The 141,368-nt window shown below is 46.5% G+C and overlaps 4 protein-coding genes across 7 annotated transcripts; 3 read left to right on the top strand and 1 right to left on the bottom strand.

Moving 5' to 3' along the window:
• The first annotated feature begins 24,592 nt into the window (after positions 1 to 24,592).
• EDA2R (ectodysplasin A2 receptor) lies at positions 24,593 to 38,547 on the top strand. The gene is made up of 8 exons (XM_089536383.1): positions 24,593 to 24,678; positions 24,964 to 25,074; positions 25,545 to 25,723; positions 30,844 to 30,929; positions 31,113 to 31,277; positions 33,605 to 34,125; positions 34,636 to 34,684; positions 34,913 to 38,547. The coding sequence occupies exons 1-8, from the start codon at positions 24,631 to 24,633 to the stop codon at positions 35,206 to 35,208; spliced, it is 1,455 nt and encodes a 484-aa protein (XP_089392509.1). The 5' UTR covers positions 24,593 to 24,630; the 3' UTR covers positions 35,209 to 38,547.
• Positions 38,548 to 38,974: 427 nt separating this feature from the next.
• Positions 38,975 to 43,366, top strand: LOC149308736 (protein YIPF6-like). 2 transcript variants are annotated; one of them, XM_089536382.1, is made up of 8 exons: positions 38,975 to 39,089; positions 40,130 to 40,264; positions 40,739 to 40,817; positions 41,072 to 41,114; positions 42,183 to 42,308; positions 42,620 to 42,777; positions 43,005 to 43,156; positions 43,275 to 43,355. In XM_089536382.1, exons 1-7 carry the CDS (start codon positions 39,015 to 39,017, stop codon positions 43,118 to 43,120), a joined length of 732 nt encoding a protein of 243 aa, XP_089392508.1. In that variant the 5' UTR covers positions 38,975 to 39,014; the 3' UTR covers positions 43,121 to 43,156; positions 43,275 to 43,355. The 2 variants fall into 2 exon arrangements, with proteins under 2 accessions (XP_089392508.1, XP_089392507.1); XM_089536381.1 differs by having other exon boundaries at positions 43,005 to 43,366.
• Positions 43,367 to 53,917: 10,551 nt separating this feature from the next.
• Positions 53,918 to 100,788, top strand: STARD8 (StAR related lipid transfer domain containing 8). 3 transcript variants are annotated; one of them, XM_089536378.1, is made up of 15 exons: positions 53,918 to 53,943; positions 60,870 to 60,903; positions 88,282 to 88,353; positions 88,753 to 88,834; positions 91,108 to 91,171; positions 91,423 to 92,747; positions 93,660 to 93,833; positions 94,089 to 94,248; positions 95,058 to 95,256; positions 95,663 to 95,873; positions 96,306 to 96,420; positions 96,590 to 96,814; positions 97,167 to 97,384; positions 97,643 to 97,819; positions 98,307 to 100,788. In XM_089536378.1, the coding sequence occupies exons 5-15, from the start codon at positions 91,115 to 91,117 to the stop codon at positions 98,422 to 98,424; spliced, it is 2,979 nt and encodes a 992-aa protein (XP_089392504.1). In that variant the 5' UTR covers positions 53,918 to 53,943; positions 60,870 to 60,903; positions 88,282 to 88,353; positions 88,753 to 88,834; positions 91,108 to 91,114; the 3' UTR covers positions 98,425 to 100,788. The 3 variants fall into 3 exon arrangements, with proteins under 3 accessions (XP_089392504.1, XP_089392503.1, XP_089392506.1); XM_089536377.1 differs by lacking the exons at positions 53,918 to 53,943; positions 60,870 to 60,903 and adding an exon at positions 67,016 to 67,186; XM_089536380.1 differs by lacking the exons at positions 53,918 to 53,943; positions 60,870 to 60,903 and adding an exon at positions 84,748 to 84,806.
• Positions 100,789 to 100,839: 51 nt separating this feature from the next.
• On the bottom strand, positions 100,840 to 126,340 carry LOC149308734 (relaxin receptor 1-like). The gene is made up of 18 exons (XM_089537139.1): positions 126,076 to 126,340; positions 116,812 to 116,958; positions 115,353 to 115,442; positions 114,210 to 114,315; positions 113,247 to 113,318; positions 112,949 to 113,020; positions 112,446 to 112,517; positions 111,959 to 112,030; positions 111,479 to 111,559; positions 111,172 to 111,243; positions 107,614 to 107,685; positions 106,901 to 106,972; positions 106,162 to 106,233; positions 105,913 to 105,984; positions 104,970 to 105,199; positions 104,050 to 104,460; positions 103,571 to 103,786; positions 100,840 to 102,649 (listed from the first exon to the last, which is right to left on the bottom strand). The coding sequence occupies exons 1-18, from the start codon at positions 126,338 to 126,340 to the stop codon at positions 102,456 to 102,458; spliced, it is 2,388 nt and encodes a 795-aa protein (XP_089393265.1). The 3' UTR covers positions 100,840 to 102,455.
• Between the last annotated feature and the right edge of the window lie 15,028 nt (positions 126,341 to 141,368).

Raw genomic sequence — 141,368 nt, 5'->3', positions numbered from 1 at the left:
CAGCACCTTTGCTCCTGCGTTAAAAAGGCATCACAGGGGAGGTCAGAAAGGAAAGTGGACCTTGCAAAACCTTCAGATCGAGAATAATAATGGCACGACAACTGGTCCTTTTGAAGCCCACCGCCATCTTCTTTAACACCTTGCACGGCATCAGTGTAGCACGTTGACGCCATGCACTGTGTGGAGTGGCGCATGGTGTCACACCACTACGAGGGCGGAGTCAGGGCGTGTGTCGTATGGACATCATGCCCAACTCCTCCCCAAACCAGGCTTAATGGCTGATCTGCACAGCCCCTAAGGAGCTGACTATATCTCAGCCTAGTTCTTCCATCTCCCCATAGAGACAAAGCCGCTGTGTGCAGAATATATACCTTCCTGGAAAGGGACGTAAAAGAAAATAACTATCACCTTGCAGGAATTAATCCATAAAGGGCTGAAGCAAGGAATAGAGGAGACATCCATTTTCCAAGGGCCCCACCAGCAGCGTTCCCCAAAAAGGCCTCGGCTCCTTCAGCGCCTCCAGAGCCGTATCTCCTTGTTTTGTCTACCTTTCCGAACATTGATAGCTTAAAGATGCTCCTGCCGGTATCTCATCTGCTGTGGCTGTTACTTTTAATGTTTATGTGTTGACTGGCATTGGGTTGGGAATGACATGTAATAATAATACCGCTGCTAAACAAAATAAGGAGGAAGGTAGAGCAGCTGCGTTGTGCTGGGTCTGTTCTTCACTCCCCGACAAAGACACAGCAAACGCTGAACAAAACAAACCCAGAGTTTGGGCTCAAAAGGGACGCTTTGGCCCACCTGGACCTCTGCTGTTCTGGATTTTGGATTTGGCCCATCTTTTCCACTTTTGCTTTCACACAAGGACTGCTGGGTGTTTGTGGTTTTTTTTGGACCCTGACCTATCAAGGTCTACCTATTACTTCCCAATAATAATTCCTTCTCAAGACAAGAGAAGGTTAAGGGATGATATGGTAGCCATGTTTAGACGTTTGAAAGGGTGACCTGTTGAAGGAGCAAGCTTTTTTTCTGCTGCTCCAGAGAGTAGGACCCAGAGCAATGGATTCATACTACAGGAAAAGAGATTCCACCTCAACATTAGGAGGAACTTGGAGAGTGATGGAGTCTCTTTCTTTGGAGGTGTTTAAACAGAGTTTGGATGGCCATCTCTTGGGAGGCCTTGGATGGTGTCTTCCTGCATGGCATCCAATGGCTTTATTGGTCCCTTCCAACACTAGGATGCTTAAGATTCTATGTTTTCCACTCCTCAGCTAAATAAATGTCCACAGATCCATTGACCTTTGGTTTCTACGCCATCCGTTCCACTGAGACAAAAGTGGAGACTGTGTTGATGCTTTGAAGACTCAGAGATTCATGATGGGAGAAAGAAGCTTCCATGGAGGCCATCCATTTCGAATGGGCCGAGGAGGGGAGTCTGCACTGCAATAAATTTGAGAGGTCTTGGAAGAGGCTGCATTCGAAGGGATCGTGCTCCTTCCCTGCAAGAGACTGGAAACAGCTGCTCTGCGGGGTCACCATAAGTCGAAAGGCAACTTGAAGGCATACAGACACACATTGTCTGGAAATGGTCTGCTTGGCCTCAACGGAGAGGAGAAGCATTTCCCTGTTAAAGGCACCACTCAAATGGGAGCTGCAAGGAGCTTTGGCAATGCCCAGCTCTTTGTTTTCTCCCAGTTGCTGAACTCTCCTCCTCCTCCTCCTCCTCCTCCTCCTCCATTACTACTATAATAGTAGAGATGGTGGGGAGGGAGGAGGAGGAAGCAAACAAAAGGGAAGAAGAGTGAGGAGGGGCATCCTCCTTATGCTTTGCCCCCCTTTGCTTGCTGAATCGACGGAGTAAATGCTCCCTCTTGAGGATGCTCTCTGGCCAGCAATTTATGCAAACTCTCCCGGACCGGAGTCCCTTCCAAGGCATTGTGCTAGTCTTCCGCAACACCTAGGGCCCTGTTCCCACTTACGGATAAATCGGCGTGCGATCCGAAACGATTGATCGCTTGGACATCGGAGCGTGGTTCTCACCACACTTGCTCCGGTCACATTTTCTGGCATCAAAATAACCCACTTGTGGTTCCCATTCACAAAGGAACAGATTCAAAATGATTCGGTTCCAGCCGTCCGAAGGGGAAATTTGAACTGATTCTGATCCGCTTGTGACTCACAGCTTGCACTGAATCGATTTATTGAAAAAGAAGTGGAAAAAGTCAGCATCAAAAAGACGCAGGTTCAATGGGTCTGGAGCATGGCCCCCCCTCGGGATTCGTATTAAGTGGGAACCAGGGTTGTTTGAACCAGTTCACACCGATTCGCGATCCGGTTTAAAAGGTAGTGGGAAAGAAGCCCAGGCTTACCATTTGTCCCGGAAAACCAGGACAATCCTGGATTGAAGGGTTTGAAAAATGCTCCCCCAACTATGCACCGTCTGGGCCAGTTGAAGAAGCAGCAAACTACAAATCCCAGAATGTAAATGGATGGCAATATGGAAATAAACAACAACTGAAATATGGGGAGGGGTTAGATACCATACCAACAGGAATTTCACCCCAATTTAGTTGTTGCAAAGCCAAAGACCCGTCCCTCCTCCGTTGTTATCGTTTCTGCTTTCTCGCTGCAGCGACAACGCAATCTCAGAAAACGCTGCTGGAACGCGATGGCTGTTTATCATTTCTACAGCCAGGAAGAGTGAGCAGGTCGGTGAAGGTTTCAAAAAACCCCAAGAATACAACTGCAATTTTCCACAGCCTCCTTGGAACACAAAGTTGTGTACATGCAGCTTCAGCGAAGTGGAAAACCACAACAACGGGTAATGCTTCATGTAATAGAATGAAAACTGAGATGTTCTTAGAGGGAAATCAGCCTGACCGAGGGCAGTGCATTTGTTTGGGTTTGGTGGAACAGACAAAGACTTTTCTTGATATTATTGGAAGGTGTGGGTTTGGTTGTTGGTTTTTTGCAATTTGAGAACTGCAAACATTGTGGTCAGTTGAATCAGGCTCAAGGAGCATGTCACAAAACTATAATTCCCAGCACTCCATAGCATTGGGCCATGGCAGCTAAAGTGGTGTCAAGCTGGATTATTTCTGCAGTGCGGAGGCGGCTTTAGGTCCAAAACACACTGCAGAAATTATTGTTTGAGACCACATAATGTTAGTGAATCCTGGGATTTGTAGTTTATTGTGGCACCAGAGCAGAGGAGGCTAAATGTCTCATTAAACTACAGATCCCAGGATTCCCTATCATTGAGCCAGGACAGTTAAAACGGTCTCAAACTGGATAATTCCCGCAGTGGCTTTTGGACCTTACTCTCTATGAGATGAACCAAGAGACAAGAGTTTGTAGCATAAGCTTTCATAGCCTGGGTCTACTTCTTGTTGCCTCTCATGGAGTCAACCGGAGTCTAGGAAAGCTTACGCTACGTTTAAAGTGGTGCCAAACCACATTATTTCTGCAGTGTAGACACACCCTCATTGAGTGCCCTCTCTGCTCTCTTTGCACCGAGAGGCACATGAACCTGGCAGGGTTAGCGCAACAGGTGTGCCATTTCTTAAAATGCAATAGGTTTTAATATATAGGTTTGTTATGTGGCTTGTGTATTTAATGCTTTCTTAATTTTTATGGCTTTAGCAGCTTTCTCTGCAGCTGCTTGGAGGACCATATGGGAGAATACGAAATGATATGGAGGTCTCCTCCATTCCTCCTCTTTCTCCTTCTCGGCCGCAAAGTAAGGGCTCCCAGCGAAGAAGAAGAGCCAAGAGGCGAGGCTCCTTCTTCTGGAAAAGGGCTCTCCAGGCCAAGGGATGTTCCACCTGAGAGAGCGGCTACAAAAGGCAAGTTTTAATTAAGAATTAAAGCCATAAATCAGTCGCCTGGTTTGTTTTCACTACAGTTGAAAAGCCAAACCCTGTTTGATATTTGCCTTGGAAAGATCCTCCGCAGAGTCAAGGGCAGAAAAACAAACCTCGTAATGAAGGGAATGATAAATGGCTTTATTGTTTTCCTTGGTGATGGGCAAAGCAATCCAGCGCAAAGAGCCGAGTTCGAAAGGCCCCTTGCTTACCTGTTCCATTGGCAGGGTCCCGGAGGAAGTTAGCATGCTTCCGATAAACCAGGGTTTCTTCTGAAAACTGTTGTCCCATCACTTCGTTGGGACTTCCGTGGCAGAAAACGCTTTGGATGGAAACCTGTTGGTGTCCTACAAAGCCCTAAAGCGACTAAGATTGCATGCATTGCATATTTTTGGCCATTGTGCAATGGATAGATTGAGTTTATGCCTGAGTAAATAGAGTATTCATTTCATTTGGGCCTATGGTTGGTCTTGACTGGAGGAAAACCATTGAATCCCTAGGATTTTGCTTAACTCTTGAGTCACCATTCAGCAGTTGATTCAATTGGTCTACTCCAAATGAGACCGACAGGATTCCAGCCGTGCCGTTGTGCGTTCTTGGATGGTTTGTGATGTTTTGCGCATGTCTTCAAGACACTACTCAATTCCCTGGAGTTGCAGAAATAGATCCTATACATTATTATTATTCCCCATTGCAGAAGGAGACAAGAAGTAGGCACATTGGATCAATGGCTTGCCTCCAATTGGGACTAACCCCAGCATCCCAGCCATGAAGTTGTGCATTGTTGGACGGCGCATGACAAGTCGTCATTGCCTTGAATGCACACCTCAGTTCTCTGGGAATGTGGAAAGAGCAGGCGCATTGGCGGATATGCAATTGGTGCTCCAATCTCAGCAGTATTCCGCAGAAGGAGTTGCACAACAGCCATGTAACTTAACTAGCTGTCTGGTCTTAGTCTTCCCCCATTGCTTTCTGGGCTGGAAAATACTATTCTAGACAGAAGTATTATTTCCTAAGTAGAAAACGCTGTTTCCTGGACAGAAAATGTTGTTTCCTGTGCAAATTTTCTGCAGAATAAGACCTCAATTGCATCTTTATGGCATCTGTATGGTCCTGAGAGGGAGAGAGTTGGTTTGGGAGGTTCATCTCCATATTAAAACGAAATCTAGGTTCTTGCAGATATAGTCTAATGCTTCCCTTTGTGCATAGCCATCCCACACCCAGCAAAGAGGCATTAAAACCAATCCACGTTTCTGCTTTTTGCAAGGAGCTCCGTATTATGAAAGTGACCCAGAGTCGTCTCAGGGCTCCAACCTCCGGTTTATATTATAGCAGAAGAGATGCAGCCATTGCCAAAAGAGAGCAGGGTTTCTTAGAGGAGATTCAAGGGGAGAGAAGGCCATGAGCATCCAAGCAACCGTCCAGCCGTAAATAAATAGCTGCAGAATGTAAACTCTGCAGAGAATGCTCTTTTCTGACCCAAGGCACATGTGTCCAGCTTGGGAATCGGCTTCTGGGTCACGTAAATAATTTATTCCGCTTCGGCTTGGGACCAATTAATAACTTCTCAAAAACCAAAGTCCACGTCGAAGAGTTTCCGGAGAGAGGATCTCAGAGCCTTCTTTGCAGGAAGGGCCATCCGAAATGCATAAATAATCTGGTTTGACACCACTTTATCAGCCATGGCCCAATGCTATGGAATTAGGGGAAGTGTAGTCTCTCTGCCAGCATGCACCCACCCTGGCTGCTTTTCCCAGAGATACTGAAGCATGCCTCAAGTTCGTCTCAACCATAGACTTGGTTCACACGGTTCTCCCAGTCTGCTTGGTTTTTGGCCCAGGGCCCTATAAGACCCCAAACCCAATTTCTGCTCCCTGCAGTTAAAAAAAAGGACTATCTTGGGCCCAAAATGGCCCCAGGGACTAAAACATGGAGGAAATATTCCTCATGCCTCTTAGAGGGTATTTTGGTGCCTGTTTTATTGAATCATTTCCTATATTGCTATGTATTTTATATGTATTATCCTACTAGAAAGGCCCCTTCCCCTCCACCACTCCCTTCTCCTTTTGTGTCGTGTCTTTTTAGATTGTAAGCCCGAGGGCAGGGAACTGTCCAATTAAAAAGATTGTATGTACAGCACTGTGTAAATTTACAGCGCTTTATAAATAAAGGTTAATAACAATAATAATAATAAAATCTGATTTTTTTTTTTATGGGAGAGGGTTGTGGAAGAGACCTCCAAGGTCTTCCTAATGATGGCTCTCTTCGCCTTCTCCATCTGCTGACCCTTCTTTCTCCTCAGTACATTGTCCAACAGGATTCAGGAAAGACCACCATAAAAGGTCATCCATAAGGAGCCCCGATGGTGCAGTGTTTAAATGCTGGCATTACAGCCACAGCGTTGTAAGTGCGATTCTAGAGGAGGGCTCCAAGGTTGACTCAGCCTTCCAACCTTTCATAGAATCATAGAATCATAGAATCGTAGAGTTGGAAGAGACCACTAGGGCCATCCAGTCCAACCCCATTCTGCCATGCAGGAATCCAAATCAAATCATCCCCGACAGATGGCCATCCAGCCTCTGTTTAAAGACCTCCAAGGAGGGAGACTCCACTACACTCCGAGGAAGGAGTATGTTCCACTGTCGAACAGCCCTTACTGACAGGAAGTTCCTCCTAATGTTGAGGTGGAATCTCTTTTCCTGCAGCTTGCAACCATTGCTCCATTGGGTCCTATTCTCTGGAGCAGCAGAAAACAAGCTTGCTCCCTCCTCAATATGACATCCCTTCAAATATTTAAACAGGGCTATCATGTCACCTCTTAACCTTCTCTTCTCCAGGCTAAACATTCCCAGCTCCCTAAGTCCTTCCTAAGTCGTTTCGTAGGTCAGTAAAATGAGTATCCAGCTTCTTGGGGGCAATTGGGTTGTACAGTGCAAACTGCTTAGGGAGTGCTAGGTCACTGATAAGCGGTATAGAAATGTACTTGGTATGGCTAAGTTTGGGGATTCTTGGTCAGCCTTTGCATCTCTTCTCTTTTACAGAGCAAGAGGACTTACAGCTGCATCCTGAGAAAGTGCCCCAGTCAGACTTGCATTTTGGAGTGGCCTTGCTCCCCTTCACTGACTCAGCCGCCCAAGTTTTACCATCACTGCAAACGATTTGCAGACACACAGATCTCTATATAAATATGTTTCCAGGCACCTTCCTGGGCTCCCGAGGGACTGGCTGAAAAGGCTAAATTAGCCCTCGGATCCAGAGTGAGAGGAAAGGCGAGGGCTTCGTTGCTCCGAATCCCAGCGTCTGAGCTCCGCGGCCCAAAATGTCCCCTTGTCACAGATCATGTGCAACTCAAGTAACACTTTCGGCCGTGGGAAACTATAAACGCAGCGGCAAAAAATGCTCAAATGACTCCAGTGGCGCAGGGCCAGCCTGCTGTGAAAATCTGCTCCTTTCTGTGAATGCTGGATGAGCTGTTTGTTTCCATGTTGGGGAACAAAACATGGGGAAACTAGGTTTAAATATGGGATCCATGGGACTATTCTTTTCGCCAGGTCCTCTGCTTTTCCAGAGGGAACCATCAAGGCCGCCATCTTGGTTGGCTGAAAGTGATGGAGCGTCGCATCTGGGCCTGAATTCTGTTCTTGGTCCCATTATGATGAGACCCATTGCATCACTTGGATTCAGGGATGTGTTTACTCACAGTTCAACAGTTGATGAATGGGTCTACTCTAGTTGGAGCTAACCAATAAGTGGCCTCTTGGGCCACTTGGGGTGGGCCATTCCCCACAGATTGGTGGGCCACTCCTATTTCCCACTACAATATTATGGGGCGAAGTAAGTTTCCTCCTTGGGGATATGTAAGTTGGTAGCCTTTGACTTTGGCCTCAGACCTATTGGTTACTCTGGGGTGGGAATGGTGGCCCTTTCAATGCTATTGGACTACATACTCCAGCATTCCTTAACTCTGCTTACTAGGAGTAGTAAAGCCCTACAACATTTGGAAAGCCCTGTGTTTCCTATGCCAGAGTTAGTCCCGGTAGAATAAACGCATTGACTCAATTGTCAACACATAGTAGATCCTATTGATTTGTTGATCAACTTCTATACAGACTAAGGCTGCAGCTATCTAGAGTTTTCTTGGCAACTTGCTATTGACTTCCTCTGAGGCTGAGAGAGTGTGACTTGCCCAATGTCACCCAATAGGTTTACATGGCTGATCTAGGATTCGAACCCTATTCTCCAGAGTCACAGCCCAATGCACTAGACCAGATGGGCTTTCCTACAGTCCCTTACTGGAATTCACATAGGTTTCGGTTGATACACAACTTCAATTCCTTGCCTCCTATCCTTAACGTATGGAAAGTTTATCGGAGGATGACGTTTGAAAGGGAAAGATGGGCGAACGCAATCCCTTTACTCCTTCGGGGCTCAAGTCACCCGGCAAGTGTTGCAAAAGGAATGATGGATGTTGTTGTGAAGTTGCTGTTCTCTCCTTCCAAGCTGTGTTTAATGTCAACTGCCAAACGACAATAAACACTTGACCCGGTGCTGCCAAGCGGCCAAGTCGGGTCAACTTGACACAATCCGCCCCGGATTTCGGGTCGAAGGAAACCATGCGCCTCCGCTCCTCAGAGCTTGAAGCGAAGACGCAAATGTAGTAACCTTGCTGTGAGGATCTATGGAGGAATCCCACCCCCAAAATGAGATGGAAACAGGGACATGGATCAATGCTTGGGTTTGTGACGCATACAGTACTTGAGATAGGAGAGAGACTGCAGACTGATTGTCAACTCGGAGTAGTTAGTTGCTTCGTTCATTTATCAAATGCTAATTTTAAGACACCTGAAAAAGAAAAGTCGAGGCTCACATACCATTCAGGACTAAATCCTATTAGTCATCTCAATTGTTAAATGGTCATTCACTATGTAGGTAAACCTCACTTGTTCCAAGCGGTTGCTAAACTGGAGTTGGGACTAATGTTGAGTTAATGTTGCTTCAAATTAAAATGTAAGTAAAACAATGCAAACCAAGCCACAAAAATCCAGATCCAACAAACCAGCCAAGGTTGTTAGGCTGAGTTGCAACAGAAAAGTATTTGGAGCACCTTGTAGTATGAAAACAGATGAGGATTTTGAACTTGTAATGGTTGTTTGACGGAGAGCACGATCTGCTAAAAAGTCAAATGGATGATAGGCAATGAAAGGTGGATTGAGTGTTGGGCTAGAGTCATTCATAGAGTTGCTATAAGTCAAAGTCCACTTGACTCTAAATACTACTACTGCTACTACTATTACTGATAATAATAATATATTGTGTTTATGCCCTGCACTCAGTAATAAATTGCAAGACAGGAGGTTCCATGTAAACATTGGGAAGAACTTCTTGAAGTTGAGAGCTCTTCAACGGTGGAATATTGCCCTAATCCGCACTGCAGAATTAATGCAGTTTGACACCACTTTAACTGCCGTGGCTCAACGATACGGAATTGTGGGGTTTGTAGTTTTGTGAGCTATTTAGCCTTCTCTCTTAGAGAACTACAGCTACAAACCCCAGGATTGCAAAGGATGGAGCCATGGCAGTGAAAGCAGTGTCAAACTGCATTAACTCTGCAGTGCGGATTGTACCCTGGGCTCCTTCAGAGGGTGGTGGTCTCTCCTTCTTTGGAGATCCTCCAATAGAGGTTTGGTTGGGCATCTCTTGGGGGTATTTCAGTTGCGTATCCCCACACGGTGCGGCCCTTTCCGAATCTACGGATCTGCTTTAGTCCACCCTTAAACAAGAGAGACATTGGATTTACCCTTGACTTGCCTCTCAACAAGGAATCCAGTGGATCTATTTTAGGGAAGACTAACCCACAGGGTTCCAACCAAGTCGAATATAAACACAGCCACAAATCAACCCAGCATGGCAAATCTGGTTTTGTTTTAAGCCCAGATGGCCATCTGTTCTGGGTTCGACTTCTACAATGAAGCCTCTTAATAGCCAACAAAGTGAGACTGCTTAAAATGGAAATTGTTTCAGTGCCCGTGTTTGACAAGGTGATGCCTCCCCAGGAAAGATGGGAAAGGGTCCCTCCGATGATGCGTGAGGGGCGCGGCGGACATGAATTCCCAGCCCAGCTTTGCTCTTGCGGTCTTTCTCAGCAGCAGCAGAAGGGATGGAAACTGTGAGTCAGATGCTCCAAGCAGAACAGGCGCATTGAGGATGCACTGCAGCCAAAGCCATGCTCTTTTGATTTGAACTATGTGCAACCCCACTCTTTCCTTTAAGGCTCCCAGATTTCAGGGATCCTCTCCTCTGGTTCTCAGTGGGAGAAAATCCAGAATATATGTATATATACATACATACATTGAAGGATATATGTATATACAGTTGGCCCACCACATTTGTGGGTTTGATGTTTAGGGTTTGATTATTTGCACGTTTGCTTAATATGTTCCCTCTATGAATCTGCTAGAACTTGATCATAGAGTTGTGTTGGAGAACCTAGATGTTCCTAGAGAAAACACTTCTCTGGGCATTTGTAGGTCCTCCAGTGTGATCCTATGATCAACTTCTGGCCATAGAGTTGCACTGGAAGACCTGGACATTCCTAGAGAGGCGTTCACTTATGTAAAAAGGATAGTGCTTTTTTGAATTTGTGGTTTTTCCACATTCAATGAAGATCTTCACCCCTAAATCCAGCGAATTTAGGGACCACTGTACAAATGGGGGTCTTGGTATCTGCTGGGGTTTGGTTCCAGGATTCCCCACGGACACCAAAATCCTTGGATGCTCAAGTCCCATTAGATACAATAGAGTATTATTATTGTTATTGTTACTGCTGTTACTTCTACTACTACTACTACTACTATTACAGTGGGACCTTGTTATCTGCTGGGGTTTGGTTCCAGGATCCCCCCTAGTTAGGTAACAAAATCCACAGATGCTCAAGTCCCATTAAATACAGTGGCATGGTAAAATGGTGTCCCTTATATAAAATGATAAAATCAGGGTTTGCTTTTCAGAATTTATATATTGTTAAATATTTTCTTGAATCTGTGGATAAAAAATCCGTGGCTAATGAGGATTCCTCCTGGATTGTTTTCATAGTGTGAATGGGGCCTTAAGGGGTTTCCAAATCCCCTTTCCGAAGCCCTCAGCCTCCAATGGCGCAACCCTACTCTTGGAAAGGCAAGGATGGGCTCCTCCAGATGCAAAGCCATGTTCTTTGGGTGGAAAGGCAAGTGTTGTTTTCCATTTCAGTGCCTCTGTACGCAGCTCCTCTTGGCAACAGCCGCCCATAGAATACTCTTTCAGCCCTGGGCTGCATCAGTCCATGTGTTTCCCTCTTATTTTTGGAAACCCTCTCCTTCTAAATCTGGTGCGGCATCAAAAACTCCAAAGTGCAAGTTCAAAATGAGATCAAAAAAAGGGGGAGCAGACAATTAAAAAAGAAGAAGAAGAAAAGATGACATCTGGAGTCAATTTTAAAACTACGTTATATTTCAAGGGCCTGGGAAAGAGAAAGCGTGAAACAAAAAGGAGTTGATCTGGACAAAAGCAGGGATTCTGGCTTTTTGGGTGTCTGATCTCACTGTGCTAGAATACACCTATTTGCAAGTTTTATATGAAGTAATGTTAAGAAGGAGACCAACAAGAACAGTTTGGGGCCCATGCTTCCAAATGCATCCTGAACATTCGTCTTTTAAAAGCACTTAACTTAATTGTTCAGGTTATCAAGGCTTCCAAGCTTCGCATTTGACAGGTCCATTACGCTAATGAATTTTCCTCCAGGATTTCTTTTGGGGCCTATGGGAGCTGGACTGTAGTTTCCTTTACCCTCATCTCTGGTTCCTCTTCAAAGTAAGAAATCAATGGAAACTCCAAAGCTGTCGCCTTTTTGTCATTTTATTGCTAGGACCAAAGAGTCATTAGTATGGACAAAGGCGATGAGGGACAGAATCGATGGAAGAATAAAACCAGAGCGTTCCAAGTTTCAAAGTGATGCGGATGCAAACAAGCAGCAAAAAGAGTTTAGTGGCACCTTGAAGACTGGCAGCAAGGCTTTTTTGGCTTCCGCTTTTGCGGGCAAAGAGGCTGAAGTCTATGGATGTTTGTGCCAAATGTTGTTTAAATTTCATGCCATAAAGCTCTCGCCGAGATCCGACATCAGAGCTCTGCAGAATTAATCTCTGCACACAGGGCTAAAGTACGGACCTTTCTATGCGACACTTGCGTTGAATGCCAATGTTGCACATCGTTGGTGCACCTCCATGTCCCTGATCTTGAGCGAAAGGTGGATGCTCTCTATCAGACAGAGAGGTATATTTGCTTTTGCAATTAGGAAATATTGGACATAATTAAGGCACCTACAGAAGAGAGAATGTGTGAACCTTTGTTGGTTTTGCTGCAACGCAACACAATAAACAGTTTGTTGGCTTGCAATAAACACAGCCAACATGGAGTTGTGATTTGAGCATTGGATTTGGAAACTGGGAGACCTGGGTTCAAATCTCCACTCAGTCATGGAAACCCACTGGGTGGCCTTTGGCAAGACACACTCTCTCAGCCTCAAAGGATGACCCTCTGAACAAATCTTGCCAAGAAAACCCAAAGATAGGCTCTCCAAAGGCTGGAAATAACTGGACGGTGCATAGCAACAGAGCCAAAGTGCAGAAATGGTGTGCATATTGGACAGGGACTATATGGGAGACCAAGGTACAGATCCTCACTTAGCCATGGAAACCCACTGCGTGACCTTAGGAAAGTCACGCTCTCTCAGCCTCAAAGGAAGGCCATGGCAAACGTCTTCTGAATAAACCTGGCCAAGAAAACAAGGGACACCACAGCGGTTTGAAGGTCTCCAGGACACCATGTATTCCTATGTATTCCCTGGCTTAAGCATGGAGATCAGTGCATGGAAGTTTAAGCATCTCCCCAGCTCTTTTGCATTTGCACATCTCGCCTCCTGCTCCTCCTCCTCTTCCTCCTCAAAGGGTCTAAATCGGTCAGGTGTTGATCTGTTCCTGGAAGGACTGTTTTCCATCCATCTCTCTCTCTGTTTGTCAAAGCAGCCTTTGCAAGAAAACAAAAATGAGGTTTTGGGGTGGGGCTTTTTGCAAAACAAATCTTCCCTTTCTGTAATTGTTTGCAACCTTCTAAAGACACATATGACTCTGTTTTCTTCAACCAACTGCTGACCCTTCAGATTACTCACACAAACAACAGACACACAACACACAACGTGCGTTCAAAGAGAATGGCCTTGGGAAAGGAGTCCAGGTTTCTCCGAAGGGTCTGGCTAATAAATAAAGGGAGTTATCCGGGATCTGACCCTGAAACAAACTCCAGAGAGTCCCAAACTCCAAAGGAAAGTCGTTTTGCTTGTGGGTTTGCAAGCGCATGCAGCCACATCGATGTGTGTGTTTGTGCGTCTCGAGGAGGCAGTGTGTGCTCTCATTACTTTGTGAAAAGAACAGAGTATCCATATTGTTTGCCTTCCTTTGCTGTAACACGCAACCTGAAATTTACATAGGAGTAGAAATTAATTTCCACGTTGGAAGCAAAAACAAACCCGACTCTCTGCTTATTAAAAGGTGAAATGAAAAGGGAGAAAGGAAAACACAGGATGAAATTAGCTTCAGGAAAGTTAAGCTTCGGGAGAAGTATTTCTTTGCCTCTTTTCTCATGCAAAGGTGACTTTCTGGGCTGCAATGGGTCATGCATCTTCCAGCCAAGGCTAAGCAAATGAACTCTGCACATGCTCTATTCTGCCACAAAGAAGTGGGAATATATTTATGGCTGAATTGCTCTGGAAAAGGTGAACAGAGTAGGAGAAGGAGGATGGGAAGAGGAGGGAGAAAGAGAGGAGAAGGATAGGAAGAGAAGGAGAGCAAAGAGAGACAGAGACATAATAACAAAGAGGAGAGAAAGGAGAGGAAGGAAAAGAAAAGGAAGAGGAGGAGATGAGATAGACAGATAGTAACAAGGATGAGGAAGAAGAGAGGAAGAGGACAGAGAGAGGAGAGGAGAGGAGAGGAGAGGAGAGGAGAGGAGAGGAGAGGAAGAGGAGGAAGAAAAAGAACAAGAAAATGAAGAGGAGGAGAGGAAATAGACAATAACGAAGAGGAGGAGGAGGACATAATAGAGAGGAGAGGAGAAGAGGGGAATGAAGAAGAGGAGGAAGAAGGAGAGGAGAGAGATAATAACAAAGAGGAGGAAGAGAGGAGGAGGATACAGAGAGAGGAGAGGTAGAGGAGGAAGAAAGAGAGGAGAAGAAGAAGAAGAGGTAGAGGAGACAGGCAGAGAAACAGTAACAAAGAAGAGGTTTCTCTCTCCTTTCCCCAATTTCCCTCTTTGTCCTCAGCTTACTTCGCTTTCTGCAAACTGAGTTCAAAGTGGGAAAGTAGTTTTCAGTGGAATAACTCATCAGAGGAAAGGAGCAGACTCTTGACCTTCTCTGTGGGCTGAAGCAAAAGCAAACTGCTGCCTCCTCTGCTAAGCTTGTCTGTCCTTCCTCATCTGGTGTCACCTTGATGCTGCTTGGCCAAATGCTTCCCAGTTGCATTTATGAAATGTGGGAGAGTATGGCCATATTCCGACAAGTGCGACTCAGAGCAGATAATAGTGATGTCAGCGACATCAACGGCCATCAGCCTCCACTTAAAAGCAAAGTACACAAGTAGTGGAGCATGCTGAGGAACGCTCCTGCATTGCAAAATGTATTGCCAGAATGAAAATACCTTCCTCTGCCAGAAGAAGAAGGGCAGCAAGGAGGGAGCCCCTTTGCCTCCCTTTTGCTGGGATCTTCTTCTCCTTCCTCTGGGAACAAGGAGCCTCTCCAAATCTCCCTGTTCTTTGGGCCAAGGACTGGGCTTCCATGGCCTTGCCTTTTAGCCACAACATTTCTTTGCCTGCGGAGATAGCGCTTGCCCACAAAAAGGGAGAAAACGCAGGCGGAAACAAAGAACATGGACCCCAATTCCTCCATCTATGTGTGTGGATCTATGGCCTTTCAGGTCGCCTGTCGACTTATGGGGACCCCAGGAATGGTGGGGTCTGTACCCCCAGTACCCCCTTATTGATGCCGCTGCAAAAGGAAGCAAAAGTACGCATCTTGCACAAAGGGAGGAATAAATGGCTGTATAAATGACTGGAATGGAGACAAGTGAAACCAGGCTGGGCTTTGCAAACTGAATTTGCTGTTTCAGCCTTCCTTCAGGGACATGGAGGTGGTACATCGCGATCCTGCCCCATGCCTTGGGGTGCATTTGAGGAGGTGGCCACACTGACTGAAGCCAGGTTCATCTGCTGCAAATGGCACCTGATGCTTGGTTCTGCGCCTGGAACTGCGCTGGGAATGAGGAGCCACCATTCTGGCCTTTGCTCCAGGCAGCAGAACACCTTGGAGCATCCTTTGCCTGTTTTTTGTTGCTCTTGTATTTGCAATTTCTGCTTACAAGCCAGTGCCAAGGCAGCCTATATAGTTTAAGAACAGGAATAATTGCTCTCGGTGCCCATAGTCCTTATTTGCAAAGGGGAACACTTCGTAACTCTTATTATTCTCCCAAGGATGGGAAAGGAGAGAAACAAAAGGATGGAAAATTAGACTCGGGTCCAAAGCACACGGCAGAAATAATCCAATACTTAGGCTGCAGAAATATAATCTGATGCTGCTGGGAGTCTCCTTGGTTATGAGGATATGGGGGTGGCACATGGAGGAGCATATAGGATCTCATCCAGAGGGTCCTAGATGCAAACTACAGACTTGCCAACTTTGGGAAAGAAGGAGTAAGTTGGTGGCATGCCTCTGCCTATGACCCTTGAGAACGCCTTCAGTCAGAGAAGGCGATGTTGAGCGAAGTGGACAAACAAGACCCGATGCAAGGCCACTTTCCATGCTCAATAAATGCTCACTGCAAATGAAAAAAAGAAGGGGGAAATATTCATAACAAGGAAAAACTTCATATGTTCCTGTCTAAACCAATCTTTCTAAAAATCAATACAAGGGGAGCAAGTTGTCTCAAAGGTCTCTGTGTGATGTTGACTCTCTCTTGAGCAAACAGGCCCAGGAGTGACATTTGCCAAGTCTAAGTGACATTTCAGTTCAGCTCAGGTCTTCTTGAGCATGTCCTCCGACATCCCACAGGCGGAAACCAAGATACGTGTGGCCAAGCAACACAAGGGAGGATGATGATCATCATCATCATCATCACCATCATTATCATCATCCTCATCATCTCCTCCTTTTCCTCCAGAGATATGGAGAAGTCACAGGGATCATTCCTCCTCTGGATCCTCCTGAGCCCAGAGAAAACCAAAGCGTTGAGGGCAAGAAAAGAGAGCGAAGCACCCGACGCAAAGACACATCGCTCCACAAAAACCTTCTGCCATAAAATGTGTTAGTTTTCATTAACTACAGTGAGTGATAAAAAGAGTGTGATAAAATAGCCAATAAGAAAGATGGCACAGATAGAAACTAGGGCCACAGCTACATGAGCAGGGCTCATAAAAATGCAGGCTAAACAACCGTGATTTATGCGGCTGTCAAAAGTAGAACATGAGAGCTTTCGCACTCGGGGTGTTGCTTGTGCTGCAAAGGTATGGGCTGTGAGGAAAGGCGCATGCATCCTTTGCCCATGAAAGAAGAGGGCGCCTTTGGCCAAAATAGTGTAACAGGGGTGTATAGGGATGTCAAATCAGCCCTGGGACGCAATCTTGCACTGGAGTTGCTTTGTGCAAATCTCTGAATGTGGAATTACATGTCGGTCGTGTGGCACAACACTTGTGTGGCACTCCACTCCATGCAACGGATGAAGTAGGCTCAAGTCTACAAAATCTCATGCTATTAGCTTTCTTCTTTCATTTAGTCTCAAAGATGCTGCAAGATCCCTTGTTCTATTTAATCCAAAGACCTAGCTGTGTGAGTCTGGAAAATCAGTATGCAAAGGGATCTTGCAACACCTTTCACAAACTGGCAGCATGAGCTTTCATAGACTTGATGCCTGGGGTTGATTGATGCACTGATGTATCCAGACATCTTTCCTCTACCCATCAAGGAAATGTGCAAGTACCCTCTCAAATGGGCAGAAATTGGATGCCAGGAACAATGATATCAAAGAACAAACCAGCAAGAGGACACTCCAGTTTCCCAGGACACTCTGTCGGCTGTCCTTGAACTAAGGGACTTCGGAGGAAGCCTCTGCACTGAAACCGCTGAGGAGGCATCCAAGAAGCCCATCTCCTCTGGGAACAAGGGCTTTTAATCACCACACATGTGTTAATTAGTTGATCAAGGCAAGCGCATCTGTGCACCACCTGCTGATACTCTGATATAATGGCCATGTGCAAAGCAATGAGGGAGCAAATGTGATCACGGCTTGTACTTGTTGCATTTCAGCACTCTAACTGCAATCTCACACTCTCCTTGGGCCTATTATCTTCCATCTCTGGCAACACTGCATACCTCCAATGGGCTGGATACATGTCAAAATGCCATTCGTATTTAGGTCTGCGGTGCTCATCAATGTCAGCTTGGATACTCCAGGTGCTCCTGGAGGATTATGGCCCCAGAGCTGCCCCAAATTCCTCCACTTACCTCTGCAAATCAGGTGGCTGTCAACATAGATGTCCATCGTTGCTCCTTCTGGCATCAGAAATAAAGTGTCCAGCGTTGACCACTTGGCTGGGTGCCTTGTTGTAACCTCAGAGGAAGCAAGTTGTGTCAGTATCACAAGATGGCACAACAGGACAAATGGATGAACAGCCAACTGGTGTCACTACAAAAGTGTTCTGGGTTTTTCTGAAAAACCCAGAGCAAAAGGTATATTGTTTTATGCTGATTTAAGGAAGAGAAAGGGTGAATGCAATGCAGAACTGGCCTCGAATCAGGGCCCTCCATAAGGACTAAGGGCATGAAGTTGCAATGGTGCTATATCAATAAAGTGTAACAACAACAACAACAATAATGTGTTTGTGAACCTGCTTCATTTGGCCCATGTAGACATGCCCTCCTTTGCATTTCCCAATGTATGTGTTTGGCAGCCCTTTGGATGTGGCCCTGTGGTTAGCCATGCCTTTCTTAACTTAACTAATCTTATTTTATAAAGCGACCCTAGGAATTTGAAGGGTCTGTGAGCAACCACCATAAAACCGTGCATACATAAATTCATACATATATAGGAATCAGCAATGAACAGCTGGAGGTAGAGGTGTTTAAAAAGTGAACATCTGCACAGGAGGTTTTGGAGAAAGATTTCCCATACCCTGCAAGATTTCAGCCAGGAAACGCATGGCCAAGCAGCAACAGAATGGGGTCAAGATGGCAAAAGTTATTCCTGAGGAAAAACAGGCAACTGATGCGAAGCGCTTTCTGGAGAGGAAAGCAGAAAGAGAAGCCCAGAAATGTCTCCGCTGGAAAGCCAGCTCCATACTGTCCGATGATAACTTCTAACCTCAGTTGGCCATTCCTCTGGCCAGCTGGGAAGCAGCTTCTCTGCAAGAATGTCCTCCCTGCGGTCAGCCAGGAGGACCATCTCTGGCCAGAAGGAAAGGGAAGGGAGAAGCTGGGTTTGGAAAGGGTCGGGTGCCCTCTGCTGGGCAAAGAGACCCCTTCCCTCTCAGATAAAGGCTCCAAAACATGCTCAGGGATGGATATGGGATGAGCACATAGATATAGAGAGGGACACCTGTTCACCTTCCTTCTTGTGGGCCAGAAGAAAGCCCATCCCAGCATCACAAAGGCTGCAGACAGAGCAAGAAGCAACTCTTATGTGCAGTTCATGGAGGCTCAGTTTCCTCCTGGTTCCTTCTTCGGTTTTTCACTGAGCTGGAAAAAACAAAGCAGAGCCTGCCTTCTCCTTCTATACTGTATATGTATCTACATGTATATATATGAAATGTATATGTATACTGTGCGTGTAATGGGAAATGATGTCCAGAGTGCTCTCTCGGTCATGGGACAACAATTAAGAACAACCATTTATGAGAAGGCCTCAAGGAGTATCTCCAGAGGTTTTTTTGGGATGCAGCCCATGACCAGGAAAGTGACATTTAGGGGCACCTCCATCTCCAATGCCCCATAAATACTTTGGTTGGGGTGCTACTAGGCTGCAAAGGTAGGGTTTGGTGGCATCATCGGTCGCAGCAATGATGATCAGACCCCATCATTGTCATTGATGGCAATAGAGGAGCTCCACCACAAACTTGGGTCTCACTGGTAGAGTAGATCCATTGACTCAATGGGATTTGCCTGTGTCTTGACTTACCTTTCCAAAATTGATCCAGTGAGCCTATTCTAGTTAGGAGCAAATCCCAAACACAGAGTTGACCTATTGCCTCAATGAGATTTAGCCACCTAGGATCCCATTGTGGGAAAAAGAGAGGATATAAATCTTTGAAATAAGTAATAAATAAATACATAAAGTATCTTTCCCAAATGGATCCAGTGAAATCAATAGACTATTGGCCTGTTACAGACTGCCAAAATAAAGCTGCTTCGGGTCTCTTTGGAGGTATGCTGTTTAAATGATGCATGGGTCCTAAGAGTCCGGAGGTCGTGCCAAAGCCACACTCCATTCCTAAGCACTGGAGTGCAGCTTTGGTGCAGCTTCCAGATTCTTAGGATGCATGCATCATTTAAATAGCATACCTCCAAAGAGACCCGAAGCAGCTTTATTTTGGCAGTCTGTAACAGGCCTATAGACTCTCACCTTCTTTGATTAATATAGGCTTGGATCCTATCGGCCGTTCTCAGCTGGGGTGATCCACTGGATCAATGGCATTTACCTATCTGTCAACTTACCCTTCAAAGGTTGATCCAGATATTCTAGTTGAGTCTAACTAATAGGATTATGGCCACGTTGGAGGAGGAAAACATATAGGAGTTTTAGAGTAAGTTCCCAATTGTTGGTGTTCGCAAAAACCTTGGCTATGGCTAGATTTTGCAGAGGAATGTCTTCTTTAGGGCCGTTGTCAAACTCGACCGGTGGAACTACTAGGACATCTCATGCCTTGTTTTCTTTCCCTTCAATGACAACAACACAAACACACAAAATAATAATAATAATAATAATAATAATAATAATAGTTTATTGAGCCCTGGTGGCGCAGTGGTTCAATGCCTGTACTGCAGCCATTCACTCGAAACCACAAGGTTGCGAGTTCAAGACCAGCAAAAGGGCCCAAGCTCAACTCAGTCTTGCATCCTTCCGAGGAGGGAGCTAAAATGAGTACCCAGACTGTTGGGGGCAAATTAGCTTACTTGCTAATTAGCTTACTTGCTGTTCACCGCTATGATCTTTGGAATAGCAGTATACAAATAAAACAAATTATTATTATTATTATTATTATTATTATTTATATCCTGCCCCTTGAGGTCAATCGGGGCGGCTAACAACGATAAAATACAATACACTGTAGATCAAAATTCCCTCCCCCCTTAAAAAATTATTAAATCAATTATAATTAAAACCAACTAATTAAACAACATTAACACATACACGTTATTACAAGACAAAAACAAAACAGAACAAAACAAATAAAACAGTAAACTACGGTAGCATTTCCAAGGAGGACCTTGGGGACTCTCATAAGAACAGGGTTCCTGAGGCCGGGGTTATCTATCCCGGAAAGGCCTTCCGGAAGAGATCCGTCTTGACAGCCTTTTTAAAGCTGTCTAAAGATGTCAATTGACAGATCTTGTCCGGCAGGTCGTTCCATAATCTGGGCGCGAGAACAGAAAAAGCCCTCTGGGAGGTAGCCGAAAGCCTAGATCTTTGAGGCTGCAGCAAATTCCTCCCAGAGGAGCGGAGTCTGCGGGGAGGATTATATGGGAGGAGGCGGTCCCTGAGATAGTTTGGACCCAAGCCATTTAGGGCTTTAAAGGTGATAACCAACACCTTGTACTGGGCCCAGAAACTAATAGGCAGCCAGTGGAGGGACTTCAATACCGGAGTAATATGGTCCGTCCTCGATGTTCCTGACACTACTCTGGCCGCCATGTTCTGCACTAATTGCAGTTTCCAAATCAAGTACCAGGGTAGCCCCATGTAGAGCGCTGGGCAAACCCAGCTCCACAACGTTAGGCAAAAAGGGGATATTTCTACATTTAACTCACAGGAACATTTTTCTCAGCTCCGGGATCATTGTGGGGCTATAAATCTGTTATCTGTCCCAGGAAGATGTTGCTTTCATAACCTTTTAAACGTTTCTAACGACAAAACCAAAACGGTCGGACTCTTATTATTCTTCCAGTTGCATTTTGGCATGCAAAGCCCATCATCCTGGACGGTGAGTGATTCCCAGAAAAATCAACAAAGTGCTGGTCAAAATAGTCAAGGACGGAGGGTTTCGTGGGCTGGAAAGATCATTAGGATCCTAAATAATTGGGTCAGGAAAATCCTATGGGAGGCGCAAGGGCCGACAACGTCCACTCCGAAAAGTTTCTTGAATCCAACTTTTTACAAACTGAAGGGTTTGCTTGACAGGTCATTAAATTTGGAGGCTTTTTGGAGGAGAGGTTTCAGGGGCCTTCCAGGTGAACACCCAAGTTGTGGCTGGGAAGGGAAACTGGATTCTTCCCGGTTCGACAGAGGCTGGATCTCTTTCTCCTTAATCACCGGCTTCATAAATTAATACTTACATGCCAGATGAGTAAATCCCAGCAGCCGGCTTCATTGAAACAGCCGACCTGGCTCCAGAAAATTGCTCCGCTTGACTCAGGATCATGCCGTTTCGCCGTAAATTCATTTTCGGAGCTTGCATTATGACAGCTGTGCAACAGGGATTGGAACCAAAAGAAGAAGAATCAGGCCAAGCTCTCTCTTTACACATATAATGGTCAATTAAACCACAGAAATAATCCATCTTGAGACCACTTTAACTGGCCTGGCTCAGTGCTAGGGAACCCTGGGAAATGTAGTTTATGTTTTCGCCTGAGTTCTCTGACAGAGAAGGCCAAATGTCTCCCAAAACTAGCCTTCCCAGGATTCCCCACCATTGAGCGATGGCAGTTAAAGCGCTCTCAAACTGGGTTATTTCTGCAGTGCCCCCATTTTAAACTAGATTTCTATGTTAATTTCCAAAGAGGCTTATTATTCTCGCTCTGCGTGTCTTTGAATGTCAAGCTGTGAGCAACAGTAATTAATTAGTTAGTAATTAATGCATGATGCTGAATGACATCAGCAAGGGCCATCCGCAAAATCCCAGGTTTTGGCCCAGAAACCTCAGCGCCAAGACGGTCCAAACGCTTTTGGTTTTGCAGAAGTTCAGCCCTGCGATTGCACAATTTGCACAAATTCATAAGGATTTAGCCCATGCCCTCCAATGTTTCGCAGATGAAAATCAAGATATCGGCAGCCAAGCAACATCAAAGTGAGGGCAAATTATTAATCTATTTTTATGTCTAATTATGATCATTTTAACTGTTATTTTAGTGAGGGGATTTTTTTCGGGGGGGGGGGAAGGTAACTAATAGGATATATTTTAATGGTATGTTGCATTTTATCAAATTTTGTGAGCCGCCTTGATCCTACAGGAAAGGCGGCATATAAATAAAACCTTATTATTATTATTAAAATGGGGAAAATGATTAATGAGGAAGGAGACGCAAGCAAGAAGAGGCTGCAGGGGTTTGCTTTTGCCTCTTGGGAAGAAAAGGAGAGATCCTGGTGCATTGACCGCAACTTGCTTTTGCAATTTGAACTTGGTTTGCAGCAACTGAAGAAAGCTGAGGACAAAAGGATAAAGTGGGAGGAAGAGAGAGAAGCCGAACATTTTAAAAGCAGATGAAAAAGCGGGAAGGCAGAGGATTAATCCGGACTCTTCCTGCAAATCAGAAGTGTTGGATCTCCCGGTTTGCACATGCTTTGTGATGCTCCAGGTCGGTTTCCAGTGTCACCACATTATGGCATGTCTGGCTGGCCATGGACCTTAGCAAATGTCTATTTCTCAATAGGAATGGCTCAGAAAACCAGAGGATTTGGGATCCAGGTCAAGAAGGGAAGCTTCTGCGGACCCTCATCCCTGGCCTCCTCTTTTGGTCCAAGTCCAGCTGCAAAAATCAATGAGGATTCTAGAGCCGACTCAAGTCTCCCTCTTCTGGAAGGAGAGCAGAAAAGCGTCTGCGGATCTCCATTGCACTCAGAGAACATTGATTTTAAATATTTGCTGTAGATCCTATTTTTAAAAAAGGAATGGATCTCTTTTTCTTCCAGTATGAGACCCAAAGCGGCTTCCAAAACGAGTGACAACAAATTGACCAATATATAGTACTACATATAATGCCATTCTTTAGCATGGCGTAGTGGTCCGAGCATTGACTCCAAAGACCAGGGTTCGAATCCTGTCTCGGCCACGCAAACCCATTGGGCGACCTTGCCTGAGTCACACTCTCTCGGCCTCAAAGGCTGGCAATGGTGGCAAACCTCCTCTGAGCAAACCTTGCCAGGAAAACCCCATCATGACAGCTCTGCCTTAGGGTGGCTGTCAGTCAGAAACAAAGGCATGCAACAACAACAACAAGAAGAAGTAGAAATGATCTTTCCATTGGTATTTCTTCTTTCTCCCTTTGGAAAGCTGCTTTGCCTGCCAGCTTTGGGCAAAGGGCAGGGTCTATCCATGAAAGAACAGGAGGGAAGAGGAGAGAGTATAAAGGGCTGAAAGAAGGAGGGAGAGGGGGCTGCTGGCGGGGGTCTTGTCCGGGCATGCATTGCCCAGCAGCCATCCCCACGTGCCTCCAGTGTCTCTAGTAGTTTAGTACTAGTCTAGTAGTAAGTAGAAGCAGTGCCCTGTTTTGCTGGGCTCCGGGGTCCGTCCAGGAGCAGCCTGCCTCTGCCTTGCTCTGGCTGGGCTCCAGGACAAGCCTGGACTTGCAAGGAGCTGCCATCCCAGGAGGAGGAGGAGGAGGAGGAGGAAGAAGAGGGGCACGCAAGGCTGGTGGGTGCCTCCTTGGCATGCTTTGATTCTGGGTTTCATCTGGGTGATTTTGGGAGGGGAAGATGGGGTGGGCAGCAGCAGCAGCAGGGGGGAAAAGGGGGTTTATTTCATTGCCAGAACCAGCCCCTCTTTGGGAAGGAGGAGAGGAAAGGCAGCCTGTCTTTTCCCCAATGGCATTCCAGGACTGGAGGGAAAAGAGGGAGGAAAGGGCATGAAATAAAAGGGAGACATGGGTAAATAATGCAGGGATGGCTGCTGGGGGTGGGTTCCTGGACACCCCCCCCTCCATGGATCCCCAAATCCATGCATGTTGCAATACTATTATATACAATGGGGTATTACTACTATGACTACTATTGCACTGGGCTCTTGGTATCCTTGGCTGGCATTTGGTTCCAGGACCCCCCCCCCCCCATGGATCCCCAAATCCGAGGAAACTCAAGTTCCATCCAATACAATGGGGTATTAGTAGTAGCATTAAGGTATGTTTTCAACTGTGTGTTGTTTAATGGCTATTTTAAGGGGGCCAGATATTGGGATATGGAAGTGTACAGTATTATTTTGAGTGTAAGTCACCCTGGTTGTCTTCCACACAGAGGCAAGATATACCGTAAATAAATTTTATTATTATTATTATTATATTATTATAAGTGGGATTTGGTTCCTGGAACCCCCCCCCCCCCAAAAAAAAAAACCCAAGGATGCCAAAATCCATAGATCTTCAATTCCCATCCCTTTGCTTGCTTTTGTATAACTTAGATTCCAAGGGATTCAACCCAAGAAAGGAAGTCTGTGGCTAACTCCCAAAGTCCAGCAGTCCTCTCTCCTGACCCAGCAATGAATTAAAATGGCAAAAGAGGCTGCAATGATGTTCCTCCTGATGCTTGCTAGCAAGGTATGGACCCAGCTCTGGTGGCATCTCCTCAACTGGGATCCTGTTGGCGAGTCCCAACCAGAGTAGACCCATTCAGTCAGTGGTCGGATGGTGAGTCAATTGACACTTTGGTCAGTTGCAGCCGAGGCACTCTTTGCTCTTGTCTTCAGTGGAGCAAATATGGGGGCATCTTGGAGCTGTTACGGTTGCAAGCCCAGGTAAGGGAAGCATGGGGGGCTGCATGCCACGCATCCCAGATGTGGCTGCCAACTCAATAGGGCTCTCCTCCCCTTCTTTTCTCCCCAGGTGCCACGGTTTTCTGCAAACCCAGTGGAATGTCGCGAGAATGAATACCTGGACGATCGTGGGAAATGCAGCCCATGCAAGCAATGCGGACCCGGGATGGAGCTCTCTGAGGTGAGCTGGGCAGCCGCTGACCAGAGGCGGTGGCCAGTGGCCTCCATGCCCCAGTGGGAGCCATTGGTGGTCTGGGCTGCAGAGGAGCTCTGCAAATAGCTGGACTTCTTAGTCAGGACTTTGGATAGCTCCTTCACAGCTCAGACTAATGGCCATAAACAGACTCATTGCCCCTCTGATGGGAAAAGCTATCAGACCCCCCTCCTGAGTCTACAGCTTCACTTGGGAAATTCCATGGCTCTTGGCTCTTGTTTTAGGACCATCTCACACATGTGTTTGCAACACTTGCAAAGTACTCAATGCTCATGCTAAACATGGGGTGCACTGACTTCACCATCAAGGGTTCTGCTTGAGGAGGTATATTGAGAACCTTCCACTTGTGCATATTTCCTTTGCACAGTTCCTCCATGCAAACCAATTGTTCCATAGTTGGCCTCTATGTGTAAACAGGCATGTTGTCTCTCTCGCAGGAGTGTGGCTATGGCGAAGGGAGCAATGCGCAATGCGTGCCCTGCCAACCACGGAGGTTCAAGGACGGTTGGGGGCACCATGGATGCAAGCCTTGCGCCTCTTGCAGCCTGATCAACCGGGTCCAGAAGTCCAACTGTAGCGCCACTTCGGACGCCGTCTGTGGAGAGTGTTTTCCTGGGTAAGTACAGGACACATTGCAAAAAGAGCATGGGAGCAGCTCAAATCCATAACAATGATGCTCAGAGGAAGTGCTTTCATGTCTTCATTTTTACATATATCCCACCTTTCTCTTGAGATGGATTCCAAAATACATTGCAACTGGAAATACATCTGAAAGCAATCTGTTATTAAATGTTAAATTTTAAAAAATTAAACACGCAATCCGTTCTTTTTTTTTTAAAGTAAATTTTATTACTTAAAACATCATAACATACAGCACAGTCTTCAATACTGAAGAATCCCACAATGGATATTGTCCAATAAAACAGAGATAAAAGTGAAAAAAAAGTAGAAATAATTCTTCTTTGATTCAATTCCTCATTAAACATACTGGAATTGCATTAATTCTATTTATAAAATAACATTATAGTATTGTGTGTATCAAAGCTAGAGTAAGCATCAATCAACCTATTCTCCTTAATTCCAACCTTCCCTTCTATTCTTCCTCTCCTCTTCCCATTTTGCTTTCCTCATCATCCCTTCTAACACCTTCCTTAATTTCATTTCCCCTTTCTTTCTATACTTCATTCCTTCCTTTCCACACTCTCTCCCTTATACTTCCTTCCCTCTCATTCCTCCCCTCCTCTCTCTTCTTCTTACTTCCTCAAACCCTCTTCACATTCTCTCTTCCTGCTAATTCACATACTCTAACCTTCTACACTTTCTACCACTCTCATTCTATCTTCCTTCCCACCGGTTAACAAGGTTTTTTTTGCTCTCCCTTTTTTGACTTTCCATTACTGTTCTTTCTGTAGAAACTTATTCTATCTTTACTTCTTCCTAAAAATTTCCATTAAATTCTATTTTAGCTTACTCTAGCTACTGCTTCTTATCTTATTATTTCATTTTTTTATTTTTTACATTTCATGTACATTTTTGTTTTGTTTTCTTATTTTCATACATTTTGTAGATTTCCCCTTCATGAACTAACTAAATAAAAGATATTTCAACTTGTATATAACTACATATAGACATATGTGCATACACACACACACATGTATATGCATATATATTTTTTACTTAATCAAGAAGAGAAACCTATCGTCACAATATTTCCCCATATTTGTTTTTTTAAAATTAATATTATATACAATAATTTACAAGTAAATAAACATATTATGTGATTATCGTATCTTGTACATATTTTTTTTCTTGCCTTTATAGGACTTGGTTACATTTCAATTCTTATCAAACATATTTACACATGATTTTAAAACTGGAGATGTAAACCTGTATACCAACTTTATTTAATCTTAAATCATTAAATCTCTTTTAATCCCCCAGTTTTCTTCCCAATATTTTAACATTGGAAGCCAATCTTCTACTAGTCTATCTTTTGATTTATTATTTATCAAGCATGTCAATCTATCCATTTCTTTTAATTCCTGCAGCTTAATTATCCATTCTTCAATTGTAGGTGCTTCTTTGTTTTTCCATTTTTTAGCTATTACTATTCTTGCTGCAGTTATAAGATATAATAGGAGTCTCCAATATTTCTTTTCCTCTTCTTTCTTTTTTAATATTGATACCACATTCAATAAATATAATTCTGGTTGCATCTCATATTGTATGTTTAACATTTTTAGAATATTTAAATGTATTTTAGACCAGAATTTTTTAATTTTTTTACAATTCCACCACATGTGGAAAAGAGAACCACAACTTTTGTTGCATCTCCAACATTTATCTTCTGAGAGCTTATATATATGTTTCAATTTCCTTGGGGTAAGGTACCACCTATTTGCAATTTTCATGAAGTTCTCCTTCAGATCCTGTGATGCTGTGAATTTATTAGTTTGTTTCCATGTTTTTGCCAGTTTTCATAATTTAGGGAGTGTCCTATATCCTGTGCCCATCTCACCATGTTTTCTTTTATTGTTTCTGATTCTAATTCCCTATTTAACAATATTTTATATATCTTTGATATTTTCTTTTTGTCTTCTTTCCACCAAATTTCATCCAATTCGTTATTAACTACTTCTATTCCTGTATTTTTAAAGTCATCTTTCAATTTTCCTTTTATTTGTTCATACGCGAACCAGTTGAGATGTTTCCCTTCTTTAGCTAATTCTTCTCTCTGTTTTAATATTCTATCTCCTTTAGTTCCTTTTTTCAGTAAATCTTCATGTTTGCCATTTTTGATCTTGTATTTGTTTACCAAAAAAGGCTTCTTGTACAGATGTCCAGCGTGGGATTTTATTATAATTTTTTTTTTTACCCATGTCTTCAGCAAAGCTTTCCTTATGGGATGCATATCAAAGTTTTTATCTACTTTTTGGCATTCATATATTAGATATGCATGCCAGCCGTATTTAAGTCCATGGCCCTCTTGATTTAACAATTCTGTATTATTTAGTTTTATCCATTCTTGTATCCATACAAGATTACATGCCCATGTGTAAAGTTTTAAATCAGGCACTCCATAACCTCCCCTCTCTTTGGTATCCTTCATCACTTCCCATTTGATTCTCGGTCTTCCACCTTTCCAGATAAATTGTTTCATGTCTTTAGTGTCTTCTTTACACAAAATTGGAAGATTAGATAATAAAAATAATACTTTCGGGAGGTAAGACATCTTTATTAATGAGATTCTTCCCAGTATTGATGGATTAAACTTGTTCCAATTTATTAATTCTTTTTGTAATTGCTTCATGGTTTTTTTATAATTATTATAAAATTATAAAAATCTGGGGGAGAGAGGCAGGCGAGCTCCAACCGCCTTCCTGGAAGAGGACCAGCCCTCCCTTCAGCCACCATCTGGAAGGGGAGAGAGAGGCAGGCGAGCTCCAACCGCCTTCCTGGAAGAGGACCAGCCCTCCCTTCAGCCACCATCTGGAAGGGGAGAGAGAGGCAGGCGAGCTCCACCAGGCCTGCCTGGAAGAGGACCAGCCCTCCCTTCAGCCACCATCTGGAAGGGGAGAGAGAGGCAGGCGAACTCCAACCGCCTTCCTGGAAGAGGACCAGCCCTCCCTTCAGCCACCATCTGGAAGGGGAGAGAGAGGCAGGCGAGCTCCAACCGCCTTCCTGGAAGAGGACCAGCCCTCCCTTCAGCCACCATCTGGAAGGGGAGAGAGAGGCAGGCGAGCTCCAACCGCCTTCCTGGAAGAGGACCAGCCCTCCCTTCAGCCACCATCTGGAAGGGGAGAGAGAGGCAGGCGAGCTCCACCAGGCCTGCCTGGAAGAAGCAGAGTCCTCCCTCCGGTCCATCTGCCTTGGTCCAGGCCTCAGAGGGAGAGAAGAATGCTGGACCTGATCCCCTCCTTCCCCCCCACCATTCCCTTCTCCTTTTGTGTCGGGTCTTTTAGATTGTAAGCCTGCGGGCAGGGAACTGTCTGGTTAAAAATAATAATAAATGTAAGCCGCCCTGAGAGCCATTAGGGCTGAAGGGCGGGATATAAATACCTAAAAAAAAAAATTATCAACTAGGTCTAGATTATTATTTGTAAACCAGATTCCTAAATACTTAACTTTATTTACTAATTTGCAGCCAGTTTTTTCTTTTATCAATTTCTTCTCCTCTTCCCCTATATTTTTGGTTAGTATCCAAGTTTTATCTTTATTTATTTTCATTCCTGCGTATTCTTCAAATTCCTTAAATTCTCTCTTTAAGTGTTCTGTTCCTATAACTGGATCTTCTATGATTGTCACCAAGTCATCACCAAATACTAGTAGTTTCTTTTCTTGACCTTTTATTTTATTTCCTTTGATAGCTTTATTATTTCTTATAATATTTAATAATACTTCTATTACCATGATAAATAGCAACGGTGACAGGGGTCAGCCCTGTCTTGTTCCTTTACTTATATTAAATTCTTTGGTCTTATTTCCGTTAACTATTAGTTGTGCCGTTTGGTTTTTATATATTTGTTCAATACTTTTAATGAATGTCTCTCCCAATTGCATCTTCTTTAAGACTTTTGACATGAATTTCCATTTAATGTTATCAAATCAGACCTTTGATTTAGAGTAACTGGATTAGGATCGATAATTCCACCTCAGTCATTGGTAGAATAATAATAAGAGACAGCTAAAATTGTTACTTCATGAACTTCTGTCTTTTGGGCATCCTTTTGACGATATTCAGATTAAACACCAAGTTGGCAATATTGACAGTTTCAGAAGATACTAACATTTGCTTGTCATTCTCCGATTGTAACTGCAATGGAGCCAACGGCTGCACAGAAGTCTGTGAGGGCTGGGTTTGCAATTTCTAGCATCTGGGCAAAACTAGGCGCTTGCCATCTCATCTCTCCACTTCCAGACAACAAAAGACTGTGCACCTCCTTTGAACGCAACCAACAAACTTCCTCAACGACAGAGCCCTTCTACAAAGCTATATCCATCTTCCTCATCAAGTGAGCTAACATCCAATAAGAAGTCAAAAAATTGAAAACAATAAAAAATATTGTGCTTTAGCAGAGCTGAGCCAGCAGTTTACAAGCTTTAGTTACTGTGGAAATAAACTGTACATCAGCAGCAAATATGCAAAACAGCTTCAGATTTCTGTTGCATGTGTGTTAAAAGAATGGGGATACTGCACAGCTTGAGGTATCGTTGAACTTCCAAGTCCTAACAGTTCTTGCTTTTGGCTATGCTGGCTCACGCTGATGAGAGTTGCAGTCATACAGCTAGGGGGACACACATTGCCCACTCTTGAAGTACTATGTGTTTGGACTAACTGGATTAACAAGTGAGTCAAGCTTCTTCTTTCTATGTTTGTTGAATTTCCAAACTGAGCCCATGCCTCTCTACCTTACTAAGGAGTTGTCCATGTTACAGATGTGATGGAAGAGAAGAAATCCATATATTCATCTGTGTACATAATAAAAACATATGAAAAGGAAGCAAAAAATAAAAAATTAAACACGCAATCCTATTAACACCAGTGCGGTGTTGCGGTTTGAGCGTTGGACTATGACTTAGGGTCTGTGTAAGGCAGAAACACCTTTTAGGCGTTGAGGATCTGTCCTGGAGCAGCGGAAGAAGTTGTGCATGGCTGCTGCCCATTTTAGTGGAGAGATTTTGGGAGCAGAGTCCCAACCCTCTTCCACCCAAATAACTGTTCCTTCCTCCTTTCAGTTTCTACAGGAAGACCCAGATCGGAGGTTTCCAGGATCTGGTGTGCGTCCCTTGCACCAAGCAGACCCCTCCTTCTGAACGACAGTGTGAGTATGCCGATGGGCTCGGGCTGCGTCCGCACAGCAGAAATAATCCAGTTTGAGACTGCTCTGGGGCTGAGAGGGTGTGACTTGGCCAAGACCCAGACCTGGTCTAACATATGTATCTGATGGATTCTGTACCTCTAGTGAAAACCACTCCTGACCCTTGGGTGGGTCTTGCATTTTCAGGCCGTGCGAGAGTCTCCCTGGTGAAAGTGGAAAGCCACTCGGCACCCGCTCATGCCTCGGCCCTTGTGGCACTGACCATCAGCGCCCTGGTCATCATCCTGCTGGTCCTCTTGACCGTCTCCATCCTCTACGGCTGGCGGTTCTGGAAGAGCCAGTGCCAGCGGGGTGAGTGAGCCTTCTCCCAAGCTCCTTGGCGTCTCCTGTCCTCGGTTCTGCCATCTTGGGCTTCCCTCCTCTACTGAGATGGGCTTCTGCCACCAGGCAAATGGGCATTAGAGTCCTTGTTGAAATCATGGCCAAACAGTGATGGCGTCAACATTCATTTGTATTAGTGATCTGATCTGATTCATTAACAGTAAGGGACTGGGATGCTTCTCTTATGGGGACTTTCTCCCCAAATGGCATGCTCTGTGCAACTTTAGTAGATGTTTCAGGTATCTTGCTTAATGACATTATTCGGGCTTCACCTTGTAGCATCATAGATACCAACTATCCTGAGATCCTCCCCAGTTAATCCTGTGTTATGACTTCTCACTCAGCTGCATTTACAATGTCCCAGTTTCTCTCTCCTCTTCCCAATTTCACTCTTCGTTCTCAGCTTACTTCCATTGTTGATGCAAACTGAAGTTTGCAAACGGTCAGGGCAGAACTCACCCTCCAGAATTTCACAGATGAAAAGCAAGACACACACAAATATCAGTGTGTCTTCAGAAAGGTGATAGATATTTATGAGGAAGAATAGATGAGATAGGAGAGGCTGCAGCCATTTGCTTTTGCCTCAGACAACTGGGAAGAACAAGGTTCTGCTTTCTTTTCTCCTCTTTCCCAATCAGTTAATGGAATCCAAACTAACTTTGCACACTGTTTGCAGCAATTGGAGTAAGCTGAGGACAAAAGAGGGAAAGCGGGAAAAAGAGAAACGGGGACGTTTTGAAAACAGTGGGATGATGGAAGATGAAGAGGTCTGTCCCTGCCAAAGTGGAGCAAGAGGAGGGTATGGGGGAGCCTATCCCAGAAGAAAGTCAGAGTATAAATATATATATATGAATGGGGGCAGAGCCTTCCCCTTCCCAAGAGACTCCAGCAAAAGCAGACTCCTGGCTCATTTGTTCTTCTTCACAAATAACTTCTGCCATCTTGAGCGCACTCTTGATGTTGCTTGGCCCACAGTGTGAACCGGTTTTGACCTAATAAATGTTGGAGGACATGCACTTGCAATGCTGCTTCAAATATTAATTCAGCATGAGGTGCCATTGATCTTTATCCCTCTTTTCTTTCACTACTTCTTCTTCTCTCTCTCAAGTGCTTCAGCGGAGCCGGACCCTCCCTGGTCAGCGGGTGACCTTTCAAGCGTCCGCTCTGCCGGCCGGCATCTCTTTCCACAAAGCGACATTGGACCCTCCTTGCTTCAGCACCGAGAGCCTCATGAAGGGCTGTGGGCCACTAGAAGGTGACTCTTTCATGATGGCATCTTTGGGTGGCTTGGCGACGGCCAAAACAGTGTCATAATATACATGGCTATATAGACCTTTGATGAGAATTTGGGCACATTTGGTGACCCTCTGGGAGCCCCTGAATGGCCTGACTCAGACTGCTTCCTAGGTTCAGGATATATCTCACACCTTCTAACGTTTGACAGATTAAAAACTGGGACAGTATCAGCAGCTGAGCAATATCAGTGTGGTCAAGAGGGCAAATGTTATTGATGAGGAAGAACAGACAAGCTAGAAGAGGCTGCAGCCCTTTGTTTTTGCCTGACTTGACTGAGTGCAAATGACTTTTGCACTTTAAATTCACTTGGCAGCAATTGAAGTAAGCTGAGGACAAAGGGAGCAAATGAGAGGAGGAGAGAGAAACTGGGAGGTTGTAAAAACAACCGAAAAAGTGGATAACAAAGGATTAATAAGGACCCTTGGAACAATTGGAGGTTACGCATGGAAAATATTATGGGTCGAGTCTCCTGTATCCAAGATGCTCAGGACCAGGAGTGCTTTGCATTTGGGATTTTGGAATATTTGCATATACATAATGAGATAGCTTGGAGATGTCCTTAAATCCAACTCCTTAAAATTCATTAATGTTTCATATATACCTTATACAAGTCTCACATGCTGCACTCCATGGGGTAATCTTATACACAGTGTTTTTAATAATGTGCATGAAACAAAGTCTGCATACATTGAACCTTCAGAAAGCAAAGGTGTCACTGGCTCACGTGTTAGATTTTGAGCATGTCAGATTTTGTATTTTTGGATAAAGGATATTCCACTTGTATAAAGATGGTGGAAGCATGACTGCGTAAGCATCAACCACAGTTGCACCAAGTATGCTATTTGCATAGGGAAAAAAACAAACCCAGAGTTTAACAACCATATATACTTTTCCAAGACAGCTCTCTTGCCCTGAGATGCCTCCCCCTTTGGTCCAGTCCTTGAGAGCTGGAAATCCCAGGCAAAATGGTATTCTTAACGCCTCCTCCTTTCTCCATCCAGGTCCCTCTGAGTCTGTGCCATGTGTCCCAGAAGCGGAGGTCCCTGGCTTCCATTTGCCCGGCTACCAGCCTGACTTGGACTCGCCTGCCCTGGTCACTCTCAGCCCAAAGGCTCCTCCGGCCAGGAATCCCTTAGAAACCCGGCCCTTGCTCAGGAATTCGGGGTGCAGCGACTGCTCGGCCGGAGGGTCTTCTTTCACGGAGGTTGGGCATGGGTCTGGGGAGGATCTTGCCCACCCCACTCCTCCTCCCTCCTTCTGTGCCATGGACATCCAGCCGCGCTGGCCCCATGCCCCCGTGGAGTGCACAGAGCTGGACCTGCAGGCGTTCTCCGACCAAGCGGGGCGCGTGGTCATCGGGCACAAAGAGGACGCCAGGAAGATGGTGGCGCAAGAGCAGCTGCACCCTGAGGCACCAGTCTGCCCAGTTTACCCATCAGCAAAAGGCCAGCTTGCTTGTGCATCTTCCCCAACCTCATCCCTATCCTTCAGGGATCCCATTGTCGAAAGTGGGGAGCAGCTGGTAAGTTTTCTGTCTGGGCTCAGATCCTATAAAGCACCCAAGAGCCTTTTTTCCAGGCTCTAGGTAATTCTGCCACTGTCCACTATGAGAATGCTTTGCTTCGTAGTGGACAGTGGCAGAACTGGCCAGGACTTGGGGGGAAAACATTACTTTTTGGACCATGGTTCCTGGAACCAACCCTCACCTGAGAGTTGTATTCCAAAAAGTTGGGGAACAGTTTGGGGTAGATTTTCTGTCGCTGGTTCCCATTGCTGGGCTCAGGTCCTATAAGGGACCCAAGAGCCCTTTTTTCCAGGCTTTGGGCAATGAATCAATGCCTTGGTCCATACTGGACAGTTACAGAATCACCCATTGCTTGGAAGGAAGGTTGCCTTTGGCACTACAGCTTCCAGAACCTCAGCTGAGAGTTGTATTCCAAAATGTAGGGCTGTGTTTTTTTTCCTCCCTAGGCTTTGGTATTGCTTTATTGCTATTGCACACGCTCACTGACAATATATTGTTTTTCTCTAGGGAGGTGACATTCAGAGCCTTGTGGCTGAGATCCATGATGTTTTGCAAAGTGAGTAAGTGGGTGACTGGTCCTTATTCCGGCCGGCCAGGGAAGGTCCTGGAGCTTAGCTGTGGTTTGACTGGACGTCTCCAATAGGGAGAACTCATGGAAGCTGCAACTAAATATTGCAGCATGGAGTGCTTCCTATTCATAGTTCCCAGTCAAACCATCTTTCAGATAGTCTGGACTCAAGCCATGTTTGTGACCAGTCCTTTCTCCCTCTGTCTTCCTTGCTAGACCTCCCTCTGGCCAGCCTGCCGGCTTCCCTGGTGCTCTCTCTCGCTGACCACTTGGACCCTTCCTTGCCTGGACTCAAGAACTTCAGCCACTTGGGAGAGGAACTGGGGGTCCCAGCCCACAAGCAGCCCCAGATATCTGGGTTCGTGGAGCTTGTCGCCTTCCTGGCTGGTTCTGGAAGGCCCCTCTCGGTCCTCTCCTTGGCCCAAGCGCTGCAGAAGCTCCAGCGGTTTGATGCCTTCTTTTTGCTCTACGGTCACTTCGTGGGCAGCCAGACCCACCACTGCGGCCGCTAGGTGCCTCTGGCCGGGGTGCTTTCTCATCTCAGAGCCTCTCCTGCAAGCAAGATGGGTTCAGCTGTCTGCCAAAAGAGGGATTGTCTCACCTAGAGATCTTTTTAGGATGAGATCTTCAGGCTGAAGAGGAAGACGTTGCTTGTGGAGACGAGGAAAGGAAAATTCAGGGAGATTTTTGACATCGCCTGGATGGCCCTATTTCAGGGATGAATTTTCTGGCTCACCATCAATCCACTGTCTTTTTCTTTCTTTCTTTTTAAAATAATGATCTACTGATGCTGTATCTCTACTTGAGATCTACTTCATGCTGTCTCTGTACTTGAGATCTACTTCATCTCCTGGATCATCTTGATCCTCCTTTGGAAACAGTAGTTTTGCCTCCTGGGTCACCTACTTTGGGAAATGTACAGATATATTCTGTGCATCAGCTTCCCACTGTTTCCAAAAAGTTGGTGCTTGAGATTGACTCTATGAAGTTAAAAGAAAGAGCATGAAGATCTTGCATTTTGTACCAGCTTTCAGATCTTTCTCAAAAACAGATCTGTCTTCATTGACCAGCCTTGAATGGACTTCTGGCCTAGCTTTCAAAAAGACAGACGGGTTTCTTGCTGATATCTTTAATGTTTCTGCAATGTCTATAGGGCTCCTGGGTCCCTTACGGGGAATTTTATGGCCAACACACATTCAGGGGTTTCCTTTTTTAAAAACAAATGCTGACATTTATAACTTTTGTTTACAAGTGTGTCGTAATATTTTTAAAATAATATTAATTCTTTTCTGAACTTTGAGGACTTTAATGGGGAAGAGTTACTGTATTTTTGCGGTTGTTCTAATCCTCTTTGGGGGTTTCGTTCTGGGAAAAGGGACATCCATCTGGACCCCTTTTCTGCAGGTAAAAATCTCCTTTACTGAGGAATTTGGATTTGTAAATACCGCTAATGGTTTCAGAGGAAAGATTTGTAGGCCTACGGATTTGTTATTTCGGGGAGAAGTGCCTCTCTTTAAGTGAACTTATCACTTGCCATACACTACAGTGCAACCTTCTAGATATTGTTGGGCTGCATCTCTTAGCTATGGTTACGCTGGCTAGAAGGATAATGGGAGTTGTAGTCCAACGGCATCTGAGAGGGACGTATCGTCTCCATCTCTGACTTCCCATTGATTAGTGGGTCTGTTCCAGCTTGGACTAAGAATTCGATGTAGGGCTACGTCTCCTTGGCCTTCACTCCTTTCTCAAGCATCGGTGCCAAGGCTCCAGCTGTCTTAGGCAGGTGTTTCCAATTGTCCTTGTGTTCTCAATTGCTGGATTTGGGGTCTGAAAGTGATTTCAATTTACAGGAAAACAGGGAGACAGAGATGGCTGTTGTCCCTTGAATTAGACATTGGAGAGCTATCGGAGTGGAGCTGTTATTCCTCTTTCCTTCCTCCTTCCTTCATTGAATGCCTTGGAGCCCATAAGCCCTGCTTTGTCCTCATGCGCCAAATGCCACCCAGGATTCAGGAAGCATGTTTCCTGCGCTTTAAACGTCAAAGCAATTTCATTTATTTTGCTGCCACTTTCCAATGGTTGATTCCTTTCCTCTGGGACAAAGTGGATTTGTAGCCTTTGCAATATCCATTGAGTCCCAGAGTGAAAACCAAGGGCCAGGGCTAAAGGAGACAAAACCTTAGGCTTGGCTTTGGTGCAAAAAAGGCAAAAAGAGAGAGGCTTCCAGTCTTCCTGGAAACGTCGGGCTGATTTCCATCGGGAGCTTTTCATTTCCATTGGGAAAAACGTCCTCCGCCAAAGAGAAGGATCGCATCTTGTCTGGCTGCTTTGCGTGCGTTTAGTCAATGGCAAAGCTAAGGGAGGGATGCGGCTGTTTGTTTCTCCCGATGCACCAGAAATAAGGTCCTTTTTGGGTCTGAAGCTCCTAATGTTCCAGTATAATAAATATTTATTATATCCGTTGATATTGGTAAAACCATGTCACATCTTAGAAATAAGAAAGTCAACCTCATCGTAAATGTAGTAATTTCCAATGCATTTAAGTCATCAGTTTTAGGGGACACTTACAGAGAGGCCTTCGCATCTAATGAATTCTTTCAGTATGTATGTATTTGCATGATTTGTGTGACCTGCAGATAGACCTCTTCTCGGTCCACTATTTCAGCATGTTTTGCAATTGCGTTTCATGGTTTCTCTACCAGAGCTATCCCTGCAAAAATTGCAGCAGGTACCGAAACTGGTCGCATGAATGTAATTTCAGCATTATTGCCCTGCGATCCTGAAGCCTTAGTTTCAGATTATGACCTTTCTATAGGACAGGGTTGCAGGCTGACTGCTGAATATTGTTTACTTTCTTGAGCTGTGAAAAAACAAAAACAAATCCTGTGTGTGTATTAACTGTAGTGACATCGATAGCTGTGTAGCAAAATAAGACTGTGAATCCAATAGTCCACCGATAGAAATAGCTTTCTCTATGGGGACTGAGTTTTAAACCTCCCATTACCTCCTTTGCTGTGGAAATGCTTCTCTTGCTGGGTGATTCTTCTGTATATGATGAAATTGTAAGGTGTGTGTACTATACGTCTGAATGGCTCAAGAGACACACATCGTGCCCAGTCAGGAGCAATGGCATTTGCAATTGTGGGTCTGTTCCTTTCCAGAGTCCCGTCTTGCAAGGATTGCATAACCTTGCATTTCTCTTTGCATTACTGAGCTTCCTTGCATCCCATTAAGGCCATTGGAAGTCAAATACAAGAGTCCCATTTATTTCAATGGGGACAAAGTGAGGTTTACCTGTCACTGGGCTCTATACACACCATTGCGGCTTCTTCTATCCTAGGAACTCGCAATGAATAATAATAGTAGTAATAATAATGTATTATTATCATTATTACACAGCATTGCAACATTTTGCTTGGCCAATAAAGGTATTGTTTGGATTTCCTAAATGGCCCAATGCAGCTTAATGGGACAAGTATGTTTGGAACGGCGAAATGCTAAAGGTTTAAATGTACAAACGAATTACAGGGATATTCTCCTCAGGATTGCGCTACAAGACTAGTGTCAAAACGTTTGGATTAATTTTTGCTAACAGTTTGTTGTATTAGGATTCCTAAACAAAGACTGTTTTTAAACAGTCACCCTTTTGGTTTTTGTTGTCGTCGTTTCAGGTTATTTCATATGTTTGGTTTTGTTTTTCTGAAGCCAAAATGCCTGGCGTTTGCATTCTTCGCTGTAATTGGGGGGTTTTGATGATGATGATGATGATGAGCTTTGTATGTCGGGAGCCATAACTGTCTGGACTTTGCTCTCCTTTGTGGAATGTGTTTTTATTTTCAGAAATACAGAAATAAAACGGCATCGTTTTCTCTCCGACTTTTGTCTTTTCTGGCCTAGTTCTGAGGGACCAAAGTTTGGCCAAGAGACCAGTGTCAATTGGCTGTTAATATTAATTAATGTTAATAATTAAATATTAATTAATATTAAGGGCTAGTCTCTGCGTTGTCTGCACTGCAGAATTAACCCACTTCGACGCCGCTTTAACTGCAGCAGCGGGCAGAATGTCTCTCAAGAAAACTACAGATCCCAGAATCCCTCAAAACGAGGCCATCTTTGACGTCATCGTGATTACAGCGTACTTTTCGTGGGGCTGGCCACGCCCCTTTATCTCCCGGCAGCCCTCGCGCGCGGCCTGTGAGGTTGCCAAGGCGACGGAGGCGCCCTCCGCGTTCTGCGCGGTCGCGCGGCGATGACGTAGTCCCCGGTGGCTCCGCCCCCTTCGGCCTCCCTTTCCTTCCTCCACGTCGATGAGGCCAAAATGGCGGCCGCGGTGAGCGAGGAAGCGGCGATGGCGGCGTCAGGAGCAGCGGGCGAGGGAGCCTCCAAGCCCCTGGTGGGTTCCTCCGGCGGAGAAGGAGGAGGACCCAGACTCCTTCGCCATAGAGAACCCTCGGGGAACACTTGCCCATAGGGAAACATGAGACTCGAGGGGGAACTCTTCCCCATAGAGACTCCTTACACAAGACTTGCCCATCGGGAGACCTTGAGGAACCATGCTTTCCCATAGGGATCCATTGGAGAATCTTGGCCCATTGGGGAGTGCCTGCCCCACAGGGAGACACTCTCCCATAGAGAAAGAACCCTCGGGGAACACTTGCCCCATAGAGAAGCATTTGTAATTACTTGCTTCATAGGGATCCATTGGAGAATCTTGGCCCATTGGGGAATGCTTGCCCCATAGGGATCCATTGGAGAACATTTGCCCATAGAGATCAGTTACAGAATACTTGCCCATAGGGAAGCATTGCATAACAGTTGTCCATGGGGAATCATTGGGGAAGACTTGTCCATAGAGGATGGGTAGAAAATGCTTGCTCATAGGGAACCATTAGAGAATGCTTGCCCATAGGGAACCATTGGGGAAGGCTTGCCCTATCTTTCCCTGTGGGCAGCTACTGCCATTTGTTTCAGTAGATCCCCCAAAGGCCCTGGGCATAAGCGACAAGGGAGGGAAGGAGGAGGACTGAGGGATCCTGGCTGATCTGCTGCAGTTTGCAAAGAGGCTTTCTGGCAGGAAATCCCCGCAGAGAGACCTAGCGTTGGGCTACGACTCTGGAGACCAGGGTTCGAATCCCACCTCGGCCATGGAAACCCATTGGGTGGCCTTGTTGGGCGGATCACAGCCATGGCAAATCCTCCTCTGAGCAAGTCTTGCATTGGAAGAGGTGGGGAGGCTGTCACTGTGTGACACAAACAGCAGGTTGCGGTGCTTTTGGGAGCTGCGCTTCCCCAAGAGTTGAGTCATTTTCTCCAGAGCAAACATTCAAAGGCCATCAGCTGTGCGTCATATTAATGCTTTGGCAGACATAGCTGGCTCAGTCTGTAGCTTTCGGAAACACACGTCTCTTAAAGAACCTTGTTGTAAACCTGTAGTTTGCAGGCCTTGCGGATGTGTCGATATCAGAAGACATCCCCGTGGAAGGAGAGATCACCGTCCCTGTGGGGTCTGCTTCTTCTTCTCCCGACGAAGACGGCTCCACGCTGGACGAACCGGTCAAGGAGACCATTGTAAGTACTCCATGTCATCGGGCATGAACAGAGGAGAAGGCCCTGAAACACTTGTCTGCATGGGCTTCAGTGCGGAGTTAGGACCAAAACACACTGCAGAAACAATCCAGTTTGAGACCGCTTTAACTGCCCTGGCTCAATGCTAGGGGATCCTGGGAAATTAGGTTTTATTATGACAGAGAAGACTAAATGTCTCACAAAACTACAGTTCCCAGAATCCCCTAGCATTGAGCCAGGGCAGTTAAAACAGTCTCAGACTGGGTTGTTTCTGCAGTGCGTTTCGAATTGAGGAAAAATAACGCCATTCAATTGGATGAAGGCAAAAACAAAGTCCTTCTCAACAAATGTTGCCATGAGAAGATTGCCATAAGTTGGAAATGACTTGAAGGCATTGCAACAGCAACAACAAAAGGTGCCCTTTTGATCAAAGACTCCTTCTTCAGGGTAACCTAGATAATCTCTTTGACTTTATAGATGCGAGATCTGAAAGCCGTCGGGAAGAAGTTCGTGCATGTTATGTATCCGAAGAAGAGCAGCACTCTCCTGAGAGACTGTAAGTGCCACAATCTGCTTCAGAGCCTTGAAAGCTCTAGAAATAAGTATGAACACCTTTGAAAGTCCAATGGAGTGGTCTGAAAGCCTGCGCATAGGCTGATGGCCAAGTGGGATGCTGCAGGGATGAGTTCAGGATCTGGAGTAGGGAAAAGAGCAGAGGTGATGCTTTTGTGGGAAAGAGGACCCTGTTCTGAAGCAGCTTCTCTTCATGGAACTGTTATCTGCATGTCTTGTTCCTTTGTTTCCTCACAGGGGACTTGTGGGGGCCACTGGTCCTGTGTGTTTTACTTGCACTGTAAGTACTTGTGGGTTCTTGTTTTTGTACTTGTTCTCAATTTCTCTTGCCTTTCCCCTTTCCTTTCTCTTTCACTCTCTCCTTGCTCCACTGTTTTGTTCATTGGGAGGGAACCACCAAATCTAAACTTTGTTAGGAGTAACTGTTTGTTCCACACGGTTGTAAGCATTCAGGTTTCTTCGATAGCAATAGCAGCAGCCAGTGGCGAAATCTTCACTTTTACCTCCCTGTGCCTAATATATTTTTGAGCCCCTGTCCTGTTTAAAAACTTATATAACACATTGGATGGCATCCTGTTAGTGATACATGCATGTGTTATTCGTTTTCCATCCAGGGTGTGAAGAGCTAGTCTCTTGTCCTTGCGCTCTCCCACAAGGACATGAAGATCAAGGTGCTTTGTGTTCCCAGGGGAAGGAGAAGGTATATGCACTCCATTTGACAGTGCGCCTTCATTTGTTTCCCATAAGGAAGCTGAGACCAGCTGCTTCTCTGTGATCTGAATCATTTCTCCTTGGGAAAACAACCATAGCAGGTTTCATGGGGCGGAAGGACATGGGACTGCATTTGTGGGGCTGCGCATTGCTGTAAGATCCTGGCCACAGTCTTCAAGCAGTCTGACACACACAGGACTAGAGAAAGTATATTTAAAAAGTCACACTAATGACATAAGGTTTGTTGTTGTTTTGTGCCTTCATGTCATTTATCATGGGGTGTTCTTGGCACGTTTCATCAAAGGGGTAGAGTGTGCCTTGCCCAAGGTTACCCAGTGGGTTTCCATGGTCGAGCTGGGAATAAGCTTTAGGCTATTTTAAAAGCCATGGTTCTGTTGACCTCAATGGGAGCCTACACAACAGTTGTTTTATCCGGTTCACAGGATTCTCGTACACCAACCCAGTTGTAGGCTGTGGCCTTAAAAACTGCTTCAGGGATGTTGGCTCTCCAGGGCTCCTCCACTGAGTTCAGTGGCAGGAGACATTTTGGGAAATGAGAGGAGGAATCAGTGAAATAGGCAAGGAAACGGCTGCTGTTTCATGCCAGTCTGTTAGCTCTTGGCTCTCTCTTTCCTAGAATGCTTCAGGGAGGGGCAGCGGATAGCACCGAAGACAGAGGGCCGCAGTTTGCAGAAGTGTTTGTTATCATCTGGTTCGGAGCGGTCGTCATTACGCTAAACTCCAAGCTGCTTGGAGGAACCATGTGAGTGTCTTAGTGCCGGGTTGGGGGCCAGTTTGCCACACTCACACCATCTGAGCGCATCAAAATATTTCTCTGTTACTCCTTCAAAATGGCGAGCAAATGTGATGACTTCCCTGAAGGAGAGACAGAAGGAAAAGGGGGTATTTGGGGGAGGGATTCTAGGAGGGTTTTGGGAGATTGTGTTTCCTTTTGCTGCAAACTGTCTGTACTTCCAGACAGCCGGCCATGGTGCTGTCAAGGACTCTTCTTACCCATCTGCCTGTTTGCCGAGGCCCAGCTCACTCCAAGGGTCGTTCTCTCTCCCCTTCCAGCTCTTTCTTTCAGAGCCTCTGTGTCCTGGGCTACTGCATCCTGCCATTGACGGTGGCTCTCTTCGTCTGCAGGCTGGTGCTGATAGCGAGTGCTGGGACCGCCGGCTTCATTGTGCGCCTCCTAGTAGTGACAGCCATGTTCGGCTGGTCAACGCTGGGTGAGTTGGAGGCAGAGGGATGCCGCTTTGTTTCTTTTAGAGTGACCTAAAATACTGACTTTTTCTATGATTTTAGCTGTATTCTTTTTAAAATCGTAAGCTGCCTTGAGTCCCAATTTTTGGAGAAAGGCAGGATACTTCTTCTATTACTGCTAATAATGATGATGATAGAGCCGTAGTTGCTGTTGTTGTTTTCAAAGCGTTTCTTTTCTGTTCTTTCCCTCCAGCATCCACAGCCTTCCTGGCGGACAGCCAGCCCCCCAACCGCAAGGCCCTGGTGGTCTACCCCATTTTCCTTTTCTATTTTGTTATCAGCTGGATGATCCTCACCTTCACTCCATAGCAAATGCCAGATCAGCAAAGACTACAAAAACTGAAGGTGGCTTTTCCTTTGGAGGGTGGGTTCATTATCCTTTGTTTTGTGGTAGAAGTCGCTCTCAATAGTTGCCCCGTCCTCTAATTTATCTGCCTGTCTTCTGTTGTTTGTGTTGTGGAAGGCCGGGTGGCCCATAGGCCAAACCAAAGGAATGCGCCAAAGAGCTGCTTAGGTGTTTTGGGTTCTAAAACCACAACCGACGGTCTGCCTGCTGGGTTCAGTTCTTCCCCTGCTCCGATTGTGAATGAGCGGCTAAGCAGGATATCTGAAGAATGCTTATGATGGAGGAACAGCAACACAAAAAGCCACATACCTGGGCCATGACAACTGCTGATAAAGGAATATGTTGGGATACTGACATTTAACCAGCTTACTTAGAACTCCTTTCCACCTTTGGCACTCAGCGTTCAGTAGAATTTTGCCTTATGCATCCTTGAACCTTGGTTGACTTTTGATTTGGAGAGGCTTTCAAAATCTTTTCAGCCTACAAAGAGAAGAAAGTTGGTTCAGGGGCCTTGTCTTTTGTTCTTCCTTGTTATTTCATCTGTTTCATCCAAATAAGAACTGCATGTAGTCTCTTCACACCAAGCCAAAGCACATCAGAGGGCTTTGCTCCAGAAAGCATGAATGCAACACAAGGCGACTGACTCTTTCAGTATGTTCTGTGCATTGCAAGCGTATGGGGAACTGTGCAGGCCTGGGCAGTGTGTTTTTCTACAAGCATTAAGGAGAACCTTGTTTTATGGGATTTCCTGGATAGAGAAGGAGCTGTTTGTTGACAGCTTCTTTATTGACAGAGGAGGTTTCCTCTGAAACAGTTCTTCTGCCTGCCCTGGATGAGAAACAGGTGTGAGAGAGTGAGTCCTATCATATGCTTGTTCTCTGGCCTGGCCTTTCCTCAATCATCCAAGGAAGGGTCATTTAACCAGTCATTTGGCTATCTGCTTGTCTTTGGCCCACTTCCACCTGCTTTTCATGGGGAGGTCATCCAAGGCATGACAGATTGTAATTCAAATGCCTGTGTGGCTTCTGAGCAGAAAGTGTGAGTTGCTCTATTTAACATTTGCTTTGTGCTTTGGGTATCTTTTTCTCTCCTGTTCACTGGTGAAGTGCTGACATACAGGAAGCTATCATTGTGCATAACTCTCTTCCCAGTATGGCTCTTAACATCTCTTTTGTTTGCTGGTTTTGAGGTTTGGGGCCAGAAAATTAGAAGGTAATGTCAGTGCTTTCTCTTGCTACCTAATAGTCCAATACAAGACATGATTAGATTGTGTTCAGTCAGCCTGAATGTATTCAAGACCGATCTACCATGAGATGCTTAAAATTAGCGTTGTCCAGTTCCTGATGTTCCAGACGGAGCTGTTTCCAAATCCATGGGTCGCTTGTGTATCAAAAGTTTGAGTTTACATGGTTGGCTATTTCTGAAGTTCCCAGTTTGTGACCATTAGAGCATGTAGATCATAGTTGAAGAGAAACTGTGAGTACATATATTTATTTTGCTTTTGCTTTTTTAAAAATTGGGCTTCTGCCTTCCCAGTTTTGTGGGTAGGAATATGTGGCCAATGCTTATAAACTGGGATCCATCGCAGGAAAAAGCAAGTGGGACTTGATCCTGAGTGGTATAAAATCTGTCTGCAATGCTGCCATGATTCGAAACTTGGGAGGAATGGAGGCACCAGGAGGGGAGGAATGTGGGCCCTTCGAAGGAGAGTGGGTTCCAACCCTTCCTTCCCTTAAGTGCTTCCATGTTTAGAGACCTGGGAGCATCTTAAGAACTGCAAGCACAATATGTCTTTTAGGTTTGGTGACAAGGTGATGGTTGATGTTCCACCAGGAAGAGCAGGGATGCTCAAAGTAGTGGAAATAAGGGCAGATTTCTTTTCTTTTCTCCTTAATAAACTTGGGAAAGAGGTTCTTGTCCTGAAAGCAACACTAAATCTACAGGGTTAACTGTCAGTTTTGTCAAATGATTATCCTGTCAGCTGCTTCAGATGTGGGGGGAAAGCCTTTCCGACTCTTTATTTTCCAGTGTTGGTCTTGTACAGAGCGCCACTGTTACTTTGCGTGTGTATATGTGTTTGCGTTGGGGAATGAAACATGTAAATTATTTGTAAATTTTTGTAAATTAAAAGGCTGGAGGAGGCGTGTGACGTAAGTCTGTATCCTGTGTCATATTCAGCCAATCTTTCCTGTAGCTCTTACTTTCCAAATTTTGGATGTTCAAAGATTTGACACCTTGTGTACATTCTTTGCAGACGGATCCTTTCTGTTAATCGTATGCGTAGTACATATACCCCCCCCCCCCACACACACACACCATTCATAGGGTCATCCACCCTTCCATGTCCTTAGGCAACATCTTTCCTTCTGCTTTTGTCCCACAAGGACCAGAGTTTAAAATCTGAACTTGTCCCTTCATCCCCAGACCCACAAGGTGGGCATTTCTATGGCTAGCCCTGCAGGCTGACCATAAAGGTTCTTCTTGGGCACCACTTCAATCCATGGATCTGAGGAAGTCTACCAAGTCTTACAAAACAGTCTCGGAGGTGCTACAAGATCTCTTTGTGTACTTGTTTAGCACATTGGTTTGCAGAAAGCCTCTGGCCTGTGCTAGAGAGAGAGAGAGGAATATTGAGCATGGGGTTGGTGGGTAACTGGCTTTGCAGGGTGTGCCAAAGGGTGTGTGCATCCTTACAGCAGGAGCTTGGGGGACTTTCTGGAAAATACATACATTTTTGAAGAGGGTGCCTTTGCCTTTTAGAAGGAAAGAAACCCAGGCATTTCAGAAGATCCTCCTGGATGCACCAGAGAGAGCAGAGATGGGCAAGTGCTTACATCATTTTTGGCTTCACACAGAATGCTAAAAGGGGAAAACCAGGTGCTCTGTGACCTCCCTTACAGAATTCTTGGCTGAGGTTTAGTGGAACAGTTACATTCTCTGGGCAAACCTTTAAGAAGTGGGTAGTGAAAGGCCTTGGACCCAACCCCAGGCCCTGCACCAGGGAAAGCTGGAGGCTGGTGAGTTTTGTGTTCATTGCATCAACAGGTTGGGAACATGTCCCCCAGGAAGATAGGATAACAGCCTTGGATTCCAGATTCGTAAGAATCCCAGACATTGAGCGCAGCCCACCGGTTCTCAGAATGTGGCTGTCCCTTTGCAAAATGAGTTCCAACGGGAACTGGTGGGTTTGATATGCCTGCTATAATTTGTGGTCCTTGCCTTAGGGTTGTGTTGCTCCCATGCGGGTACAGAATTATCACAAGCGTGGGTTTTCTGTCATTCCCTTTGGGCAGCAGAGGCATTTTTCAGTTGCATTCCTCTTGGTTCCTTCTGAGAATATCTCACAAACCACAGTCGTCCAGGAACCAATCTGGTCTGCTATTAAGCCAGCTCCCAGACTCTGGCAAAGCAAAGCACACTTGTTTATCTGGACTCAACTTTGGGATAGGCCTAGCTTTTATGTCATGATCTCTTTCTTTCTCTTATATCCCTTTCAAGTATATATCATCAGGTGAGTGTAAGAATTCCCCATATCCTTTATTATGGGTGACTTGGATCATAAAGCTCCCAGTGCTGCTGCAAAAGTACTGCAGCCAGCCTTGCAGGATGAGTAGCTCATTGGGTGAAAGTAAGGGCTTTGTGGATTTTCACACACTTTTTCCGATGCATTGATGGAGTTAATATAAGGCCACAAGTTATACAGTTGGCCCTCCAATTTGCAGCCTTCACTTTTGTGGATTTGATTTTTTGTGTGGGTTGGATTAATACATTCTCTCTAGGAATCTTTAAGTCTTCCAGCGCAGTTCTGCCCAAAGTTGACCATAGAGTTGGGTTGGAGTACTTAGAAATTCTAAAAGGAAGCACTTCTCTAGGGATTTGTAGGTCCTCCAGCATGATTCTGGCAGATGCTGAGCTCAGAGTTGCACTGGAAGAGCTGGAGATCCGTAGAGAGGTGTTTTCTCAGGTACAAAGAATAGTGTTTTGTTTTTAATTTGGGGTTTTCCACTTTCATGGGGGCCCTTCACCCCTGACCCCAGCAAATATGGAAGGACCACTGTATTTGCAGCTGCATTAGTTACAGTGTTGAAGGACCGCAAATCTGGTGCATTGCCTGTTGCTGCCGCTTGGAGGCAGAGTGCTTTCCATTCAGTACCTTTCCTGGCTGCTTTAATGCAACTGCTGTACCTAAATTCCTCTTGTCCTCTATAGGATCCAGCCAGTTTTGGGGGACATGGCTGCCTCTCTTGGAGACCAGCAAGAGGAAGCCAGCCGCAGTCATTCCTATGCTGTTCCTAAACCTCATGACTTATTTTTATCTTTGTATTTGTGTGTGCTTTAAGGTTGCACTCAGACCCACCAGCGCCACTTCCAGCCAAGGGTCCAGCCAAGGCCTCTGTGTCCCTCTGGTCACTCCCTCGGCCTGGTCTTCCCTTCTCTCCAGCCACCTGCCCTCCTTGTGGGGGCCACAGAAGGACGGCAGAGCTTGTAAACAAATAGGGTGTGTGTGCTTCCGTTGACCTCCTTCCTTGCAAAGAGAGGCGCCTGATGGCCTGCGTTTCCTCCACCTCCTCCTCGCATGTGCTGTGCTCCACGTGGCGCATTTTTTATAGTGCGCTTCTGGCTCCGCTCAGTTATTTCTGTCCCACCCGTTGCATTCCTTCCCTCCCTCCCTCCCATTCACAGTGGGAATTGCAACTGGGAGAGTAGCCAGGCATTTCATAAAGCAATACTCGCACGCCCAAACGGTCACCCGGCCCTCCTGGCTTTTGCAAAGGGACCCAGGCAATTTAATTCATCTGTGGACCGCGTGATTCCCACAGTGTTTCAGTGCCTTTTGCAAATTACTATGGCCTTTTAACTGTCCCATTTTGGCAAGATTGTTGATTGCTATTGTTCCACTGTTGTCCTGCTTTTCCAACTGCTTTTAAAATGTCCCAGTTTCTCTCTTCGCTTTCCGCCTTCGTCCTCAACTTCAGTTCCTACAAACTGAGTTCAGAGTGCAAAAGCAGGTTGCTGTTCGACAGCTGTGTCATTGTTAAAGATGTCCTAATTTCTCAGCCCAGTTTCCCCTTTCGTCCTCAGCTTACTTCAGCTAACTTGCAAACTGAACCAAAAGCACAAAAGTAATTGTAATTAAATAAATGAACGCAGCAAGAACTGAGTGCAAGAGTGAGAAGTGGTTCTTTCCAGGTTTTGGAGACCAGCGAAATGCCTTCCTCCTTGTTTCAGGACCTGACCTGGGGCCGGGTAGTTGTTTCTGTTTATTTTCAACCAGCTTTGGCAAGTGGAAAATGATGGTCTGGCATATTTGCAGACGTCCATCCCTGGGGCAAGGGCCCAATTCCAGCAAGACCTCCTCCTCTTCTTCTTTGGACAGCTGCCCATTGCCATAAAGAAACGCCAGGCTTGGCCACAGCGATTGCAGCCAGCCATTGATGGGGTTACGTCACCCTCTTTAAGTGATATCCCATAAGGGAGTGTTGTAGTGTGAGTAGCAAAGCAGGAAAGAAATGAACGGACCGTGGCAGGATCCAAACGCCTGCAAAGGAATCCCAATTCCTGCCAAGGAAACACTACTGCGGAACAGAAAGCTATTTCATTAATAGCATGGTCAGAGCTCAGTTTAGAGATCAAGGGGGTTCTGCGTTACCTGCTATTAGCAGGTCTTTTCTCAGAATTGTGTATCTCAACAATCGGACTTGCAAATCAAACCAGTCACAAAGCAGAGCACGCCAAATGCAAGATACGTAGGCAAGCTTTGAACACTTGCAACCTGTAGGTTGTGCATTTTGGTTTGTCCAATAAAGGTATCGTTGTTTGGTGGGTTTTTGGTTGAATTGTTTCATTTGTATGCCACCGTTCTCCCATTAAGAACTCAAGGCGGCTCTCATAGACGCAAACCTTTAAAAATCTCAGTCAGGTTCAAAATGGTTAACTGTATGTCTGTTCATTGCAGGCGTCCAAAGGAAAGGGTCAGGCCGAGTGACCGAGGGAAGGTGGACGCAGCACATGGAGGAAGACCTCTATGTGGGAACGGTTTTCCATTTCTCTCTTTCTTATTTTGGGTGGTGGCAGCAATGTTTTCATTTAGTTATACACACCCCTCACAGCTACACCCCCTTTTTGTGTCCAAAAATGAAACGCACTGGTATGAAACACACTGGTATGCACCCACATTGTGGGTCTGGAGGGGAGGAGAGGCATTCAGGGAAATGCCCAGAGATGCCAGCAGTGCATTCTGTGGTTCACCTCCAACACACTCACACTCTCACACACTTGTTGGGCTTTCAGAGGTCGAAATTGCTGCCCCAGCACGTTTTCCTTGTTGTTGTTGTTGCTGCTGTGAGTTCTTCCAGACCTCTCCTTGGCGATGGTCAGCCATAGAAGGCAAGGCACTTTGGTCCAGATATTTTTGGTCTTGCCATTCCCTTAGAGTTGGGGGGCATCCTGGTGTGTGTGTGTGTGTGTGTTTGCACTCTCAAACCTTTCAGCAACCCACGCAGGCTCCTCTTTTCTTTTGCAAGCTCTTTCTCCTTGCTGGCATCCATTCCAAGGCATCCATTCAGTAGGAGGCAAATGAAAGGGATGTTGTTCCCTCTGGATGCTAATGGGCCTTGGATGCCTGCTCTCTCTGAAAGGCGGTTTCTGTTGATCTTCCCCTCCTCTTCCTCCTCTCTGCTTGACCAAATGGTCAGGCCAAGCAGAAAGGGAGAACGTGCTTCAAACTTCCTTGGCATTTCCACTCTCCTGTTGTAAGACGCCTGCCTCCCATTTTCATTTTTACCTGGGAGAAGGAGGAGGAGTAATGGGAGCTTGTTGTTGCAAAGAATCATGTATTTCCTCTCTGTGTCGCATGCACACTGAGGCAGAGCAAAGGGAGCATTTGTGTCCAAAGGCACCTTGGAACAGAGAAGCAGAAGAAGGAGGAGGAGTAGGTCTTCTTCTCGTCTTCTTCCATGGCTTGGTCCTTGAGGGGTCAGTCGTGTCCATGCCTGGCATTGTCACACAACGCACACCCCATTCCCAAGCCTTAAGCGTCCCAATGGATTTTGGCTCTGTTTTGAGCACGATGCACGGCAGAAGTTCAACTATTAATATTTGGCTATTAATATTTCTGTTCCCAAGACCCCAGCTTGGCCCCATAAACACGCACCGAGTGTAAAGCGACACCGGCCATTCCAGTTTTGCTGGCGTCCGGCAGTAGACAAGGCTTGCATACACGTGTGTGTGTGTGTGTGTGTGGCACGTAGCATATATTTGGACTCCCTGTTATTTCAGATACTACAAAGAAATGCCTCTCCAAAGAGTCTGGTCCTTTATTTAGTAGCTGTCTTGGCAGTCTTCTTTGCAGCAGGCCAAGCAACCAAAGGAATGAAGTGCTGCAAACAGAAGATGCGAGCAATTTCCAGCATCTCCCTCTTTGCAATGCTAGAAATTTGGGGATGGGAGGAACATTTCATTCCTGGGGCAGAATTAGTATTTGGGGAGCAATGCCTCAGTTTACTGGCCTGTCTCTGGGGGCCCACAAGCAACATCCATAGCCCTGACCCACCCTGCAGTTTCAGGAATTGGGCTCTGGGCTTGTGCCACCCAAGCCGCTCTCCCTCTCTGCCAGAGTGACCAGAAGTCCCCCTTCTGTTGAGGAGGAATTCCCAAAAACACTGACTCTGAAGACCAGGGTTCAATTCCCATCTGGGCCACGAAAGCCTTGGGTATGTCACACTCTCTCAGCCTCCTCAGGTGAAGAAGGAGGCCATGGAAAACCTCTGACCCTAATTCTCCAAATACAAAGTACATTTAAAAGATGCAGTAGTAACAGTTTCAAACACATCCCTTTGCCATGTGCTTTGATGGCACTTCACAGCTCTTCTTATTTCAGCCTTTGAGGGTGAAACAGTTTGGGGAAAGGGTTTTTTTAGCAGAAGCCGGATGGATGGCCATCTCTGGGGGTTCTTGGATCACCCACCGCACCCCACAGAGGACCCCCAGGGCCCATGCCACAGACCCTCACCGTACAAATAGCTTTGCATGGGATTTAGACTAAGTACACCTGCAGACGTCTTCATTAATTGAACTGAATTGAATCCAACATGAGGAGTACGAAGAGCTTCACGCAAGCAAGAGGAAAGGCCGGTTCTGTGTGCTTCTGTGTAAACAGTGTTTCATGATAGATACACAGGTAGAACAGCCTCAGCATCTCCATTGTCTCCTGGAATACATCCAGAGCCAGAAGACCCTTAACCCATTCCCATTCCTGATCCCTTCTTATTTTGCTCTTCTATATGATTCTGGTGGTGAAGCATAGTTTGATTTAACCCAAGAAGAGGAGTATGAAGAGCTTCACGCAAGCAAGAGGAAAGGCTGGTTTCTGTTGGGGCGGACCCAATGGAAGAAGTGGCCGCAGCCCCCACCCGCCACCCCGGGTCCTGGGTGCCTGCCCAGCCGAGGGCATCCCAAAAATCCCATCTTAACCATGAGATCATGAAAAGGGAGCATCAAGACCTTCACACAAGCAAAGCCATGAAAAGGGAAGAAGGGGCTGTGTCTTTCCATTTTCACCACGGACACCACTGACTTGGAAAAGGTTGGTTGGTGTGGCTCGCACAAAGGCAAATCGGGTCTCCTGGACAATTTGGTACATACCCAATTTTAATTGAAATTACATCAACAGGAGGAGAATGACCTTCACACAAAGAAAGCCAACAAAAAGAAATGAGGCTGTACCTTGCCCCCTTTCTCTTCGGACTCTCATGGCCCCCTTCTCCTCCTCCTTCTCCCCTCTTAGCCCTATTGTGCTATTCTCTATGATTCTGGAGGAGAAGCATAGTTTAGTTTAACCCAACAAGAGGAGTACGAAGAGCTTCACACAAGCAAGAGGAAAGGCCGGTTCTGTGTGCTTCTGTGTAAACAGTGGCCTGTTACAGACTGCCAAAATAAAGCTGCTTCGGGTCTCTTTGGAGGTATGCTATTTAAATGATGCATGCATCCTAAGAATCCGGAAGCTGCACCAAAAGCTGCACTCTGGTGCTTATGAATGGAGTGTGGCTTTGGTGCGACCTCCGGACTCTTAGAACCCATGCATCATTTAAATAGCATACCTCCAAAGAGACCCGAAGCAGCTTTATTTTGGCAGTCTGTAACAGGCCAAAGTTTCATGATAGATACACAGGTAGAACAGCCTCAGCATCTCCATTGTCTCCTGGAATACATCCAGAGCCAGAAGACCCTTAACCCATTCCCATTCCTGATCCCTTCTTATTTTGCTCTTCTATATGATTCTGGTGGCGAAGCATAGTTTGATTTAACCCAACAAGAGGAGTACAAAGAGCTTCACGCAAGCAAGAGGAAAGGCTGGTTTCTGTGGGGGTTGACCCAATGGAGGAAGTGGACGCAGCCCCTCACTGCACCCCAAGGTACTGGCTGCCTACCCAACTGAAGTCATGGATTATGCTGGATGCAACTGGGGCACCGCCTCGGGGCCCCCAGCCAAAGGGGACCCCAAAGGAGCCGCAAAACATGGCTCCTTTGTCCGCCGCAACAGAGGTTTCATAAGCAGGTGAGCCACATCATCAACTCCATGTATACGGTGGTGCGCCAAGATGGCACCCGCGGTGTATGGTAGGATTCGGGACATTAGGGCCCCAAATGTACTCTCTGCCCCAGGACCCCTAAACACTTAGCTATGGACCTGGCTGGATGTCAAAGAAATCCAAGAAGAGGAGTACGAAGAGCTTAATGTGAACAAAGTTGCGAAGGGAAAGGCAGGGAATGCATCTTTTCATTGGAAGCGTAGAACCTGCCATTCGTTGGATAGGAGTGATGGAGGTTGGTTGGTGTGGCTCGCACAAAGGCGACGTTTTGTCGATTTGGTATGTACCTCATTTTAATTGAATTTAAGTTTAATCTAACCCATTTTAATTTAATCAGACACGAAGATTACGAAGAGCTTCACGCAAGCAAGAGGAAAGGGGCTGGTTCTGTGTGTGGCCATTTTGGTTGGGTGAGACCCTGTCCCTTTTTGAATGAACATTCAAACATCTGCTTCTATGAGTCACAGAATCCTAATTCAATATAACTGCTGGCAGAGGGTTTCCAGGCCATTCCTCGCAAGAGGAAAAGCTGGTTCTTTGGAGCTGAGTATATTTCAATTTTCAATGTCTAATTTAAATTCAAAGTTTCGTGGTGAATGACCTTTCCATCCAATGGAAGAAGGCAGAGGAAAGGAGAGGGGTCTCAAGTGGTTGGCTGGAGTTCCACAAAGGCAAGGATGGTCTCCTGAATAGCCTGCAAATCTGGAGCAAAATTGGTTCTGTCCATCAAAGCGACCTTTCCATGAAGAAAATAGTCCTTCAGAAGAAGAAAAACAGGCTCTAAGGGAAATTCAGAGAAGAACAGAAAAGGGGGGAACAACCATGGAAAAAGCTGACAGAAGAGGCAGAGATGCATCAGAAGAAGGCGTTAGACCCCATTAAAGCAAAAACCAGCCTTATGCTCGTCTCAGCCTCTTTCCAGCCAACGGGTTTGAATTGGAGCAGGGTCCGCCTCCTCTTCCTCCTCCTTCTCTCCTCCTTTCTTCCCTCCCTCCATCCTTCCCAGTCTCTCTTTCCTCTTCTGCCCGAAGAGATTTCCATCATGGCTCCGGGGGCCAAAGGGGGCTCTCCTTTTGGGGGGCTGATGGAGGGACCCCGAAGGGCCTCTCATTGCTGCTGATTCAAAGGGATTTGGGAGGTTTCCCTGCAAGATGCCATTCCTGGATTTCTTCTGGGCTTGCTTCAGGAGGGCCAAGGTAAGGAAGGAAAGACCGTTCCCCCATCAGACTCTTTGGGCTGCACACTTTTTGACAGATCAGGGGCACATTTGGATGCCTGAGGATGTATTTGGGGTCTCTGACTCCCTTCGGCTTTGCATCCCCTCCTTAGTTGCAAGCGCCTCTGCTTTGTCTTTCTGACAGAGCAAACCCAGCAGAAGGAAAACTCTCCCCGTTAACTCTCCATCGCTGAGCCTTTCAACTTCTCTTTCCTATATATATATATATCTGTTTTGTCGAGACAGCTGCTTTGCATTACTTATGTTTTATTCGGTCAAGATTTGAAAAAGGGGGATACAAAAAGTATGTTTAAAAGATGCAATAGTCAACTGCAAAGTGACAGTTGCAAACGCATCCCTTTGCCGCCTTGTGTTTCGATGGGGCTTTGCAGCACTTCTTCTTCTTTCCGCCACTGGCCTTTGAGGGCAAAGCGCTTTGGGGAAAGAGGGCTTTTTAAGCAAAGCCTGATGGCCATCTGTCAAGGAGGGGTTTTTGTGTGCTTTGAGTGTGAGTTCCTGCATGGATACCCACTGCGTGCCACACCGGACACAAAGGGCCCGCGTCACGGACACTTGCCATATAAATAGCTTTGCTCAGGACCCGTCTTTGCTGGTGTAGACCACCTCCAGCCACCCAGTAATGCTTTTGGGACTGATCTTTCGAAGCGACTTGGTGTGTCCAATGTGAACCTAACCCCAACATCTTGAGACTCCCTGCGCCGGAGCCAAGATGAAGGAGAAGCTGACCGAGAGGAGATCCCAGATGGAGAGCATTGAGGCCAGGAAGGAAGACGATCAGCCAACAAAGGTGAGGAGGAAGAAGAGGTCCGAGGAACGCAAAGGCAATCTAGAAGAAATCCAACAAGAGGAGAATAAAGACTTTGAGTTATGGATAAGATGGGCCTGGGTCAAAGAGCAAACGGCGTCCAAGAAATGGATGATCTCTTACCATGCAGAGACACCAACGCTGCAGCGTCAACCACAGTCACCTGAGAACATCTAAACAATGAGAACTGTTGCCGCCTCGATCTTATAGGAGAGGCGGGATAAGAATAAAATTGTATTTATTTATTTATTTATTTATTTATTTATTTATTTATTTTAATTGCATTTTCTGTTTCTGGTCTTAGTTCAGATGGAAGGGAGGAGGGCTCCTCTCCCTTTTTGGCCCTGTGGTCAAAGCCGAGGAACTTTCATGTCCATTTGCAACGAAAGACATTTACTTCAAACCCAGCTTCTCGAATCCAGAAGGCCTAGGACTAACATCTTCCATTCCTTTTTCTTGTTTGATCGGTGAAGAAGAAGCCAGGGTGACTTCAAAAGCTTGCAACATGCAAGGGTACGTTTTGGTTGGCCCGATGTTAATAATAATAATAATAATAATAATAATAATAATAATAATAATATAATTTTTGGGATGTTATGGGATTTGCTATATGGCCAACATGGCTACCCCCGGGATGTTTTTGAGGTTGACTATTTGAAAGACCAGACAACATGGGGACTGCGAGGGAGACGTTGCATCAGAACATGCTGAGCTGAAAGCCTATGGGTTATGTTTTTAAGTCAATAGCTAATGTGAAAATCAGGGGAAAACAAAAAAGAAGAAACACGCAGCTTTTGTGGTTGTTGTCATCAATATATAACTTCTTTTTAGAAAGAGGTGGAAATGAGAGAGGGAACAACTACCGGAAAGACCAAATCCACGCTGAGTACAAAGACCTTCATGCAAGCAAAGCCGACTGAAAGGCGGAGGCACATCGGGTGGCATCCATTGGAACAGTTTTGCTTTGGGGCCACAACAAACTAGAATTTGCAGAGACCCATAGCATTGAGCCCTGGTGGTTCAACCAGTCGCCAAACTGGATCGTTCCTGCAGTGCGGATGCAGCCCCAGGGAGGAAAATCTAGGGACGAATGGCATGGAGAAAGAGAACTGGGTTTGTCTGTGCTAGGTAGGGGATGATAGGAGTTGCAGTCCAAAACCTTAAGGTGTTTGAAGCTTCAGTGCTCCCTGTCCCATTCGCAATGGAAGCTTAGGAGTTTATCAGCATTAAAGAGAGATTAAAGCGTGTTTAAAGCGTCCGGCAAATGAAGCGGAGATGTCACATAATGGCGCAAATGGTTATCACACGCAAAGTGACATTGGGAATGCATTGTGGCTGAAATCTCGAAAGTAAAGAGGTGTGCACCAATGCTTCTTTGTGACCACTTTAATGTCAGGTTTTGTGTGACGTTGTGTGAAACTGTGATGTGTAATTACGCGGTTTTTCCGGGAAGTTCATGGGATAAAGTCCCGATCGCCTTCGTGTGATAAACTCCTTGCACCAGGAAAGAAAGCCCAGAGTTGCACAATTTCTTTAATAGGACCGACCAAAATGGCACACAAGTGTCGGTCTTGGACTTCTCCAGAACTAACTGATTCCTAACAAAAGATACAGAAATAGGGGATGGAAGGAAGGCAGAGGACCAGAATAACCTCTTATTAAAACTGTGGCCTTTTGCCCCTTAATTTTGGTGCCTCTAAGCCTGAAGCTGAGTTTTGCAGACCTCGAAATCTATCATACTTCTTCTGTGGCCCTTGGCATAGTGTTTATAAACTCACTCTCCAACTGTTTAAGTTTTTTCCCTTCTCCAGCACACATTTCTTTTCCTTTTTGCCTCTCCAAAAGTGTTAACTTGGGTATTTTGTGTGGAGAGTTATTGCATATACTCATCTATAAGTCTAGACATATTAGTCCAAAAATCGACCCCCCCAAAAAACCTAGGTCGACTTATCCATGCGTCAAAGTGGGGGGTAAAGTGGGTTCTCAACACCTGCCAGAAATTTGGGGGCAAATCTGGCCTCCTGTTGCTGACTAGTTGCTGACTTTGAAGGCAGAAATCAGAAAAGTGTGAGGGTGAGACCTTTCCACAGAAGGCATGGAGGCCCTTTGCAAAGTGGCCATGCATTTTAGTGAGCCCCCCTCCTCCAAATCTGCCCCGAATCCCACCTGACTGGGACTTTCAGATCAGGCTTGCTTTCTGGGGTTCCTCTGCCATCACTGCACATGAGTCTTGGTTTGGTTTGGTTTTTACTGCAGCACATGAGTTTGGAAGCTCCTTCCCTTGCGGCATCTTCATTCCCCGGACAGGAAGGAGGGTCCCGATGGCCGTGGGAAAGTGGCAATTCATTAGGATATATGGCATTCCTCAACTTCTCCAAGGCCTCTGGAGACCCTGAGCGTGGAAAGGAGGAGTGCTAGAGGTCTTCGGAAGGATCCCACGCAAGGCCTCTTCAAGGCTTATTCCCAGTGCGCCCAGGGGTGCATTTCTCTCTCCGTCGCATGGGAGAAATAGTCTACAGGGCAACCTTTGTCCTTCCAGTCATTTTGTGCAATAGACTATATGCAGCATCCCCCAACGGTCCTGCTTTGGGAGAGACAGTCCTGGTCATCCCACTTTTACAGATGAGTTTAAATTGTCCCAGTTTCTCTCTCGCTCTCATTCTTGTCCTCAGCTGCAAAATGAGTCCAGAGCTCACAAGTAGTTTGAACTCAGATGTGGGATGAAAAGTATACTTGCCCATTGAAAGACAGCCCTCCATCACCATGGATTCTTCATCCACAGATTCAAACATCCATGGCTTGGAAATGCTTTCAAGATATATCAGTTTCAAAAAACCAACCTTGCTTTCGCCGTGCCGTTATTTTTAATGGGATTTCAGTATCCATGGGGGATTCCTGGAGCCAAACCCCAATGGACACCAATTGCCCACCGTGCCCTCCAAGTGTCCGGATTCGGCAGGGACGGTCCTCATTAATCCTCTGCCATCCCACTTTCCCAGCTTTGCCTTTAAAGTGTCCCAGTATCTCTCATCCTCCCGCTTTCCCCTTTTGTCCTTGGCTTCCTTTTGTTGCTGCAAACTGAGCTGGGAATGCAGAAGTAGTTGGCACTGAGCTTATCATGGAAAGGATCAGACCTTGCCCTTCCCAGTTGGCTCTGGCAAAACTGCTGCACTGTCTTCTTGTCTATTCTTCCCCATTAATAATGCCTCCCCTTGGCCACTCAGTGCCTCCCAGTTTCCGTCTGTGGCATAGCGCCACTCTCATCTGGTGCCCAAATGCCGCTGCATCCTGGCAAATGCTTTTCCTCCTCTCCGGCCCCTTTGTGCCAGGACTGGAGAGGCCTCTGTTTTGGCTCTGAGCCTGGCATTTAAAAAGGTTTCCCTGCGCAAACCCTGCCTCCTGCTGTGGCAGCTTTTGAGATCTGGAAGCAGCAGCCAGACAAATGCCACCCTCCCTTCCCTTCCTTCCTGCCCTGGGACACAAAATGACCTTCTGCATGGACTATGGCCACCAACCGGCCGGACGCCTTGACCCTCAAAGGGACCCCATGTTACTTCAATGAAGAAGGCGGCTTGGAAAGCAGGGAGGGAAGAAGTTCGCGGAGAGGAGGAGGAAAGGACTTTCTCCTTGAATTTGGGAGGGCCTTCTCTAGTGAAAATCTTGGCTCAGCTGCAGGACACTTTGCCTGATCTGCTTATCTTTTTGTATGATGGAGACAGTGGTTATGGGGCTACGGCTTCAGGATCTTTCAATTAGCAAGCCTTCAACTGCCCCTTCCCTTTTGTCTGAAACCAGGCATGGAACAGAACTGCCTTATATTGATATACTATTGTGAGTGCCTTCGTTCATAGCGCAAAGTGCTTTGCTTTTGTGCAGGCCATTAAGAACCATCCACTTTACAAAAGGCCTGCTCCTGGTTAAGACAGAAGACTGTCGGAAGGGATGCGTTGATAGAGATCATCCTGTATTTTTGAACTTTCCTTGGAGGTTCAGTTATGGAGACTGTCACGGCCTCAATGCCGCCGGCCATCAGAATAGAATACACGGGATGGTCAGTCCGTTTGAGCCGACCTCCACCTGCGGCTTGGAGTCTCGTCCTTTGGAGGTTTTTAAGCAGAGGCTGGATGGCCATTTGTCACAGGGATGGCTTTGATTGAGAGTTCCTGCATGGCAGAAAGGGGTTGGGTTGGAGGGCCTTTGGGGGTCCCTTCCAAATCTATGATTTCTGGGTGTCTGTGCTCTGGGTGCAAACAACCCCACAGCTATTGATATTGGCAGCGCACTGGCCACTTTCCACACTTAAAAGAAGCACATCACAGACAGTTGCTTTCTTCCAAATTTTATCCTCAATTATAATATATAATATAATATAATATAATAAAGCATGCATGCGCGCGCACACGCACACACACACACACATATATATGTACATTCCTTTCTGACTTCTAATCAACGTTTAAAGTCTGCTTCACTTTAAAGACACACGGCTGACAGCCATTCCATCTGCCAACTGTCAACTGTCAACTGTCAATCAAAAGATGTTTTTCTCTTGTTTAAAGATATGTTAAACCAACAATCCCCTTCAAAATACCTAAACGGAATAGTATTTTAGCTGTAAAATAGAGAAGCAAAAATACTCTTAACGGTAACCTGAAATATTAAACCTCACCATCCCTAAAAACACTTTTTAGAGTCCTGATTTCTAAAGCCTGGTTCGCGTAATTTTCACAAACGAAGATATGATCAGTTGTGAAATCCTATCTGGCCAGGTCTGGCGTATTTGAACGTATTAAGCAGCTCAGACGTCAGTTGAAAAAGCATCTTAATCTGAAGATGTTCGGTCCGGAGTGTGTTTAGATTTAGAAATATCTCTGAATTTTGTTTTTAAGGCCTTTCTGATGGAGGCTCATCATTTCCTTTTCTAGCTTCCAGCCTTTGTCCATCATCACTTCACTAAATGCATGGAAAACCTTGCATTTTCTAACTTTTGTTTTGTGGCATCCTGTTTGCATTTTCTCTAAGCGGACAGTAGAATATGGGTCATTTATACAGTTCAGGGGTGAATTCCTTCCGTTTACTAGCACTTTCTTTGGTGGCCTTTGAAAGAACCAAATGCGATGCAATGTCCATCCATGTATATATAACAATGTCTGCATGTTGATAGCATGGATATCCCTAGTAGCTTAAATTACTCAGTGGGATAAACTGTACTTTAAGAAAACTGTTATCTCGGGCAACCAGAACTAGGAAAAGTTACTTTTGGGGTTTTGTTTTTGAGTACAGACCCCAAAACTGCCCATCCAGCATGAAATGAGATATTGGGAACTTCAAAAACAGTAACTGCTCCAAGCTTTAGTTTCAAGTATATAGCTCCACATTCTTTAGGATGGCTATATATGCTAAAAGAGAAGATCAGATGGTTCCGCATATAAGACTTGGTTTGCAAGTGATAAGAAACAATTCTGCATTCATTCCCTGCAGTTGTTCCACCAAAATGGATGAGAGATGGATGGACACAAATGCCTCTTTGCTCAAGTTTCGTCTTGTGTGGGATTTGGATGGGAAATACATGATTTAGGTGCCCAGGATGGGTTAGTTTGGTGAAAGCTTCAGGCTGGGAGTCCTTAGTCCTCTATGTGACTTCTCTATTCCTTAGGGCAGAATGGATATCTTGGAGTGGGTTGTATATGTGGAAAAGGATCCATATCTTATTATAGAGAGATAAAAGGTTTTTTATTTTATCTCAGGGCATGGATAGCATTTGCCAGGAGCAAATTATTATTATGCCTGTGTTTTCATGTGCAGATGTCAAAAAATAAGTGACATTTGAAAAGAAAAGAAAAGAAACGCAGCAGCAAAACAAAAGCCAAAGCTGCCTCCATTGATGCTCACAGCCAATGGACAGCCCAATGGTCAACTGCCAACGGTCAACTGCACTGTCCATCCAAATATTTCTTCTGTTGTTTAAAGATAAAGTACACCAATATTATGCTACACACACACACACAAATATACTATTCTGCCTTGTAGACCGTAGTGAGCTAAATAACTTAATGGTTGTTGTTGTTTCTGTTTTTCAGTGCTTGACGTTGCTGGAAGGCAAAGGCGATGTGGGTAAGTCTCCTCTTTCCTTTTCTTCCTCCATCCTTTGGGTCCTTAAGGCAAAATAAACACCAGACGACATGAGACGATAGACTCAGAGAAGCCTGGATTTTGCAGAAGTGACATGCTTGAAATCCATTTGGCCATTTGTTTTCTACAATTTGCTGAGCAAATCTGTGCATGCCTACTTAGAGGCAACTCCTACTAAGTTACACGGGGGATTTACTCCCAGGTCGGTGTGTGTAGGGCTCCGATAGTTGGCCTTCGGTAGCCCTGGAGAAGGAGTCAGGAGCCAAATGAAACGCTGACTCTCCACATTGGCTACTTAAAGTCCTTCTCGCGTATGAGACCTGCTTTTACGGGTTTTGGCTTTTTTGCAATGGCATAAGATCGTATACATATCTGATTGCCCAAAGTGGAATATTTGTCACGCTGGGTTTTGCGTTGCAACAACAATTTCCTTTTGGTTTGGAAAGAAAGTATGAAATGATCAGATGCATTCACTGTCGCTTTTCTGTTGTATGGAAAGTGGGGCTTGCAATGGTTGCATGCGTATGTTTGGGAAAATGCTGCCGCTTTGGGATCAAGAGAGGAGACAAAGCAGTTTTAAAAGGGCGCTCGTAAATGACATCTTAGCTGAGGAATGCTTTATTCCAAAAGGGATATTCCAAAATATCAACCGATACGAAACGGATCGTCTGCGTCTGCAGAGGACCATAATCTGTCCTGCATTCCTTTGCAAAGAAATGGATGCTAAGTTCTCTTCTGGCTCCTCTTTCAGAGGCAGCTGGCTTGTTCTTTCCATAGGAAGATCTTGGCATTATCATTGCTGGTTGTTATTGCTATGTGTTGCTTCTTTCTTGGAGTATAAAGGTGGAAGATACCCCAAGGATCATCTATTGACTAGAGCTTTCTACCAATGAGCGTTTGGGTTCATCCAGTCCAGGGCTGTTGACTCAGTGGCTCTCCATCATGGTTTCAGGCAGCCTTCCTTGCAAGGCATCCCTGGCAATCCTCTCCAAGTATTAACCTTGCTTGGCTTCTGAAAACCGATGAAATTTGGTACATTCAAGGTGGGGCGGGGGTCGCGGGGTATAGCTTTAGGGGAAGCCCAAAATAAGGGCACTGCAATAACTTAAACGTTCTGCTGAAATGCAGTTTTGGCATCCAGAGAAAAAAGGCAGGCAAAGTTCCCGAGGGAATGCAAACACAGCAAAGAGAAGAGTTTGGGGTGTGAATGATTTTCAACATCTCACTCCTTGCAATGCTAGAAATTGGGGGACCGGAGGAAAAATTCCTGGGGAGGGCAGAATTCTTATTTGGGAAGTCAGACCCTTCATTTTGGGCCCCTGCCCCCCTCCTCCCCATAGTTACTCAGCAGTGGCCCTACAGCGGCTGCTACTCAGCATAGTGTCCAAACTGTGAGGACCCTTGGAGTGGGGTGCAATGGCAACATGCAAAGTTCAGGGACATTTACGCATGCCATTATTTGCAGACTTGTCCCCATTTGGAGAATTGCCATGAAGCCGGGAAACGTTATTGAGAGAGGTGTCCTATGAGGTGCCCATCTCCCGGCTTGCAAGGAAATCACAAAGCTGGTCTGCTTTCCCCAGAAGAGGGCATGGTTTCTCCACTTTCCATTTGTCTAGTCTCTGCTTTCTGTTCCCTGGTTCGCCTTTCTTTCTTCCTTCTGCCATTTCCAGAGAAGTCCCATCCAAGACCAAGGGTTGCATGTTATCCAATCCCACCCGAAGCCTCTGTCCCTTCGCTTCCTTTTCCTCCATGATACTAACCAAACTTCCAGTCTATTGTTTGGGAAGTAAACAAGGGTTTTTAAACCTTGGGAGGACCACTGCTGGCTGGTTCTTTGCAGGGAAAGTGGCTTCTTTGAAGGGCTGGCCTTTTCTTCCTTGCCAGAGGAGGTTTATGCCTGGATTATCATTCCTCCCATTGACCTGCCTTTCTACCCTCCCAGCAAAGATAAATATGGATCTTTTCATCATCACAAATGTCTGGCTTGTAGGCAGCCCACTTTGTAATACGAGGTCCGCTTGGCCCCCGGTTCCGATCTCTGGCCTTATTCCACCAAAGCCCTGATTTCAGATCCATCCAAAATTACATGGTGATATAGAGTTGGGTCGGAATGCATTTTAAGAGCAGTTGTCGTTGCTCCTTTCCTCACTGGTTCACGGCCAAAATCCACACAACGGCAATACCTTCCATGGACCAAGGCAAATGCACAAAACGCCTGATGCATGCTTTCCAAGTTCCACTGGTTCTCCATCATGGAAAGGTGTTAAAGACCATACAGGAGAAATATATGACGATCCTATTAGTCATAGGCCTTCTGTTTGGTCAAGAGTGGCCTCTGCCTGCATGGATATCCTTCCATGCCATCTTAAGTGAGAACCGCAAATGGAGGCTTGTGACTCCGACGTTGTCATGAGACGGTGCTATTTTGGTTTGGGGGGATTTTCAGAAGGGACGTGAGGGGTGTTTCTTGCTACATTGGTCTGGGTTGGGAAAGGGAAGAAAGCTGGAGAAATGGGTTTTGGTTTCTGAGAATCAAGGCCTGGGAAGCACTATGCCATGTTACCCTCCCTTTGGCCAGAGGAAATCTCCCGCCTTGGTTCCTCTCTGTGGTCAGCCATGCGCTCCCGCGGCCTCTCTCCGGCCATGAGTCACCTGGCGGCTGACTTTCTCCTTGTTAAAAATAAACCCGCTGAGTCTTCATGTGCCTCGAGAAAACCCCCCAAAATCACCCACCAAGGAGCATTGAAAGACATAGCCGTGTTAGTCTGCAGAATCAGTATCTGGAGAGATCTGCTAGCACCTTTGAGACTCACTGAACAAAGGAGTTGGCAACATGAGCTTTGGTAGACTTGAGCCTCCTTCCTCAGAAGCATTTGGTGGAGGGAAAAACCTAGGGACAGACCTATATATATTTATATATATGCTATTAGTGTGCAAGAACATCAATTCGAATTCAGAATCCTTTGTGCATGGAAATGAAGGGGCAAGTCCAGTTTTAAGGATGGTCCTTGGTGGACAAAAATAGTGGATGCTATGGCCTGAAGGAGAAGAGAATGGAGGAGCGCCGGAAAGAGAGAGGGATGGGACTGTCAGCCAGTATATAATATAATATATAATGTAATATATAATATTTGAGCAAGGTCAACGTAAAAACCACCCGGCTGCAGCCAAAAACATATCTACACAGCAGAGTATAAAAGCAAAAAAAGCCCCAGCTATTGGCATTGGCAGCGCATGGCCACTTTTCAGACTTAAAAGAGATAAATCATAGGCAGTTGATTTCATCCAAAGTTCCTGGAGGCTTTTATCTTCAGTTATAAAATGTATTCAGTATAATATAAATTTAAAGCATACACACAAACACACATATTATATATACACCTCTCTGACTTTTAATCGACTTTAAAGTCTGCTTCGCAGCCACAAAGAGCCAACTGAAAATTCCAGCGGTCAACTGCCAATGGTCAACGGTCAACTCTGTCAATCAAAATATTTTTTTCATGTTGTGTGTTTATTTATCCTTAAACTTTATTATAGGAATATTTTTTAAAAAACCATATGTATCAAAGAAGACAAAAATTAATAGCTACAAACATTGTTAAGTCTCTATTAAACCCCCACAAATTCAAATTGTTCCATAAGTGTCCAGAAATCAATGTCATGCACATAGATAATTTTTATATTATAAGATACAAGAAAAGGATGGACCTTGGTTAAAAGAGGCTGAACTCTTGTACTACAAAACCCTTCAAGAAAATGCTATGACCATCCGCAGCAATAGGAAAGAATGTCAGAATTACCAATTGCAGTGATCCATGTTGCAAAAATCTCCAGCCCATGGGCCACTTTTAGCCTCCGGCCGCCCTTGTTCCCTGTGTCCTTGCCAAATTTAGACCCCTTTTCCTATGTGAAACCCTTCTTTGGGAGACAGTGCCCTGGCAATGTGTTATGAACTATGAATACTATTTATTAATACTAGTATAATAAAGAGCCAGCTGCCATTCAGAAGATTTGGAGAAACACTTTAGTTGCACAACTTCTTGGGCACATTTGCAGAAATTCCAGCCCAGGGTCCACTTCTTGCCTCCGTCGGGCCTTGTTCCCCCTGTCCTTGCCGAATTCAATCCCCGCTTTCTTCCTTCTCCTGTGTGACCAGGTCCTTTTCCCTTTTGCAGCCATCTGGGTGCCAGTGCTGTCCATCCATCCAAAGCGGAGCCCTCCATGCCCTGGCAACCTGTTTTGCGCCGTCAATGCTGCCCTCAGCCTGGGCTTCCTCAATGCCCCCCATTCATCCATTGCTTTGGCCCAGGGAAGGGGTCACTTTGTGGCACGCCTGCTATTTTCCTTCTTGCCAGCCGCTTGCGTGGCCCAAAGACATGTCTCCTCTGGCGTCAACAGAAGGGCCTGTGTTTCGCCCCCATCTTTGCCGTTTTGGGGCCTCCTTCAGTTTGGTGCCTGGAAAGTATTTCCTGCCCCTGGAGTCCGCCTTTTCCAGATGAGGAAAGGAGAGGGAAAGCCTTATGGAGGAGGAGGATTTCAAGGAGGAGGACAGATATTGGACTTTTTTCCCCCTTGGAAAGGAAGCAAAGTGGTCTGCGCTTTATTTTGGGGGGGGTTATGTGTGTGAAGCCTCAAGGGAACATTGACTTGGCATCTCACTGTCCTTCTTCCTCTCCAGCAAAAGGTATTCAGAAACTATAGAATATAACTAAGAAACTTTTGACCATTGCAAAAGGGAGGTTTTACAGAGATGGTGCTGGATGGGTCTTGGATGGATGGGTAACCATCGTTTCTTGGTTTCAGGGGCTAAACCTGGGAATAATGGGGGAGAGGGAGGGTGTCTTTCCTGTTTGGCGGCTGCTTTCCATTTGGCAGGTGGCTAAACACAGCTGCAGAGAGGCCCCTGAGGATGAAAGCCTCCTTGGGGTGTGCTTGTGTGGGTGGGTGTTTGTGTGTGTTTGTGTGTCAGGAAGCCTGGGAGAGAGCCACACATGAAGGAGGAGCCCGGTCTGGCTTCCCTGGACAAGATGACTCCTCTGCCTTGGAATTCATGCTTCACAGTTGGGATTCATCGCAGGGTGTGCAACGCAAAGGGGTGCTCTGGTCTTTCCAGCCCTGAAGCGAACAGTGTTCAGTTTGGAATTGGACAGATCCTCATGAGAGAGATATGGCGTTGCATTTAAACATAAGGGATTTAATCTGTAGTGGATGGCTCTGCTAACATACCCTCCAATGGTCCAGGTTAACCCTCTGCCGTCCCACTTTCTCAACTGCTTTTACAATGTCCCTGTTTCTCTCTCCTTCTCCCACTTTCCCCCTTTGTCCTTGCCTTCTTCTAAGAGAGGCTGAGAGAATGCAACCTGTCCAAGGACAATCCATGGGTTTTCATGGCCAAGTGGGGATTTGAACCCTGGTCTCCTGGAAGAGTCTTAGTCCAGCACTAAAACCACTGCACCAAACTGTCTCCTCAGAGGATTTGTCCATCGCGGGTTAGCTTTGGCTATTCTCTGAGGCTGAGAAAATGTGGCCTTCCCAAGGGTCACCCCATGGGTTTTCATGGCCGTGTGGGGCTTTGACCCCTGGTCTCCCAGAAGACTCTTAGTCCAGCACTGGAGCCACATCAGAAGGTTTGTGCATTGCAGGTGTGCAGTGGCCATCTTCTGATGGCAAGAGCCTATCCCAAGAGGGGGGTCTCCATGGCTGAAGCCTGCTAGCCCAGCACTCAGTCCATTGCAAGATTTGTTCAGGGTGGGTTTGCCATGGCTGTCCTCTGAAGCCGATGAACCCTGGCCCCTGGAGTGCTGCAATGCTAGCCCAGCACTCAGTCTATTGCATCGGTCCCTCCTGTGCTCTTTGCAAAAGCCTTTGCTTTAATGCACTGCATTCTTAAACAGAAGTGTGCCAAGAGCAGTTGCATGATGCACGGCCGAGAGAGCCAGGAGGCGGAGAGAGCGCACAGCTGCCGGGAAGCGGTTTTTCCCCTTGAAGTGGCCCAGCATTGGCTGCAAGGAGCAAGAGGAAGAGGAGGAGGAGTAGGAGGCCACCCTCCCAGGATCCCAGTGTGGCCACCTGTGACTTCCCCTGACAACGGCCGAGGAGAAGGAGCCACCGCTGCTCCCTCCACAGCTGGCAAGGAACCATCCCTTGGGTGCCCATGGCTTTACCCTCCTGCAAAAGAGAAGAAGGGAAGTTTGCAGGCTGCTCCCAACCCGGCCATGCTTCCTCCTCTTAGCCCCGGCACACTTTCCTCATGAGCCTCAAGGTAAACGCATGGCAGATCTCTCTCTCTGGAAACTGCACTTTGCTCTTGCTTTGCCTTTCGCCCTTCTTCGCATTCTTCGCTCTGCCTTTGCACAAGAGAGGCATGACTTCGAAGAAGGCAAAGGAGCGCATGACACTCACATGATGATCATGGTCTGACAGCCCTGTTTTCCTTCCCTGGATGCTTGTATTTGCCTCCAAATATGAGGGAAAGGTGGTGTTTGGGTCAGGTTAGATGCTTTTATTTCTATTTCCTTCCGAAAGGATATAACCTGCATTATTATTCTTCATATCTCTGGGTGCATTGGAAGGGAGAAGGGCTTCTTCGTTGGGGCAGATGTTCTGCAACCTTCATAAACCTTCTAAGAAAATGCATTTCATGGTTGTAACTCTTGGGTGGTGTGTCTGTGTGTCCTTTCCCCACATTTTGTTGGCTCTGGTGTCATTATAAAGGCTGAGGGATTTGTCTGAGATGGGGAAGAGAGAGCAATGGGAGGAACCAGCCTTCTTGCAAGCCTCCTTCAGGTTGCTTCCAGATGGAGAAAATAGTCCAGATAGAATCTGGGTCGAACCTTGGTTCTTCAGACGCATTTTGCTGCAAGATGTAGGATGTTTGAGGAAAAGGTAGGGCATTACGAAATAAGAGCTGGAAGCACTTATACAAATATAAATCCATGCTTCTTGGTCCTGCTTGAATGGAGGGCATTTTGGAATTCATTGACAGTAGGCAGAAATGTAAGGCATGTCCTGGAAAAGGAGGATCTCTGGTCTCTTTGCCTTTTATCCCACGTTCACACATTTGTGCATGGCTGCATTTTAATGCTGTTGCATAGGATAATGGAATCCTAGAACTGGAAGGGTCTCCCAAAGGGCATCAATGCCAACCCCTTGAATGTGCAAGATCTCCGGCTGGAACATCCCCAGAAACAGGGAGCAGTCCAGCCTCTTTCTAAAGATGTCCAGAGAAGAAGACCCCAAGACTTCTCTGGGTCATTGGCGCCAATGCTGAACCACTCTTACCCTCAAATGTTCAATTGCAATCTTCCCTCCTATAACTATAACTATAAGTAAGACCTGGTCTTACTTTCTGCTCCCTCTTCTCTGTGATATAGATATTTATTAGGGTCACAGACCACCATAAGGACAACCGAAAGCAGCATACAAATGCAATATACAATTTAAAAACCCATAAAAGAAGTTTTAAAATGCTTCTAAATGTTCCTTTAAAAACCACAGGTAGAGACACACATCCTCTCTGGAGGTATTTGAAGCGTTGGGAGCTCCGTCTCCTTTCGGCCAAGCTGACCATGTCCAGCTCTTTCCAGCGCTTTCCATCCCTTGGCTATTAATCATTGATTGTTCTGCAAGTCTTGTGATACGTATTAGTGGCAAGGAGAGAACACAACTCCAATGACAACAGTGTAAATACTATGAGTTTGGCTGTTGGTTTTTGGTTTTGCAAATCTTCCAGGTTTCCATTTGGCTTCCTGGGGGGTCGGAGTAAAGCCCCCGCAAAGCCTTTTCCACCGACTGGGTGGTCCGCAAGGGCAGCCTGGGATCTTGCAACCCAGGCCAGCTGGAACAGCAAAAATGGAGGACCCTCCTTTTTCAAATGCACTTATTACTCCATCATTTATTAAGGCGTTTCTCAGTGGCACACCAGCCTTATGCGTTTTAACAATAGCTTTTGGGCACGTTTTAAAACTCGTATCCCTCTTGTCTATTTAACTATACTTGTTTCAGTTTTACTAAGCCTGCCTGAGCCCCAGTTTTGGTGAAAAGGCAAGGTATAAGTCAATAAAATAATGGTTGGGATGATGATATTCGTTCATTCATTCATTCATTCATTCATTCATTCATACACTCGTCCATTTAATATCCCATCTTTCTGTCAGTGTGGGCAAGGCAAAAACAAGACACAAATCTGGTGATTTAAATCAGTGGAGACACAACCAAAGAAGCTGATATATCCAATGGCCATTCATTTCGTAAAATATGAAATTAATTACTAATGAAGAGAAGGACGAGAATAATAGTGGCCGCCAATAAATAATAACTATAAGAAGGAGGAGGAGGAGAAGGCAACCTACAGTAGTAGTAGTAGTAATAATAATAATAATACTAATAAAGCAACCTACTATGAAGATGATGATGATGATGATGATGATAGGGCAACCAACAATAACAACAACAATGATAATAATAGTGAAATCCTACAATACTAATAAGGCAACCTACGATGATGATTGTGGTGGTGATAATAATAATAGGGTAACCTACAATGATGGTGATGATGATGCAACCTGCCATAATAATAATAATAATAATAATAATAATAATATAGGGCAACCTACCATGATGATGATGATGATGATAAGGATAATAGGGCATCCTACAATCATCATCATCATTAGTCTAGCTGGAAGTGATTTCTTTAACAGCACTGGTGTTGGGAGGATGGTGAAGGATGGCTTGAGAGACACAAATGCCTGTCACTGGGTTGCAGCAATGTCCTAATCTGAGGCTTAAACCGCTACATCCCACTGGCTCTTTAGCTTTCTTATGTAAGGCTTAACTAGGGTTGTTTCATTCCACATGTTTATACTGTTAGTTTTTAGAAAGACGTTTGCTGAAACGTCTTACTTCGGTGGCATTGCAAAGCAGGGATGGGCAAACGCAGTTCCACCTCAGGGCCAAAGACCATTTTGCAGACTGTACTTTCTCAGAGACCAAAAGGCTCTGGAGGCCCAAGCCTAGCGCTGGGCCTGCCTCCATTAACCTTTGTGCGCAGACAGCCCTGGGACGTTTTCTGGCAACCCAGAGGCTGCCTTTGAGTGAAGGCGCATTCCGATCAAGCCAGGGGTCCCTCTCTTCCGCTGGCCCCTCCATGCCTTGTTAATCATTGAGCCACAATGACCGCTTTGTGCTGCGTCTCCCTCAAAGTCACCTCCGATCATTATATTAATGTCTGCCAGCCCTTGGGACTCCCAGGTTTAAAGAGACAACCGCCTTCTGTTTTGGATCTTGGATTTCCCTGCATTGCATTCAGGCTGGACACTCATTTTGTTCGGGAGAAAGACTCGGTTGAAGCACTGCAGATTTTGCGCCACTCCAGAACGGTGGCTCCAGGTCACACAATGGTGCACCTAGAACCAGCTGTAAGAGCAAAAGTTGGAAGATATGGGAATCAAGGAATCCTAGAGACCCCAAAGGCCATCCATGCCAGCCCTATTGTGCTCTGCAGGAAGGCACCATCCAAGCATCCCCTGTGACACATGGCCATCCTTGTGGGTGAAAAGCACATGGAAAGTGAATCTAGGGAGCTTAGGGGATTCCCTTCTCTGCATCCTTTCGGGGAAAGGATGGGACCTTTCTAGACAACATCAAACGTTTCTGCATTTTCAGTCCCAGGAAGAAGTGAAACTGAGAGTCATGGGATGAGAATTAATGCACCGTGGAAAGAAACGCATTTCTTCCTGCGCAGAGTTCTTCCTCTTTAAAGAAATGTTCTGTGTAGCCCCCAAGTTTGCGCTCCACTTGCAATGGCAGAGATACGAAACTGTTCCAGATGCAATGGCAGATATATTCAGGGACGGCCCTAGGACTGTGAGCTTCCCCAAAGGGCAGCCATACTCCTTTTCCTCCTCTTCTTGCCTCTTAACCCCGGGCCCAAATCCTAGAGGCCTAAATACTTGGAAGCTAAGTGGGTTAGTCCTAGTTAATACTTGGATGGGAGGCCACCAAGGATTACCAGGTGTTGTAGGCTCTATTTCAGAGGAAGGGACTGGGAAAACCACCTCTGAGGATGCCTTGACTAAGAAAACCCTACAAAATCCATGGGGTCTCCATAAGTCAAGAAGTGGCTTGAAGGCACATATAGAAACACAGAGGATGGTCCTGGACTGGCAGCTTTAGTTGCTGGGGTTGCAAAATCAATGGGAAAATGGCTTTTAAGGGCATGCCTTCCCTTTCCCTGCCCTCCAACGGTCCCTTGCTGCCGCTGCCGTGTCAGACGCCGGTTGGTTGGCAGAGGGTCAGAAGAGGTCCACCTCTTTGTTTTCTCCAGATGACAAGCGATTCTGCTTTCCTGCTTATTTTGTGCATCGCAGGAGCTCAGATACGAATCTGTAGCTAATCTCCGGATATGAACGGAGGAACCTTTGAGTTTAGCCTGGAGCAGATCCAGCTTGCAGCCGCGCTCATTCATTCGGCTCCATGCCCCCCAGTTTTGCATTTTTTTTGGAACGATCCAGGCCTGGTTTATCTTCGCTGCTTCCAGTTAATAAGTGACACATTATCTTTCCAGCGTGCGCCGGAACATTTATGGAGGGCAAGGCAGCGACTCCCTGTTTTAACGGCCGCTTATCAGGACCTGGGGCCTGTCATCTGGTGCCAGGAGCCGTTCTGGAAAAGCAGAAGGGACATTTCTGAAAGCGCCTTCTTGAAGCCACAGCTTCAAGGGGTGACCTTTCCTAATCCATCCCTCAAACCTCTGAAGGGCACACCCATTTGAAACCCCCCGGCTTTTAGGCTTGGTGCCAGTTTGCAGAAGGAGCCCTTTAACCCCAGTGTGGCATTCTGGGTTCAAATGGCCCTGAGTCTCTGATGTCCATCGGTCATCTCCAGGTGGGGGTTAGGGGGTGCAAATTCTCCACTTTGGGGTGGCTTATCTCCAGGCAAAAAAGAAAGGGGCTGTATGTGAATCTCTAGCTCAGTCAGTAGATTTGCAATTTTCAAGGCTTCATTGGTGTGTTGATGCGACTTGCAAAGACCCTCCAAGGGTGGGTGGGTTTCATGTACTGATAATTAGCTTCCTCCTTTCCTCCCAGTTGTTGTTGTTGCACCAGGGATCACCCTCCATTCTGCTTTGCATCCATGTTCTGGATAGAATCAAGTCATCTATTTTATAAGGTCCTTTTCCTGCCTCCCCAAGTAAGTGAGAGGCAGTAATCTTCTCCGCTCGCCTTGGTCTGGGACCATCACCTTTAGCTAGGATTTCTGATTTCCAACAGAGAAAGCATATCCTCTGTGTGTCTGAATGGTAAACTATGAGCAACTGTGGTTTGTATTTAATCCATAACCCTTAATGGCATCTTCAGGGGCCATCCTTAGGTTTTGGCCTGAAAAACCCAGGGCCTGAGATAGTCCTGTCCTGAAAACCCTGATGGCCATGGCTAGGTCCCATTGGTAGAGTAAACCCATTGAATCGACACAGTTTCTCTATGTGTGATTCACCATTTAACAGTTGATGGGTCTGTTCTGCTTGGGATTCCTCAATAGGGTTTAGGTCAATATATTTACATATATATATATATATATATATATATATATATATATATATATGGTTGCCTATCTACATCAGGAATAACAATTCTGCAAGAACTGGGCTCAAACTCCCATGCTTCTCCTGCCCAGTGTTTCCAATGGCAAGGGATGCTGGGCTTTGCAGGCTATCAGCATGTATGTATGTATGTATGTATGTATGCTCAACTCTTGCAGAATGTGGTACTGAAATTTTTCTTGATAATTTTAAGCAAAAGGAACTTTATTAAAAATAATGATAATTGGAAAAAAGAAGCCCCCAAATGTTGATGGGTGAAAAGACCTGCCATGGTTTTGGAGTATTGGGGGATGAATTAGCCCATTTCTTTGTTCTCAGGCCTAGCAATGGAATCAGGGAAGGTCTCCGTCGTTCACCTTGAGCCTGGTCCTAAGGATGTTTTCTTATTCCCTGCATCTCTCCTGCAAAAGGGGAGATTATAGAGCAAAGCAGGACCTTGTTGGCTGCTCAAAGGTCGATCGGCCATTTTCCAGACATTGCCAAAGGCCACCTTTGGACGCTCTGGGGGACCTCCTCCTCTTTCCATTCCTCTCCGAATTGCTTGCTTCTTTGGATGATGCAGGAATGACCTTTGGTCCCTTTCTGCTGTTCCTCCACAAGCATTCATTCATTCATTCAACCATCCATCCCTCTGTTCCTTTTCTCCTTGCCCTTTCCAAAGGCCAGCAGTTATTATTCCTCTGCAGCTCCAGAGATCTTCTTGGCTTCTGCCGCTTGGGTTGGTTTCCTGACCTTTTGTCCCCAAATCATGGCGTTTCCTCTGGCTCCTTGGACCGACAAAACATGGGAGTGCGAGATGTGTGCATTTGTATTGGTTTCTGCAGCCAGCCTCCCAACGCTGAACAGAAGCAGTTATTCAGGTTAAACCGAATTAATCCCTTTGTGGGTTTAACTGGAAGCCTCTTGCTTCCTTCTTTGGGTTGGAGGTCCAAGATAACAGTTGGCTTGGCTAATTTGCAGTGCTTTATCTGCTTGGCTTTAGCCTTTCGTATTACTTAATCTGTAATTAAGCACTTAATGTGCGATTGTGGTGCAGGGACAGTTTCTGATGATGATGATGATGATGATGATGATGATGATGATGATGATGATGGAAGTGCTGATGAAGATTCATTTGCACCACTGCCTTTCTGACCTTTCGGAAACAAACAGCCTCCCTTGAAGGCCCACTTCTGTGTCAATTACGCCACGAAATGTGAATCTGGGGGGATCAAAATGTCCCCTCGTCCTGGAATACTGCAAATCCCAGCTTGCTTTACCAGGGGCCACATTGGGAAGTGGATGATGGGAGTTTGGTTCTGACGCAAATCTCTTCCTTGATGTAGAAAAAGCAAATAATAAATAAATATTTATGCCAAGTACCCTTTTCTTTTTAAGGATCAGGAGACCTTTGAGCGGAAGGAGGTTGGAAGAAGACTCTGGGCTCCTTTTTTAGCCTTCTTTTGAGTCTCAAGTCATTCAATTAAAATCAAATCTTGGGTCTGGCCATCGGTCCTGAAGATGCACATGAGGAACGCCAAACTCTTAAGTTAAATGAAAGCATAAACTGCCCGTTGTGTTGCTGAGGAAAGAAAGGATAGAGAAAGAGAAAAAAGATTAAAATTCCCTGGAAGGAAAAGGCATCTTGGCTGCGGCTGAAAAGGGCAGCTGGCGGATAAGAGAAACGCAATGTGTTTTCCAAGAAACAGGTGCCCCTTCCAAAAGACCTCTTTCTTTCTTTCTTTCTTTCTTTCTTTCTTTCTTTCTTCCTCTTTCTATGCAACTGTTTCTGTGAAAGAAAGGAACTTCACGTTAGAGTTGCAAACATGTTTTTCCAGCCGTATTCCTTCAGTTATGCTACAGTTATGTGAGTGTGTGTGTGTGTGTGTGTGTGTGTGTGTGTGTATATATATATATATATATATATATATATATATATATATATCGCTTGCCTAGGGTCACCCAATGGATAGCCATGTCTAAACAGGAGTGATTTGAACTGGTATCCTTGGATCCAATTACACTGTAGAAATAAGACAGCTTGACACCACTTTCAGTCCTTTTGTAAGGTCTTGAGTCTTCTCTGCCAAAGAGGGCTGGAGATTCTCCAAACTACAAATCCCAGGATGGATGGAGCCATGACAGTTAAAGTGGTGTCAAACTGCATTATTTCTGCAATGCATTTGCATCCCTTGTCCAACCCTGAAACCTCTGCGTCACTCTTTCTTTCTTTAACTATACTTTTTCTTTTCCTTAATAGTGAAATTGTGACTTGAAAGCTTGGAAGGCAAAAAGCCTGGAGAAACCGATGGCAGAAGAGCACAGTTTTACTATTGTTTCCTAAGCAAAGCCATAAAACATTGCGATTTGTGGAAGTGGAACTTTCTTGCATTGCAACTACAAGCTTAAAACTTCTGTTCCTTGTTGCTTTTGGCTGCTTTTCTGTTTCTTCTTTGCGACTTTTGTAACTGTCTTTTGAAAGGAGAAATTTGTGATATATATATATCACTGTTAATGTTCTGAATTTTCCATTTTTTTATATATGCAAGAAACAATGAATAGTGATTGTTAAACGTAGTTGTGATACAGGAAAAGTCTACCTACATGAACAGCAATGTTAGGGCTTGGTTTAGGAAACATCTTTTGCCTTTGCTGGGATTTGGGTCCAAGGGAGTTAAGGCATCTTGCATCCCAGCTGGACTTGGAAAAGGTTGCCTTCTTCCTCCAAGTCTGTTTATTCCTGGCATTTTCTTTGGGATTTAGGGAGGCACTGCTTTCCTTGAAGGCATTTCCTGTGGGCAAGTTTATATTTGGCTCCGCGATGGAAGCGGAAGAAGGTTGTCGGGTCAGAAAAGGGGGTTTGGAGCAGAGGAAGCCGCTCTGTGTTGACATCACTGCAAAGTCCCACAAAATAAACCTACCTTAATTCTGCAGCCTGGCAGTTTGTACTTCATGCATGGTATAAAGTGTGTTTGTGTTGTGTGTGTGTGTGTCTGTGTGTGTGTACCTGTGATCCCAACCCATACTTTGGGGGCCGTGCTTTCATCCCAGAAGATCCCCAACTCTCCATTAGAACAATAGAAAATCCAGCTGAACAAAATCAGCCCCAAAATGAGTTGCAAAAGATCTCAGGGAACAAGCAGATCTGTGTGAGATGTGGAAAGATTGCCTCTCTTGTGTGTGCATTGTGTCTGTGTGTGTGTGTGACTTTATTTGTGACTTTTTAGTACAGGAAGGAGTGAGTTATGGGTCGTGTGCCATCCAGGCCCATCTTGTCTGAAGGCAGTATTTCATCTCCCAGATGCGGATGGCTTTAAATGGCCTCCATTGTTTCCCTTTCTTGGCTTCCGGCCTGATGCCTTGTAGGACTGGTGAGAGCAGGATCGAAACCAGGGGCTTTGAGGGATGTGAGTCCTTTGGAGGTGGGAAACCTTGGCAATTCGGTCGGGCAAAACGGACAGAGGTGGAATGACTCCAAAATCCCAGTATTTCAGAGGAGAGTAAATTGGACTGCATCTGCAAAGTGGTCTTGGAGCACCTTTGAAACCATGGTCCAAAAACCACTGCAGAAATAATAATAATTATTAAATAATCCAGTTTGAGACCGCTTTAACTGCCCTGGGTTAATGCTAGGGAATTCTGGGAACTGTAGTTTTGGGTCTGACAGAGAGCTCTGGTGCCACCACAGAACTATGATTCCCAGGATTTCCTAGCATTAAGCCGTCTCAAGACGGATTATTTCTGCAGCGTGTTCCGGACCTAAGCGAACAAAAGAACTTGGTTGCATGAGCTTTCCTAGACCTGAACCTACTTCCTCAGGTGGAGCGGAGGGTCCAGAGACTGAGCGATAGAAGAAGGTTGAGTGTGAGAAGGTCCGCAGGAATGCAAAACTTTGCGGGTGTCGAGAAGAAATGACAAGTCCAGTTTCAAGGATGACCATTGGGGAACGAAAGCAGGAGGAAGGACGTTGCCCAGAGCCAAGGAGAGTAGATGACCATAGGAACGAGTATTGGGATGTAGTATGGGAACCAGAGGGGAGATGTGAGGGACTGGTCAAGGGTGTCCTCATGGGGATGAGGGGTTAGATGCTCTTGAAATATGCGCAGTGTGCCAGGAAACCATTGTCTCTATTCGACCCATTGCTGATGGAGTGGAGTCTGTAGATACCTTCCAATTCTGCTATTTCTCTTTCCAGTCTTCCTTTGTGGTTCTTTTGTTCAAAGACCACTGTTTCAAGAGTGGAGGGTTGGGCTAGGACTGCAGGAGACCAGGGTTCAAACCCTCACTTAGCAATGGAAAACCACTGAATGATGTTGGCCACGGCCTCAGAGAGGAAGATCGTGGTGGGAATCCTGAAGAAACGTTTCCAAGAAAACCCTAGGAGATGGTCACCAGAAGTTAGAGTTTGGAATGTATCTGTCAAAGGACCCAGTCTGGTTTTGTGGCTGGACTTGGAGTCTGGAAGAAACCAGGGTTCGAATCCCTGCTCAGACGTGGAAATCTACTTGGAGACCTGAGGCGAGTCCCACTCTCTCAGCCTCAGAGGGAGGCAGCTGTCGTTTTCTGGAAAGAAGAGACTGCACAAAAAGAAATCTGCACAGGGAAATAAACCTGTCTTTTTGGAGGTGCCTGCAAATAATCCCCCTTAATTTGCTTCTTGGAGGCGTATCATTGAAAGCCTGCAGGAATGTGACTCTTCGCCTCTGGAGGTCAAGACATAAGAAGGAGCTCTGCCCCGAAACCTTTGCAGAAAAGGGATTAAGGATTTCCTCCGGAGTCAGATGATCTCCAAGTTATCGTCCGGCGGAGAGGTCAGGTACAACCCTTGGAGCCTACAGAGGAGTAGGATTATTGTTTTAGAAACATCCGCTACTCCAAATGTCAATCCCCATGGGACTTCTTAACCTTTTAGCTGTGCATTTTAATTTATATCCCCATTCGCCTTGTGCAACTGGCCTTGCTCCTATGGCTAAACCCTTCCATTGGAGTCAAGAGTTTGTGCACTTGATAGCGATGGAAATAATGTTCCCCAAATGGCCCAAAAACATGTTTCTTCATTTTCTAAACTCATTTTTTATAGAACGGGTTGCTTCACTTTGGGAAAGGAGACTGTTATTGGCAAGCCTGCCATCCACCATTTTGATACTCGGATTCGTTTCGATGGTATGCATCTTAATATTGAACGTTTTATAGAGGAAAGGAGGCTGCTTGACTGTGTTTCAGTGCAGAGGCAAGCCCAGAACTGGTCAGGAATTTGTGGATGCCAGTAAAATTCCGCCGGCACGACTGTGTTTGCACAACACTGTTTGTGGTATGTTTGGGGTTGTGCAACTCTCTCTTTTGCTGAATGCAGATGGGAAGAAGAGATTTCCCATCGTCTTTGCAGGTGATTTCTGGATTGGAGAGATATGCTCAGCAGTTGCCCCAGGAAAGCAGTGGGTTTCCATCTCTGTTCTGTTGAGTTCAGAGGAGAAGAAATGGGGGCACAGGAGGGTCCCTTGCACAATTTCCACCTCCTTTGGTGACCTTTCCAGGAATGTGCCATTTTAGAATCCACAGCCAATAGTGGTTTCCTGGATGAGCCCAAGATGTATTAAAGTGTTTTGAGGACTCCGTTAAATTAATATGTGGATTTAAAAAATTATTTATTGGACATTTTATTAGACATTTTAATACCACGTAAGCTGGCTTGGATCCCAGCCCTTGGAAATACAAGGTGGAGTACGAAGTAAACGAAGTGCAACGTGGATGTCCAGAAGCTTTCTTGCTCTCTGTTATGCGGCCAGTTGCTATCACATCCTTTATTTTGGTCTGCTCTATATTGTTTAATCAATTAATTCATTGGTAAATTTAAAAAATTGGCCAGAGTCTTGCTGACTGTCTTACATGTGCGATTGTGCATGGACTCCTGTGTGGAAGTAATTTGACATTTATGTCTGACCCGGAACGTCTGCATTCAGTTTACATTTGCAGAAGCAGAGTTGCACTCCTTCCAAGGGTCCTCTGCTGCCCCACTTTTTACAAATGTCCCGGTTTCTCTCTCCTCCTCGCACTTTGTCCTCCATTGATCTCAGTTTCTGCAAAGGGGGTTCAAAGTGCCAAAGTATTTTGCACCCCATTAGCTCAGTGGGGAGAGGAGTGGGCAGAATCCTGGCCTTCCCAGTCGGCTCAGGCAAAAGCAAACTGCTGCAGCTTGTCCGTTCTCCCTCTTTAACAACTTTGGGTGTCTGAACCACATTCCGATGTTGCAAGGCCATGCATGACCCATTTTTCATCAGTGAAATGTTGGAGTATATGGAATTGCACCCTTGAAAGGTAAAGAACATGAAGACCTCAAGAGACGGTTAGGTTCGTATGGGATAATACGGTTCATACGGTAATCCAGACCTGAGTCATGGAGGGCTTTCTAGGCCATAACCAGCTCTCTGAACCCTCCGCTGGTGGAAGTGGTGCAACCAGGGAGTTGCCCAGTCCTCTGTTTCCTCCTTTTTTTCCAAAGGGGAAAATGCTGGCAAACCCTGAGCTGCTCTTATTTCCACAGAGCATGCCGCAAGGAGGGTCCGCCCTGCCATAAAACAACGGCTGCAGCGGCAAAAAATCCTTTGAGGAAGGAGATTGCATAACTTCCCCGGTCTAAAATTAAATGGATGCTTTCATGACTGAATGGCTGTGGATTTTCTTTGGAGGCTGATCAGTAGCCCCTACTAGCTTTGCTTGCCTCTCCTGAGCAATTTGTCCCTGTTACTGTAGCCCAAACCTTGGTCCTCCGGGTGTTTTGTGCTTCAGCTCCCAGAATGCCCTGCCAGCTTGGTCAATAGGAATTCTGGGAGCTAAAGTCCCAAACATCTGGAGGACTAAAGTTTGGGGACCACTGCTCTGCCCCTTTGCTTTGGTGGTTTGCAGCTTCCCTGCTTGCAAGAGGTCCTCCTGCCTTTCCCTTGAGGAGGCCCAAATGTGCCCCAAATGGAGCAGCTGGGTTCATGGGGGGCTGGGTGGGGGCAAGGCAGTCCTGGTCAAAATCAAGAGGATTAGCAAGATGTTTTAAGCTGCTTGTGGGTCTTTTCTGCTAAGCCTTTTCCAGCTGCTCTGGAGAAGCAACAAGTGCCTCTTTTGTGGAAAACGGTCACCAGGCCAGCAGCTGAAGAGGGTCCTTGTTCCCAGGCCCCTTTTTGGGGGGCAAGACACGGTCTCTCCATTCCAAGAAGGGCAGCTGCAGAGAGCGAAGGATGGATGGATGGAGGGATGGATGGATGGATGGAGGTTGGTGTGTGCTGGGGTTTGGGGGGAAAAGCACCACCCGACTCCAACGGAGAGGGTCCTATTCCTCCAAAGGGGATGGATATCAAAAGCCATGAGTTTTGCCCTCCATCTGGACCCGACCCATGTGTAGCCAGACTGAGCATGCACAGGAACACTGTGCATGCTCTGAGGCTGGAGGGCACACAACCCAAAGAATCAAGATTGGTAAACTGTAATGTATACTGGATATAGCGAAGTTACAGCGCAATATTGTCATGTTCTCGGTTGCCTGATTTGTTTTTGGAGTGTATTGTTTATTGTTATTTTTGTTGGATTGGTATGAAATGAAATAGTAGCAAAACTGTCATCATCTTCTGTGAAAAAGCGGAATATAAATAAATTATATTATTATTATTAGTAGTAGTAGTAGTAATAGGAGCCAGTGTGGCGTAGGGTTTGAATCCCAGGTCGGCTATGGAAACCCACTGGGTGACCTTGGACACGACACTCTCTCTCAGCCTCAGAGATTGCTAGAAAGATGCTCTCTTAGGTAAGAAGCATAGCGTTGCTTTTTAGTTTGTGATGTTTCTCACATTCACAGGGGTCCTTTGCCCTTAACTGGGCTGGATAGGCCAAGCGTTAGACTCCGTCAAGAGCAGTTCCCTGAGTCCTGGTTTAATGCAGAAGCGCCCAGGTTCCCATTGCGGCCAGTTCTGCCTTGCTCCCTGCTGCCCCAAATGCCTCTTCATTCAGGGCAATCATGGCCCGCTTTCTCACCTCCTTTCCTGTCCTGCTGCTCCTGCAAACAGAGGCGGTCTGTCAGTGTTGCCGGAAGCCGCATCGTGTGATAGATGGGCAGATACCAAAGATATTGCATAACCGGGAACGCTGGAGAACATCAACGCTTGGGGCCTTTGCATGCCAGCTTGGCTGACTCCTTCACTCATTTCCTCCTCCTCTTTAAATATATGCATTTATTACAGTGACACACAATAAAAAAACCTCTGCCCGGTTATCAAACAAGCAACTGAAAGACTCTCCCAGGCTATATATTAGAAGAAAACTCTTCTCTATACAAGACTCATATCCTCAACATTCTTCCCATTGCTCCATAAAAAAAACCCTTATATATAAAAGTTAGTTGTTAAGGCGTTGGATCGCTCCATAAATTTGCATGAGAAGTTGGCATGCTAGATCCATCTGTTGTGCTATTTGGTGGTCAAATGGCCCTTTTGCAGGGGTCGCCTAAGACCATTGGAAAAGACATGTTTCCAGTGGTCTTAGGAATAATTTTATGGTTGGGGGTCACCACAACGCGAGGAACTGTATTAAAGGGTCACAGCATTAGGAAGGTTGAGAACCACTGCCCTGGAGAAGTTCTCCATAAGTCAAGAGCCAACTTGAAGAGAGGAGCCGGCTTGCTGTCGTTGTTGGATAAGGGTCCTAGGAAACCAGGGTCCAGGTCCCTCCTCAGATGGGCAAGTCCCACTCTCTTGGCCAAAGAGTGTGAGTTGTCCAGGGTTGTCTCCAGAGTTGCAGTCCAGCGCTTAGGCCACAAAGCCACACTGGCTGTCCTTGCCTCCATGCCCTGAACACAACCCCAAGGCCAGGGGCTCTGGGTGCGAGTGCCTGACAGACGCCGCATGACTTGGATGCAGATAATCCAATAACGGAGGTCCGCTGGCTGCTCTCCATCAGGAGCGGCACAGACAGTCCCTGCCTGTCGGCCCAGAAATGTCGCCCGAGGCCAATGGCTGCCTCCTGCATCCTGTTTTGTAATATCCCTCGCATTCCTGCCAAGGAGGCTTCTATGTTCAAAAATGATTGCTCTTTTGTCCTTTTGCAAAGGAGGGGAAGGGGGGAAACAACCCTCTGGCATCCTCTGAAACCAGGCTTTTTCTGCCCTTTCTGGCTGAGATGGAAAGGAATCCAACAGCAATGGACCAAGGCTGAGGCATCTCTGGTGGGTTTCCTCCTTTCCATTCCTTCCTCCTCAGTCCAATATATATATATACATATATATATATTCCTCATAGGGATTACTGTATTTTGTCATTCAGATTACAAGAGCAAAGATCCCACCTAAATGTCAGGAAGGGAATCTTGGCTGTAAGAGCTGTTTGAAAATAAGACAGACGTCCTCCAAGGGAGGTGGACTCTCCTTCTGTGGAGGTTTTTAAATGGAGGTTGGATGGCTGTCTTTTGGGGGTGCTTTAGCTGTATGTTGCTTCATTGCAGAAAGGGCTTGGACTGGATGGCCCTTGGGTTCCCTTCCAGAGCTAAGAGTCCGGCTCTTCGGAGCATCCTTCAAGGCACCTCTGGCGCCACCGGAGCCAAAGCAACCAGAAAACCTGGCCCAGGAGCAACATGTGGAAAGCTTGCTTTTTCCCCTGTGGAGAATTGGGCCGGACTCCAAGAGAGAGGAGGGTGAGGATGGGACCCAAAATAGCCAGAGCCAACCCCACCCTTCGGCTTTGGCCCTCCTTCCACTTCCAGTTGACTTCCTAGGTTGGGTCTCCTGTGTTTGTTTTGTTTTTCTGAAGGCCTTCCTGTTTAGTGTTGAGTTTTTAAGGTGGACTCGGGTGGCATTTACATAACCTTGGAATAAGATATCTTACTGAAAGCAGAGCAGTTACAAATGCATAATTCCAGGTCATTTGTCTTTGGCTGCAATGCTGAATGCCAGCCATTTCCCCCCCTGAACTGCAAGACTGATTCGAGCAGAGTATACAATAACACATGGTTGTTTAAGGGGTGAACTCTGCAGTGTAGGAGGGAAGGATAAAGGCAAGGGTACCCCTGAGCCATCGCAGAGTGCGTCTGTAGAACGGTTCAAAGCTCAAAGCACTAATATATGTGTAAATTCATGCTCCAGATGGAGGACATTTTGAAATTCCTCCTGGACAGAAAGTGGAAATGTAGGAAATGGACTGGTAAAGGAGGCGGTTTGTGGGGCAATTTGCTTACACTTTGTAAACCGCTTCTAAGCCATATAGAAATGTATTTGCTATTGGTATTGCTAAGAGAGAATGCGTCTAGGTCTTACTCTATGGGTTCTCTTTTGACCGTTGGTACCTTTCAACTGCTGCCTGATAAACAGAGTTTGGAAAAGTTGCTCTTTGGGACCACGGTTCCCAGGGTCCCCCGGCCATAAGGGCCAGTTGCCTGGAAGATCCCTGGGAAGAACGGGTGCCGCCTTTGTTTCTTTGGATGCTCCCAGCGTTGCTCCTCTCGCCGCGATGCTGTTATTCCTTTGCATTGCAGATGCATGAGATCATGCTTGGACCATGCGTTTGAGCCTTCCTGTCTTGTGTGGGTGGAAACTTCATGCCGAGTCCTCGGTCCTTGGAGCTGGAGCTCAGATGCCTGGCAGGGACCCAGATCGGGGCAGTTGTGTCAACAGATGCGCTTTGCGATTGTGTACACAGGATGGGGACGGAGGCGGAGGCGGCGGTCATCCAAACCGTTTCCAAGATGCGTTCGGAGATGTCATTCGGATTATGCCCCACCCAAGACAAACTCACAGAGAAGTTTTAGTTGCTAAAGATGTTGCTAAACATAGATGTCAATAAATACAAATCCGTTTCAGTGCAGACTGAATTATAGATAACAATAGTGATAAAAATTAGCCATGGCTATGATAAGGAAAGATAAGCCATGATACATTGTTGTTAAGCATATTATTGGGGATTCAGAGGTTCAGAGGAGCGTACATCGTTTTAGTTCCACAAGTGATGCAAATATTTTTTAAAGAGGAGTTTGAACAGATCTTTAAAAAATGGTTATAAGTTATTTATTTAATGTTTTTAATAAAGATGGGAAGAAACCGCCTCGGTTTCTCCAGCTTCTGATGGAAAGGACCAGAGTCAGGGGAAGAACTCAACCATTGGAGCCAAGGCAGGAGGCAGCGCAGTTGGATGGTTGTCTTCATGTGCAAAAATCTCCAATTCAGAAGCAGTCTGGAGTTTCTCTCTTTGGTGCCTGAGTCCACTTCTGGGCTTCTTCCTTTCTGCAGGAGAGGGAAGAGGTTATTGTGTTACCTTCCTCTTCCATCGACATCCTCGTTCCCCGTTTTCTTTGTCTCACAGGCCTCCCCCTTCCAGCAAGAAGGCCCCGCAGAGACAGCCAGGAGTCTGGTTTCCATGCGCTTTTGGTGGCTGTTTCCTGTTGTGGGAATGAGCTTCCCTTGCTTTTCAGAAATGCTTTGCAGCTGTTGCTTCTTCAGAGTGGGACCTCAGGGCAGTTTGCTCTTTTGCTGTGTTGCAGGACAGGAAAGTAGCAGGGATTTTGGAAGGACTAACTATAGATATAGATATGTGCACATATCTTGACTGTTGACCAAGCTGGCTGGGGCTTATGGGAGCTGGAGTCCAAAACACTTGAGAGGACCAAATTTTGGGGATCTCTTCTCCAGAGGACAGAGCACAGACCAGTGTGTTCAAATGACAAGGAAAGAGGTTCCATCTAAACGTTAGGGAGAAGTTCTTGATGGTAAGAGCCATCCAGCAGTGCTTCTCAGGCTATTTGATGTGCAGGATTTCCCCCTTAATATGCCAGAGGGACAGATTCCCCAGTGGTCACTGTTGGCTACAACTACTTCTTTCTTTCTTGGAAACTGTCTGCAGACCAGCTGCTGATGGTTCACGGACCATCCCTGGTCGCTTGGAGCATCCCTGATAATAGACAACCTCACAAAGTATTGGCTCTCCTTTGCTGGAGGTTTTGGGATAAAGCTGGAGGGTCATCTCATAGGGATGCTTTAGCAGTGGATTCCTGCGTTGGAATTGGGGTTGGACTAGGTGGCTTTTGGGGGATCCCTTCCGGCCCTAAGATTTGCCTGTACTTGCACTTGGAGATGGAAAGAACAAACCAAGGGTCCCTAACCTTCAATGTACAGAAGCTAGTTGGTTTTGTTCCCTCCTCTTTTACGTCTTGTTCCCAAATGTTCTTCTATTAACTCATTCTGTGCCACTCTCCTTGATATGCCAGACTCTTTGGTTCTGTTTTCCTTTCTTTAAACAAAAGAAAGCATTTGTTGTCTCTCCTACAACCACAACAACAAGTAAGTTGCACCAATGATTATTACATGTAATTGTGCAAATAAGATTATTTTGGAAATGCATTGTCGCTGGAATCCCAAAAGTAAAAAGATGCGTGTTAATGCTTCTTTGTGACCTCTTTTATGGCAGGTTTTGTGCAACATATGTGAAATTGTTAGGTGTAATTATGCAATTTTCCCAGGATATGCATGGGATAAACTCCTGATAAACTCCTTCGATTGCTTGCATCTCCTGGACTAGGAGGTTGCATCAAATGGCTACCACAATGGAGGTGGCTTGGCTCCACAATCTCAGCTTACTATTCAATGCTTCCTTTTTCCATAATCCTCTGAAGTCTGTTCCTAAAGTGGGGCCGAAAAATAGTCTGGAAAAAGGGTCGCATCAGCACCGATTCTTGTGGCAACCTCCATCCACAGCATTCTTTTAAAATCCAAAATTATGCAGCCAGATTTGTAGAAATGCCTCCCTGGTTTGGACGAGGGTTTTCCCTTGGCAGGGAGTCCTGGCGTAAGAGTAGCCACAGAAGGGAATTTCCTTTATGCTATAAATATGCTTCTTTTTTTGGTTAAAGGGATGAAATCTGGACTGAAATATCGCAAAAACAAAACAACCCTCTATGAATTGCTCTGCTTTCTGGAGTTTTGCTTTGCGGCTATGATCTGGGAAGGCATTGCTCCATGGAAAAATCACACAGGGAACAGACTTCCAATGTGTGTCCACAATAGAAAGAGATGTATGATCCCAATTTAACTACCGTGGCTTCGCCCTGTGGGACCCCTAGTTTGGTGAAGGTTCCCAATTGGAAAGGTCCTACAAACCAGGAGAGTGGACTGGATTCCTCTAGCAAAGAAGGTTGTACTCTCTCGGCTTGGACAGGATTGCTTGGACATCTTTTTGATGCCAATTCTTTCAAGAGGTGCATATATATATATATATATATATATATATATATTGAACCACTTGTCTTGCCTGAAAATGCTGTGTGTACATGTGTGTGTGTGTAGCACCATGGAGGGCTGGGGAACAAAAACAAAGCCTGTTCCAGGGGAAAGGCAGACCTCTCCATCTTTTCCTGCCCCCACCCAATACTCTTTGCTGCCCTGCATCCAACGCTCTTTGGAACGGCAGGAAGGAAAGGAGGAAGGAAGCGGCCTGCTCCGGGTTCACATTCCTGGGGCTGATGTGAAGCTGAGTTCACCAGGATCCCAGGCCTGCTGAGGAGACACACCCCATTCCCTTGGCTTGCTCTGGAGCGGAGAGTCTTTGGAGCCAGCCTGCTGGGCTGTTTGGGCTGGGAATGTCTCCAGGGCTGCCTTGGATCCTCACCTCCTCTTCCTCAGCCATCCTGGCCCTGGGCACACCGGCATCCGAACCACAGACCTATAGGACCATGTTGTAGCCAGCGTTGGGGCTCCTGTGGATCTCCAGAGCTTCCTCAAATGGTCAGCTGGACCGGTGCGGTATTAACTCTGCCGCAATGCTGTTTTATCATCACAGTCCACTGGATGGTGAGCATGGGCTTGGAAAGAAGCGACAGGGGCCTCCTTTGCCTTTGCTTCTTTCCTTTCTTTCCCTCTTTGGATAGTTCTCCTCCTGGAATCCACCTTTGTGAGAACATGGACTTCAATCCTATTATTAGTTCTTACTTGTGGTTGTTGTTAGCTGTCCTGGAGTTCATTTGGATTCATGGTGATTCTCTGGAGATGAGGCATCTCCAAGACTCCCTGTCCTCCACTGCTCTGCTCAGGTCCTCCAAATTCATACCCATGACCTCCTTAATAGAGTCCATCCATTTGGCCTTTGGTCCTCCTCTCTTTCTGCTTCCCTCCACCTTCCCTATCACTATTGTCTTTTCCAGTGATTTATGTTTTCTCATGATGTGGCCAAAGTACAACAACCTCAACTTAGTCATCTTGGCTTCCAGCGAGAGTTTGGCTTTGATCTGTTCTGGAGTCGATCATTTGAACCAACTGGTCTTACCTAAGTATTGACTCACGATTCAACAGTCGCTTCTGTGGGTCTTCTCTAGTGAGGACTCACTGGCAAGTTTTCTATGCTGCGCATGGTAGAACTTCCTCAAATGATGGCTTCTTCATAGCAGGCTTTCTTATCTTCTATGGGCAAAGAGACTGAATAGTGGTCACAGGCCTGGGTTGAGCAGCTAGATTTTCCAACCAGTAGTAATTTTTGCCCGTCATGATCCAAAATTTGTGATGGTTGTCAGGGACCAGAGGAAGCTCCTAAGCAGTCCTGCCTTATCTGGACAAATGAGTGAATAGTCAAGGAAGACTTGACTGTCCCATTCGTTTGTAGGGATGATGGGTTGATGATAGGGTTAAGGTTCAAAAGAGAATTAGGATGACTCATTGGAGAGGTTAGGGGTTCATTCTTGTAGCTGTTAAAATTGCTTCTGCAGGATCTTAAGTGTATGTACTTTTTCCATGCAATCTGATGCATCCATTTCTTGTAAGTACAGTATACATATTGCCATATATTTTTTGAATCTGGTTGGGCCAACAAAGATATAACTGTTTTGTGCATTTGGGATGTTATTGTACTTTTCCAGGGAAGGAGGAGTCTTAAACCAGTGCATGTACTGATGGGCATGTTGAAGGTGCCATGATGGCTGGGTTGCCTTAAAAAAGACACACGGAAACATGCAGACAGGCAGGGCTTGTGCTTTAATTCCTACTTTTGCATGGAGCTGGTGGTTCACATCTGAAGAGTTGTTGAAGTGTGGGTTGTGTGTGTGTTTAAGCTGGGAATGACCAACCCCGGCCGGCTGTTCCTTTCTGGAGCTCCATGTTCAGCCGAGCGCAATGACCTTCGCTTGGGAAGTGAGCTTTCTTTTCCACTCCCCGCTTTTCAAAAGAAAAGGATGACAATGTGACACAAAAGTACGCATTTCCTTCCTTGCGCAAATGCAAACACTCCGGTCCAGCCCTTGGGGAGAAGGGCAGCAGGGCTGTTTGGACAGACCTAGAAGTAGTTAGCTTTCAAGTGCTTGGTTAAAAGAAAAAGGTACACTGAACATGCTTAAGATGGAAATGTGTGTGTTTGCGTGTGCTCTTTTAAATAGCAGGGATATGGAGTTTTCAAGGCGAAGTCCATGTTAGTCTGTCTCAGTATAAAAGAGGGAAATGGTGGAGGAGGAAGAGAAGGAATCTAGAAGCACCTTTTAAGAGGAACTGATTTATTTTAGATTGAATGTTTGAAGGGTTCCAACCCACTTCCTGAGACTGAAGGAATTGCACCTCCTTTGCAAAGCGTTGGGCCAAAGTGGAGTACCCTTGAGCTCAGGGCCTCCTTCACAGTCCAGGGAATCTCAAGAGAAGCCTTTGCATCCTCCCATTGCTCTGCCTGCCTCCTCCTTCCCCCATTGCTTTCTTTCAAGTTCCCTTTGGGCAAAAGCAAAGCCTGCCCTTTGAGCTGGATGCAAATCCTCCTCCTCACGGCTGTCCTTTTGCTTGTTTCCAGAAGCCGAGGCTAAGAAGGCCTGCGACTGGCTGCGGGCGGCCGGATTTCCTCAGTATGCCCAGCTCTATGAAGGTAAGTGTTTCCAGCTCTAGGCTGGTGGGGAAGCAGGCAGGGATGGGTTGGGGGATCCCTGTTTGTGGAGCCCATGATGGGCCCATTGAAATGCTTTGGAAGAAAACTGATGCATGCTTCCACAGATGTAAAGAGATGGTTGGTGCTTTCTAGCAACCCTTTCGAGGCCCAGTCTCTGAACTTCGTGGGTGCTGCGTTGAGAGAGAGGCAGTGTGGCCCAGTGGTCTCTTGCCTCTCTTGTTCCCACCAAAGGAGCCTGAGAAGAGGGTCAGACAGAGAGGAGGGCCTCCCCAGGAAGACTGGGAGCTCTATGGTCTTCTGAAGAAAAGCATTCAGACCAATTGGTTAATCGTTCGTTCAGTAAAATTGCTGAGTCTCTAAATTTCCTCTCCCTTTTAGAGTCGCTGTTCCCTCTTGACATCGCTGCCGTAAGGAAGGACCACGGCTTCTTGGACCAGGACTCCCTCCAGTCCCTCTGCAGGTTATTTATTGATATTCATTTGTCTGTTTCTTTTGTATTATTGCCTCCCTTTCACAGTCCACCAAGAGTTACTGAGCAGGACTTGCCTTGAAATAGCGTAAGATGTACGTCCCACAACTCAGGACGCCAGGCTTCGAAAGAGGGAGGCTTCCTTCTTGCTCCAAAAAGCAGGGATTTGGGGTGGGGATTCCTGGGGGCCACATGTGGCCTGGGAACCACCCTTTGCCCTCTTTGCCCCCAGCTCTAGATATAGGGAGGAGAAACAAGGTTACTCCCGTCCCCTCCCTAATCTCTGGAGAACTGAAGGGTTCCCCACTCCTCCATTGCCTCCAGTCCCCTGGCTACTCATGGGGCTTTATAGCTACCAGGGGGGAGAGATGTGGAGCTGCGCATAGGGAGCATTATGCTCCATGCATGTGATGTCAGGCCTTGGCCATGGCTTCTTTGCCCTTGGAAGCCCACTCCATTCCCTCTGGTTTTGTCTGGCCCACCTCTGTTGCAAATGCACCCGACACACATGGAATTGGAGAACACTGGTGGAGAAAGGTATTTTGCTTTCTTCCTGGACCAAGCAAGTGGTCAAGCCCATGGTTTCAGCCCTTGGCCCATAGTTCCTCCATCCCTTTTGCAGGCGCTTTTGTCGTGACACTTAGTCGCCCTGCATGGCTACTTCACGGCTGGCCTTGGAAGTGTCAGGAATTGGCATCCCTTTGGCCAGCCCCTGCCGTGATTTCATTAAACTAATTTGGAGGGCTTAGCAACCCACAGAGATATTCTCTCCCCCTTCCCACCCGCCTTCTTGCCTGCCTCTGGTTTCCACTTTCTGGTTTCCAAATGTTCTCAGATCACCCAGAATCTCAGCAGGAAGAAAAAGCAAGCTGACGGGGCTTAAGCCTCTGTCGGCTAAATGTCAAAGCGGGTTTTAAGTTGGCCTCTCGGAGCTGGTTAATAACAGGCGAGTGGGTCATGCGCCTCCTGGCAGGAGCAAAGGCCCCCCAAGTGACCGGACCCAGCCAGGCATCTCCTCTGTCCATTTTGGCCCAGGTCATTGAGCCCCGACTTAAAAGAGGACTCAGTCCATGCCCCTTTGTTTCTGTTTCCTCCACTCTCCTCCTTTCCTACTTCTGCTGTTGCGTTGTGTTGTTCTTCTCTTTTTACTTTGAAAAAACAACAAGGGAAATATCCCTTTTCTTCTATACACACACAAATATGCAGAGGACACTTTCATTGTAAGCCAGTTCATATGGGTCGAGTCTCCCTCATCCGGAACTCCGAAATCCAAAGTATTCCCAAAACCAAAACTTTTTTGAGAGAGCAATTCCTTTGCTTTCTGATAGCTCAGTGTACAAAAACCTTGTTTCATGCACAACGTTATTTTTTTAAATGTTGCATATAACTCTCCAAGTGTATTGTATTGTGTGTAGATCCCCTTATTTCTCAGCACTGCAGAGAAAGAGACCCCGAAGACCCCGATTCACAGCTAGAACTCCCTTTTCTTGTCTTTGGGGTGTTCATGTTCCCTTGGTCACTTGGCCAGCAGCAAATTCATTTTCCCTTCATTCCTGAAGTTTCCAGCATTGCAGAAAGGAAAAAAGAGAATGAAAAATCATTTCCATGTAGAGGTTCTCTTCCATTTGTTGTGTCTGCCTTTCCTTGGTCACTTTGCTGCTCCTTTTCTTTGGATGCCTAAACTCTATTTACAAATGCTTCTGAAATGCTAGAAATTTGGGGACCAGAGGAAAATTTCATTTTGATAGGGAAACAGAATTATAATTTTTTTGGGGGGGGATAATGCCCCCTTTGTAACTATGCCCCCAGAGACTATTTGCAAAGATTGGAATCTGTCCAGAGCTGAAAATGCACTAAGGTGCCATACTTGGTGCCAACTTTTCCAAATGTTGGGTGGGGGGGACTTTGGTGTTCGTGGAGAGGAGGGAGGTAGAAGATATACCTCTCTGGGCCTTGCAAGGTGGCTGTTGTTGGCAGGAGATGAAAAGACCTGGCATGTTTGGGCAGCTTGGAGCTTGTTGCCCTCCAGGTGCCCAAGAGATGCCAGCCCAAAACCTTCAGCCATGGCCTGCTTTCCCCAAATACAGCGGCTCCTGAGCGCCTGCCTGCATATGTGACCGCTTGATCCCCCAGCTGTTGGCGTGACAAGTGACAATGACCTAAAACAAGGGCGGCTTGTTTTTAAATAGCCGCAGACGATTGATTGCAGCTGCGGCTGAAAGGCAAAGCAATCAGACAAAAGGCTCTCTGTTGTTTTCTTCCAGGAGGCTCATGACCCTGAACTCGTGTGCCTCCATGAAACTGGAAGTCCACTTTCAGCGGAAACAGGTAAGCAAGGAGGGAAATGCTTTTGGGGGGGAGGTAGATGGGAGGGCTGCTTTGCCTCAGATGGATCAGAACCCAGAGAGAACCAGAACTGGGCTGGCGGTGGACTGCAAAGCCCACCCATACTGCGGAGCTATGGCACTCTCTGTGTTGTATGCCTTCAAACCATTTCTGACATATGGTGACCCTAAGGCAAACCTATCCTGGGGTTTTCTTGGCAAGATTTGCTCAGAGGTGGTTTGTGCTTGGTTTAGAATGAAGACTTGGAAGATGAAGAGTTCTGTGCCATCAGCGACCGCTGGGCCTTCCAGAGGGACAGCAAAAGGTGGTCCCGAATCGGCTCCGACGACCTCCTCTCCTGCAGCATGGAAAGAGAGCCCACCGCCGTGAGGAAGGTGTCCAGCCAAGAAAGCATCCTCACAGATCTCAGCGCCGACCTGGAGGCCACCTCGCTCCACAGCAACACCAGCATTGGCAGCACTGGGGGGACCCTTCCCATCATGGCCTCATCCCCTGGTCCATCCTCTGCCCAACCCTCCCCACCCTTAGCTAACCTCAACCCAAACTTGAGTGACCACTCGCCAACTGACCCCTCTCCCAACCTGAATGGGAGCAGCAAGGAAAAACCCAAGAAACGCCGGACGCGGAGCTTCCTGAAGAGGATTGAGTCTCTGAGAAGGAAAGACAAGGAGAAGCTGGACTCCACTAAAGCCCAAGAGGACACCAAGCCGCAAAAGAATTTCTCCTCAAAAGATTCTGGGGACCCCACGACTGAGAATGGGTCTTCCTCTTCTTTCTCCAGCAATAAAATCCTCAACTCAATGGGGCATCGGACTCACCAGGCCTTGGCTGAAAACAAGAGGCCTGGTGACCCCAAACGAGGTGGCCTTTATCTCGAGGACTATGACACAGCAGCCCTAGACAAAGACAGGGATGCAGGACCGTTGGGCTACCCAGACTCATTCAAAAGGGATTTTTTGATCCATATCCCTGGGGACTACAAACCTGGCACTTTCCCCAAATCACTTTCCATTGAAAGTTTGTGCCCCCTCGAGAACAGCTGTCTGGCCGACTGGAAATCCCACCACAAAGCCATGGGTCATCCAGCAGGTGGGATGGTTGGGTCCGGCAGCAGCCGCAGTGTGGACAATAACCCCTTGGCCCACAGGCAGAGGAGACCCTCCTGCTGCTCTACAGGGAGCCGCACCAGCCTCTATGACAACGTGCCCGACTTCGGGAGCGGCGACAACCTCTTCGACCTGGACGGCGAGAAGATTTACGAGAACCTCGATGACATCCTGCAACATGTTTGGGGGCTGCAGCAAAAGATAGAGCTGTGGTCCCAGGCGGTGAGGTTGGACCTTGAAGGTGAGAACCTTGGGGTCGAGATCGGAGAAGAAGAGACAGACTCCGGGGGAGAACCTGCCAACGTGAACTTTGAGGAGCAGTCCATGTCGGACATTGGCACTTCCACAAGTGACTTCGAGAGCACCGCCAACTCCTTGAATGAGGCGGAGGACATTGAGATGAGGGAACGGAGGGACTCTGGGGTGGGAGCGTCACTCACCAGGCCTTGCAGGTAGGAGCACGAAGGGCGTAGAAGAACCTTTTGGAGGTTCAGGGTTCTGTGGTTCACTTCTGTTCCCCGGAGAGGGAAAGCCACTCCCATAACATGTGGAGGTGGTCTAAATGCCCCTTGGAACCCCTTTCAACTTTATGGCTGAGGTCTTAGATTGGGGTGAGAATAGTGCTGCCTGTGGATGAGATGTGGCCCCTGGGCTTTGTGTCTTGAAGTCCTCCCTGGTGTGATTTTGCCATGGAGAAAGCCCCCCCCCCCCCCCCGGTTGTGTGAAAACACAAGAAAATACCCCATTCCACCCCACTTCTAGTCTTGAGCTCGCAAGATGTTCAGGTCCATAAATGTTAATACCAAGAGCCACAACACAGACAAAGAAAGTTGACACTTTTGAGGAGTCCTAAAAATACATGTACAATGAGCCTGGGAGCATGGTTAGCTCAGGGAATGAGTAGAACATTTCCAAATCTAAAGCAGACGTTTGATGCCCTCTACTGACCAAAAATTGAAATCTCAATAGTCTCCTTTGAACATAAAAATACTCCAAAGACTTGGGGGTTTTGAACACTGGGAGAAAATGGTGCTAATGTCTTGTGGCTCCATTATTCTTCCTAATGGCTTTTCCTGGCTCTCAGGAAACCCATTTTTCAACTGGCAAATAAATACTTGAGATTATTCTTTCCATAAAGCTAGCAAGCAGTGGCATCATTCAGCTCCCACATCAGTCTTGGTGGTGTTATAGTTTGTATTTGAAAGAAGCTTTCCAGTGTGTGTAACCCTAGTCCCCAGAGTTTATTCTGCAGCTGGACTAGTTTGGACTAACACTTGGGGGAATGTACCAACTTTGCAAAGTGACTTGTTGGTGGCATCCCAGGAAAACTGGGCAAAACCCAAGATAAATGCTTCTCCTCCCAGGAAGCTCCGCTGGCACAGCTTCCAGAATTCGCACCGGCCCAGCTTGAACTCGGCCTCTTTGGAGATCAACCGCCAATCTGCGGCCCAGCTGAACCTTCTCCAAAAATGCTCCCTCCTTCGCCTGACAGCCATCATGGAGAAATACTCCATTCCCCACAAACAGACCTGGACCTGGTGAGTCAATAAGGGAGAAGGAAGAGATGTGGATGCTGGGTATGTGCAGGGAGACTGGCTCCCATTTTGGATGGGTGGAAAATCTGTTCCAGTATTCAAAGGTGTGTCTGGGTTTTCTTCCAGGAGCTAGCCAACATCTTGAAGCTTATGCCCAGACTACATTCAGAACACCTGGAACAGCTTCTTTAAATTCTGTTTATTGCCAAGGTTAAGCAGCTGAGCTAAGGTTAAACAAGAGTCCCTTTTCCCTGGCAGGACTGTTCCTAAATTCATGAAGAGGAGCAAGGCCCCTGACTATAGAGACAAGATGGTCTTTGGAGTCCCGCCCATCATCCATGTCCAGAGGACAGGGCAGCCTCTTCCCCAGAGCATCCAGCAGGCCATGCGCTACATCCGGAGCCAGTGCCTCGACCAGGTGAGAAATGGTCTGCCTCCATCTTCCCTCCATCCGGATATGGGGGGCTTCCTTCCACCTTGCAAATCTTCTCTTGGTTTTCCCTTTTTCAGCCTCACTCGTCTCCGGTCACAGTTCCCCATAAAGATGAGGTGGGCCTCATTGTTTTGTGCACAGAAAGGAGATAACACAAGCTCCATCTGCACTGCAGAAATAATCCAGTTTGACACCACTTTAACTGCCATGGCTCCATACCATGGAAGCCTGGGAATTGCAGTTTTGTGAAACATTTAGCCTTCTCTGTCAGAGAGCTCTGGGGCCACAACAAACTACAAATCCCAGGATCCCATATCAAGGAGCCATGGCAGTTAGAGTGGTGTCAAACTGCAAACTTAATAGTTCTGATGTTGCTTCACTCTGAGATAAAAGATGTGCAAAGGAACATTTTGTTTCTCAAATGAGCCCAGTTGGGTTAATTTTGTTAACTGCCATCAAGTCAACTTTGACTCATGGCGACCCCATGAATGAGAGCCCTCCAAGTCACCCTGTCCTCAACAGTCCTGCTCAGGTCTTGCAAACCTGGGCTTCCTTGGCTGAGTCTTTCCATGTGGAATGGGGTCTTCCTCTTTTCCTACGGGGTGCAATACATAGGGAATAATAGTTTATACAAGCCATAGACTGAAGACTTATGTGTTATAAGAATGGAAAGAATAGTCAAAAATATTCCAAGAAAAGTTTGCAAAACACGTTTTCCAAATGTCAAGAAAGTCTTAAAGAGAAGAATGAATTTGCTTTCCCTCTGGGTGGCCTTTCTTGCATCTTCCGTCCAGGTGGGCATTTTCCGCAAGTCAGGGGTGAAGTCTCGGATCCAGGCGCTGAGGCACATGAATGAAGCTTCTCCCGACAACGTGAATTACGAGGGTCAGTCGGCGTATGACGTGGCGGACCTCCTGAAGCAGTACTTCCGTGACCTCCCGGAGCCCGTCTTCACCAGCAAGCTCACAGATACCTTTTTACAGATTTACCAATGTGAGTGGAAGGAAGAGGAAGAGGCATGGAGGTTTGGGTGGTTGGGACATTCAGGATTTGCTCCCACAGCACCCAGATTTTTTGCTGCATGGCCCTTGGACTGGAGACCTCTACTCCTCTTGATGGCCTCCAGGACAGTAGTTAGGGATGGAGAGAAGTGCCTCCCCTGAACTGGAGTAGGCTTATAGAGGAAGATATGGTCCTTTAACCTGGTCCTGGTGTCCCCCACCAAGGTAGTCCTTTAATGGGTTGTAGAGGTGAGGTTGCAAAGAAGTACCTTTTATGAGTCGGGGCTACGATTGAATGGCGAGTGGTGTTGCCCCTGAACCTCCAGCCAAAGGAGGACGCCTGCCTCCACCTGTCCAACCCAACAGTCCATGCGCTAACAGACTACCTGTTTTTCCAGTCGTTCCCAAGGAGCAGCGGCTGCAAGCGGTGCAGGCGGCCATCATGCTGATGCCGGATGAGAACCGGGAGGTGTTACAGACCTTGTTGTACTTCCTGAGCGACATCGCCTCAGCTGAGGAGAACCAGATGACCTGTGGGAACCTGGCGGTGTGCCTGGCTCCATCCATCTTCCACCTCAACGTCTCCAAAAAGGAGAGCGCTTCCCCCAGGTGAGGCGGAAGGGATGGTGGAGGGGCTGCAAAGCCATGAAATGATGGGTCTCTTTCCTCTTCTCTTGCTCTTTGTTTCCATCTCCTTGCAACTGGTACCTTTGGATTCTGAGACAGGAAAATGGGGATTGTGTGAGCGGCAATTATACAATGGTGAATTTTAAAACAATGTCCAGCCTTCTCTCTCTCTCTCTCTCTCTCTCTCTCTCTCTCTATGTATTGGAGAGAGAGAGAGATGGGAGGGGTTCTGGGAGGAATGAGTGGTGAGTTTGGGATAAAAAATGGAATTTTCAGTACAGAAAACATGATTTTTTGTTCAAGAAAGGAAGGAGGTAAGAAAGAAACATGCATTTTGTTGTGCTGAGATGTTGTTAGCCAAGAGTTCAACCAGGTGTGAGTCTTACCTGTGTCTCTTCTTTCTCCATGTTGCAGGATGATTCACAAGAGGGGCACAATGGGCAAACCTGACCAGAAGGACCTGAACGAGAACATGGCTGCCACCGAAGGCCTTTCCCACATGATTGCAGACTGCAAAAAACTCTTCCAGGTAAAGGCTGAAGCAACTGTGTTGGACTCAGAGCTCCACGTTTCTATGGCCAATTGTCAAGAGTAGGCACCAAAATGTGTGGCAGACAGCTGGAAGGGGTTCGCCTCTGTTGTGAGTGTTTGCTCTCAGTGCCTCCAGATGCTGAATGGAAGACTTGTTTCCTCTGCAGATCCCCCAGGAGATGATGCTCCAGCTCTGCAGCTCCTACATGTCAGCCGATGCTCAGCCACTCACCTTTTCGGAGCTGATGAGCCGAAGCCTTCTGGGTGAGAGGCAGGATTCCCAGGACGAGCTGGAAGTCAGCATCCAAGGGCTGCTGAAGGAGGCCTCGGAGCGCTTCAAGAGTTGGCTCAGCATGCCTGGCCCCCAGAACACAGAGGTCTCCTGCAAGAAGGTAAGATGGCCTCCAGCATCACCAAGCCAAGGAGAGAACGATACCACTTGAGATGACTTCATTTTGTGTTGTGTTCTTGGGAACTAAAGCATGAAGAATGACCCAGTGGTTGCCTGCCTTTGCAAGGCACTTGTGGGAAAGGCTTGCCATGTGAGACCCACCTGGGACACATCAGGGGAGGTCAAGGTCTCTGATGTGTCGCCAGGTAGGTCTCACACAGGCCAAGGTCTGTTTCCCACTTGCTCATCTTCAGACTGCCGATATCGAGCTGTGTGTCAGGATTAGCAGCATTCCTTTCTTCACCCTGGTGAGTGGTCCCCCCCAATAACACCTTTCCTCCTCCTTTGCCCAGGTGGGGGACGGACACCCGCTGCGGTTGTGGAAGGTGTCCACTGAGGTGGAGGCGCCTCCACAGGCTGTGTTGCAACGGGTGCTTCGGGAGCGTCACCTTTGGGATGAGGACCTGCTCCAAGGGAAAGTGATTGAGGCCCTAGACAAGAACACAGAGGTGTACCACTACGTGACGGACAGCATGGGCCCCCACCCGCGGCGGGACTTTGTGGTGCTCCGGTGAGACCTGGGGTGGTGGCGTATCTCCCATGTCCCACCCGATGTGACTGTGAAGGTGGTGGGACAGATAGAAGTTTTTGAGACATGGGCAAGTTCTTATGGATATGCTCCCTCCAGTGGGCTGTGCAGGTCCCTGTAGATTATAACCGGTTTAATTTAATGTGTGTGTAAGCATGATTGTTAATATGAATCAAGCAAGCCCAGCAGTAACTGCTATGAGGGTTGATGCCATTATGGATTTCCTGTGCCCCTTTGTAGGAAGTGGCGGACCGACCTTCCCCGGGGTGGCTCCCTCCTTGTTTCCGTATCCCTGGACCATAAGAAGTTGCCTCTGGAAGCCGGAGTCAGGGCTGTGATCCTGACCTCGCAGTACCTGATGGAGCCCTGTGGGATGGGACGCTCTAAGGTGACGCACATCTGCCGGGCGGATCTCAGGTGAGGATCAGAACAAGCCGGGCTTCCTAACACTGGCAAGGGAAGGAGGCTGGGCTGCTGGACAATCTCTCTGTGTAATGTCAACAGAAGGGTGAATTCTCCACAGGTTTTAGTCTGAAATTTAAATTAAATGCTCAATCTGTTTTTGGGGAAAGGGTTTGGCACCTCCTTTAGGGTCTCTACTAAAATGTGGAGTGGTCTTACTACCCCGCTGTCCCAGAAGCCAGCAGCTGCCCCAGCCATTATGCCTGATTTCTGCTGATAATTGATAACCTCTTAATGGTCTCTCATCTGTAAGAGGGAGATGGGGAGCCCAGAGGGGCAAGATCCACCTTGATCTTGCTTGATCAACTTGAACGAAGCATGGAAATGCTTCCCTAGGCGTCTGCTTCTCTAGGCTAGTCCTTCATTGCTTTTTCTAATTTGTCGAAGGATCATGTCCAGTCCTGAACTGAAGTGATATCTTCCTGCTCTTCTTACTTTCCAGGGGGAGATCTCCGGACTGGTACAGCAAGGTCTTTGGCCACCTGTGTGCTGTGGAGTTGGCCAGGATTCGGGATTCCTTCCCTGTCCTCAACCCAAGTGGTCCAGAAACCAAGATCTGAAGGTGCTGCCATCTCCCTACACTGGTCATACTGGAGCAGGGAGGAGCTGGACGTGAGCAAAGCAGACCTTCCTCCATGGGGAGCCTAGATATCCTCCCCACCCACACACCTGGGCCTTGCCTCCCCTTGAGAAACAGGGGACTGCTGGTGTTCTCGAAGAAATTCATGAGAGGAGCCTCCACCATGTATATGAGAATCCATGTCCATGTTGCTCTTTCCAGATTCAACAACATTCATCATTGCTAGGAAAGGATCTGGGATTCTCCAAAGCGCCACGGTTCTCCCCTCCTCTGAGTTGCTAATGGATAATGGCTATCAGTGGCCACAAGTCAGGAAGTCTATGTATTCCCTGTGGCATCAGAGGCAATATATAAGGGGCTGGAGAGTGTGAGATGGAGGGTGCAGTTGCACCCCTGTCCTGGGTGTGTTTCCCATCGGTTGGGCCACTGTCTGGACAGAAGGATGGACCAGAGACCCATTTCAGAGGAAAGGAGGAGCAAAGCTGCAAATGACACACCTCGAGGCCAGGTGTGATAGAGGGGAAGACTTGTAAAGAGGTTCAGGTGTGGTCCAGGGCTAGTGCTGGTTTGGCCAGTAGCATTGCTAGAAGGTTGTACTCACTGGGACTGGGAAAGAGCAATGCTTGATCCTATGGAGCGTGGCCACCAGATAGAGTAGCCAGACTGGGCTAGGAGGGACGGTGGTTTCACTCAGTATAAAGCACAAATAACCATCCTTCTGTGACCAGCAAATGGTCACCAGTGTGAATCTGCACCAGAAAATGGCCGCCAGAGGGACTGAGGTGATGCCTTGGGGAGGTGGAAGTCGAAGAGAAGCAAGTTCTCACCACATTTGTAAGTCAAGGAGGGGTTTAGCATCGTGGTGAACAGGGAAGAAGGTTAGTTGGTGGTCAGGTCTGTCTAGGAGGTATTGTAGCATGTGTGTGGTGTGCATAGCAGTGTTGTTGACACATAGAAATAAGCATAGGTGTGTGTGTTAATGAAAAAAGGAAGGGATCAGATTTGGACATGGAAGCCAGAAATGTGTTGTTTGTTGCTCTTATTGCTGTTGTTTGCCATCTAGCAAGTGGCAGAAAGCAGGTAACTGGACTCAGGTGGTTCCACATTTGTGCCTTCTTGGTCTGATATAGGCAGAGGTTCTCCTCCATAGAGGTCTAGTGCAGTGAATGGCTTCCAGGACTGATCAGGGTTTCCCAAGGAGGAATGAGGTGGAGCTGATGGAGGACAAACCTCACACCTTCCTCTCTTGCATAGGATTTTCAATTCTGGCCCTCTAAGGAGCTCAGCCACCAGGCCTTTGGACATCTACCTCTTGGCCTAGCATTTGAGAGAGCCACTTCACATACAGAGCCCCTTCCACCAAATGCCACAAAAGGCCCATAGTCTAGGATGCGAAGCATCATTTAATGCTGTTGTTGGCAAAGAGCTGGCGGATGTGGTCCAGTCCCCACAGATTGGGGTAAGGTGCCGTCTTAGGAACCTGTCCTCTTGCATACCTATAACCAGGTTTGCTACAGAGGAGAAGTTATGTCGCTGAGGCCTGTATCCTAGAGCAGAGCCATTAAATCGATGCAAATTTGGCAAGCAGTTATTAGTCCCAATGGATCTACTCTGGTTGGGATTAACCTTAAGGCCAAAGGTAACAATCCGGTTGGTCTGTTCCAACTAGAGTCGCACACTGAACCAATTGTTCAATAGCGAGTCAACTTGCAAGTAAACCCAGTTGATTCAATGGGTCTCCTCTTGTCAGGATTGAACTAGGATTTAAGCCATAATATCTGTCGTGATTATGATGTCCTACATCTTGTAAAGCTATATTCTGACTTTGGCTAATACCGGCCTGTGCGTAACCCAACATGCTTTTATTACTATTAACCAGGGACCCAATTGACTAGACAGCATTCCACTGGAAGGCCAGGAACCCTAATCTGTTAGAGGATATAACCGCCTTTTTACACTTGATCTTTTCTGCTCTTTGTTTATCCTCCTTCTCTTGTTCATTTTTTTTGGAAGCAACCTGTATTCTGTTTGTGGGTCTCTTTATTTTGGTGTTACTAATGTCCTGGAGATGTTACTTGCTAAGCGGTATAAATGTTTCCCCTCCTATCTATCTATAAATAGTGTACAGTTGTCATATTAATTTAATATATAACATGGGTGTGATAGCATTTGGATGGAAGACGTTCACCAGAGAGAGAGAGATTGAGAGAGAGAGAATGTGTATTTTGTATTTAAAATAATATTTTTTGTACTATACTAGAAGAGTGTCAAAAGGAAATTGAAGTCCCTCTTTCTTTATTTGTACAATAAATAAAGTACTAACATGGCTCTTGGCTTAACAGGCTTCTCAGTTGCTGTTTGAGTGATTTGGACCAACTTTGCCCCAAGACACAAGGAAAGGAAAACGGGGATGGTTGCTTGGTAGAGACTTCCACAGGTGTAACTCCAACTCATATTTGTGTAAGTAATTTTTGTTGTTGTTGCCGTGAAAGTTTTATGGACCACGTGCAATGACCACATCCCCTCTCAAAACCCAGCTTTAACCAACTGTAGCCTTTGGTCATCTATTGACCGGTGGAGAACGGTGGTTGGAGTGCATTGGGGCCAAGACCTAATTTTAACTCCAGAACCACCCCTACCCTCTTCACACCCCACAACAAGCCCAAACACCTCCATTTCCCTCTGCAGTCCTTCTCAAGGTGGAGACGGGAAGCGACACAGGATCATTTCCTGCCACCATTTTGAGAGGGACTGTTGGGGGCTTGTATGGGATTCTGGGGTAATGTAGGGATAGGTTGGGGATACCTTCATGTGTTTTCCCATATGTGAGGTGGGGTGGCCGTTTGGTGTGGCTTTGGTGGCAACAAGCGCCTGAAAACCACACCAAAAGACAGTGGTGTTTGGTGGGATCAAAAGCAGTAGGAAAAGAGGAAGACGGATACTCCGGGTGGATGGACTCAGTCAAGGATGCCACAATGGCTGATGTCCTGAGTTGGCAAGGGGCAAGCATGGCGATCTTGGAGGCTTCTCATTCACAGGGACACCACAATCGGAAGTCAACCTGACAGCTAATAACACCAATTTCGTGAGAAGACCCAAGTCACTGGAAAGACAATAACTCTTGGTAAGGCGGAAGGCAGGAGGAAAAGTGAAGGATGGATTCCATCAAGGAAGGTGCAAAGGCTGCTGCCCTGAGTTTGCAAGGCCTGAGCAGGATGGTTGACAACAGGGGCTCCCAGAGGTCACTCATTCCTAGGGTCAAGATCAACTTCACAGCAACTAACAACAGCACCAACTACAGCAACAAGCAATTGAAAGGAGAACTTCAGGGGCCACAAAATGCACGCAGTCCCTGAGCTACAGTATGCTCACTCCATCTACAGCTGGACACATGGTGCCAAATTCATCCCCCTCGCCATCTCCTGCTCTCTGTTGGTCAGTTGGTGGTCATGTTGGAGGAGGACTGGTTACACAACACATGTGGCATCAATAGTCAGTGCACATGGGTGACATCCCAAGGTGCTGTTGCCATACACAATGTGCAGAGGCAATGGATAGAGACAGTGTACATTCGCTTGCTAGTCTGTGTCCTTTAATGTGCTCCCACAGGCACAATTTTGCTCTCACTGCCATGAGCTGGATATAGCCATTGGCTATTGTTTAAAAAAAAACAAACCACTCCCCGCACATAGCACCATTTATGCTGACACACATCACAGCATCCAATGTATAGGCGAGACATCCTTCCTTACTGAGAAACCTGAACTTCTTGAACTTCCTGCAGCTCACCAGTGGCCACTTCAAGCTTCTGCAAGCTCTCCAGTCAAGTCAAGGATGAACCCAGGACATCTTTGGTCACAAGTAGATGAGGAATGCATTTGCAGCAACAGTGACCCACAGTCCAGAGAGAAAATGTCACAGTCACCCTTCAAGTGGAGAGAAGGGCTGAGGTGGGGTTGCGCCTTGGCGTCACGTACGCATGGACTTTCCGAGTTCCTCCAAGTCTGACCGTCAGAGGCTGGTGCTGCTTTGCATAGAGAGCAAGGCGAAGCTTTTCCCTTGGGTCTCCTGCAGATGCGTCCTCTTCTTCTGAAGGAACTGCTTGAGCTTCTCCTGGAAGGAGGTGGTGGTCAGTGTGTAGAGGATGGGGTTCAAGGTGCTGTTGATGGGCAGGACGAAGATGACCACCCACGACGTCACAGTGCCTGTTTGGCGAAAGGACAGCCATTGCATTATGGAGTTAACCCTAGTCTACACCACGCACATTAATCATTTTCAGGTGGATATGCTTACAATGGATTTCACCGTGCATTTGTTGCTGTTGCAAATAGCGATACCCATATTGCTAGAGAAATACTTATAAATCAAATCTTCATAACAAAAGTCATGATTATCCTAGCATATGAATTCAGCTCATTATTCTGCCTTCAACTGAGGATTCCTTCTGCAATAGGACACAGAAACTACATACTTAACTTACACTCTGGATGTTTTAAGTGCAGGCCACCAACTTTACTCATCTAATGATTCCCCTCTTGCCCAATCTGGTGCATCTTTTTGGCAACTGACATTTTTTGGTCTATGACCTCCTCTGCAAATGCCTGATTTACCAAAATGTACACAACGGATTTGTTTAGGATTCATCTGAAACCTGAGAAGAATCGAGGCCCTTTGGTTAATTCTGTGGCTGAAAGGAATAGCCCTTCCTAAAGCAATGAGAACCGATTTTGGCCCTGCTTCGTGAGCATTTTGGCATTTCAGAGGGTTGTGGAAAGGTGAGACAGTCTGCCCTTTAAAACAGGATCTGCTTAGGTTTTCTTTCTCTGGAAATGCCAAGCGGAGGGGAGAGATGGAGAGATCACTGCTGTCTATCTGAGAGATTTTGTAAGCTTTTTTGAGTCCCAGGGAAAAGGAGAGATCAATGAATGCATGAATAAATGCAGAAAGAATAAATAAAGCAGAAAAAAAGGTTTAGATAAAACCGCTCCTAATCTCACCAAGAGGAGAGCAAATGTTAGAAATGCTTCAGTCCCTTGTGTAAGAATGGAAAGAACATCACCATGGAAGAATCAGAGGGATTTGGCAGAGCATCGAAATGACATTTTCCCTGTTAGAATGGGATCTACCTGGGATTTCCACGTCCAGCAAGGAGAGGAGCTTCAGGATGAAAATCGGGATCCAGCAGAGAGCGTTGGTGAAAACGATGAAGAAAAACCTTTTGGCCACAGCCACCTCCATGGAGAAGACGCTCTGCTCAGCGGTCCGGGCCGCAGTCGTGTGGATGGAGTAAAACATGCTTGCGTAGGCAAACACAACAAGGATAAACGCAACCAGGTTCAGACCTGCCAGTGGGATGGGAGGAGAGAGAAGGCACAGTGGGTCCTTGAGGTCTTCTGGGGTTTGGTTCCAGGACCATGAATACCAAAATCAGTGGATGCTCAAGTCCCATTAGATAGAATGGATAGCAAAATGGTATCCCTCATACAAAGTGGCAAAACCTCCATGTGTGATGCTCTCACACCAGGCACCACTCTCTCCATCTCCTCCTTCAGACCCAACCATTCCCATTTAGGATTGAAACTGGGAGGTTTTGAGGAGTCCTTACCTAGGAATATCCCGGTGGAGTAACCTCTGGCACCTTGGCTCTCATTCTCATCAGACTGGAGAGGGAAGCAGACCCCGTTCCTGCCGTAGTAAATGCCAAAGGACTCTTTGCTGGAGAAGGGCACCAGGGTCAGGGAGAAGCCCAGGACCCAGATGAGGACCAGGGTGAAGCATGTCCACCGCTTGCTGGCCCCATAATGGCTGAAGGGGAAGACGATGCAGAGGTATTTCTCCAGGGTCATGTAGGTCAAGAGGAGGACGGAGACCTCTGAAGAGAGCATGGCCAGGCTGCCCACCAGCTGGCAGGGCAAGCTCGCCATCCAGGCCTGCGCATGTTTGTTATATTCCCCAGAGAACTTGAGGTCAAATGCTCCCAGAAAGAAGAGATAGATGCCCATCAGGCAATCGGCACCTGAAACAGAGACAAAGGAAATGGGTTGTTATTTGTGATGCAAAATAAGGCAAGCCTCGCTTCAGAGCAGGGGTGGCGGGTGGTTTCCAAGTCATTGGTAATGGATGTGCTCCAGAACATAGTTTCAAAATCAAAATGTTGGCTTTAGCTTGAAGCAAGTGTGCAGCATCATGGAGAGCCCCCTTTTATGTCTGGGTGAGACCCATTTCCCCAAATGAAATGGGGACCATCTGCTGTCCCTGCAAACTATCACCTATTAAATAACCAATCAAGAACAGATTTTAGAAAGATCCACACCTTGCAATATAATAATGGAGAAAACAGGATACGTGATATATTGCAACACAGAGAGAAAGACAGTGCTCACTAGTATTTGTGTGCTTCTCTAAGCATAATTTTGCAAGTTCCAGGCAGTGCAATATGGACCCGAAGAGCAGCAAGAACAGAGGCCAGACCCCAGTGTCGTCCTCTGCACCCTTCACCCCACAGGCGTCCATTGCCCAGCTTACAGCAGAGAGACTTGATGGCCATGGTGTGCTTGCTGTTTTCGGTCACGATGAAGGACCTGGTGAAGATGACGAAGAGGTTCCCAAAGAAGCTGAGGAAGGCAACCACCCAGACGAAGACCCGGAGGACGATGCTGGCCAGGAGGTTCTCGAAGGAGGAGATCCCATCTGTGTTGGGCTTGCAGCTGCGGACATGAGGGGCGAACCTGCAGTACTGGAACTTCTTGAAGTAGCTGCCGGGGAAAAGAAGGCAGCCTCATTTAGAGCCAAAGTAGGTGTTTTTTATTTGGAGGTGGAATATGCTTTCTTAGTGCATTATTTCTGCAGTGCAGATGCAGACCTATACAAATAAAAGAGGAGTCGGGGGTCTTGACAGCAAAGAGTGAGATGCTAAAGAGTAGATCTGGAGTTGAGGCACACAAACCCAGAGCACTAAGACATTAAAATCTATGCAGCAGTTTTCATCCTGAGCAAAGGAAACGGTGTAACATTAGCTCTAATTTTTTCCACTCCAGACCGGAAGAGCCATTGCAAGGCATGTTTTCTCATACAACGTTTTATTGTCCTCTTTCAGAGAAAACAGAGATTAGTCGAATGCTTAATTCACTTTTAGGCATCCATGCTAACTGTCCTTGGGGCAAGAAAAGAAGGCAATTTTGAAAGTGCCTCCTAAACTGGAGCCAGCCTGACTGCAAGTCATGGAATCCCTAGGTCCTCCAGACCTTGTGCTGGAGGACCTAGAGGTCCTAGAGAGAAAACTTCGCTAAGCGTTTGCAGGTCTTCTGTCTCCAGCTTCTGGGAGATGTTGACCATAGAGTTGTCCTGGAGAACCTAGAGATTCCTAAAGTAGTAAGGAAATAGTGTGTTTTTTGTCTGTGTTTTCCCCACTTTTGTGGGGGTTTTGCGCCCCTAACTCCAACAGTTGTGGAGGACTCACTGTACTCACATGTGAGAGAGGTGAGCCAGCTTCTCAAACATGCGGTTCTGGATGTTCGGGATCTCCACACCTTCCAAGCTCCTGTGTTCATAACAACAACAACAGCAACAACAATGTGAATGAGGGGCATGAACCCATGAGCTCCCACCAGGCCATGGTAAAATGACCCAAGCAGGTTGGGATCCATCAGTGGGATCCTCGCCATGACCACCTCTCACCCCAGGATTTTTGGGGGTTCCTCCCCTTTGGGACACTTACAGAGAAAGCAACTGGGGAATGTGGTCAAATTCATCCGGACGGATCAGGGGGAGAGGGTTGTTGGAAAGGTTTCTGCAAGAATGGGAAAGAGCCATGATATGGGTGAGAGCCTTGGAAAGGGATTGTGAAAAGGCAACAAACATCTGTCTTCCCTCCAGTGTCTTCAGGCGGAAAGCCGTTCATTAGGAAATTTCATCATCTGGAGCTGGGATTTTGCAAGCTTTCAAGTTGTGTTTTTTGGGAACTCTCCAAAAACCTTTTGCCTGATGCTTAGTGAATGGTAATGTCAACACGGAGGTAAATCCCACTGATTCAATAGGTCTACTCTGATTGGAATTATCAGGAGATGTTAGCTAACCCTAAAGAAACAGAGGGTGCATCTACACTACAGAAATAATGCAGTTTGACACCCTTTCAAGTGCTCTAGCTCCAAATCCTGGGATTTGTACCTTTTAACTAGGTCTTTAGCTTTCTCTGCAAAAGAACGCTAGTGCCTCAGAAGACTACAAATCCCATGCTTTTGTAGGATGGAGCCATGGCAGTTAAAATGGTGTCAAAATGGCATGATTTGTACAGTGTAGATGCTTCCCAAATCATTTGTGAGAAGAACTGGTTGAAAAGCTGAAAAGGCAACACACACACTCACATTTTGACACAATTTCATTCATTGGAGATGTATTTCCCACAGTTTTTGTTTTGGCACCAATGGATAAAATAATGTGGTTAAGAACATACATACAGCTGCTGTAATTCATGGAGGCCACTGAAAGAGGAAGGCAGGAGCTCCTTTAGTTGGTTGGAGGACAAATCACTGTTGGGAGAGAAGAAAACACATTTTGAGAATGTGGGTTAAGGAAAGGTTTCATCCGTGCCATGGCTGCTGAATTCAAATCCACACTAAATGGTCCTTTGGTCTGATCCGCCATGGCTTTTCTCATGTCCTCACCAAAGCTCTGAATTTCAAAGGAAGAAAGGTGATATTTGGGAAGATGGTAGGAGACAGTGGTTGCTGCAGGAAGGTTGGGAAAGCACCCTCTTTCTTCAGTTGCATGGAGCCCTGTCTTTCCAAGGACATTTCTGGGTCAACCAGATGAAACTAAATGACCCAGACCTCATGGATTCACAAAGAGAAATGCACACAAATGATAGACCTAAGAAATGCATGCAACAGTAGATGTAAAAAGAGAAATGCATGGAGATATTACACTTAGAAATGCATGCAGTGGCGGGTTTAAGGAGAGAGATACATGGAAACTTATAAGTGCATGCAATTGTGGATTTGAGAAGAGGAATCCATGCATGAGCCTCGGACCAAGGAGGATGTTTGGAGGACATTTCTCTTTGTAAACCAAGAAAGCCAGAGGAGGCCCCATCTGGACATCCTGCCCCAATCCCCAGAATGCCCTGGCCCTGTTTTAAGGAAAGTCCGTCAAGAACGCAACAACAACTTACAGCTCCACCAGCTTCTTAAGGTCAGAAAAAGCCCCTTCTTGGATCCATTCAATCCTATTCCTGTTGAGAATCCTGGAGAATCAAGGTGAATTACAGTAAGCCTTTATCCTTCTTGCATTGTCCATTCAGTTCCAAAGTAAGCGACTTAAAGTATTCACAGACAGGATGATTAAGAAGGCTCATAAGAAGTATTAAAATGCTGCTGATGCTGAGGCCTAATAGTTATTCTGCCCCGAAGCAACTGCTTGGAGGAAGCTGTTCCCCAAATGCGATTTCCTAAAAGGGAGAATGTATTTCTCCATCAGGATATGGGCCTATGATTATCATCAGGATATAGAGCTTCTGTTAGCAAATCCTAAAGCAACAGAGGGTCTGGACCACCAGCCAAACTTGGGTAACCTTCAGTTGGACTTTTTGTTAGCATACAATGAAACTATCAAGACTCATAGCCATGGAAAGGACATTGCTGGTTGGTGCTTTCACCAAGTAGACTCCTCATCCACGCATTGAATGTGTGGCGATTTGTATGAAGGCACACCCCTTTATATCCCCTCGCTGCCTTGCTGCTCACAAAAACGATACCTGAGATCCTGGACCTTAGGCAAATACACTTAACTATGAATTAAGTGGGAGCCAGTGTGGTGTAGTGGTTTGAGCACTGGACTTTGGGGATCAGGGTTTGATTCCCTGTTTCACTCATGGAAACCCATTGGCCAAGTCCCCATAAACCATGACATGGTTGCCTTAGGGTCCCCATAAGTCAGCAATGACTTGAAGGCACACAACAACAAGAACACATTATGTATATTCCATTAAGTAGCATTTCCTGGTCCAACCCATATCTTGAGGTTTTGGGCAGCAGCTGCTGCAAGCAATGGAGATCTGCTCTCTTGTCGATTGGGACACAGCTGACTGACCTTCCCAGCTCTGTCCCTCCAATGCCACAATTGTGAATACGTCATTTATTTATTTGCAACTGTGGTTGTGAATTCCAGTCAATGTCGTTAATCCCAAATGAGTGGAGAGCATGAAATGAACCAGCTGCACAAGGCAAGCTTCTGATCTGTGCAATTTAGTCTATTGGGATTTATTGGGGTTCTTGGGCCTCACCATGCGGAAGGCTGAAATCCAAACCTTTGGGGCAATCTCTTCCTCTCCTCCTCCTCCTCTCTAGACCAACCTGGGTTTAGGTTTTACTCCACAAAAGCGAGGAAGGAAGAAAAAGAGGAGGTGGGATTGAGGGGGGAGACATTCCCCAACTGCCATGGAACAGCCGCGTCTGCTCCATCTCCCCCATAAAAGTGTCGCTTGCGCAACCCCAGTGGCATGGCAGTGTTTACGCTTCCCCATCTTGCCTGTGTTTATGTCTGTGTGGCGTTGAAGTCCTTGGAACTGTGTTCCCGATCCATGCCAAAGGCACTTGTCTTCCCGCCTCAAGGCATGCATCACATTGACGGGAAGATGCATGTTGCATTGGCAGGACAATCCAGAAGAACCATGGGAGAACATACAGACAAGTCTGCTTTCTGTACGGATCGCCTTGTGCACCGACATTTCAAAGAATAAGCCCCAAGCTGTGAAGGTTCTTGTTGGTCCTGGGGTCTCTCCATGAGTGTCGCCTGATGCTCAAGAAATATGTCTTTTGACCATTTTAAAGAAATGATTTCCCAACATCCTTTCCAAGAGTTGCATACTTTGTACTGGGTCTATAAGATAGTGGCTGGTGAGCTCCAGGTGAACATCTTGCTTCGAGGAATGGTTGGATCTGAATGGAGACCTCTTCTCCTGGTTTCCCAGGGATATTCTCTATCCACCATCCAGGCTTCACCAAATAGGACATCTTAAAAGGACAAGTCTCCTAGCCTAAAGCCTGGCAGTTCATGGCTCAAATCCCCTGGTTAGTGCCATTGCATCCATGGCATTTGCCCAGATGTTCACTTGCCACTCAACTAGATCTACTCTAGTTAGAACTAACTATGGATCTACTCTAGGTAGTAGGACTAACCAACTGCAGCAGGGACTAGATAGGCCTTGAGTCTCTCCATACATTCCTAATTTTCCTCAGTCTGGCTCTTTATGTCTTAATGACTAACTGCATGGAAATCCGTGCATGGATGAAGCATTTCGTCTCCATAAAGAACACTGGCATGTATTGTTGCATCTCATCCCTTTCCATACACTGGTTATCTCTGGACTTATCAGCACAGATCATAAATCAAAATACTATCCCCCCCCCCACAAATAAAACCCACCCGTTTCTTTTGTGGCAAAGTTAACTCAATGAAAGGTTCCTCCGGAGGGGTCTAAAGAAGCATCTCTTCTCCTAAGAAAAACATTGGGTTTTGCTGGTTCTCTGCTCCCACTCATTCCTTTCCTTTGGGGGCCTTTTTGTACCAATTTAGGTCTCTTCCAAGGACTTTTTAATGCATTGCTGTCTGCTGCTGTGCTTTTATGGCTTGAAGGACAAACATTCCTCCTCTGATTCTTCAAAAACAAAAAAATCCTATGAGTTATACTGCTATAATGCAAAAGTGCTATTTCACGGATGGAGTGCAGCACTATAACCCTAAAAAGGAAAGGAAAGGAGAACAATATTCTTTTGTTCCAATAGGATTTTTTCCTTTTCAAACCAACTGAAGTTGGGAATAAAATGTTTCAACTGGGGACAGGAACGGCCTGGAAATAGTCCTGGACAAACGTCATTCGGATACAGTGAAGCGTCATTCGGATGCAGTGAAAAATCCCAAGATCTCAGCCTCCCATCATCCAGAGGAGCCCTCCGTTAATCAAGATTGGACCATTTGGGGAGCCATTTCAGCTCCGCATTCCCCGGGCGTTCGGTAATAACCCCTTTTGCTTCTTGGGAAGAGAAGGATGAGCCGAACTATACATTCCACGCCTGCCTTCCACACTCTTGCTCCTTGAGCAATTTGTAGTTTGTGTACAACACAAAAACCACACACACAATTGTGTTGAATTCTCTCCAAGGGGAGACATAGCTGTCATGCTAGGAATGCTTGAGTCTAGGGCAGCGCCACCAAGGAAGGCGCTCTGGACTTCCTCACCTTCTGGAAAAACTGTTTCGAAGCAGGAGCCATAAAGAAGGCAGAGAGAAAAACGTTTTGGGGAGGCAGATCTGAGCCTGGCCAGGAATAGCCTCATGGAGAGAAAATGCAGAGCTTATCCCAGCCATGTGCCATTAAACATGCTAGCGCAGCTGCCGGTTCCTTCTGCTGTCAAACAGAAACTAATGTGCGGAGTTCAACCAAAGGTCTATGGGGCTGGAGAGCAGCTAGCCAGCTAAGGATGGGAGTCTATATTTTGCAGTGCAACGTAAGAGTGCATTGTGCTACAGCTCCCTGTTCAATGTCCATAAGACTCACAAGCTTGCCATGCAAACACATTGTAGGATCTTGGCTCTCTTTGGGTCACTACCATGTAAACAAATAAAAACAATATACATATGGAGGTGGGAGTTGTTCGGTTACCAAAGAGGCCACTAAAAATGGTTAGCATCCACCAAGAGTTGCAGAGAAAGGAGGAGACAGTCATACTCACAGAACGGTGATCTCACTGCAACCCTGGAAGTCTGACCGTTGCAGAGCATGGATCCGGTTTCCTTCGAGATCCCTGCGTGGCGTAACAGATCCCATCAGATTTAGGCGTAGAAACCCTTCTCCCTGATCTTTAACTGCCTCGGCTCAATGCTATGGGATTCTGGGATTTGTAGTTTTGTGAGACATTTAGCCCTCTCTGTCAGAGAGCCCTGGTGCTGCCACAAACTACAAATTCAAACATACTTCGTGAATTTTTCACAAAGTATGTTTGAATTAGTAAAAATATGCAACAAATGCATGCAACTCACAGCCAGTTGAGCTTTGGCATTTCCGCACACATCGAAGCACTTCTTGTAGGCATTTCTTGTAGGGAGTTAGTGTGCAAATCCCTAGGAAAGAAACACAAAGCAAGGGGAAATTGCATTATAGTCTACATCTGCATTGCAAAAAATAATCCAGGTTGACACTGTTTTAGCTCAATGCTTTGGAATCCTGGGAAGTGTAGTTTCTTTAGCCTTATTTGTCAGGGATCTCTGATGCCACATCACACTACAATTCCAAGAATCCCATGGCAGTTAAAGTGGTCTCAAACTGGATTATTTCTGCAATGTGTTTGTTTGTTTGTTTGCTTGCAAATTCTGGTCCTAAGGCTGAGAGTATCACCACCGAAGCTACCTGCAGATTTATTCTGAAACAACTCCGTGGATGATGTGAGTAAGCAAGAAGGATCTGGAATAAAAGTTGATGAAAACTGGGGGGAAAGAAACATGTTGAGGGTCTGTACTTACAGAAATACTAGTGATCTGAGCCCCGCAAAAACCGATGGGAGGATGTGGGTCATTTGGTTGTTGTCCAGGATGCTAGAAATGGGGAAAAACAGGGTCAGTGAAGAGGATGATTCAGAAAAATAGTCTTGTAGTCAGAAAGAGGTTTCCAAAGGCTTGCTCAGACTCCTTTGGGGCAATGATGGAGACATTTTGGAGACATGGAGCACCTGCCGTTTTATCCGTTGCATTTATAATGTCCCAGTTTCTCTCTCCTCCTTCCGCTTTTGTTTGCATGCCAGGCAAGATGTATTAATCCAGCTCTTGACTTCCTTATGAAGGTGGATAGCCTGACTTTCCATGGCCAGACTCCTCTTTTGCATTATAAACATCCCTTTCCACCTTTCTCTCCCACTTTGTACAAATGGAGAGACTTTGCCTTGCATATGGAAGCCCCCCCCCATTCCCTCTTGTTGCGCTGATGCTTCTAGATGCACAAACATGAACTTACAGCCATTTGAGGCTTTGCAGATCCTGGAAAACGCCCGGCTCTAGATCCGTGATGCTGTTGGAACTCAGATACCTGAAAGGACCATAGAAAAGGGATGGGAAGAGGAACTCATAAGAAGGAATGGGTTTGCAAATGCAAGGCAATGAATGAGTTCTTCTAGCATTTGATTTTACAGGCAAATGACTGATTTGGAAGCAATTCCTCTCACTCTGCAGCAAGGGCTGTTCCCTTCGGTTGACAAAAAGGGACACCTTGGTTGGAAAAGTGGAAGGAGACAAAGGGGTCAAGGATTGGGGCCTTATGGGCTGAGCTCATGGGGGGCAATGGAAAAGAGGCAGAGCCCATGGGACCTTGTGCTATCAAAAGTAGATGGGGGTATGTCATTAAGTCTGATCATGAGAGGTGTGTGTGTGTGTGTTGTGTACCCACACATTGGACTCAAACCATATTGCGTTTCCTCCCAATCTTTCCCCCATTTCCAAGTTGGAAAACTTTTTACTCACAACCTCTGGAGCTTGGACAGTCCAGAAAAAGCGGTTGGGGCTATCGTTCGGATCCTGTTGTCTTGCAAGAAACTGTATTAAAAGAAAATTTCAGACACTGTTCATGATGAAACAGTGATAACCCCAGAGGAACAATAAAATATCTCCTGTCTGGAAAATAATCGTTGGATGTGGTCCCTGAACTAGTATAGCATCCCCAAAGCAATTAAGGCTGTCCAGTTGTTCATTTTGGGTTGCAAATGGCTTTTCAGACTAACCCAGAAGCTGCCCAGGGGGAGAAGGAAGGCGTCCTACTCACAGATACTCCAGATCCTTGTTTGCGATGAATTGGTCGTCTAGCAGCAAAGAGATCTTATTTCTCTTCAGATCACTGAGGAGAGGGGCAGAGGAAAGGAAAAGAAGGAAAACACAGGCTTTACAAGGTTTTAGTGTCCATTTTACAAGTTGGACAGGAATGCACTATAGCCAAGAAGATCCTACATGGCTGAGCAGAGCTAGAACAATTTGGCTTAAGCGCAAGATCCATCTGTCTCCGTACAATGCAAGCCATCCCCTTCGTCTCCTAATCCCAGACATCTATGCGCCTTGTGAGACCCCTTGGAGAAGCAGCAGGTGCCTTTGACAGGTGCAAGTGTCACACCTGTCAGCATTAAGTCCCCTTCCCTTGGTGTGCAGCCAACAGATTTGGCACTAGGTGGCATCATCTCCCTAATGATGGACGGCCTGAGTTTCTCTGTGTGCCAGTTTTTGTTTATATACAAGAGTACTTCAGAGGAAGGAACGTGCAAAACCTCCCCAAGGATTCCTTGCCTAAGAAAACCCTACAGAATTCAAAGGATCCCCATAAGCCAACACTTATGTTGAAGGCACAGACACGTTTTCTAATAACTTAAAAGCACCAGATCCCATTTGATCTTGGAAGCTAAGCAGGGTCAGCTGTGGCTAGTACTCGGAGGGAAGACCAACGAATCCAAGGTGCTGTAGGTGATATTTCAGAGGAAGGAACTGGCAAAACCACGTTTGAGGATTCCTTGCTTAAGAAAACCCTACAAAATTCATGGGGTCGTCATACGTTGACAGGGGACATGGAAGCACATGAACACACACACATCCTATGGCATTGTTTTCCAAACTTTGGTTCTCCACGTGTTTAACTCCCAGAAGCCCTAGCCAAGGAATTCTAGGACCTGAAGTCCAAAACTATTGGAGGATCAAAGTCTGGGAAACACTGCACTGTGGCATGAGGCCCTCTATTACTCACAGCTCCGTCACATCAGATGAGATCCAGGGAACAGCAAGTAGATCTTGCCCTTGACAACGCACAGCAGTCCCTGAGCATGTGCAGACTTCTGGGTGCCGATCGAGTGCTGAGAAGGAAGACAGAGGAGACGGCTCAGCCTTTGGAGGCAAATGAAGAGGATAATGGTGGTCCCTTGCGATGGGAAGGGCAGGTCGGGGGACAAGGGGGTCTAGATGAGGCAAAGGTGGAGCAAGGATTGTCTTGGACATCCAAGGAAGGAGGAATTGTATCTCTCCAGGGATGTAAAGGATGATGCTCACAAATATCCCTACTCTTGATGGGAACACACCACAACACCTCTGTTGGAGAAGGAGAGGTCAACTTCATTCAGACTCATTATTTTGGGGGGCATCTTGTCATAAGAACTGTACAAAAAAAGGTTTTGCATATTTTTTTGCATAACAAATCACTGAAAATGCACAAATGCTCCAATGTCAGTCCCCAAGTGAGAAGAGCAGTGGAAGAGACAAGGGAGAGGCGAGCGTGATTCCCTCTCACATGTTTGCTTCCAGGCATCTGAATCCGCCATGCCCCCTGGACCTGCCCTTTTGTTTGCAAAGCATGTTCCCTCAACACACAAGGGAAGGAGCATCTCCATTGCCTTTGCTGTCCTCATGTGGAAAGGGCAGAGACCGAGAGAGTTCTCCTATGCGTACCTGCCCTGTTTTCTGCACCAAAAAGGTGCCAGGGTTGCACAGAATAATCCACAACTTGCAAAGAGTCTCACCAGTCCAGGATTCTCCTTTTTGATCACTGTCCCAATATTTTTGGCCATTCTTTTCATCCTTATTTTGGCCACAGTATTGATTCCACATGATTTACAAATGCCTGATTAGGGTACCTCTCCCTCCTACTGCCATTCATTGACAAAACCGCATGGCACACTCCATGGCAAGGCCTTCGCAATCCACACTTCAGAAGGCAGGAGGGTGGTTCTTCACAGGATAAGGCAATATTGGTTGCATTCTCTAAGGGACTAAGCCTGTGAGCCCCGTAACATCCTTATTGCTGTGCGTTTGCCACCTGGGGAGATGCAAAGGCACATGAAACAGGCACATGAAACTTTAGAAAACAACGGGTGCCTTGGCAAAGAAATGTACTCACTGCAGTTGGCTGCCTTCTCTCTGTTTCTGGTCTTTCTCCCATTTCTGGAGAGCATCTCACTCAGAAGTGTGGGCCAGCCGAGGTCATTCACTGTAAGGCAAGATTGGCATCCCATTATGGACAGAAGGCCCGATTCTCACCTTCCTCCTGCATAGCACTTGCCACTACAATCTGGACTACATGCCAAAATCACCCACTTTCCTCATATCCTCATGCCTCTTCCTCCACATTTGCTTCCTGAGAAGAAGGAACCACATTCTACCCATCGTCAAATGTGCCTTTAAAATTATGACTAACTTTGGAGTGTATATCTTCGTCTCCAAAATGGATCCAACCATCCACTAGTATTTAGCAACACGTTCCAGATAATATTTTGTGGCTGGCTTGGGAATCTTTGCTTTAGTTTCCAGGATGGGTGAAACTATCAATTTCCAGAGGTCAACATCTTGTAGCTGATACCATCTTTTATGGGAAGAAAGCTCACAGGATCTGGGGCATCACTTGCTTGGGCTGCATCTGTGGGGTAGTTATGGCTTATGCCCGGGCTACTTGACATACACAGCGTAGTTGCTCCACATATGAAAGTACACTACACTGAGTCATTTCCCACCGGAAGACCTGCCATATTTCTAGCTGAGGTCTCTTTCCCAGCATGGCAATTCTTTGCTAGGATGAAGGGGAGAAGCACAGAAGCACCAGGCTATGTCTCTGCAGCCAGACATGGAGTGATGCCTTCAACCTCTGATGACTGTCAGGGTCCTCTGAGTAGCTGAGATAACCATTTTGAACCTGGCTATGGGGAGGAAAGAGTCAGTGTGGTGTGATTGTTTAAATGTTGGATTAGGACTCTTGGAGATGAGGGTCCAAATCCATTCTCAGCTGTGGGAATGCATTGGGCAACCCTGGACAAGTCGTACTCACTTAGACAAAAAGGATGGCAATGCAAAACGTAATAGGAATGATTTCTTTTTTCTCAAAGCCCAACTGGTTGGATGAGTGTTGGACTTTCAGAGACCATGGTTCAAATCCCCGTTCACCTTTGGATACCCATTGGGGTGATCTTTGGACAGGCCACACTCTTTCAGCCTCAGAGAATGGCAACGACAAACCCATTGTGAACTTTGGGCCCAAACAGACAGGCCAAAATAAAGCTGCTTTGGATCACTTTGGAGGTATGCTGTTTAAATGCTGCATGCGTCCTAAGAGGCCAGAAGTTGTGCCAAAGCCATGCTCCAGCGCTAAGGACTGGAGCGCAGCTTTGGCACAGCTTCTGGCCTCTTACGATGCGTGTGTCATTTAAACAGCATACCTCCAAAGTGACCCTAAGCAGCTTTATTTTGGCCTGTCTGTTTGGGCCCAAAGTTCACTTTAGGATTGTCACAAGTCAGAAATGACTCGAAGACACACGAGAAATAATACCAATTGGGGAGGGAGAAGGGTCCTTCGCCATTGGGCTTACCGCAGTCCTTTTCATCGGCTCCATCTTCACAATCGACAACTCCGTTGCAATGCAGAGGCTGAGGCAAGCAGACGGTCTCATTGTTGCACGGAAAGGTCCCCAAAGGGCAAGGGCCATGATCCAGGCTAGGATCAAGCAAAAAAGACTCTGTCAAATGGAAAAAGAAGAAGGCAAGGGGAGAAGACAAAATCCAGCAACATTAGTTGTGGTTTCCATATTCTCAAATGTTTTGTTACTATGCAGCAAGGGAAGGGTTGGACATTGTCCACATTTGCAGGAGCCACGTGACTTTGACCAGAGCAAAGGAGGAACCGGCCGTAATTGACTCCAGCTAATTGCCGCAGGAGGCCCAGGTGTGAATGTGTACACTTCCGGCAGCCTCGCCTTTAAAAGGATATTGGAGAAAGGGACAAACTGGAGGAAAGGGCGCCCAAAATGATCGCAGAAGGAATTGCCCAGGAGGAAAGGCTGCAACGCTTGGAGCTGTTTAGTTCAATGGGGGATCAAGAAACAGAGAGGCGTTATTTGTTGTTGCCGTTGTTGCCGTTGTCATGTGCCTTCAAGTTGTTTTCGACTTATTGCAAACATAAAGGGAACATGTCATAATGTTCTCTTGACCTGATTTCTTGAGAGCAGGCTTTGCCATTGCTTTTCTCTGAGGCTGAGAGAATGTGAACTTGTGAAGTCAAAGGCTTTCATGTCCGGTGTCTATAGTATTTTGTGGGGTTTTTAGGTTGTGTGGCCGTGTTCTGGAAGAGTTTATTCCTGACATTTTGCCTGCATATGTGGTTGGCACACACACCATTCATTCCCATGTCACCATTCTCTGAAGATGCCAGCCACAGATGCTGGCAAAGCGTTGGGAATTAACTCTTCTAAAGCATGGCCACAGGGCCTGAAAACCCCACAAAAACCTCAGAATGTGACTTGCCCAAGGTCCTCCATTTGAACCCTGTTTTCCAGGACTCCTAGTCCAATACTCCGGCCACCAAACCAGATTGGCTCTCTGGGGAGACATGGCAGAGATGTGTAGCATTACGCACGACTTGGAAAAAGCAGGGCTGTGGATTCCTCATCTTTAGAGGGTTTTAACAGAGACTGGATGGGTGACGGAGTGCTGCAGTTGTGCGTTCTTGCATTGCAGGGGGTTGGATTGGATGGCTCTTGGGGTCCCTTCCGACTCTATGATTCTTCTGGACAAAGAAATAGACGAACCACCCAGATGCAACCAACTCCCTTCCTCATCACAAGCCAGATTCTGCAACCGTCTCAAGAGGAGCTGCTAAGGGGTTACAACCCCCAAAGAAGTTGCTCTGTCCCCTCTCTTTTGATAGACAGCTTTGAGAAGGAAATAAATAAATGAGAGCACGAAAGGAGCTGAGTGAGTGTCAGAGTCCTGGCACTTTAGTGCTTACATCCTGCAATTACCTTGGTCAAATATGGATCAAGGGAAAGAGTCCCAGTCGTAATTGGAGCTCCAGAGGGCCATCTGTCCAATTCTGGGCACAGCTCTGAACAGACAGATGAAAGACGCTGCGCTGTCAATCAAGGAAAGGATAGCAACAACAACAACAACAAGGAGAGCTCTCCTCACTTGCAGATGCTGCCGGTGGCAGATGCAAAAGCAAATGCAATCTACACACTGCCAGGAGGAGCAATAGTTCAGTTTTTGGAGTTCTCGCTTTTAACTCTTGTCTTTCCATCTTGCAAAATGATTAGACTCCCTTCCAGGATTTCCCAAGGAGACAATAGGAAAGGGCCTCATTAAAAGACAGCAGCATAGGCCCTTGACTTGTTGCATTCCACATTCATTTATTCTAAGAAGTGCCTGCCCTGCATTGTTTTAAAGACCAGAGTAATGTTTATTGTTTGGCTGGAGCTCTGCTAGAAACATGCAAGGGCTCAAAATATAAATCAGAAGCTAAAGGGCACAAGCAAAACAATAGGCTTGGCACTCCAAGGCGACTCACAAAACCCTCCTAGGCTGCAGTTTGGTATGGTTCTGTGTAATGTAGGAGGTCCACCTGTGGGTTTATGCACAGCTGAGCCAAATACCACTCTTCTGACTTACTCAACAGTCTCCAAAGCCCCTCACTTCATGGGGAATGAGCAAGATTGAAGAAGTGTCTCTCTCTGTAGACAGATGTGAAATGATGACATCCATGCTGACCTCTGCTAGGGTCCTCTCAGCATTGCTGTCATCATTTTGCTTCTACATAGCCAGACATTTCTGCCTGCTCCTTCATAAATCATGGAGTAGTTGTAGGATTTCTCCCCACCCCCCTTTAATGCTAATTCAGTAATTCAGAAGGAAACTATGATTCCCAGCCATGGAAAGCCACTGTGTGGCCTTAAGCAAGTCACACTCTCTCAGCCTCAGAGGAAGGATGTGCATTGCAATTTGTGATAAGAGCAGGTAGCATGTTTGATCTTAGTGAAGACTTTGTGGATCACAGGTTGTGTAGACCTGGTCTCCATGCAAGAAGAGCAACATTGTGCGGCAGAATCCTGTTGGTATCCTACACCTGTGTAAGTTGCCTTGCAGATGTAGTTGCACCTTTCTGGCCATTGCACAACAGATGTATTCATTGCATGGTTGAGTAAGTAGAGTTCCACAAGTGTAGTAGTCATTTCACATGAGACTCAGTCCCGTTGGTAATTCTGACTGGAGTAGAGCCATTGAATTCATTGGATTTACCCATGTGTTGGCTCACCGTTCAACAAGAGATGGAATGGTTCTGCTCTAGTTGGGACTAACTAACCAGATCCAAGCCATGAAGTTGTTCATTCTTGGATGGGATCTAACTCTTCTTTCTCGATGCCTTCAATGTCCCACTTGATTCCCTGGAACCAAGTCCCTGTGCATTATGCCCCATTGCGCAAGGGAATGGTAAGTAGGGACAAGGGCCAATACACCTTTGGTTGCAACATGTTGGAATCCACCAGAAAGGAGATATAATTCAACTATGTTGTAGCTATGGAATTGCAGATTTACACCATGGAAACATGACATTGAATCTCAGCCACAAGGAAAGAAACATCCCAGAGTCATGTTGCTTGCTTACAATAGAAGTATTTTTTTCCACGCTTGTCCTCTAAATTATTACCCAGCCTTTCGGCGGCAGCCCTTTCGATAGCTCTTGGCCAAAGCCAGAAGTAAACAGCGAAATGCTGGAAAGGTCCTCAGCTATAGACCAGGCTGTCCCTTTGGGCTCAACTACAGATTTACGGGTGTTTGCAACTCGAATGTTTGTTCATGGACAGCCAAAAGAGAAGGGAGGACGGGGAGACTTCAGACCCCAAATCCCAACGAAACCGACTGTGGAGTTAAATCAACCTCTTTAAACAATCTGGAGCAAATACCTAGAGCTGCTCCAATTCGTCTTTCTCCGTGGATTGGAGCTTCTCCAGAAACTGTTGGAAAAATGGATCGTAAAAATGGAATTGAGAGAGATGTTTCTATCAGAGTCATAGTCTGAGCATCCTTGTGTCCGTTCCTAAAGCTACTGCTTAGATTTCTTCTTCTGCTTTTGGTGATCAGGCATCAAAGTGTAACATAAATTAGTATGATAATTATTTTTAAACAAAAGAAAAGACTTCATGTAAGAAAATACGGGACCCAAATAGTAGCAAACTCCGTCCTCAACTTGCCTCCCTTCAGCAACACTTCAGTTTTGAATCTATATGTAATGCAAAAAGCCTAGTAGATCAGATGGAGGGACTGAAGACTAAAGGACAGGTTTCCAAAATGACACAGATTTCATCCACAAAAAATGCCTTTCCTTTATCTCTCTGTTACCTGCGGCTCATCCATGCTTCATCTCTTTGGGCTGAACTTGTTTTGCCTCTGTGGCTTCCTTAGGCGTTAAATGGGCTTAGGATTAAAAAGGCCACTTACCTGTGACCAGATGGAGGATCAAGAGGAATAGCTTCATTGCAAGGGGACCTTTTAGACTCAGGATCCCAGGGAACTGGAGGAAGAAAGGCACCAGACTGTCCCCAAAGCTCTGCGCTTAAGCGATGCGAGTCGCGCTTCCTTCAAACCAAGACGGAGCATGAAGTTTCTGAGCCAAAGCAGGTGTTTGGTGAAGATGGCTCAACGACTCCAAAGAACGTATCTGTCAACTACAGAGTATCTTAACCACAATGTAACTTCAGATGGCCGTTGTCACAATTACTTGCCAAAAGAGTCTCTATCCAATGCCTATATCCGTTTTGCGCAGGGACTTGGCTGGCCTCCTTGGAAGGGAATGAAAAATGGGAAGCAAGCACTTGCAAAAAGAAAAGTGCACAAAGCTTCCTCTTGTGCGGTGATGCTGCTCCAGATGGCAATCTCTGTGCGCCTTCTTGAGTCTCTCTCTCTTCTCCAGGGATTAAGGTGACTGCTTCCAGTCTGCCTTCTTGGTAGGACTAGAAGATTATATGATGAAGAGGAGGAGGTTTCTCATCCTCTTCTTCGGTGCCTCGGCTGCTCTCTCTCATCGGTTTGGCAAAAAGGCCCTCTGCTGGACACTCCTGGTCTTTAGTTTTTGGAGGGTTTTTCAGGCTATGTTCTAGAATCATAGAGTTGGAAGAGACCCCAAAAAGGGCCCTGATCCAGTCCAACCCCATTCTGCCATGCAGGAACTCTCAAAGCATCCCCATTGACAGATGGCCATCCAGCCTCTGTTTAAAGACCTCCAAGGAAGGAGACTCCACTGCACTCCAAGGGAATATGTTCCACTGTCGAACAGCTCTTACTCTCAGGAAGTTCCTCCTAATGTTGAGCTGGAATCTGGAGCTTGCATCATTGCTCCATTGGGTCCTATTCTCTGGAGCATCAGAAAAGAAGCTTGCTCCATCCTCAATATGACGCCCTTCAAGTATTTAAACAGAGCTACCATCATATCACCTCTTAACCTTCTCTTCTCCAGGCTAAACATCTAGAGGAGTTCATTTCTGATGTTTCTCCAGCACCAAACATCAGGAACAAACTCTTCTAGAACATGGCCACAGAGCCCGAAAAACCCACAATAAACTATGGATGCCGGCCATGGAAGCCTTCGACTTCACTCTGGTCTTGTTTCTGGGTTGTCTTTCTTTTAGGATGGCAAAGTGCACCTCCGGACGACTCTGGACCTCAGTACTTGGAGGAGCACCCCTTTCCCTCTATGCCTTCCTCAGAATTGAGGTCTACTGGAGAGGCCCTCCGATTTGCAGCATCAATGCCTTATCACTGTAGAATCAGAGGAGAATTGTGATTTATTGGACTTTGGGTGGTTTATTTTTCAGGCTTCTTCAGAGAAATCCTTGGACAGAGATACTCCAAAGAAGAAGATAATGAAGGGAAATAAGATAACGGAGGGAAAGGGTTTTGATGCCATGGTCTTTAAATGTGTCACGATCCAACACACGCTGTCAGTGGCTTCACATACGTTTGTTGCAGAAAAGTGGTGTGTGTGTGTGTGTGTGTGTGTGTGTGTGTGTGTGTGTGTGTTTTTCACAGTTGCAAAACCAGACCAGTGAGATTTATTCAATTTCCAATTTCAAAAGAACCTCCAGAGACCTTATATTTTGTGCATTTCTTCTTTTGCTTAAATCTTTAAACACAGACGCACACAGAGACACAGACGCACAAACACACGCATCCCAGCAGCATTTCCAGAGACACCGCTTTCTAGGAGATAAAGGCCGAAGTCCGTTTGATTTAAGCAGAGAGTATTCTAAGACAGAAGCTTTATTTGAAGTTCAAATGGAGAGGAAGGAAGGAAGGAAGGAAGGAAGGAAGGAAGGAAGGAAGGAAGGGGCTGCAGAAAACACTTTATCAGACGCGGCACTTTGCAAAGGAAGAGGAGGATGGATCAAGCAGCTGAAATGGTGGACTTGGGGCAGGACAGGCTGCAAGACTTGCTGCGTTGAACACTGTGTGCCTCTTAATATCTGCACTAAAATGTGCGGCGCAAGGCCAGAAAGTTATTATTGGTAGGCATAGGAAGGAAAGAGAAGGCAATGCGGAGTGGCGCATATCATTCGGAAATAAAAAATACCAAAGCTTGGCTCAAGGGTTATTAAGGGGTCATTGGTACTATGGCCCATTGGGATGCAGGTGCAATTGCGCTTTTGGGTTTGCTAAATATCTATCTATCTATCTATCTATCTATCTATCTATCTATCTATCTATCCATCCATCCATCCATCCATCCATCCATCCATCCATCCATCCATCCCTATCTATCTATCATTTATCTGTCTGTCTGTCTATCTATCTATCTATCTATCTATCTATCTATCTATCTATCTATCCATCCATCCCTCCCTGAAGTTGTGCCCAGAGCACCAAAGTGTGTCCTTCATCCCCCACCAAAAGTAAATAAAAGAATACATTTAAGAATAGTTTTATGGCACGCTATTTATATAAAGAGCCATAAAACCTTCGGTGACTCTTTATTATTACCGAATGGAGAGGCATTAAGTCCTGTTTATTGTGCGCCTAACAAACGCCGTGCAAAACTCGGAGGCATCTTTTGTCTTGCAGAAAAGGCCTCTTTCCCCCATGAAGGGGTCAGATTTATTGCTGGGACTCTGCAAGTATTGAGCACTTGAACTCTGGGAAAAGGAACAATGATACTTTCAGAGCAAGAGGGAGGAAAGCTGTTCCTCTGTGAACAGACTGTATCTTCCAAGGCGTCTTTGACAGGCGCCTGGTCTTCCTCCGCTCCTGTTTCCCTGAGAGTCAATGGCAGGAGATAGGCTTCTCCCAGTCTCTGGAACTCCTCTCCACATGAGGCCTATAATATGGCTGCCCTTCCTCTGCCTGGTTTGGACTTTGTGGTTGTCTTTGTGTGCCTTCAAGTTGTTTCGAAACCTATTCTTGGCCAGATTTGTTCAGGGGAGTTATCCATTTCCAACTGGAGTGCCACAGCCATGATGTTGTCTGGATGCATCAATGTGTGGTGCACGGACCTCCTCCAAGACCATTTTTGTTGTCCTATACATGTCCGCCTGTATGTGCCGAGGTTGGCAGCACGCTCTTAAACTTTGCATCTTGAATGGCACAAGAAACAAGAGCTATTCTCATTTCCTATAGCATAGGGCAAGGAAGACCCGCAGTGGATGCAGACTCCATTGCTGCTGCCCTGCGTCTTGTTCTTCTCCATTAATTGCATCCCTTCGTCTAATATCTTCCATGAGCTTCAGCAGGAAAATCAAAAACCCAGTGGCTGCCGATGGAGAATATATTTTCTCTGTGTGTCCAGGGCAGATAAGGAAACCTTAGAGCTCCTTTGGTTAAGAAGAGAGAAGAGCGGCTGTGTTCCCAACACGGATGTCTTTTTAATTTGCAGAAGACAGGATTTCTCCCTTGCAGACATGAAGGAGGACCGTTCCCCCTTCGGCTTGTGCATCCTTCAAAGCAAGAGACGAGGGTTGGGGAGCCTTTCGTTTGCTTTGGTTTTGGAAGCGGACATCTCTAAAATTGTGCCCCGACTTGTATTTGGAACAAGATGTAAATAGGAGGAATGGCATGCCCTCCAAGCATCCTTTGCATGTGGTCAAGATAGTAAAAGGCATATTAATGGGGAAGAACCCATTAGCAAGAAAGTCTGCAGCAGTTTGCTTTTGCCTGAGCCGACTGGGAAGGGCAAGATGCTCCCCATCCTCCCAAAGCCTTCCTTGACTGAGTCCAAACTACTTTTGCGCATTGAACTGTTTGCAGCAATTGAAGTATGCTGAGGATGAAGGGCGAAAATGGGAGAAGGAGAAGGAAACCAGGACATTTTAAACGAAGCTGAAAAACTGGGATGGCAGAGGATTTATCGGGACTCTCCCTGCCAAATCAGGATAATTGAAGAGAATGGAAAGGTCTGTGTTTCCACACCTATTTCATAGCTAGGGCTGGGTTAAGTGTCTGGATTTGGTTCAGTCCTTCAGCTGGAAAACCTGGGATCCTGACTTGGTTGAGTATCGGTTATTCCTTCTTCAACATTTAAGTTATGGGTCACAACAACTTTATTTAAGTCAGCAAACAGCAACGCACTGGAGACTGAATCCTCTTGTTACTTGTGAATGGAGTGGAGCCACTGAATCAACTGGATTTGCCATTCAGCAATTGGTTCAGTGGGCCTATCGAATCCCTGTTTGAGCCTATCTGATCTTGGAAGTTAAGCAGGGTCAGCCTTGGTTAGTACTTGGATGGGAGACCACCAATGAATACCTTTCAGAGGAAGGAAGTGGCAAAACCACCTCTGCCTAGGAAAACCTTATGAAATTCATGGAGTCGCCATAAATTGACCGGGGGCTTGAAGTAACATATATACACATCATCCATGCTGATGATAATCTGCCATGGGATCTGTTGCAACCAGACTTTCCTTGTTCTGAAGGGTCTCATCCTCATGATTCCAGAATGCCTTGCCTCAATGGAGTTTGTGACCAAATGAGAAGGATCTGCCACCTTTGAAATGCACAAAGATGGAGGGCAGTGAAGGTCAAGAGAGGAGGTCTATGGGTGTCCAGCAGCAAGGGCAGGGCCACGATCCACCGCTCTGGCCGACGCCAGCCCCGTTTGCTTCTTTCCGGCTTCTCCGCTTGGACGCTTCATCGTTGGCTCAGCGGCAACATAATTCCTCCCCGGAGGGAAAAGGAAAGGAGGCAGCTAGTCAAGTGTTCAAAGGTGCTTTAAAACAATTTCTTCCTCGCCGGAAAAGTGATAGCTGCTGAATTACTGCTGGATGCTCCCTCCATGTGTGACTCGCTTGGAGCCAAAGGCCGGAGCTTCTCTTTCATTTATTGCTACCTGCGAAGAGCGATAAAAGGCATCCAAGCGTCTGGCGACGGAGGAGGTGACCTTGGCAATTTTCGTCTTTTTCTCAGCACAGATTGCAGTCGTCTCAAGCGCAGCAACAGGGACGGATCATCGGAGAGAGAGGAAGGGATAAACACAGGAGGACTGAGATCCTATATTCCTCAGCTTAGCAAAAGAGATTCACAGCAGTAGCTCTGCTGTGGCTCTAAACCCAACCGATCCTGGGACACATGGTTTTGCTGGTCATCCCATGGTTTGTGGAGATCAGGAGGAGCATCTGGCTCTGCCCCATAGCCAGACACAGACCAATGGCATCTTCCTCCAAGATCCCAAACTCTGGGATTTAGAGCATTCTCTCCTGTCCCTGGGTTCCTTGACCTTCCAAAAAGAATAGGAGGTTCGTCTCATGCAGCAAATGCAACCAAGAACTGTATGACATTTTTTGGGGTGAAAAATGATCAAGGAGAGGTAATGTCAATTGCCTTTCGACTGTGCCAGTCCATTGGACCGGTTCTGAAGCTCTTTGTGCTCCTCTTTCTTTTTGATCAGGGCCTTCACCTGTCCCTGAATATCTCCATGAACCACAACACGGGTTTTGCTGATAAATCCGATACGATTAATCCAGAGGTTGCCAAGTTTCCAAACCCCTACCTGACTCCATTTGTTGATGGCGAAGTAAATCAAGCCAGCTTCAAAGCCCAGGGAACGCAGTAGCAGCGGAGAAGGCCTTGCTTTGGCTGCTCCCATCTGTGCAAGAGCTCATGTGTTCTCCATTCATCCAGGAGAGATCTGCATAACAAATGGAAGTGACACCGTCCTGGAAATGGAAGCTAATGCGTCTTGACAGCCCTGATCGAATCCAGCCATAAGGGAGAAGGCTGCCTCTCCAGCAACCATGATGGAAATGCAAAGCCACACAAGGGAGCATCTTAAGCAGGCAAGCAACACTTCTGTAGCATATGCCCAGTCTGCATGGACCAAATAGAACAGCTTCCCCCGTTCCTTGGCTGGAGATGGGACGATGCATGACCCAAAACCTGGTTCTGGTGCAAGTAGATTGGATGGTGGCTGGCTCACTCAGTGCCACAACCATGTTTTACCCTGGATTTAACAGGGTCCCTGTTTGCTCTGGAGGTTCCTGGAAGATCTGGAGTCCTCTGTTCCGATGTTGGGTGGCTGACCACAAGTATGTCCAATGAGCATGTCCAACACATCTGCCACCGCCAAGGCCATTCTGGCCTCAGAGCGAGTGACCCACAGCAATGGCAGATGCACTGGGCAGCTCAGCAGAGCATACTTGTGGTCAGACAGAATGCAATGGAGGAGGTTCTGCAATGGCAGCTCCGGAACCAGGATACTCTGGGCTGCCCCATGCCAGTGCAGACAGGGCCCTAGATGTTTCTGAGGTTGCCAACCTCATTGACTGCCATGAATTATGGGAACAGACATTCCATTCTGGACACAACATGCATGTTTGAGATGGTGCGATTTTGTGGCACCTATCTGTGGCATTCTTCTTTGAAAATGCAGCATGGCAGAGTGGTTTGGGTCTTGGACTACAACGCTGGAGACCAGGGTTCGATTTCCCATTCAGCCATGAAACCCATTGGGTGACCTTGGGCAAGTCATACTCTCTCAGCCTTACAGCCTTACAATAGCTGTTATTTGCTTGCTTTGGAAGAGATCGAAGATCCAAATGTAGATTTTATTCCTCTTCTCTATCCAGACTCCCATCTGCATGAATTATCAATCTGTTCTTAGCATCCGCAGTGCTGCCTAGAGCCAAGAACTATTATTTGCTCAACGTTTTGCTAAGCCTGAAATCTTGCCTTGGAGGGCACCTGAGGAGGAAGACTAAACCCTCCCCAGAGGACCACACCTGGATGATCAAATATTTAAAAGGCGTTTATAGGAGGAGGAACAAACAAGAGAAGGAGGCAGAGTCACTCGGAGGATCCCAAAATAAACTTGTCAGTGTCACTCTCACCCAAAGCGTTTCATGTCTTGGTTTGCAGGGCATTTGCACCTGGAGAACACCTTCGCCTCCGATTATAAGTGAATAGTTTGGGTCCAGGTTGGTCCGAAGGGCTGCCTTCTCCTCCCGGAGAGACCTGAGACCTTTCTCTCTTGGGATGTTGCTTGAGATCTTTCTTGGTCTCATGTCTGACAGTCTTCAGAGGAGACCTTTCTCTCCATCTCTCCAGAGATGCTTCTGGTGGAAAGACCGGAGATAGGGCCTTCTCCATGGCTGACCCCAGGCTTTGGGAACCCCTTTCCTGGGGAGGATGGTTCCTGCCTTCCTTTCCTTATGTTCAGAAATGAAAACAGAAATGACAATAGATCTGTGCTGCTTTCAGAAGAGAGGGACCAAGGTGGCAAAAGGTCTGGAAACCTATAAGTGCTATAAGGAAGAGCTTAGGAACCTGGGCATGCTTCCTTCTCTTCTCTTCTCTTCTCTTCTCTTCTCTTCTCTTCTCTTCTCTTCTCTTCTCTTCTCTTCTGAAAAGAGATAGTTGAGAGGTGACATGATTGTCATCTTTAAAAAATAACTGAAGCCATGCCAAGTAGAAGATGGATCCAGCTTGTCTTCTGCTGCCCCAGAGACTAGAACCTGAAGCAATGGAGTCAAATGGCAAGAAAAGAGATTCCACCTAAGCGTTAGGAAGGACTTCTTGGAGACTGTTGTTTTGGGGAGCGGTGGAGACTTTTCCTTGGAGACCTTTAAACACGGTTTGCATTTGTTGTGCATTTCTGTGTGGCAGTGGGTTGGACAACATGCCCCTTGCAATGTCTTCCAGTTCTATGTGTCCATGATATTGGCCTCAATCATGTTGTTGTTGTACGTTTCCTTTACAAAAAGTGGGCATTTTTGTCCAATGTGCAGCTTCCACATTCTATTCAAGTTCCGATGCCATTGTGCAGAAAGATGTGTGTGCTCCCATGCAAATGAATGTGAGTTGCAGCTGTGCACGCAATATTTGGTTGTGCATTCAGTTGCACATCCAGGTATGCATTAATGTTCACATTTCAGTGCGCATTTGGTTGAATAACGTTGCCGTTCAACGAAAGCATTGCATAGCAGACAATGCAGAGCTCAACACTGATGCTCTGCAAAACGGAGGCCAGGACTTGACTCATGGTTTGCTTCTGTGGGACCGGCTTTGGAAGCTCTCTGTTGAACTGAATGCGTTTTCCAGCCCAGATGATGATATATATTTTAATAACCTTGGAAACAGTGATGATAACATGGAGAAAAATGAACCACCATGCCGTATATTATTAGCTTTAAGCTCCTCGGAGGAGGCCTGGATTGCCAATGTAATATGGACAGTTTATGGAGAGTGCACAATGTCCATAAACCATTTGGCCCTTATCCCGAATCACATTTTATTCTACCTGCTTCCCTGTCTGCATTCCTTGACTCAGTTTATTCCATTCCTTTCTTCCTTCCATCCAGATCCTTGCAGCTGTTCCGAAACCATGTTGAACGCTGGAAGCGGAACAAATTCGGGTAGAAAAATGGATAGATATCAGCGGAAAAGCAATTTGCGTTATTCATTCTGAGCTGGGAATGTTAATGTTTTCCTTTTGGTATAGAACATATTTGGAACAAAACCCTAAATCGAACCCAATAGTAAAATTAATGATTAAAAATGAGTAATAATAATAATAACATTACCAAGCAGTTAGATAGATAGCTAAAGAAATCCCAAAGAGGTACCTTGGCCCTTTCCTGTGCTTTTGGGAGAGGGTTGCTCTGCCATGCGCAGGTGCCATGTCCGCTTCCAAATGACCCCAATTCATGCTGTTCCTCTGGATTATTGGGAGGAGAAGTCTATAAAAGAGTTGGCAACTCCAGTTTCTGGATCATGTCAGCACCTGCTCCATATTCCAGGAACGTCTTTTGCACATTTTGGCAACCGTTTGGGGAGAATTCCTCACTTTCATTCCTTTCCACGAATGGCCCACACCTCACTTAGGAAAGCCTTTGGAGTAAGCAATAGTGGCCCCCAACATTCAATGGGGTTCGAGGTGAAGGACCCCCACGAATGTGGGAAAACCTTAAGTTAAAAAAAAGACTACTCTTTTTACTTCTCTAGGAATTGCCAGGTCCTCCGGTGCAACTCTATGGCCAACATCTGCCAGAGGTTGATCATAGACTCACACTGGAGGACCGACAGATGCCTAGAGAAGAGCAGTCTTTTGCAACTTCTAAGTTCTCCAACCAAACCCTATGGTCAACTTTGGGCAGAGTTGCGCTGGAGGACCAAGACATTCCTAGAGAGAACGTATTAATAATAACCGCAAATAATCAAACCCACGAAAGTCAAAGGTGCAAATGCGGAGGGAAAACCGTATCCTCCCTTGAGACCCACCAAAGTCTGTCCTTCCTAGCTTTTTAGCCTTTTCCTTGCCCATGTCTGAAGGCATCTCTTGAGGTGTGTTTGGAGAACTTACCTGTTTATGTCCTACATCATGACCTACCTGGACTGGTCCATGGACTGGTCAAACGGCCCTTTTGGACGGTCTCTGTCTGGCCCTGGACTTGCTTTAGTCTTTCTGGTTTCCTTCCTTGAACATGAAGGTTACTCCTCTGGACAAAACTCACCACCTTGAAGCAGGACAGTAAATGGACCACAACTTGGAAAGTATTACCTTTTCTCTAGTTAAGAGGTGCAAAACCTTGGGCCTTCTGGGTATTTTGGACCTCAGCTCCCACCGTTCCTTGCAAATGGTCATATTGGGTGAAGCTGTTGGCCATAATGCTTGGAAGACCAAAAATGTTTGCAACCAGAGACCTGCAAAATGGTCTCCTCTGAACTTAACTCTCTCCTAGGTCTGTGCATGAGCCAACAGAATTAAAACCCTCTTCCAAAAGAATATTTCCATTACCAGGTATTTTAACCTTGCCTTCCTTTTGAGAGAGAAATATTCCTTGTCATTCCTTTGGAAAGCATTACAAAGAAATCAGAATAGAGAAAATAACTGAATTCTGAAGAAGGTGCAGACCTTTCTCTCTCTCTCGCCCCATATTTGCAAACAAAGGTCTCCTCCATGGTTTCTGATGCTTTTCGTTGTCCAGGAGATACTTAACAAGGATTGCCTTTTACTTATGAGCCGTTTGAGTGGCCTGTTAAGAGATCCCTTTATTTGAACGCTGCCAATGGGAGAAGGAATACGAGCAAATTGTCAACGGCGCTTGTTTGGACTTCATTACGGAGCGCAACCATTATGTAAGGACCGCTGCATCTGACCCCGTTTGCTCCCTGGTCGGTGTGCATAGGACTGCAGCCATAAGCAATGGCTTCGCTCTTTTGTCACGTAGAAAGGCATTCATGCAGCTGTATTAATGTTTAATTCCTGCTCTATGTATCACTGGGCAGCTTACAATAAAATCAGTTTACAAAATTTAACATGTATATTAAATAATTGAATAATTAAAAAAAACACACAACATCAAGCCATGCATTTATAAACACCGGGGTGAAGCCAGTTAGGATCCATAGGCATTAATTCTCATGGAGGTGTATGCTGTTATTTAGTTTTGTGTTGTTCCAGTTGATAGTCATGAATCCCTGAGTCCTCCTCCAGAGCCATGGGCATGTGGGTGGGTGGGCTGGGGGTGATGGGAGCTGTAGTCCCAAACTCAGTCGCTGCACTCGCTAAGGATGCCCCCCTTTCCCTGTTGGCCTGGAGCGCCCTCTGGCGGCAGCAGAAAGGGCGGCTTCTCCCCTCGAGGCTCTCTCTCTTTCTCTCTCTCTCAGGCGCCCTCCTGTGGCTTCATCGCCAAAGAGCAGCTGGCTAAGAGCTATCGCTGCATGGCTCTCGGGCGCCCTCCTGTGGCTAGCATTGGGAAATGTGCTTGAATGCAGCCACAGGAGGGCGCGCGAGAGCCAGGAATGAGTCCCTTGGAGCCTAGTCTCGACTCCTTTGCGATGCAGCGATGGATCCAATAGTCTCCTCCTGCACAAACGTTTCTACACACACACACACACACACACTATACAGTTGTCCCTCCATATTCGCTAGGGTTAGGGGAACAAGACCCCCGTGAATATGGAAAAAACTGTTTTTCCCTGAGAGGACACCTCTCTAGGAATCTCTAGGTCCTCCAGTGCAACTCTGTGGTCAATGTCCAACATACACTGACCATAGAATGGCATTGGAGTAGCTACAAATGGTCTTTCAGTGCAACTTTTAGTTAAAGTTGACCACAGAGTTGCACTGGAGGACCTAGACAGTCCTAGAGAGAACATACAGTATTAATGAAATCCGTGAATAATCAAATCCGCAAATATCAAAGCCACAAATATGGAGGGAATGACTGTACAGATATATATATATACACACACACACACACACACACACACAAAATTATATATACATATATATATATATATATACACACACACACACACAAAATTATATATACATATATATATATACACACACACACACACACACACAAAATTATATATACATATATATATATATATATATACACACACACACACACACACACACACACATATACACATATGGTGTTGCTGCAGAATGGGCCTTTCAGGGGAGCCCTCGGAGGGGAGGGATCTGTCCCTCTGGATCAATCTCCCAATTTTTCTCCCTGGATTGATCTAGAGGCTGCAGTGCGCTGAGTAGCCACAAGAGGGCGCCATTGCATCAGGAATGTTCTTTATTAGCCACATCTTAATAAAACCGAAGTCTATGGGGACTCATGTGATTTTCCCATTGGCTCCCCATTCCTGAGGGGGTGTGGCCTTCATCCCTTGACCTGGACCTTCCTCTGCTCCCATTGGCTGCCTATTCCCGAGGGGCGTGGCCTCCTTCTTTGCACGTCTGCGCCCTTGGCCCCCTCAAGCCCCTTTCTGGAAATTCCCAGAATCCTTGAGCCCTCCTCCAGGGCAATGGCCATGTGAGTTGGGGGGGTGATGGGAATTGTAGTCTGAGGACTCTCGCTGGCTCTTGTGTGTGTGTGTGTGTGTGTATACAACACAACAGCGAAGTTATAAAACACGGACACTCTGCCTCTGCTCTGCTCAGCCGCCTTGCCTTGCCTTGCCTTGCCTTGCCTTGCCTTGCCTTGCCTTGCCTTGCCTTGCCTTGCCTTCCTCAAGAAGAAGGGGATGAAGAACAACTTGGAGCAGTCGAAGGGGAAGCGTTCTGCATTCTGCGGAGGGAGGCTGGCCTCTCTCTCTCTCTCTCTCTCTCTGTCCCTCTCCTTCCCTGCTGCGCCTTCTTCAGAGGAGCCTGGCCAGCGAGCGACGGATGGAGAGGGGCTCCAGATGACCGGCTCCAGGACTTTTCTTGGACATTCCCTGAGCCCAAAAACTGTGCAAGTCCCAGGTAAAAGGGGGACATGGCAACCCTAGTCCCATGTGTCCTATTCTCTGCAGCAGCAGAAAACAAGCTTGCTCCCTCCTCAATATGGCATCCCTTCAAATGCTTAAACATGGCTCTCATATCAGCTCTTAGCCTTCTCTTCTCCAGGCTAAACATCCCCAGCTCCCTTAGATAGTCATCATAGGACTTGGTGGTTTCCAGACCTTTCACCATTGTGGTCCCCTTCCTCTGGGCATGCTCCAGCTTCTCAACATCCTTTTTGAACTGTGGTGCCCAAACTGGACACAGGGTTATTCCAGGTGAGGCCTGAGCAAAGCAGAATAGAGTGGCACTATGACTTCCCTCAATCTAAACACTATACATCTATAGATGCAACCTAGAATTGCATTGGCCTTTTTAGCTGCCACATCACACCGTTGACTCATGTTCAGGTTGTGGTCCACTGAGACTCCTAGATCCCTTTCACATGTCGTCTTGTCAAGCCAGGCGTCCTCCAGCCTATAACTGTGCATTTCATTTTTCCTCTAAATGCATTACCTTACATTTCTCCATGTTAAAATTCATTTTCTTAGTATTGGACCAGCTTTCTGACCTGTCAAGGTCTTATAGAATGGGGCCATAGATAGATAGATAGATAGATAGATAGATAGATAGGTAGATAGATAGATAGACACAGAGACACTATGGGGTGCATTTAGCCACAGGAAACCTTTTCCCGCTTTCTGGAGCTGCCAGGTATGGGCCCAGGTTAGCCGCCCACCTTTTGCTCACGAGAAGAAATGCTGAGTTGGATACGAAGCCCAAATACGCTGGCGCCTCTGAGTCTGGGTTCCTACAACATCCCGAGGTCCTCGCATGACTTTTGTCGGCTTCGTTGACAGTTCCGGGATCCCAGATCTTTTCTCTTTTTGCAACTTTAGCTTGTTTGTTTTGTAATGCAAGCAGCGACTTGAGCGGCTTCTTTGCTTGGGAATGGTGTCAAACATGAATCAGGAATAGCTCAGAAGAAGGTGCCAGATCAGAAGCCAGACTCGCTCGCCCACGCGCCTTCATTCATTCGCCTCTCTCCTCCCAAAATTCCCCCTTTTGGGTCAAAATTCCCCTTCTGTTGGAACAGGTTTTATGCGCAGAGAAAGAGAAACCTCTTTGAAAGCACATTTATGCAGCGTGTGTATAGTATATACGCCGAAACGTCTCATTTCATGAATCCCCCATCTCCCCTTTCCATGTTGCATCTGTGGCTTGGGAACCACCGTCTTTTTCTTCACCTGTTTAATATCCTGCCCTCCAAGGTGGGATCCCAGGGCAACTGGCAGATAAAATCGATTTAAACTGTTCCTTCAAAGGGTTAGCTTGCCTTGCGGTGCCTTCAGGCGCATTAAAAAGGCCAGAGAGTCCCTCCAGTTCTTTTGGATCTGACTCTGGAGAGCGATGCACGGTTTGTTCGTCCCGGAATATTTTCTGTCAGGTCCCAGCGTGTTTGGAAGGCTTTTGTACCATTTTCCCAGGTTGATTAGTTTCAACTCAATGTAAAATCAGAAAGAAGAGGAACAAAATCTGGGGCTTTTCAATCTGTCTGGATGTGTGCTTTCCATATCTTTACGATCTTGCTATCTTACTTACTGGCCTAAAAGACGGATCACCAATTGTGATGTATGCTTGGTGTACTTGTGATGTGTACTTTGGATGGGGGATTTGGGTTTATGGCCAGCCTGGTGCTTAAGTGGCTTAAGGGTCTGGCTAGGACTCTTGGAGACCAGAGACACATAATGACCTCCATGGCTGAAATCCTATTCTTGACCAATGAGACTTACTGACTTATTAATAGATGGAATAGGTCTGCTCTAGTTGGGACTCATCAACCAGATTCCAGCCAATTTCTCCACAGAGGTATCAAAGTGTTTGGTTAGTTGTTCTTGTGTACCTTCAGGTCATTTCCAACTTATAGTGACCCTAACCATTGGGTCTTCTTGGCCAGATTTGTTCAGAAGAGGTTTGCCATTGCCTTCCCCTGAGGCTGAGAGAGTGTGACTTCTTGCCCAAAGTGGGTTTCATGGCTGAGCTGGGGCTCGAACCTTGGTCTCCAGAGTCATAGTCCAATGCTCAAGCCACTATGGTACACTGGATTATTAATCTAAAGTTATCAATCTCTTCTTATGTTTATCAGAAAATGCTGCATCCTTTTGGAATAGAATTAAGTACAATTTGGCCCTCCTTATCCATGGATCCTGCATCCATAATTTCACCCATCTATGGCTTGGAAATATCTCCCCCAGTTCCAAAAAGCAAACCTTGATGTCACCATTTCACTCCCCCACTGCATATAATGGGACTCCAGCATCCCCAAAATTTGCGATCCACCGTGGATCCTGGAATCCAACTCCAATGGATACTGATGGTCCACTGTAGATAAGAAATGCACACAGTCTGAAAGTCCGATCAAGAGGAGGCAGAAACAAAGATGCCATCCCAGGATAGCAGACATCTTGGCGCTCTACCGATGCTGCACTTGGAAGTCATGAGGCCTCGCTTTCGCTTGAATCATGCGCTGCGGCCATTTTGATTTCTTGGAAGCAGGGCTGGAGCAAAACGTTCCCTCCCAATTACGAATAGGAGCCATAAAGCAAAGCTAAACTGCAGCTTAGTCTTGCCATCAATAAAGATAATAGCTGAGAAGTCAAGCCCCGTCTATTTGCTGGTTGCTAGGATTTGCGGCTAAACAATGCAGGAGTAAGAACCGCTTCCGCTAACTGGGCCACAGGCTGTAAATCTTGGCCCAGATCGTCCTCTTATGCAAGGAGAGATAATCCTTGTAGTTATCTCTCATTACAGGAGAGATAGAAGATTTCTGCACAGTAGCCTTTCTCTTTAGTTGTACCTTGCAAAGCGCATTGGCAGCTCATTGGGATGCCATAAAAGGCTTCCATAAGCCACTATATGAGCACAGTATTGGAAGAACATTCATCCTGACCTAGCATTTGGATCCAGCATTACATTTTGCTGGTCCTCTTGGCCAAGATACGCATAGCCACAGTATCATAGCTATGGTTTAACTCCCCATCTGACCCCCGAAAGCCACCTTAAAAACCAACCCGTTGCCTGAGAAATGGAAGTCTATGAACGAATGGAGCTTTAACTTCTGTGTCTCCATGCCATGCATTTCTGGGATTTGCAGTTCTGTGAGACATTTAGCCTTCTCTGTCAGAGCGCTCTGGTCCCACAGGTCCCAGAAATCCATAGGATGGAGCCATAGCAGTTAGAGCAGTATCAAACTGCATTAATTCTACACAGAGTAAACCCATATGTTCCACCATGATCCCCTTTTGCGGAGGGAGAGCTGGGTCCTCCAAGACCCTCACCCTTTTGATTTTCTATCTGATGGGTCCCTGAATGATGCTCTTTCTTTACCTTGTCTCTGGGAAACGTTCATTCCAGTTGTGTTTTTGGTGACAAAGAGATCTAAGGGTATCAGAACTGGAAAACCGTCCTTGTTGGTTTTCCTGGATGGAGCGGAAGCCCCTTCAACCCTGGCTGCCCTTCTTGGCCCGCATGAAAGTCCGCTTTCCAAAGGATGCCAAGGGCCCCCGTTGCGTCTTAATTGTCCTCAGGGCAATCATGGAGTGGAGCTAATCTCATGCATTAGATACACTTAATCAATTTGCCCGACAAGGGCCTGGGCTATTATCCCGCTCCTTTGGTCCAGGGCTGCCTCCTTGATGAACTGAATCGCAGCAAATCAACATGTAAATGAAGGGTTCAGACAGGTCAGCCTCTCCATGCTCCAGGGACGCTGGGAGCCATGTTCAGCACCGGCACAGAGCTAACTTCATCAAGAGCAATTAGCGGGACATGGGCAAGCGGAGGGGCCATGCCGATGCGGACAGGGCTAATCGGAAGGGTCCCCAATGAGGATGCTATGGAGGAATGATAGGCCCCAGAGCAGGTGGCCAGTCCCTGCGTCCCACGGGGTTTTGACCAGGGATCCATCTCACTCAGCATCTTTAGAAACGAAGGAATGGAGGGCAGGAGCATGAAATCTGCAAACGACACCAAACTGGGAGAGGCGTTCCCTTGTTCTTCCCTTCCCCAGAAGCTGAGACTTGCAGCTGGAAACTTGCAACTTTCTAATTAAGGTTCCTGGGGAACCTGCAGCCAAGGCAACACTTCCATGGCTCCTCAGCTGCCAAAGCAGAAGAAACGAGAAGGAGGGGAGAGCAAGAAGCCAGTTCATTTTCTCCGATGATAACGAAAGCAGCTTTTCTATTTGTCTAGCACACATTTCATTTCCACGGCGGCGTATCTCCACGCACTTTGCAGCCGGAGCCACGCGCGAAAGGTCCTTCACGCACCGCTGGGTTGCAGTCGGTGTCTGGGATGGAGCTCAGCAGCAGCTGTTGGAAGGGGCTTTGGGGCATCAAACACAAATGCCAAGGGAGAGTAAGAGGAGGACGGGTGTCATTTCAGAAAAGGAATATAGGACATGATTTAAAGACTACCCCTCTGGCTAAGTCAAGAATTAATCCCTGCACAAAATGTTTGACTGGCACAAAAGTCAACCCTAAAACCATACAGTGGTTTTGGAAGGGGCTGCAAGGATCTTCTGGTTTAATATCCTGGTAAGGTGGCATAACCAGACCTGACATTTCCATGGAGCCAATGAGGGTTGGGCTAGGAGTCTAGGAGACCAGGGTTCAAATCCCTGTTCAGCCGTGGAAACTTACTAAGTGACCAAGTGTCCTTCAACCCTCAGAGGAACACAGTGATGGCAAGACTGATCTGGATAAACCTGGGAAAGAAGACCCCAGGAGAAGAAGCGCGTTCCGGTGGCTTCTGTGCTGGATTAGGCCCAAGGCCCAGGGTTTGAATTCTTACTCGGCCATGGAGACCCACCAGCTGCAGATCTCAATAGTTCAGTCTTTTATGCTCATTGCACTACGGCTGCAAATTTACAGCACTTTATAAATAAAAGATAATAATAATAATAATAATAATAATAATAATAATAATAATAATAAATTCCCACCACCCAAACCCCTTCCTAACCCTAACCCTGACCCTCATGCCTTTTCATTTCCAGCCAAGGGCTGCAGAGGGACACTTGGAAGGAGGATCCCTGTTGCAGCTCCTCTTTGCATAGAGAACAACTAAAGGAATGAGCTGGAAATGTCTTCCATGAAACACTGGCTGTTGATAGGTCTGGGATGTTATGAGTCTGTAACTATGTCGGTGACGTAGGCCATACTACTACTACTGTTGTTGTTGTTGTGTACCTTCCAATTATTTCCAGTTTATAGTGACCCTAAGGGTACTTATCATGGAGTTTTCTGGGGCTGAGAGGCTGTGATTCGCCCAAGATCATCCATCCAGGTTTCCATAGTCAAGTAGGATATTAAACCCCGATCCCCAGAGTCCAAGGCTCAAACCACGATGCCACGCTGGCTCTCACTGCTATTACTGCTACTAACAACGTCAGCCTGGCCGAGTGTCTGGGCCGCAGGGGTAATAATAGCAACACAACCCATGATAAGCATACTTTGGATTTCTCCCCCCTGAGAGTGTCAACAAGCTGTTGACACCGAGAGGTTCCCGATGTCACCTCGGCTGGCATGACCCCAGAAAGCCTGTCGGTGCCTTCCTGCCAACTGCGCCGTTGCTTAGCAGCGTTGCAAAGAGGCGCACAAAAGCCGATCATTTGCAGAGACACTCTCCTCCCGGCTGGCTTTAGGCTTCTATCCTCCTGAAAAGGCCACGGAAGGCAATCCTTCGCTGGTTGGATCTCAGAGCAGGGATGGAAAGAGAAAGTCCAAAAACCTGTTCCTTGATTGTCGGGAAATCCTGGAGAGGAGCCCTTTGGATGGGTTTTCCTTTGCATTGACTCATCTGATGGGTCTAATCCAGATAGAAGTAGCAACAGGATTTCTCCCATTTGTCTGAAGAGGCACACTGTGCAAGAGTCAACAGAGAAGTGTTTAACCCAGAATAAACAAAGCTGACTGTAATTGTGGGGAAGTTTATGAGAGCCAGCATAACGCTGGAGGAGTAGGACTAGGACTCTGGAGATTGGGGTTCAGTTCCTTGCTCAGCCATGGAAACCCACTGGGCGACTTTGGGCGAGTCACATCCTCTCAGCCCCCCAAAACCCCATGATAGGCTCACCTTAAAATGACTTGGAGTCATCTAAGAACAACGACAACAGTCTGCCACACTATAAGCCCCAAAGGGTTGTCTGTTGATGAATTCCCACTCGTGTCCTAAACCCAGTCCCTAGTGCCATTGGGAGCAGACCCACCATATCTATTGTTGAATGCTAAGTCATCAGAGATGCAAATCCAGCTGATCCGATGGATCTACTCTAGTTGGGAGGGTCCTAGTTGTGGGGTTCAGGGCTGACCTGAACCCCTGGGGCTATTCCCAGAGCAGCCAGAGAGCAGAGCGCATGCCGTCCTTCAGCTGCTAATGAGGATGTTGGGTCAAAGGGCTCACATTACAGCTCTGAAGGGAGACAGCTGCGGAGGCCATTAAGGAAGGGACAGAGCATGAGTTCCTCTTGTTCTTCGAAGAAATAAAGACAGACTGAACTGTCACCCGTAAGAAGCAGCCCCAGGGCTCCCATTGTTCCCAGTGTTACCAGTGCTGTATGGACCTTGCTTCCCATGGAAGGGTGCAGGTGGAGGACCAGCCACTAGATGACAGAAGAGGACCGCTGTTGGGGGGCCATTGAGGGCAGCAGCAAGGCCTCTCCATAAGGCTCCTCTCCTGCCTTTGGGGAACTTTGCATTTACAGAAACAACATATTTTGCAATTCAGCAAAAGAAGGGAGATGCAGAACTTGCCCTGGTTTCCCCCCTTTCACACACATACTCCCCAAACCCCAGGGATTTGGGGGATCAGGAGAGAATAACAGCCTCATTTGCAAAGCAAACTCGGAAACCGAGTCAATAAAACTGAAAAGAGAGGATATCTAGACCTGAGCTTCAAAGGAAAGAGGTCAGCAAGCACTGACTTGGGCAGCAACAGGGCTCAGCTTGAACCAGATAAAGGACAAGTTGGAGAACGGGGGCTGTTTCCACACTGCAGAATTAATGCAGTTTGACACCATTTTAACTGCCATGACTCCATGCTATAGGAACCTGGGGTTTGTACTTTTTGGGGACATCAGATCTTTGTGACTAAGACTAAATATCTTGCAAAACTACAAAACCCAGAACTCCACAGCATTGAGCCAGGATAGTCAAAGCTGCATCAAACCGGATTATTTCTGCAGTGCAGCTGCAGCTGTGGTTAGACATTGTGACTTCACTTTGCTTTCACTGGAGGCAGAATCAGAGAATGTTTCATCCATAATATGGCATCACTTCAAATATTAAGCATGGCTTTTGTGTCTGAAGAGACCCCAAGAGATCCATCATCTAGAGAACATGTGTTTTAACACGTGTCTTTGAAGGAACTGTTGCTCCAAGTTCTCCTTCCCTCCTTCCTTCCTGGAGGTCACATAATGAATAGAAAGAACGGTGCACCATTGAAAAAGAATCCAAGATATAGCTGTGTTATAGATATAGTCTGTAGAATGAGTCTGTAAAGAGATCTTGTAGCACCTTTGAAAGGAAGACGTTTGCAGCATGAGCGTTCCTAGACTTCAGCCTACTTCCTAAATCCAAATGCATCTGAGGAAGTAGACTGAAGTCTAGGAAAGCTCATGCTGCCAACTTCTTTCTTTCAGTTAGTCCCAACGGTGCTACACAAGATCTCTCTACATACTGAAAGGAAGAAGTTGGCAGCATGAGCTTTCTTAGACTTAAGCCTACTTCCCCAAATCTGAGGAAGCAGATTAAAGTCATGCAGCCAACTTCCTTCCTTGTTTAGTCTCAAAGGTGCTACGCGGCGAAAGAGTGTCACTGTTGGGTTGAACCAGAGTTTGACCCTCCAAGGGCTTCTCCTCCATCCTCCATCTACTCTGGCCAGAGTACTCTGGGTTGCTCCTGAAGTATCCTGTCCCCAAAGTATCCTTCCCTTCAAGGGAAGGGATGTCCTAGATTCATTGCAGAAGTGACCTTCCCATTTGAAGGTTGTCTGCACCCAAATCGGGGGCTTTGGCCCTGGGTTTTGAGGGCAGGGTAACATGAGGGCAATGGAAGCCAGTGCAGATGGCCTGAGCAGACATGCCCAAAGCGAAACTGCAAAGTTTCGCCATAATCCAGAGAATACCTTTCACTCAAATATCTAGATCTTTCGCCAACTGCCTCCAGGTGCAATGTTGAGTTTTCCTCTATTTTGAAAATGCAGCTTCTGTTCAGAGGTTTTGGAGAAATGCAAAGAACGGCGAAAGGAAAGAAAAGGAAAGGGGTAGAAAGAAGGGCGTTTGGACGAGGCACACGGCAGGCTCTACCTGCCCTAAAATCTCTCAACAGACCAA

This window comes from Sceloporus occidentalis, unplaced genomic scaffold (assembly GCF_023333645.1).
Source record: "Sceloporus occidentalis isolate IW3139 unplaced genomic scaffold, rSceOcc1.0.p SCAF_8, whole genome shotgun sequence".
Lineage (NCBI taxonomy): Eukaryota > Metazoa > Chordata > Lepidosauria > Squamata > Phrynosomatidae > Sceloporus > Sceloporus occidentalis.
The sequence above is the reverse complement of the archived record's forward strand: the minus strand, read 5'-3'. Positions and strand labels throughout refer to the sequence as shown.

Excerpts from the sequence above, each read along its gene's own strand:
- EDA2R (XM_089536383.1), top strand. The coding sequence starts at position 24,631 with ATGGCAAAAGAGGCTGCAATGATGTTCCTCCTGATGCTTGCTAGCAAG. Across the intron at positions 25,724-30,843 it reads TGTGGAGAGTGTTTTCCTGG|TTTCTACAGGAAGACCCAGA; the intron begins GTAAGTACAGGA and ends TCCTCCTTTCAG. Across the intron at positions 34,685-34,912 it reads GATCCATGATGTTTTGCAAA|ACCTCCCTCTGGCCAGCCTG; the intron begins GTGAGTAAGTGG and ends CTTCCTTGCTAG.
- LOC149308736 (XM_089536381.1), top strand. The coding sequence starts at position 39,015 with ATGGCGGCCGCGGTGAGCGAGGAAGCGGCGATGGCGGCGTCAGGAGCA. Across the intron at positions 39,090-40,129 it reads AGGGAGCCTCCAAGCCCCTG|TTTGCAGGCCTTGCGGATGT; the intron begins GTGGGTTCCTCC and ends GTAAACCTGTAG. Across the intron at positions 42,309-42,619 it reads AAGCTGCTTGGAGGAACCAT|CTCTTTCTTTCAGAGCCTCT; the intron begins GTGAGTGTCTTA and ends CTCCCCTTCCAG.
- STARD8 (XM_089536378.1), top strand. The coding sequence starts at position 91,115 with ATGACCCTGAACTCGTGTGCCTCCATGAAACTGGAAGTCCACTTTCAG. Across the intron at positions 92,748-93,659 it reads TCACTCACCAGGCCTTGCAG|GAAGCTCCGCTGGCACAGCT; the intron begins GTAGGAGCACGA and ends TTCTCCTCCCAG. Across the intron at positions 95,874-96,305 it reads AAGGAGAGCGCTTCCCCCAG|GATGATTCACAAGAGGGGCA; the intron begins GTGAGGCGGAAG and ends TCCATGTTGCAG.
- LOC149308734 (XM_089537139.1), bottom strand. The coding sequence starts at position 126,340 with ATGGGAGCAGCCAAAGCAAGGCCTTCTCCGCTGCTACTGCGTTCCCTG. Across the intron at positions 112,031-112,445 it reads CTGCAAAGCCTCAAATGGCT|CATCCTGGACAACAACCAAA; the intron begins GTAAGTTCATGT and ends CCCCATTTCTAG. Across the intron at positions 111,244-111,478 it reads ATGCCAAAGCTCAACTGGCT|GGATCTCGAAGGAAACCGGA; the intron begins GTGAGTTGCATG and ends TACGCCACGCAG.